At 40.3% G+C, this 127,467-nt stretch overlaps 4 protein-coding genes across 4 annotated transcripts in view; 2 read left to right on the forward strand and 2 right to left on the reverse strand.

The window, feature by feature from the left end:
* Positions 1 to 147, forward strand: part of LOC308393646 (uncharacterized protein) — a 6,955-nt gene extending 6,808 nt beyond the window's left edge. Inside the window, exon 12 of the mRNA XM_080877601.1 lies at positions 1 to 147. This exon is cut by the window's left edge and continues 620 nt beyond it. The gene's annotated coding sequence lies outside the window, so the exon portion shown is untranslated.
* A 30,451-nt stretch (positions 148 to 30,598) lies between these two features.
* LOC308404307 (palmitoyltransferase ZDHHC3) lies at positions 30,599 to 42,257 on the reverse strand (the record flags this gene model as incomplete). Its single annotated transcript, XM_080894326.1, is given in 10 exon segments — positions 30,599 to 36,018; positions 36,102 to 36,276; positions 36,681 to 36,753; positions 36,833 to 36,953; positions 37,198 to 37,259; positions 37,376 to 37,488; positions 40,305 to 40,378; positions 40,878 to 40,966; positions 42,038 to 42,185; positions 42,188 to 42,257. Coding segments are annotated over 10 exon segments (1,017 nt in total). The 3' UTR covers positions 30,599 to 35,926.
* Positions 42,258 to 45,557: 3,300 nt separating this feature from the next.
* stk26 (serine/threonine protein kinase 26) lies at positions 45,558 to 97,898 on the forward strand. Its single transcript, XM_080875565.1, has 12 exons — positions 45,558 to 45,837; positions 84,789 to 84,857; positions 85,031 to 85,192; positions 85,397 to 85,453; positions 85,879 to 85,987; positions 86,920 to 87,077; positions 91,899 to 92,084; positions 94,421 to 94,563; positions 94,666 to 94,771; positions 95,045 to 95,101; positions 95,320 to 95,447; positions 95,684 to 97,898. Exons 1-12 carry the CDS (start codon positions 45,817 to 45,819, stop codon positions 95,697 to 95,699), a joined length of 1,212 nt encoding a protein of 403 aa, XP_080731691.1. The 5' UTR covers positions 45,558 to 45,816; the 3' UTR covers positions 95,700 to 97,898.
* Positions 97,899 to 98,188: 290 nt separating this feature from the next.
* On the reverse strand, positions 98,189 to 119,446 carry LOC308406358 (FERM domain-containing protein 7; the record flags this gene model as incomplete). The annotated part of the gene is made up of 12 exons (XM_080897325.1): positions 98,189 to 101,617; positions 101,928 to 102,003; positions 102,231 to 102,299; positions 102,807 to 102,970; positions 103,739 to 103,834; positions 104,231 to 104,378; positions 104,683 to 104,797; positions 106,230 to 106,327; positions 106,403 to 106,481; positions 106,609 to 106,651; positions 106,730 to 106,834; positions 119,318 to 119,446. The coding sequence occupies 12 exons, from the start codon at positions 119,444 to 119,446 to the stop codon at positions 100,382 to 100,384; spliced, it is 2,358 nt and encodes a 785-aa protein (XP_080753451.1). The 3' UTR covers positions 98,189 to 100,381.
* Between the last annotated feature and the right edge of the window lie 8,021 nt (positions 119,447 to 127,467).

The following is a 127,467-nucleotide window of genomic DNA, read 5'->3' on the forward strand; positions in this document are numbered from 1 at the left end:
CATTGAATTGTAGGCGTGGCAGGGAAGATTGAAAGAAATGAATGGATGTAACATCACTTTTACTCAGATCATGTGATCAGTTCCATGGATGCCAACTTCCACCCCGACCTTGTATAAATGATTTGTTAAAAGGCAAATAAACAACGATTCCTATGATGACTTTCTTTTTAACTGAGTATGTCTGACTGAGGCAAGTGCTTTTTTGCACTGATGAACACCAAGAAGATTTTTAAAAGTCGGTAAAATACAGATTTTGTGTTGCAACTTACCCCAGTTGGGTACTGGGATGTAACAGTGAATTAATCATGTGAAATATTTGTAGTTGTAGGTAGGTGATAACATAAAAAGTGTAATAATCATCTAAATTTGACAAACTATTATATAGGAGTGACAAAACTATAGAGGCTCTGGTGCCTTGCTAGCAGGTTATATCAGGGCGACTCTCCAAAACATTCAGAGATTCATTATGCAACAGGAATATGCATGGCAAAAGCGAGGGAGTTAGACCTAGTGTTATGGCCCGTCTAGGCGTGGCCCGACCATAACATAAGAGCGATCCATCCCTGTCCAACCCCAAGCAGCACATCACGCAAATAATACTTTTTGGCAGTGATTTATTTACAATGAGTGAATTTAGAAACAAAGGAAGGGAGCAAGTTATAACTTGGGGGTGAGCCCAAGGCCAAAAAAACAAACAAAAGGGATCTCCGGGGTAAATCAAACTTACCTATTCAAAAGAATTAAACCAAACGACAATGACTTACCTCCCTACCTAACAAAAACAGGAGAAAACTGTATTCAAACAAAAAGGCGGTCCACCCTTACATGCTCCTACATTAAACAAACATTGCTAAACAGTGAACACAGTCTGCCGGTTGGGTTGGGCTGAGGATGAATCCCCTGGCAGTTCATGGCGGTCTCTTCTTATGTGCTGCCTCCCGGTCATTAGCCAACCGGTATGATCCGTTCACTCTGGATGCACCAATCATGGAGAAGCACCTGCACACTCAGATTTACATATTAAAATTACAACAACAGTCGTAACACCTAGATTCACATTTTTGTAACTAGACAGTATCTATAGAAATACTCACAAGAGCTGAAATTTTCAGTAGACCCACCAATCGTGTGGGAGCCCAGATATTCTCCCAATGGATGATCTGATATCCTCGTGTTGGTGTTGTTCCCAGACCATCATGAAAATGTTGTTCCAGGTTCAACATTGCAAGTGACCAATCACATTGTTGTGACGTTATTCCTTTGCGCGCCAAGCCATTCGTGCATTTATGAAATTCCAATGTTGCAAGGACAATATCAATTCTGCTTACTGTTTATTAAAGGGTTACGGTTAGGGTTAGGGTCTGTTGATCGGCGGACAGAGGCGGTTTCACGCAGCTTAAGTACAGTTTTTTGTTTTACGCCGGTTTTTCCCGAAGTCGCAAAAGTATGACGTCACAACATTCTGATTGGTCACTTGCAATGTTGATCCTGGAACAACATTTAGTATGATGATCTGGGAACAACACCAACACGAGGATATCAGATCAACCTTCTCCCAATATGTATGCATCATTAACAGTATAAGAGATGCCCTTTACTTGCCACTCACATAAGCCTGACACAAGCTTACTGAAAACTTTATCCACAACAGAGCCATGCCAACTGTATTTGGTCAACAGCTGATTGGTGGTGTGGAAAAACTATGGCTTGAAGTCTGAAATGATCTGACCAAACTCAAACTTCATACGGGATAATATGGGATTAATGCCAAACAGAGCAAGCTTAATTTAAGATAAAATATCATGGACTTGACAACAGATTTTAAAAAATTAATTGCAGTTCGCTGCTGTAAAGTTAGTTCAAGTTTGAATCACAGAACTGTCTTCCAGAAGAATGCTGTCTTGGTTTTGTTTTTCATTCCTGGTTGGATTATGTTTGCTAAACACTGGTCGTTAAAAAGTAATGTACATGTGCCTGCATGTTGATATTAAGAGTACCTAATGGTCTGAACATTCTCAATATGAAACCCAGTGAAATCCTATCGTTGCACAAAAAATCCCAGAGCGCAAAGATATCTTTACCAACATCTGTCTGTGATGCCACACCTTTCGCAAAACACCAGCGCTTGACTCGTTGGGAACTAACAATAAAATCATGTCTTTATTGTGTTTGGTTTATGAAAAAAGCTCAATTTCCAATTAATTTTAAACATGCTCTTGGGCACACAAAGTCTTGATGACTGGAATGTAAAGAATGCATTGCTTTTCAGTAATTATTTCAATGTTGGCGATGGGACTGGAATGACATTTACACTCAGGGGTCATGAAATTAGCTTGGCATCAAGTAACACTGTGAGGAATCTTGGAGTCATTGTTGACCAGGATATGTCCTTCAGTGTGTACATTATACAAAAGTTGTTTAACTGCTTTCTTGCTTTTGGCATGTCCTAAAATTGTCCTGAAAAGTACTTGATCCAGAAAGAGAGAGCAGATTTCTTCCACACTGGCTGTTCTTCATTGGCTCCCTGTTAAATGAAGAATTTAACATTTAAAAAATTTTAAATTTAAAATCCTTCTCCTCAAATACAAGGTATGAATAATCAGGTGCCGTCTTATCTTAATAACCTTATAGCAGATCATTACATGAAGGAACCTTTTAAATACAAGCGCGCTCATGTTCACAGGTATACACACGGGTGCTCACACACACAAACTACACCCTTTTTGGCTCCTACCTCTGTCGATCTTACGTGCTGTCGATCTTATGTGCTGCACAATAATGTTTAATATTTAGTATTTACTGTTACATTCCCATAGATCATCGTAATGTTGTTTATTATGTTGATAGGTGATCGATATATGTATTTTTTGTCTGCTTATTTTGTTGGTTTTTGTTTTTTGCCCCGTGCCTCTTCCCCGCTGTTTTTCTTTCCCTCTTTCTTTCTCCCCTTTCTTTTCCCCAGTCAGGTCTGTCCCGTATTTAGCAAGTGAAAATAAAATAAACAATAAAAGGTGAATCAAATAGACCATTACGGCAAGGCTGGGATGGTCAATTTGGTAAAGTAAATCCGTTGGGCGTCTTCCCATGCCTTCCTCCCCTCACCTTCAACCAGTGAAAGCAGGTAGCTGCCGCTCCCTGAGAGTGATTTCTGTTTTTCTTTCTTTTTAAAGCCCAAAGACCTAAAGGTTGAGGTTACCTTCAAATTACTTATAAATTACTTATAAATTCGAATTCAGCCACTGACAAAACCACAAGCAGAACAAAATGATGAAAAACTTGGGGGCAGATGTGCGCACAAGTCAGTTTACCTTTGGAAACGTCTGATCTCATTGAGTAATGAGTGAATCTGATCTGTGAACAAGTTTCAGTATCTTCACTCAAAAAATAAGTAAATAAAACTATACCATCTTCAAATCCTTAAATGTGACACATTTTCCCAGTATTATTTGGGACTGATAATAAAACCACATTAATAATTAATTATAAAACTGTTCATGTTCATAACTACAAAAAATATAGAATTAACATCATTTATGAGGAATCAGTGTCAGATAGGTAGCTCAGATGCAGCAGGAGGGGAGGACTCAGAGAGACTCAGAGTATATTGAAGAAAACCTTCAGCGAGCAGCTTAAATTCACAGAGTCAGTAACCATGGTTTCTGGATCAAGTTAACATCTCTTTCTTTTATATAAAAGCAGGAATTTCTCTAAACTCTGGTTCAAGAAACTGCAATAGGGCGCCTGGAGAGAGCCATGTGTGCCCTCTTTACCAGCTTTGTGTTTTAGTTTCGCTTTTCACACTAAACTCACTGTGTGAGTTTGTTTAGGAAACAGTGAAGCTCTAGGTTAAAAACGTGTATACATAAAGTGTTGATGTATGTTGACAATGTGGGGACCAAGTGCGTTGATCAAGCATTTCATGGTGTCGCTGGTGTCACTTTGTCAAGGACAAAAGACATAAAGACCCCTTTACCGAAGTCTCGCTGTCTTATCTAAAGAAACACACACAAAATACTATTTAACATAACTGAATAAACACCTTATTGCATTAGGTGTTTTCACATGCTGTATTTACCTCTCAATAAGACCCACCTTATTGAGAGGTTGTCACAGTCTGGCGAGGGCAGACTGTATGAATTGAAAAAGGACCCAAAATGCAGACTCCAAGGAACAGGGAACAAAACTTTAATGTTAACAAAAAGCGAGCCGTTTAATATGGCTGGTAAAAAAAAAAAAAAGGTACAAACAAAGGGCAAGGCAAACTGAAGCAAAATTAACACAAACCTAAACTGGGAAATCTAAACAAACAATAAGAAAAACCTAGACAAGAAACTTGGAAGCATGGCATAGGAAACATGGCGTGGACAACAGACGACCTGACAATCACACACTGAAAACAGAGGACTTAAATACACAGGAGGTGATTAGGGGAAGTGGAGACACATGAGGAAACAGCTGGCACACATGAACATAATGACGTCACAGTGGGAGAGTAAAACTGAACATGATGAACACAGAACACCAGACCTCTTCACAATAAAACAGGAAACATAATGAGACAGACATGACAACCCGAACTTGACAACGTAAGACACAGACATGAAACGCATGAAGAGCAGGGGAGATTTAACATGGTTGGAAACACGAGGGGAAAATAATAACTAGAAACACTTAGGCATAATAATACAAACTTGATAACATAAGACACGCAGCATGAAACACGAAGGGTGAGGGGAAGCTTAAATACAGGGGAAGAAAACACAAGGAGTCTAATAACCAAATGAACTTAGATAACCTAATGAACAAAATAAACTCAAACTTAAAACGCTGGGTCAAAAGACCCAGGACCATGACAGAGGTAACAATATTCTGCTAACAGTTTGGAGTGAAATAATTAAAGTCAATTTGTAAGTAAGCATAGTGCCACATTTATGCAGGATAAATATACACATACACAGCGGCTGCAAATCAGGAAATTATATCAGTGTTTAAAACCTAAATTATTTTCACTGATCACAAGTCTGCACAGAAATTATCACAGAAATTCACATTAATTCACTGAACAGCCACAAAAGACATGCAGGTAATGCAGTTGTTTGAAAAATGACTGAAAAGATTAAAATACAAACATTTGACCAATCAAATCAAATGTTAGGCAAAAGAAAACATTTGACAAACATATTACGTACAAATAAAACTAATTTCTGTCGCCTGTATTAGGCAATCACAGCACATTAGTATTTGTCATTGCTGACCTCAGTCCTGCAGGCTAGTTATGGAAATTCTCACTGATGTGGAATAAAATCTTGTATACTGTAAACTAAATCACGTGCCATGTTAAAAATACATGAGTCAGTCAGAAAGAGGCTGTCTTCGTAGTTACAAATAAATGACTTCAGTTGCTTATTTTGCTTAGCGAGGTTTTACTCAAGTGGTTTAGCGAGGTATTGTTTTTCTATTTTCACCTCTTGTAATTTTTGTATTTCATCCCCTCTTTAACCTCTTTGAGCTATTTTGAGCTGTAATATTTTATATATTTCATTGATTTTGATATTTTGGCTGTTGTAACAGTAATTTCTCAGCATAGGATAAAAGTGCATCTTATCTTGTCCACAGACAAACAGACTCACTATGTCGCGCTCTGTGCTCCCGCTGCTCTTCTTCGTGGTTTGCAGCACACAGGCTTTTGACTTCTTGAGAAATCAGCATCCTGGATTTTATGGCACAGCTACATACTACACAAAATACGCTGATAATGGATCTGCTATGGTATCTGTGCTTTCTTTTGTAAAATGTGCTTACTTTTTTAAATTTTCTTGTCCTTTAGTAAAAGCATACTGGCTGTTTTTCCACAGCTGACTGTTCGTTATACACTGAATAACCGCTACTGCTACAATTCTTCCTCGTATAACTGCCAAAATAACAGCTGTGAAAATGTGCTAAACAAAATCAGTGAAATCAGTGGAGAGTGGTGCCAGATGGAGGAAATCTATTATTGTGAGGTTCCTGACAATGATGTGCACCTGGTTATGTGAGTACATCTTAGGAATAACCTTCTCTTAAACTTTAATATTTCAACTAAACATGAACTTTATTAAAAGAAAAGTAAGCGATTGACTCTGATGATTTAATAACACATTTTACATTAGGTTTGATTTTCCTAGTGTATAATACATACCTAATATACACCATGCAACATAGTGAAAACTCAATCTCCAACAAATTTCTACTGAAGGCTGCATGGTGATAATTGGATGTATGCCAGTAACTTGACTTCTGGTGCTAACGAGATGAATGGAGTCATGAGCAACATCACAACTGAAGCACTGATAGACCTGAGGACCCGCTCCGACACTTGCAAAGAAAATTCATCTCCACAGACCACCATCCTGCCAGTTATGATGTAAGTTTGCTGACTGTTTGAGTCACTGTTTTACAGCTGAAAGCTTTAAACCGTTGTGTGTGTGTGTGTGTGTGTGTGTGTGTGTGTGTGTGTGTGTGTGTGTGTGTGTGTGTTTTAGATTTGGCCCTCTCTGTGCTTTTATATAGTGCAATTTATCCTAAAATTAAATTACAACATTTCACATTTGTCTGGGCTGTACTGACATCTGCATCTGTTTTATTTGCAACACAACTAGAATATCTTGTTTTGGAGGTAGTCCACCTTCTTCTATTCACTTTGTGCAATATACCAGGAAGCAAAACAATTCCAGAGTATGATGCTACAACCTAGGAGTGTTCTTAAGTTTGAAAGCCTTACCTTTACTCCTCCACACATACTGCTTTTCTTTGAAGCCAAATAGCTCAGTCTTTGCATCATCTGACCCTAAAACTCTTCTCCAGAAGGCATTTGGTTCGTCAGTGAGGTTGTCTTGGAACTTGAAGTTGTGGATTTTAGACCAGGGGCTTCTTTCATGGTAAACACTTTGTCAATTCATGTCAGGCTTGAACCTAGGTGATTACTGGGTCATTCCTGTACATCCTAACCACTTTCTTCCGATCTGAGGGTGACCATTTGGGTCTTCCTCCAAATCTTTATAAAATGGTGAAATATCCAAATAACTTGCACATACATGCTGTTGTTTGAATTGATCATATTGTGTTGCCTTTATAGCACTTGTCAAAAATAACACAGCATCCACTTATGCTTTGCGAACTACTGCTCCAAACATTTTTATTAACATCATTATTAGTGATGTGTCGGTCGCGAACGAAATGGCTCTTAGAGCCGGATCTTTGAAGTGAACGACGCGAGCCGGCTCCTTATCGCGAGCCCTGGGGGTTTTTTTGTTTGTTTTTTTTTTCTCTCACCCTCTCTCTCACACTTTTTTCCCGCTTCACTCCACACGCGAGCCTTGTGCTTTGCGCTGGGAAGAGGGGGGAGGGGCAGTAGTTACACTCTCAGTAGCACAGGAACAGAGCAGGAGGGAGACAGAGAAAGAGAGCCAGGGACAAGTGTTTTGTGTTGTTTCACTTTAAATTTGTTTAAAAGGAAAAAGCTGAAAATTTAAATAGTTAAAAGTTGAACTGTGAATAGTTGGTTTTTGTATTATATGATTTATTTATTACATTTTATACGGAGTGAATAAATAGAAGTATATTTACGGTGGCCCCTACAGACAAAGCACGTACAAACCGCAAAGCACATAAAAACTCAAAACACGTACAAAACACAACAGAAGTGCTCCAGGATGCTCGGCGCAGTGTTGCGCTTTTGTTACCAAGTGGCTACACAAGCCAGCAAGTACCAATGACCGGATTTGGTGTGTGGTAGTAACAGGTAAATGAACTTTTTTTTTTTTAATTTGCATATATATGAGTGCTTGTGTATAAATACACAAACCATATACATATGCTTTCATATGTAATTTAAGTGATCTAGGCAGCTCTGCTTTTGAAGTTCAGTTAATGCTAGAAATGTTTTTTGGAGTTTGTACGTGCTTTGTCTTTAGGGGTCACGGTAAATATTTATATATAAACATATATAAATAAAACCACTTTTTTTAACATTAGTAATTCCTTTTGTGCATAATTTTATATTGTTGTTAATAATAAATTAATTAAAGCAACAAAACAACCTGAAGAGCCGGTTCGAAGCCGAAAGAGCCGTTTCTCTAAAAAGAGCCGGAAATCCCATCACTAATCATTATGCAACATCACAGACCAGTCTTCTTTTATGTGCTCCCCCCGAGGCATTCGTGAGCTTTCTTAAATACAGTGCCCCATGCTGGTAAACCCTATCGTTACATCAACATCTACATATCAACACAGATATTGGAATCTGTATTTTTTCGAAATGCTTCCACGTAACCTTCCCAATGTACAATTCTTCTTCTTAGAGCTTCTCTGAGTGCTTTGTACTTTTCCAGTGTTTCTAGCATTGGTCAATCCAATGACTGCTGACTAACAAACCTTTTTGACACCAAAGAGAAACTACTAACTTCATGTTTAGTGGCCATGAATAAGCTCAGTAAAAACTTACTGCTCTTCAATAAAGTTGCTAACCTAAAACTGTTCCAGTTGAGCTTCTTAATTAAGTGGATATTTATAATTCACAGAGTTCCTTCAAACTGTCAGATGAATTTCACCTTGTTGATGTTTGATCCTGATGGGGATGAGGTTAAATGCAGATTTGGAAACACATCAGAGTGTCAGCCGTGCAATTTGTCATCTTTCCTTACCATTTTACCAGTGAGTATGGCTTTCATTTAGAGGATAGTTGGCCCAAAACTAACTTATTAGGCTACTTTGACCACATGTCCTTTTTCTGTCCTCTTGCAGTCATCTTGTACTCTGTCATTCAGCCCCACCAACAGCACTACTGAAGGCTTGTATGTAGTACAGCTGATGATGGAGGACTTTCCCATAAAGAACATCACACTGACTCAAACTAATGGGACAGAGACAAAAATAACGACCAATGATGCTATCAGCAAAGTGCCACTCCAATTTATTTTGAGAGGTATATGTCTATATTATAATGTTTTCATATTTTATAAATATTTAAATTTTATAAATTTGGCAACATCAGTGATATGCACTGAATTTAAAATATTGTATATGTTTGGGCTGATCTTCACAGGGAGTGAAAACATTGTCTTTCCAAGGTTGCATCACTAGCTTAAACTGTGTCACTTATTAACTTAAGACAGACACTGACAAAAAGAATTCAAGCCTCTACAGTTTCATTAAAAACACAAAGCTGGGAGTTGACTGTAAGGGGATGGTTTACTTCATACATATTAAATTATGATAATAACAACTCTAGCTGTAATGAATTGCTTGCACCTTTAGTTTGTGTAACTCAATGAACGATTGCAAGCATAAATCATCTGTTTGTATCATGAAATTTGCAGAAAATATGTGGATGCCACTGGGTTTAATTAGCTAAGGTCACCATGCTGCACAAGCCTCCTCAAATCACTGACTTCCTGTCTAGTGATGACATCATTTCCTATTACAGACTACACTGATTTAAAGGGGCCAAGTAAAGTCATTTTAAAATGACTTTAGGAGAGAAGTCCAGACTCACCCCAGTCACCTACCCATACCCGGACCATCACAATTGGCTGCTTTCAATAGGAAGATTAAAGGCTGTACTCCCCTAAGGTAGAGCCCAGCCCCCTTTGAAGAAAACTAATTTCTAACCGCTTATATCTGCAATCTAGCTGAGGATAGTAAAATAGAGTCACTGGTAAACTGACAGCTTCACATTCATGCTCAGCTCTCTTCACCACAACACATTGGTGTACCCAAAACCTGTCAGTCTATATTCTCCACTAGGTCCTCACTCATGAGCAAGACCTCTTATACTCCACCACCTGGGTAGTAACGCATCCCTGACCTGAAGTGGGCAGTTTATTTCAGTATAAAAATGTCAGTATGACTTACAAATTTGTTTAATGTATTGTTTCAGTGACTACTGCTGCGACATCCTGTGCGGAAGGAGAATTTTTGCCCAAGTTCCTGTCTCCAACACCAGCCAACGGTGCTCAGCTCTACAACAGGGCCAATCAGACTCTGGAAATTAACATCGCTGCAGAGTCAACAAACTCTACGTAAGTGAAAGGGAAAGGTTAATAAGATCTTCAGGGCTGAACTTGTTAGAGATATATCTCTACAAATCATCTGTGGAAGTTGGTAATGATTTTCCAGGTGATTAGTTGAGCAATCTGATTTCTCAAGGCAGCGAAGAATGTGACAAAGGAATGATATTATTTGTCTCTATTACAGCTAATATTGAATTCATAATACATCTTTGTAAATAGGTGTTTTGCTTTTCTGTTTGCTGAAGGATCTCTGAGCTGATGTCCACCGGTCCATCTAATGTAACTGTGATTAAAACGGGACCAGGGCAGTTCAGTCTGAGATGGATGCCGTCTGTAAGAGAATATGGTGGAAGCCATCCATTCTGCTTTGTTATACAGGCAGACTCCAAGTAAGTAACTTGATTTATACAGTACTGTGCAAAAGTCCTGACTAGCTCTTATTTCATATTTTGCTTATAAGGAGGTTTCGAGTGGAAGGGTTTTCTTATTTTCTAAGTAAGTGTTCTCCAGGTTTTCTGGAGGTCTTTTAAAGTTTTCTTAACACATTGGCTGGTTTTTCACAAATTTTCAGTTTAGCCCTTGTACCTGACCATTTCCAGAGTAATGACCTATGAATTATCAAAGCATTATGGCTACATCCCAACTCAAGGAAGTAGTAAGTATCTAGCTGTACTCCCCTATAGCGAGTTTTCAATTGTATCTTTAGGCTCTTTGCTATACTAGCATCCTGTTTCAAAAACACATAATTTTTTTCTATTTCTTCAATTGATTCCATAAAAAATGCCAAAGATAACATAGTTTGACAGAAATAAAATAGTATTTTTGCACCAACAAGACGATTCTCAGATAGCTATGAGACTCAAACTTTGAATGTCTAAGCTTGATGTGCGGTTGCACCCTTAATTATTTTACAGGCTTAAAAATCTATCGAAAGTACATGAATATTATTTGAAAATCATGGTTTGCATCTAGCCATTCAGTTGAGCTTTCTACTCAAAACACAGACAAAAAGGGCTGATGTATACCAAACTGCAAAAGAACTGCACTAAAAAACAGTTATTAATCCAAATTTGATGGAGGTGGTCAGGAGAGAGGTACAACAGTGGTACCTAGAGCTGGGCGATAGAACGATAACGATATGTATCGCGATATAACCTTTTCTCGATAGAAAAATTAAACTATCGCGATAGACCTCGCCGCTCTTGTCCTCTTAAAAAAGAAAAAAAAAAAGAACGGCCAATCCAAATTAAGTAGCGCAGAGCCGAACCAATCACAGCCGCAGCGTCACGTCACGTGACTTGTTACGTACAGCACAAGTGCCAAGCCGCACATGTGTATTTGTTTGGGAAGCAGCCAGCCACCGTACCGCCCGGGTAATGGAGGAAATGAGTGTGCAGACTAGAAAAATCAACCGAGCGTGACCGAAGGTTACCGAAGAGAAAACAGATGATGGTTCCAATGCCGGAGAGATTGTCGAACGGAAGAGCCATAGAAGCTCCGTAGTGTGAAGGTATTTCGGCTATTTCAAGTCTGACAAAAAACAGAGTAGCGTGCACTGTAAATTGTGCCGAAAGCAAGTCTGGAAATACAATAAACTGGTGCATGCGCTACGTCCACACGTACCCGGGTATTTTTGAAAACGCAGATTTTTCTATGCGTTTGCACCTTTCATCCACACGTAAACTGCGTTTTTGGTCACTGAAAACGAAGATTTTTAAAAACTCCGTTTTTGCATTTACGTGTGGACTAGAAAAACGGAGAAAACGCAGCGTCAAAGGTGTGCGCATTTTTTGACGTCACACTGTGCGCCACGTTATTGTTTCGGTGAAATGAATTTCTACAATACTGTTACTGTTAATTCTACTCTCTGCAGTGTTTAAATGCTTACATATACACACAGTTACTGTCCCTCCACACATACGACTCGGTTCTGCTTCTATGCCCCAGCTTTGTTTACTTTTCCCACCGAGGCTTCTAGACTTCTGATTGGCCAACATTTCTGCACGGTTAGGAATCTAGCGCCACCTGCTGCTTTGGCATGTTCATAGCAGCGTTTTCCTTCATTTCTCCCTTTATGTGTGGACGGGATTATTTTTTTAAACGAAAACGGAAAATCTCCGTTTTCAAAAATACCCGTGTACGTGTGGACGTAGCCTCAGTCTCTGACTGGAAGCGCTAATTCGTCATTCGGCTTTTGTCAGACTAAAGTAACTGTTAAAACTGTTTGAAAAGCTCAGCTATACAACAAGGAGAGATTGAGAATTTCCTTTTAGTTCTCAGTTTATTTGATATTGACAAAAGTTAGTCAGTTTTGTCTGTTCTTCTGTAAAACAAACTAAGATTTATTTTTAGAATTAATATTTTGTTTCTAAGTGGAATTGACAATTTAGTCTGTTTCGTTTGTTCTACTTTGAAACTTAAATGCTTTAGCAGCTGCCTTTTGTGTAGTTTGCAATATTTGCCTTTATTTATCTGAAAAAGTCTCATGTTCCTTAAGTACATCTACCCTGTTGAACTTATTATGGGAAATAAATATTTAAATCAAAACAAGCTGCTGATTATTTCACATTTTACTTGTGAGCAACGGCACATTTAAATCTTACAAATATAGTTATTTGGCTTATATCGTGATAGATATCGTTATCGCCTGAAATGAAAAAAAAACATATCGTGATATGAAAAAATCTTATATCGCCCAGCTCTAGTGGTACCTATGGCTATTTGCAAAAATACTGACATCTCTATTATGGTTTGGCACCACGTGTGTGGTCAAAAGTGAAGGAGTTAAGAATACAGAAAAGTATCAGCAGATTTTGCTCAACAACACAAAGCCATTTGAAAAGTGTCTGGTTAACAACAAATTCATTTTTGAGTACAACAATAATCCCAAACACATTGCAGTAAAAAACTCACCAAGGAAAACTGTCAGTCATCAATTTGCGCCCCAGAGCCCAGGCCTCGACATTACAGAAGCAGTGTGGGATCACCTTGGCAGAGAATGGATCAGAAGGTAGCCGATATTCAAAAAAGAGCTTTGACTGTCCTTCAAGAAGCCCGGAGAACCATTCCTTGAGACTGCTTAAAGAAAGTATAAGAAAGCTTGGCTGTGTTGAAGTGTAAACTTTTTTAATAGTGAACTTCTTGCAGATTTTATAAAATGACCTGTTTTGATGTTGGTCTTTATATGAAATCTACACTGTCTAGAAGTGTTTGCTTGTTTACTTGATTTTTTTTAACATGTATTTTCACATTTGAAATTTTGCACGAATCTGACTTTTTTCCAGTAAACTTTTTCATCTTTTGAGGTTACAGTTGGAGCCAGAAGATGACATGAAGTCCTGGAAATGTCTACAATACTTAAAAAATTTATTAGACCAGCGATCATAAAAACAAACCAAAAAAACCCCCATAAATATTTTAGAAACCTGCCAAAAACATCTATAAACAATTATTATATTAGTATTTATTAGGCAAATAAAGTGCATGTTTTTGGCCACACTTAAATTCAGACAACCCCTTATGTTGAGCAAAAAGCCAAAGGTCCAGGTGCACCCTGCCTAGGACAGGATTACCAGGGTCCTACCCTGGAGCCAGGTTTGGGGAAGAGACTCCAGGGTGAGTATCTGGTGGCTAGGCCTTAGCCCATGAGACCTAGGTGAGCTCAGTCTGAAGAAGCTACAGGCAAAAGATGGATGGACAGACTTCTCTCATTCTGCTGTTGGCCAATGCAAGAAAATGACTATAACTTGGCATCTTAATAAGAAAGAAATAGAAAATTATACGACATCTGTGCCATAAAGATTACATTAGGTGGTGATTGAATAAATCTATTAAGCACTGTGTGACTAAAATTCTTTGAGCTCTGCTAAACTGTACAGCACCATATTTTTAAATCTGATAAACCATTAATTATTTACAAGCTTAAGAATGAAAGTGAATACTTTGGGAACCAAAATAATTGAAAAAAATTACAATTTGTAACACAAATAATGATGTATCTACATTAATTTATAGCCACAGTGGAACCAAGTACTACTCAGAGCTTCGATGCGTCATTGTGAGCGTTGGAAACAGTGAGCAAAGCCGTTACCCTTTTCTCCCAAGTCTTACATTTTGCTACTGATGTACCCAATTCATGTATTTAATTTAACATCTCTACTTAACTTGATTCACAGAGTCAGACATAATTATAGCAACGACCACTGCAGCAACTCTTACCAGTGAAGCAACTACTACAACTGCAGCAACTCTTACCAGTGAAGCAACTACTACAACAGGAGCAATTCAAACAAGTGGACAAACTACTACAACTGCAGCAACTCTTACCAGTGAAGCAACTACTACAACAGGAGCAATTCAAACAAGTGGACAAACTACTACAACTGCAGCAACTCTTACCAGTGAAGCAACTACTACAACAGGAGCAATTCAAACAAGTGGACAAACTACTACAACTGCAGCAACTCTTACCAGTGAAGCAACTACTACAACAGGAGCAATTCAAACAAGTGGACAAACTACTACAACTGCAGCAACTCTTACCAGTGAAGCAACTACTACAACAGGAGCAATTCAAACAAGTGGACAAACTACTACAACTGGAGCAACTAATACCCATAAAGCAACTACTACAACTGGAGCAACTCTTCCCAGTAAAGCAACTACTGCAAATGCAGCAACTCACACCAGTAAAGCAACTACAACTCTTTCATTTACCCCTCCAGCTAGTACACCAGTTTTGAAGTGTCACGCAGGCCATTGTTGATAAACATTTTTAATCAAGATTAGCACTTTTAACTTTCAATGTTTTTTGTTTTCTATTTCTTTCAGTTATTCTGATCATGGGACCTTTACTTTCAACTCTTATCCTTAATAAGTAAGTATCTATACGTCTATGTGTATATACATTAACAGTCAACTCTTCTTGCTATCAATATAATGGTGAGTCTTTGTTTCTGTCTCAGGTGAATGTGGACACATTGCTACCTGAGGTTGGTCGATTCTTATAAAGCCACAGAACCTCTCACAGTATCACATAATTTCTTTTTACAACTCAGGGAAAGTTTGCATTAGTAGTCATGATTAATGACAGTAACACCTGAAGCTCACTGTTCCTTTTTATCCATGTGCTGACAGGACCAGAAGATACCGCACCAGACCTCAAAAGCAGCCAGTGCAGATGAGTGTGCCACCACCTAATTTTAAAAAACAAACGTCTACCTGCAGGAAACTCTTGAATTCTCTCTGTTTATTACGTTTATTTACTCATTCATTTTTGTTCTTCTTTAATATTGAATGAAATCGAATGAAGTCTATTATTGTTAATCATTTATTTCACATTTTAATTTTTTATGTGATGGTTGTTAAATGACTGTCCTCTTTCTTTCATGTTATACCTTCTCTAATCAGTTGTTGCTATTAGAACTACAGTGGCTAAAATAAGTAATGAATAACAACACTACAGATGACAACAGAGCTGCTATTGACATGAAATTCTCACCAGATATTGGTAACACTCCGTCCAATCCACACATGCAAAGAAATGAAACCACAGTTATCCATGAGGAATAACACAGGGAAAAAATGTTGAACACGTGAAAAATGGGCCGTGCAAAAGGGTGTGGAAAGTCATAAAAACAGCTAAAATATATCATCCTCTTTTATTTATATAGCACTTTAAAAATACACCTGGTAGACCAAAGTGCTGTTCAATACAAACATAAATATAGTAATAAAATAGCAAAAACCAGACATAGCAATAAAATTAATAAAAATGGTAGTTACCCACAGAGTTAAAAGCCAGGGAATTGAAATAGGTTTTTAATGTGGACTTAAAAACTAGCACTGATGTAGCTTGTCTAATATGGAGAGCAAGGTTAGTCCAAAGCATCGGAGCCGCAACAGAGAACGCTCGGTCTCCTTTAAGTTTCAGCCATGACTTAGGGACTAAAAGCCACAGCTGCTCAGCTGACTGAAGTGAACGAATGGGGACATGGGGCTTCAACAAATCAGACAAATAAACAGGTGCCAGACCATTTAGAGATTTAAAAAACAATAAAAGGACTTTAAAATGGATCCAAAATTCAATTGGAAGCCAATGTAGAGAGGCAAAAACAGGAGTGATGTGGTCGAATATCCTTCTGCCAGTTAAAAATAGGGATGGGTACCGGTATCCGGTGCCATTCTGACATAAACGGTAGTAACCAGACCGAAAAGCAGCGCACATTTCGGTACTTTATTTCGGTGCTTTTTTTTTCCTGAGCTGTGATACACTTTCGATTCTAGCCAATCATTTTACGTTTCCGAGGATAGTAGGCGGGGCCAGGTACGTACGTTCTTTTAGAGCAGAGCTACAGATTAAAAATGCCCAAGGCGAAGCGGTCAAAGTCTGGCTGTACTTCACAGCAAAATATGCAAACTCAGCAGCCTGCAACAAGTGCTTTAAGCTGATACTGTGATACTGTGCAAAGGAGGTAACACCTCGAATCTGATGAAACACCTGGCGACGCATAGCGTTTTTTAAAAGCCGAGAAATGCACCGTATTTGATAGCTTGTTGCGAGACCTCACACCGAGCACATCTACTGCGGGTGTGGTGCCTGTTATCTGACCCGGAGTTAGCAACATCCCCCAAGAACCTGAAGAGTAGAGTCCTGGCCCCTAGCCCTGCCAGTGTAGCAGAAATGATGACGGATGATGATGGCAGCAGCAGCCGTTCTTCTCTGTGTGAGTAGCTGAATGTTGTTTGTGTGTAATTTACGTTGAGTAGGCTAACCGCGTTATTAAATTAATGCACGTAAGGTGAACTAGCAAACATCATCATAGCTACATGCAGCTGTCTTCTTGTTTGATGGCAGATACTCCATTCACCCTGGCCAAAAAAGCTAAAATCACCAAAGAAAAAGTGGGAAACAGCTAAACATGAGAGGTTTTTGGACAAAGTTGGTGTTTTTTTCCCCCCATTGTTTAAGCACTGCTTCCAGCCAAGAGTAATGCCATAAATCCCCTATAGCTGCAGAAAATGCTAACATTGTTATCTTTTTACAAAAAAAACAGCTAAACATAAGAGGTTTTTGGACAAAGTTTGTGTTTTTCATTCTTTAAGCACCGGTTCGAGCACCGTTTAAGCACCATTTCAAAAGTACCGGTTTGGTACTGGTATCGGATAAAACCTGAACGATACCCATCCCTAGTTAAAAATCGTGCCGCAGCATTTTGCACTAGTTGTAAGCGTGGCAAAGTGCCCAGTTTAGTTAATCTTCGGTTCTACTCCTGCCACCTCCTTTGCTGTTGTACCATCACTGACAAAATAAAGCTCACTCTCATCAGCCAGTGCTTGCATCTTGGGTCCTACTTCCAACCTCCACTCGTCTGCCACTGTGGAAGTGACATAAAGGCATGAATAACACTTTAAAAGTCACACTTGTAAAGAAAGGGCTTAACCTTCGATAAATGTCTGAGGTGATAGAATGCTGATTTTACCATATATATCAGTAATTAGAAAGCAGTCCTGCCACTTAGAGCAAATTGATATCAGCTGTTTCAGTTGAAACTATAAAAGATGTCTCATTAAAAGAAACATCCCATGATTTAAAACAGTGAGCTATCTGAAGACCTATGCAACCTTATTTTTGCAATCACAAACTTGCAACAACCAGGTGCTCCCTGCAAGATTTTAGAGAAAAGAGTGAAAATTGATTTTTATTGATTAAATGATTGATAATTTTTATTGATTGTGATTGAATAAATAATTATAAATACTATGACCAACTGAGTTGTGTCCTCTCTGTCCAGTAAAAGAATAAAAGAATGAGATTTAATACTGTAAATGGAGGTTTTGAATATACAAGAAAATAACTCGTAGTCATTTTACATGAAAACTGATATCATATCAACTGGTTGCCCTGAAATTAATTCTTATCTTTCATAGATATTACTAGGATCCATCCATTGATCATTAGTGCCCCATATACACCAGCATGGTGTTGTTGTCTTGTAGAATGAATTAGAACCGCATTTCCACCAAATTCAAAGCAAAATTGCTAAATAAGTATATCTTTACACTTGTTCAGTAGAAATGTCACTGTTTGTGGGTAATTTTTCCAACAATCTCATTTGTTAGCATGAGGTGAACAGAGTTTAACAAAAAACTTGATTGAGGTGATGCAGACAATGGGGAGAAAAAGAAACAAAGTTCAAGAGAAAAATAATTAATCTCACTATTGGGCTTGGAAACAGTGTGAAGAAAACAGGAACAGAATGACGCTAGGGAACCAGGTACTCTAACAGGACACTCTAACAACCACAGAAGAGAAGACACCTATAAATAAACAGAGGGGCAGAGATACTCTGACAGTCTTATGGCCTATTTTGACAAGAATGTGGCAAATGGTTGATAGAAACTGGACAATTTGATGATTTGTGTTGTCTTGCTATTCTGTGTAGTGTGACATTCTTTTTTGCTTTCTATATGATTCTGCTCAATAAACTCTGTTTAAACTCTGTTTTTCCAGAGAATCTCTCTGAGTTGTTTAATTTTATTTTGATCTAAAATCCTGAATCTACAAGTTATTGGCTGGATAAAGTTGATCACTCAAAGTTCAAAATTGTGACCTGACAAAAGCTACTCCAATGTTTGTTCTCATTGTGTTTGCTCTTGTTGTGATTACACAATTTATTTTGTGTAATCATGATTTCTATTTGAAAGCTGATACTTGGAGTTGGTGCATTGTTTTTTCTTCTAGGTCAAGTTTCAAGCTTTTACACTCAAAACAGGTTTAACAAGACAGGTACAATGGCTGTATGACTTTATTTTCATGCAACAAAAAGTACATGAGTAACTTAAAACCAGACACAAACTCCCTCAAGTGGAAAAAATGTAATTAAGAAGGGAATGAGATGCCAAATGGAAAATAAAAACAATCTGGGTTCATAGTTGCTGAAACATTACAAATATGTCATCACAAAAACATGTTCCTTTGTTTGTAGGTGAAGAAGCATTGAAGTTCTCTAGCATATCGAGACTATCTCTCCACACCATTACATATTCCATATGTACGGGGTATGACCCCCCTTGGTCGTGGCACATGGATACTTCTTTAAGACACTCCGGCTTGCCCGGCCACACCCCAGACTTCACGTATAATACAGCTGTGCAGACGTGACACCGGTGATTGTTTGATCTCAACTTGTGCGTGTGAGTGACTTTTCTTCGAGAGTGCTGTGTGTGTGTGCACGTACGTCCGTCTGGAGCCTGTTTCGGCAGCCTCCCTGGACGCTAGCCTCTCCCCAGTCATTTCCCTTAGCTTTGGTCCCCTTAGTTTTCTCTTGGCCCCAGTCTCCCCTAGTTGGTCTCCCGTTGCCCGGCTCCTTTGCCGATTGAGCTGGCTCCGCTCATAGCTCGGCTTCATTGGGGAAAGGTGTCAGAGTTCCAAGCATACACTTTCACCTGTCAGCACTGACACAGAAGCGCCTCTCCCCCATCTCATGCCTCTCAAGCTACTATGGCAAAAATGGCTGCCATTGCTGTGGAGACCAGATAGGCAGGCCATGGGCTGGATCCCCTCCCACCCCTGTTTGCTGATTCACTGCTGGCCCTTCCTACAGTGTCCCAACCATGGCTCTTCCTCTGTGAGGCCTGGGCCGGTGAAGGTTGATTATCATGAGGTGGAGGTTGAAGAAGCTTCCATCCCCTCTGGCTGCCACTGGAGTGGTGCCCGGACGAGTGGACCCATGTCTGGGTCGCCTGATTTCTGGGTGATAGCCAGTTGCTGAGCTCAAGTGGCTTGGTAGGCTGTGCTCCCCTGGCGTATTGCCTGCGTTAGCCAGCTTACACACCAGTCATACCTCGCTGCGACGAGTGAGAATTCTCTAGCCTAGTTTAGCCAGTTTTCTGTCTGGTGTGTTACCCACAGTGCGCAGCTCACACGACCAGCGGAGTTCCTGTCATAGCTCAACAATTCACGGTTATTGTAGATAGACAAGGAGTTACTATGGCGCTCTCTGTGTGGCTCCTGCTGCTGATGGTCTGCAGAACACAGGCTTCTGTTATCTTCAACGTCCAACAGGCTTATTCTTATGGCACAGGCACCTACTATACAAAATTCACTGAAGCTCTGCCATCAAGGGTGATCATTGGTTAATGGTAATGTGACTGATGCAAATCCTTTTAGCAAAACTGTCATTAATAGTTAAATATTTTAGTTCATGACACGATCCAAGATACAAGCTGGAGAAGACCACCCCTTCTGTTGTGTTATTCAAGCAATTTCCAATTTAGTACCTACATTATACCATTTGTAAATGGTCAAACCAACCCATCCATATAGATACAGTGGCTTGCAAAAGTATTCGGCCTCCTTGTACTTTTCCACATTTTTTCACATTACAGCCACAAACATGAATCAATTTTAGTGGAATTCCACGTGAAAGACCAATACAAAGTGGTGTACACGTGAGAAGTGGAAACGAAAATCATACATGATTCCAAACATTTTTTACAAATAAATAACTGAAAAGTGGGGTGTGCGTAATTATTCAGCCCCCTGAGTCAATATTTTGTAGAACCACCTTTTGCTGCAATTACAGCTGCCAGTCTTTTAGGGTCTGTCTCTACCAGCTTTGCACATCTAGAGACTGAAATTCTTGCCCATTCTTCTTTGCAAAACAGCTCCAGCTCAGTCAGATTAGATGGACAGCATTTTTGAACAGCAGTTTTCAGATCTTGCCACAGATTATCGATTGGATTTAGATCTGGACTTTGACTGGGCCATTCTAACACATGGATATGTTTTGGTTTAAACCATTCCATTGTTGCCCTGACTTTATGTTTAGGGTCGTTGTCCTGCTGGAAGGTGAACCTCCGCCCCAGTCTCAAGTCTTTTGCAGACTCCAAGAGGTTTTCTTCCAAGATTGCCCTGTATTTGGCTCCATACATCTTCCCATCAACTCTGACCAGCTTCCCTGTCTCCGCTGAAGAGAAGCACCCCCACAGCATGATGCTGCCACCACCATATTTGACAGTGGGGATGGTGTGTTCAGAGTGATGTGCAGTGTTAGTTTTCTGCCACACAGTCTTTTGCATTTTGGCCAAAAAGTTCCATTTTGGTCTCATCTGACCAGAGCACCTTCTTCCACATGTTTGCTGTGTCCCCCACATGGCTTGTGGCAAACTGCAAACGGGACTTGTTATGGTTTTCTGTTAACAATGGCTTTCTTCTTGCCACTCTTCCATAAAGGCCAACTTTGTGCAGTGCACGACTAATAGTTGTCCTATGGACAGATTCCCCCACCTGAGCTGTAGATCTCTGCAGCTCGTCCAGAGTCACCATGGGCCTCTTGGCTGCATTTCTGATCAGCGCTCTCCTTGTTCGGCCTGTGAGTTTAGGTGGACGGCCTTGTCTTGGTAGGTTTACAGTTGTGCCATACTCCTTCCATTTCTGAATGATCGCTTGAACAGTGCTCCGTGGGATGTTCAAGGCTTGGGAAATCTTTTTGTAGCCTAAGCTTTAAATTTCTCAATAACTTCATCCCTGACCTGTCTGGTGTCTTCTTTGGACTTCATGGCCTTGTTTCTCCCAATATTCTCTTAGACAACCTCTGAGGCCGTCACAGAGCAGCTGTATTTGTACTGACATTAGATTACACACAGGCAATGTTCCCTCTAAACTGAGCGCGTGAGCAATCGCTCACTGCTGACATGGTCTCCCCACACAGAAAATCTGCTCTGCGCACACAAAAAAATCCAGCCTCAACTGGAATTAAAGTAAATACATGCATTTATTTTATTTTGCTGATTTTCTGTGCGCAGAGGCTGTGTGCAGTGCGCAATTGCTCACGCGCTCAGGTTAGAGGGAACAGTACACAAAGGTGCACTCTATTTAGTCATTAGCATTCATCAGGCAATTTCTATGGGCAACTGACTGCTCAGACCAAAGGGGGCTGAATAATTACGCACACCCCACTTTGCAGTTATTTATTTGTAAAAAATGTTTGGAATCATGTATGATTTTTGTTCCACTTCTCACGTGTACACCACTTTGTGTTGGTCTTCCACGTGGAATTCCAATAAAATTGATTCATGTTTGTGGCTGTAATGTGACAAAATGTGGAAAAGTTCAAGGGGGCCGAATACTTTTGCAAGCCACTGTATCTATATGGATGGGTTGGTTTGACCATGTTTGGACCATGAGTAGTTTTCTATAGTATATGTCTCTTTTCACTTAAAAAACAAATGTCTACAGTTTTCTTATATTCATTTGGGTTGTACTTGTCAGGAGTGTTGTGTGTGGAGATGAGGAAGAGATGATCCAAACGCTGACTCACGATGCAGGATAATGATGCTTTATTGTAGGCTGGATGAACAGAACATGAACTGAAATGACTGACTGGATGACTGAACTAACTGGCTGGCTGATTCACTGGATTGACTGGACATGCGGGAAAGACGACATCAACATCAATGATGCGACGATGAACAGAAGGAAACTGAGGACTTAAATACTCTGACAGATGAGGATGATAATGAGAGACCAGTGAGTACACAGCTGAACATAATCTGGCTAAGGACGCAAGAGACGAGCTGACACAGGAAAAACAGGAAGTGAGAACAACATTGATGTGGCAACATAAACTAAACGTGACAGAACAAAAAGCACTGGGTCAGCGACCCAGGAACCCTGACAATACTTTTGCAAACCACTGCACTATCACAGTTCGGGAGTGTATGACTGCTTCTGGTACATGCTCAAACTTCTTTGATACCTATTTAACACATAGCCAGTCTCATTGGCTGCCCACACACCCAATAATTTTATTACTGTCAGAAGTTGGATGGTCTTAAATGGAAATCTGTATTTGACAATTCAGTCTCCATGTGTGAACCTCACTGCAGGCTGAGGGAAAACTGCTGTCTTTGCATGGGCCCATTTTCAATTCGAGAAAGTAGATACTGCATGATAATGACTTCAACCAGTGTAAGCTAGATAAGCTACAAGTGCTAACAATAATAATATCTTCTTTAAAGAGTCTGCAGCATACTATTAAACATTTCCAGTTAAGATATTGTTAACTGCTGCATATCTGGAAAGGCTGAAGGTCACTTTCTACTTGTCAGTTTTTGTTGTATTTCAATCATGAACTCAAATGTGAAAAACAAAACAAAACATCAGATTTCCATGAACTATTATAAACTTTGAATGATATTGTCTGTTTTCAATGTTCTTTCTTTGCTTATCTTCAAAAATGTAAAGAATAAGCTGATTTATTTCCACAGTGGAACCAAGTATCACGCTGAGCTTCGATGCATAGTTGTGAGTGTTGATGTCAGTGAGTGCAACTTTTCTTTGTTTTAATGTCAACAGTTATTTACTGGATTAATATTGTTCACTAATAAGCTTTTATTTTGACTTTATCTAGAGGGTTACTACACCAACACCTACAACAGCCAACACACCAGTTTGTGAGTAACTAATGACAGAGTTAGCCTACCTTGATAGACTTTGGGCAACTTGGAGAATCCCAAAAAATGGGAGCCCAGGCCTTTGAGTTCCAGTTTTCCACTTAGGCTGTGCTCACTCTTAGTCAGTGTTGGGAAGGTTACTTTTAAAATGTATTCCACTACAGATTACAGAATACATGCCCCAAAATGTATTTCGTAACGTATTCCGTTACATTACTCAATGAGAGTAACGTATTCTGAATACTTAGGAGCAGAGATGGGCAGTAACGCATTACGTAATCTGATTACTTTTTAAAAGTAACTAGTAAAGTAAGGGATTACTATTGCAAAAACGGTAATTAGATTACCGTTACTTTCCTGTAGGAACGCTGCGTTACTGCGTTACTAAAACCGTGATGTTTTTGCGAGAATGTCTCATGACAGTGACGTAAACGAGTGCGCCGTTAGTGACAACAGCTGTGTGCAGATCAACAATGGATCACATATCGAGTGTGGGAGAGAGTATGAGCGTGCAGCGTTTAAAGCGTGGAAGTACTGACCTTACTTTGAGTTTGATTCCATAAAAAGTGACAAAAACATTAGTGTCCGTTGTGCGTGGGAAGAAAACTTCTTTTTACAGCGAAAAAAAAAAAACCCTAAACAAGCACCGAGTGCGCTACCACATAATGGGAAACTCACAGAGAAACTCGCGGATTCTTCCACTGACCGCTGCGGCACACCTGCACCAGGGTAAACCTCTGCCTACGCCACTCCTGCTTTACAGGTGAAAATAGAGCAACAGGACCGCTAGTCTTTGACTTTATTTATTTTCTGCTGTGTTTTACTTGCATCTATTTGAAAGAGTGAGTGTAAACACAAAAAATATTTTATTTTATGTGCTGGAATGTGCAGAAAATAGGTTTAAATGATAATTTCTTCAAGTCAGAGAATGTTGCATATAATTTAATTTTTACTTGATGCATAAAGTTAAAAGATTAAAACTGATAAAACAAGTTAAAAAAAGAGGCTTTTCCATTTGATTACATTTTGTATGATGGATTATGTAGAAAAAGTAGAATTGGGCTGAAAGATATATCGCTTTATTACCTATTCAGGTTGTAAATCGTGTTTTTAAAAAGTAACTAAGTAATTAATTACTTTCGAAAATGAGTAATCAGTAAAGTAACGGGATTACTTTTTGGGGGGAAGTAATCAGTAATTAATTACTGATTACTTTTTTCAAGTTACTTGACCAACACTGCTTAGGAGTACTTAATTAGTTACTTATTAGTTAAGGTTTAAGGACATTAGGTAAGGCTGCACTTTTTGCAGCGATTTCATATAGAAACTATTCTGTGCGTATATAAAACAGGTCTGCAGCTCCGAACCGTAGTAAAGGGACCTCTGGCTAATACGTCGGGTTCCATGTCAGAAAATGTTAGACAGCAGGGATAAACACTCTAAAACGCTCTAAACACTATAGATAATCATACAGTTTAACTCGTTCCCCTTCACGCTGAGCCTATTAGTGGCACTTCCTCAAAGAAAAACATTTCATCACTCCAATCTTCTTCAGTCTCAGCTGAATGCAGCTTTCCTCAACCTTATAAACAGTACATTTGCATAAGGACCGAAACTCGCATCACTGATGAACAATGAACTGTGAGGTCGGTTTCTTGATCATTAATATTCAAATTGTCATAAGCATTGATCAATCACAGTGATTGGGGAAACCTGAATTCAGGTGAGATTGAAGAAGGTTGGAGTGATGAAACGTTTCTCCCAGTGAAAACACTAAGTCCGGATGAGCAGAATCAACTTTTTAGGATTTCTTTAACCGAATGATTGAGCATGCATCAAGACATAAACTCATTCATTAAATTTGCTTTCCATGAACACAGCTTCTAAGATCATGTTCTGTCACTGCCTCTGTGACTCTAACTCAGAGTCACTTAGTCCAGAAATTAAAGCAGCACTGGTGAAAAGGGACTCCCACCTGATGTCCTTCTACAGTTGCGACACAGTGAGATGCAGATTGGTGCAACTGCAGTGCCCTGTTATGACGCATAAAAATATGCATTTCATTTCAGTGACTTGATCAAATACTTCTGATGTAAAAAAAATTTTTTTGCATTTTGAATTTGAAAAAGTCATTGGTGATGCCAGATATTTGATCTTGTACTGAAAAGGTGTTTCTTTACTTGTTTAGATTATTTAGCATTATTGTATTAGCAAATGGTGTTCTGGGCACATTTTCACTTTAGGTAGGACTTTAGGAACACATTTCCATTAAGATAAAAGCAACAGTATTGTCCATAAAAGAAATTAACTATGATGTGGCTAAGAAAAGTGTGGGTAATACATTTGTGGAGTACCAGTCACTCTCCTTTGTCTTCTCCAGGTATTCCAGCTGACCGCTACTTAAAGGTTCTGGAAGGGACCAAGGAGAAAGTAGGAAGCGGGAATTTTAAGTTCGTATTTGGGATTTGTAGGGTTATATCATTTTAAATTAGATATAGGGTTTATGTATACTTTGGAAGATAGTTTCAATCATAAAATATGATATAAAATGGTTTTGTGGCTCAATTGCCACTTTAGAAAATGTGGAAACAGCCGTGGCAGGTTATGAGCAAAGTGTGGCTCATCAGCAGCAGGATATTAAGGTTTTGGCAATTACCCAATTACTTCTGGTTTTATTTCGCTGCTGTTAGGTCACTAGTGCCCACAGAGCCGCTATATTAAGATTTGTAAATTAACATTTTGACTAATAAAAATAATTACACTTGGCATTTGTTAAATCTTAAATCTGTGAATCTCTTTAAAATAAGCCTTAAATGTCATCACTGTGCAAGGGCAGGCAGAAATGCTGGACCCAAGAGCAGGACACACGGAGGCAAAGTGAACTTGTAGATGCTCAGCTTTATTACTGGTTGCAGGCAAAACAGAAAACTGGCTAAACCGGACACGAGACTAACAGGCAGATAGAACACACAGTGAAAGACAATGGACGAAGCGACACGGAACTAAGGGAGACTCTGACATAAATACACAGAAGGCTAACGAAGGACATAAGGACACAGGGAACGATTACACATAACAAGACAGGGAGGACATGAAGCTGAAAATACTGACTCAAGACGCGAACCTTAAACGTAACACACAGAATCAGCCGAGAGGAGCACATGACGGGATGAGGTAAACATGGAACACAAGAAGTCGGAGCAAAGAACAATAACTCACATCACTAAACACACAGCGGGAGACACAGAGGTTCCTAATACTCATTTGTAGACTCTAGCAAGACATCACTACAGCTGGGAAACCATGAACCACAGATTGGTGCAACTGCAACACCCTCCAGTGGCACAACATAAACATCAAATCAATGACTCATGTTTGATATCTGCAAGGCTTGATTCTGATGTGATTTCTCAGCAGGAACAAGCTTTGGATTTGAAAAATAATTTAAGTCAGCTATTTAAAGTTAATTCATCCCATCATTTAGTCAGTGCTGAGCACATTTGGTAGTGTGTTTTTGAGTGGGTCTGTGAAATGTGATGGGTTTTTGGAAGAAAGGATGAGTGACTGGGCTCATAATTTTGAAATCAATGACCTGACTGTTGAACACCACAGCCCCGTGTTTCAGTACCATCTGGGAAAAATCTGATTGCTAACTGCTTCATTTTTCAGCATAGCAATAATCACAAATACACTGCCAATGCAGTAAAATGCAGCAAATGCACTTGGATAGAAAAACACACAATAGAACGCAATCACTCTGGGATTGGCCTCCCTAAATCTTAGATCTCAACATTATTCAAGTAGTGTGAGATCACCTTGATAGAGAGCACAACAAAATGCAGCCAACTTGCAAAGAAGAGCTTTGAATGTCCTCATATTTGGACATACTAAGTACTGACATTCAAGTTTTTTAGAGTTAGATTTGCCTATGATTTTACCATCACAAATCAGAATACTTTATTGATCCCTGGGGGAAATTATTTTTTGTTACAGTGCATTTTTTGTTACAAATCCATTGAAAAGCTGTGAAGAAACACAAAAAAAAAAATACTATAAACAAACATAAAAAGATATATTGAAGTTTCAACTGCTTTAACTGAATAAATATGGGAGAAGGTACTTTTAATCCCATGTAATCTGTGCTATCTCTAGCTACTCATGTCTGTGCTTGTCCTGCTAGAATTGTTAGAACGTGCAGTGGTCAATATTGTTAATCACACTATTTTCTATCCTATATAGCTAATATACTCAAATTAGTTGATGTAAATGGGAGTCTCCTTCACACAAAAAGGTTAATTATGCTTCCACATGGGATAAAGTGGCAGGAGTGAGCAGCAGTACAACTGAGCAGTAGCAGATTTAAAGTGGCAGTTGGCACAGTATTGCACGGAGTAAGGGTTTTTATTTTTATTTAAATACTAATAAAAATGAAGTGACCAGTGCAGAGTGTAGTATGTACTTGAGAAACTGTAGGACAGATTCTGAGTGCATCCTGTGGAGTGTGTGTGTTTAAGTGTTGTGGTTGAGGTGTCGAATGGCTTGATGGTAAAAGCTGTTTTTGAGTCTTGTAGTCCGTATAAGACAGATGTCCTGAGTGGAAGGAAGCCTCATGCCTGCGATGTGCCTTCGCCACCCTCTGTAGTGATTTTCGGCTGCTGGCAGAGGAGCTTCCATACCAAACTGTAATGCAGCTCGTCAGCAAGCTCTCAACATACAGACCTGGATGACCTCTGATTTCCTACTTTTAAATTCAGATAAAATTGAGGTCATTGTACTTGGGACTAAAAATCTTAGAAATATGGCATCTAACTAGATACTTACTCTGGATGGCATTAGCTTGGCCTCCAGTAACACTGTGAGGAAACTTGGGGGGTCATTTTCGATTAGCACAGGGGTCGGCAACCTGCGGCTCCGGAGCTGCATGCAGCTCTTTAGTCTTTATACTGCGGCTCCGCAGTTATTTACTGGATTGATATCGTTCATTAACAAGCTTTTATTTTGACTTTTACTTTGTGTACAGAATTATCAACACCAACACCTACACCAGCCAACACACCAGTTTGTGTGTAATTCATGAGATTTAGTCCAGCTTGACAGATTTGGGGCAACAGTGACTTGTTTGTCTTAGTTAACTCATAGCTGTTAAACAAAGCCTAGAAGTTAATATAAAGTAAGTTAGGGAGTAACAAATGTTATACAGGAGCGGTGAAATTTTAGGGGCTTTTATGTCATCTAGCTAGGAAGCTAACCTACAGTGTGAATAATGACCAGACAAGTTCCTGGATTAAATCTTTTATGGTATTAAATTTACCTTGTATATCTACCATTGTGTTTTATCTAAACGTAAGATCCACTGATTTTTGTCAAATGCAGCTGCTTGCAGCAATGTTAGCTGTGTAAAGCAGAGACTCATGGACAGATTACAACACACTGTATGACTGGTTTGCCTGTCACCAAATTATAAATGGATTTAGGCAAAATTGCTTTTCATGTTTTGAGTGATCTCTGATTAAACAGACAGAAGACAATTCTGACCTATAACGTGGAATTTTTGTATTTCTAGATGTTGCAGGTCTGAAAATGAAGCTTTCCTCTTTAGTGGGCTTGTCTAAGATTTATAAAGACACCCTCCTAAATCAGGTTAGTCTGTTCTTATCTCATCTGAAATCTTAGTACTTGGGGAAACTGAAAAAAATCGTAATCCCAGACTGATATTATATAGATTAAAAAATGCTAAATTTGCTTAAAGTCTTGCCTCAATAAATGTTTTTCTTAAATCTATTAAACGTTTCTCTGAGTGTTTTCTTGTGCTCTGCTCTAAACACTAAAGATCCTAGTCTAACTCATTGGCATTCCCAGTGTGCCTGATAGTGACATTTTGTCCACATAATGAGGCATAAAAGGACCCAGTGGACCTGAGTGTAGTTTACACTAAGCAGAGAAAGTGACTCTAACTCGGTCTTCCTTTTTTGAATCCATAGATTAAATCGGCACTGGTGAAAAATGGACTCCCACAGGACGTCATTCTACAGCTGAGAAGCAGTGACCCGCAGATTGGTGCAGCTGCAGCGCCCTCTAGTGGTGCAGCATAAACAGTGACTAGTGTGTGATGTCTGCTGAGGCTTAATAATATACTTCTGATATGATTTCTCAGCATTAGCAAGTTTTGAAAAAAATCATTGATGATGCCAGATGTTGGTTGTTGTACTGACAGAGGTGTTTCGTTTAGAGTTAGCATTATTGTATTAGCAAATGGTGTTATGGGCACATTTCCAATTTAGGTAGGACTTTAGGAAAATATTTCCATATTAAGATAAAGAGACAGTATTGTCCATGAATGTAATTTACTATGATGTGGCTACAAAAAGTGTAAATAATATATTTGTGGAGTAGCAGTCACTGTCCTTTATCTCTCCGGGGTATTCATGTGTATCTAGGAACTTTAATGCTTCTTAAAGGTTCTGGGAGGGACCAAGGAGAAAGTTTGGTGCTTGGATATTTTTTTTTAGCTGTTATTGGGGATTTTTAACATTAAATGGTTTTAATTCAGATATAGGGTTCGTGTATACCTTGGCTGATTGTTTTAATGATGAAATATGATATAAAATGGTTTCATGGCTTAATTGCTGTTTCGGAAAGTGTGAAAACACCCCTGGTAGGTTATGAGCAAAGTGTGGCTCATAAGTTGAAAGTTATCACACACAAATGGAGACCATGTGCAAAAGCGGTGAACCTACTCAGGAGTGACTGAGTAGGTTCAGTTATGGATGAAATATTCATGTTTCAAAGCTTAGCGTCAGACTTGTTTTCTGTGATCACAGCTCCGAAAAAAAATGCCAATTGCCAAAACAATGTGCTGCCACAAGATGTCACTACTGAGAGGCAGCATGTCTCAGACCGGTGCACCTGCAGCGCCCACTTGTGAGACAGCAAAAGCAAAAACTTAAAAAGACTCATGTTTCATGTCTGATAATGTTCAGAATATTTAGAAATTCCTGCCTTTGTTGTTGTTACCGCTGTTGGATGTACATGTAATGCTAAAATAAAGTAAAACCACACAAACCACCGTGAAAAACCAAAAGGAGCCAAAGTAGTTTAAAAGACATCAGTTTAATTCCAGGTGAACGATCCAGAGCAGCATATCAAAAGAAATGATACACAGGTCACGGTTTCAAGGTTGTAACATGACATAAATAAAACATCAGTGAGCTGTAAACTTGTTCATCATGAAGCTGCATGATATTAAACTCTGTTTTTTGGGCTCTGAAACTTTTTTTTTTTTTTTTTAGCCAACCAACAACCCAATCTGAAAACACATCTTCCCAGATCTCAAAATACTGTTTTTCAAAGTTTTTTGGATTTGGTTCAAATAAACAAAAAATTACAAAAAAATATCTTCTGATTTAGCGCTTGTGTTTGACTGGCGACCAGCTATTAATTTCAGGCCCTCTTTGTGTGTGCGCACATTCCTTCTCGCTGTCTAGTAAACCAGCACCGAGATGCGCCTGTTTTGTTTTAGCTAGCAACATCTATGCTGGATTTTAACAGAATCAGTTATGAGGAGGCGACTGCCCCAACATGGATCAACAAAAACAAGCGCTGATGATACAAACACACACCTGGACAAAAACATTTACAGTTTAAAATGTTTTTTTGTGTGGGGGGTTTTTAGGTGTTGGACAAATTTGAGGTACAGCTGGTTTCGTTTGTGAGTGATTATATTAGACTCTTTGTTCAGCCCTGAATAAACCCTCAATTAGACCAAAAATAATTTTAAGGAGAGAATAATTAAAACATCAAACCTTGTGTACCTCTGGACTTCTCTGACGTTCACAAGATCAAAAACATTTCAAACCTCGTTTTGCTTCAAACTGATCAAAAACAAAAAAAGACTGCAGGAACTGTCCCTTCATGAGAATTGCACATCATTGATAGAAAATATGAACTTTCCTATTTACAGCTAGCAGAGACCCGACCTGGGCGGACTGAGTGTTTCTGTCTGTCATGAGAGAAGTTACGAGAAACTTTCAGGAAACCTTTCCAACATCCTCTGCAGTCACTATAAAAGTTCAAAATCCCACAGAAATAAGGCAGCGTACAGCTCGAAGAACGTGCTTTCACACTGTGAACAACATGCAGCTAAACTTAAGATCCAATGTGCAACATAATTCTAAATAAATTAGAATGAGACGAACAGTAAAAGCCTCATATACACGTATGATTTTTCTCTTTAAAAGGTCCAAAAGCCTTGGAGAACTGTCCCAAGCATTTGTAGCCTTTACACGGTCCACATGTTGCATTTACCTGGCAGTAAGGCCCGCCTCACAGCTGAGCAACACGAGATTCTACTTTCTTTGACAGTTTGGAGGAAAATGATGAGCTTAAAGGCAAAATTTAAACTAACATCTGAAAGTTAGAAAATACTGAATCTTTAATAGTATCAATGTTCCAGAAGCCTTGTATTTTTCCTCGTGTGGGGGGATCTTTGTGAGAATCACCCAACTGTGCAAGTGTTTAAGAATAATTTCCTGGTGTGCACTTAAGCTAGCAGTTTATTAGCTTATCTTTCCGTAAAGCTTTGAAACACCTGACCCCATAAGTCTACGGAGTTCTTAATAAAGCCTATGCTGGTTGTTAAGCCTTAATTATACTTTCTGCAGCCAGTCCGCGGGTATTTAAGTGACATAAATTTTCTTCGTCAGACAGTGAGTGCCAGGGTCTATCCAGACATCTGCCGATCTGCATGTTTCTTCTGACTTAACGGACTCATCTGCTGAGACATTACATTAAAATATAGCAACTCTGCCATCATGTCTCCATCTGTCCATGTCCGAGTATAATCAGGACTTAAACCAGCTAGCCACCCAGTTACACTGAAAGTGGCCAGAGACTGGTTCAGACTGAGCCAGTGCAATGCCACAGTGGCCTCCAGTCTACCTCAAATCAATTCCCATTTAAAGATGAGCTTCTCTCTGGAAATATTGTTATAGCAGACTTAACTTGTAACAAAAATGCTGGTGTTTCTTTTGGAAAATCTTACTATGTTAGTTAGCCCTGGCCCTGAAAGGATGCTTGAATTCAACATTTTGACAAGTTTATTGCAATCAATTTCTGTCATGTTGTTGCAGTGTAGGTACAATTAGCCTAATTTCTCAACTTGCACAGTCAAACAATGTTTTCTTTAGCATAGCCAAGTAATTTTTCTAGCTAAGTCTAAAAAAAAAAAAGAAAAAGAAAAAACCCCTTGTGATCGTCCAATATTGTGTGACTCCAAAGAAGATACCTGCAGGCTAGACAAAAGTGGCAGTAGTAGCACTTGACGTAGAGCTCCACCTTTGGCCTTCAAGCCACTTTCATTGGTTGACACCACACATCACTATGCTGATTTTGGATAAGCTAATTTCTAGGTCCAATGCTAAGCTAAGCTAAGCTAAGCGGCCACTAGTCCCAGATCTACATATTTTTTCAGATATGTGGGATGTCCACATTAACAACAACAACAAAAAAACAAAAAAACGTAGCAGTACATGTGTGCTTCAACATTTTTTTGACTCATTCTTACTGTAAAAATATTTAGTATAATTTCAAGTGTAACGTTTAAAGGTCAAAATAAACTATGCATTTCTGCACCAGCAGCCCCACGTTGTTCACAATGTGAATGCAGAACTAGAAGTCTTTCTACAGCTGTTTCATAACATCTCTCTAATCTTTAATATTTTGCCTTTAAATTGTTAATAAATATCCAAAAGCATGTTAAAATATAAAAAAGGCAGATTAAGTCATGTAACTTCATCTCTCACCTGAAAGTTTTGATCGAAACCTCTGAGGGCTGCAGCGAGTACTCTGAGAAAATGGACAATTCGCAGAATATTGTTCAGCCCAGGTTGGACAAGGAAATGAAAAAATATATACAAACATACATAAAACACACAGAGGGTGGAGCTGCCTTCATGTCTGACCTCTGACTCTTTCCAATACAAAGCCACCAGTTTACTTTATAAAATGTATCACATGATCACCATCATTCATTTGAGACTGTTTCCTGTGTTAAAAATACAATGTGCTGATAAATCGCCCGACTCTGGTCATATATACTTTCAAATATATCCAAGTAACAGGTCAGCAGTGAAAGGCAGCCCCACCCCTCACATAAAAACACACACTTGTTAGAGTTAATTCCACAGAATAGTTAGAAACCATAACTAAGTTAAGAGTCGTCCCTTCACTGAGATAACGCAGAATACTCACTGGTGAACTCTGAGTTTGTGTTTCACTGTCAAACAGATTTCAGTGTAGTAAATCCTTTCCCCCCCAAAAGCAGCTTCTTTTTTATACCTTCAATTGCACCAAACTATATATGTGTGTGCATGTGTGCGTAATAATAGTGTAAGAAATCTGCAAATGTAACAAAGTTTAGTAGCACGTCAAACAGAAGAATGAGTAAAAAAACAAAAACCCTAAAACAAGAATTCAACATTCCCACACACGCTTGTCATCCTGGACATGACTGCACAGGAAGCTAATGCATTTATGTTTCAGAATAAAACAAATGAATGTTATAAATATAGAAACCATTTAAGATTGGTTGAGCACGAGAATAAAAATAGATAATTAATTGCCCTCCACGTAAACACGTTAATAAACTATGTGACTAAAAGTATTTGGATGCTTCAGTTAGAGGGCTTATTCATTCCCAATAGAGCCCCACCATCAAAACGTACAAATATCCCTGTGGATAAACTTTCTGGTTGAACACCAGCGTAGATTGAAGAAGCCTAAGTACTTATGGCCACAAAGCATACCATGGTAAACAGTAGTTGCATAAACAAAATTTAAAGCTTGACATGTTTTGCACCACAAGGCTTCACCAGTGTGGACGGAAAACAAACAGAAAACACACAAAACACACAGAACCTAACGAATTCAGTATCAGTGCATCCCGAATAATTAAAGCTCGACTGTACATAAAAACTCAAATAGTCTCTCTATCGTGCTGCAGTGTATGATTAAGAAACACTGAGATGAACCAGGAAGCTGAACTGACCTATTTTAGAAACTTCCTGTGGAGGCTGATGAAAGCTTGAGTGGTAAAACAATCACCAGCATAAATACTGGTTGAATAAAGCAGTAAAGCACTGGGATTTGACCGATATCTGACTGTTAGTGGACATCAGCTGGTCACAGTAGCTGAAACGTCACAGGCATTTTAATTAAAGAGTAACTCAAAGGACGGTTTTCCTCTTCTTACACTCACGGGATTAAAGAACGGCTCCATACCCATATTTGGAGGAAGTTTCGGACAGGTGAGGTTACACGCTCTCTGTACAAATGATACGTTTCGCACATACACAAATGCACAGAGTGACCAGGGGCAGCCAATGAGAAGAAAGCTGTCTTAAAGTGGGAGGAGCTTTATTTAATATAAATAAGGCTTATTTTTAATTTTAAATCATGCAAAGCTGGTCGTGTAGTTTCACCTGCTCACTGGGGTCATGTGATTGTTGGGATTTTGTCTGTATTACTGGAGGGTCTTTACGTTACAAGCCCCTTGAGCTGACTGTTGCTGTGATTTGGCGCTACGCAAATAAAACTGAATTGAACCGAATAGAAAAGTAATTTCCATGAATAAAAATCTGGAGGTTTAACTAAATTTTAAGCATCGTGCCATAAAGAGAGATGTCTCACAAGTATGACGCCAAGCTCAGTTTCATAACTCAGCTATATGAAATCTATTGTTAAAGGCAGAGCTGATGGTGATCAGCGTTTGAACTGAACATGAAAGACAGGCATCGACTCACCCTCACAACACGAGGAATCACAAGGTCAAGTTCTTCGCCTGTCAGGATTTAAACCCTGGTCAGGTGACTTGTACCCGTTTTTGAGTTACTCTTTAAAGAACATTGAAGCGACTGCGCATCTCGTTTTCCCCCCTCCCACAGCTTTGGACGCACTTGATGTGCATGTTGCATTTACGTCTCTTTAGCAGCGCCTGTCGTTGGGTTTAGTGGACATTATATTTAGACCTTTTTAATTCAGCCTGTTTAGTGTGAAACTGTCTAAAAGCCACACCAGTCAAATCCCAGAGTCCACACAGGAGTAGCTCTTTCCTATAACTGCACATCAGGACACATCGGGGGGCGGTCAGTGCTCTTTCCTCGTGCCAGGAAAGATGAGAAATAGGTTTTCATGAACATTGTGTTTAGGTCCTGGAGGAGAGTCATACTTGGTGCATTATTCATTCTTCATTCATTCATTCACACCTCGGCCTTCATCCCTTTTACTCTCACCCCCTCAGTTCCAGAGATAAGACATCATAAATATGCAAAAAATTCATTCACGCGCTCACACAAGCACACAAAAACCTCCCTCGCCTTCCCTTTTTCTTCTCTCTCCTCTCCGTCCCCTCTTGTGCCCACGAGTCAGACGTCGTAGTCAGGCAGGGCGGAGTAGGTGATGCCTCCGACTGACGGAGGGCTGGAGTGGAGCGGGAGAAGCCAGCAAAAGACCGACCCTGCAAAGACGGAAAGAGAGATGAAACAGTGCTTTATGTATTTGGAGCGCCGGCGAGACGTAGGTGTCAAAAGATCAGCGCACCTCTCCCAAAGACCTCCCGCAACAGGGCCAGCTTCGGCTTGCGGGTGTGTGAAGGGTGGTGAGGCAGCTGTGAGGAGGGGGTGGAGGATGAAGAGGACGAAGAAGCCCTGTCTTTAATCATCAGCCTGTTTCTCATCTGCTCGATGGGAGTCTCGTCTGTGATTATGGAGACCAGCTGAGAGAAGACAAACCACAAACGAGGGCACATGATTTTTTTCCTTTTGTTTCTTTAAGGAGCTTCAACGTTACTGGCAGAAAACAGACAGTCGTCTTCTTAATTTCACATGTTTGACCTGCGCTACCCACCGGTCAAACATGCGATATAGTAAAGTTTCTTTAACACCGTTTAGGGTTTTTAAATGACAGCAGTGTTTTACTCTACTAATCCAAAGATCTACATAATAGGAATGCAATCTGTATGTGTAGGGCTTTTATTGTGAAAGACAAAGACAGGAAGAAGCTGTGTACTGCATGAGGGACGACTTAAAACATGCCTGCATCACCTCTGACTGACGGCATGTTTTCATTAGACTGATCTCTAATACTTAAAAGTGTGTGTGTGTGTGTGTGTGTGTGTACCTGATCGTAGAAGATGACCATGACAAACACACCAAACAGCACCGACTCCACGAGGAGGATGATGTAATGCGCCCTGAGACAAAGAGAAGGAAACTGTCACAAGCCTGACGCTTCACCCTGAAAACCAGCCGTCACAGGTCGCTCTGTCTCACACTATCAGGTGTTTGCTGGGCGTCTCCTCGCTTTCCTTCTCTGCGTCACCGCCTCGCTCGTTCCTTATTCTCCACACCCACGCCGACACCACCAGCACCATGGAGTACAGGCTGGCCATACCTGCGCACAGACATCACGTCACAAATCACAGCCTGAGAATCTCTACCTTCACTTTTCAGACTGAGGTGAAAGCAGCAGCAGCAGCTCACCACATTCCCAGAGCGGACCTTTGTCTGTGTTTTTGTGAACACCTCCAGCGTGTGAAAACTTTACACGCTGGAGGTGTTCACAAACTTTACACAAAACTTTTGTGTGTTTTCTAAAAAGTCATCATTTCGACAGGCAGTGTGAATTGTGTGCTCACCAGTGTAGAAGAGAAACTGGATGAAATACTTCTGGTTTAGCTCCCCGACACAATTATTGATCCTAAAAATGACACACGCACATCAGAAAAGCACAGATGAGAAGATGCTGGAGGTGTAAAAACAGAGCGTAAAGGTGGGGGGTGGCAGGCCGATGGACAGACGAGGGCGTGTTCTCACCAGGGACAGTGGTGGTCCATGCGGCGTATGCACCTCTGGCAGACGCGGCAGTGATGCGCTCTGGGGGGTCTGTAGGTTTCGCAGCGACTGCACACCGTCCAGCCCTCGCAGCCCTGAACACAGCAGCGCAGCAGTTCATGTGTTAAAACCTCAAACACTCCCAAGTGCAGGCTGAGGGTGAGGATGAGCAGCTGCACGTGCACCAATCATTTCTGCTTTAAAGTTTAAAAAAATAAAAAATAAAAATCATACAATATGATCCAAACTTATAGGCACGCATTCAGGGTTTCCTTTTTTGGCAGGAACACACTTTACAGACAGCTGTAAGCTCATAAGCGCATAATAACACGCTGTGAAGCAGACACGAGTGCAGCTGCTGGGACGTGAATGAAGGCGCGCTGAGATAAACACGGTGCAAACCTGGTAAAATTACAGCTCAGAGTACAGCTGCCATCCACCGACACTCCCTCTCTGTCATTAGCGTTCGGCTTGTTTTTGCTTATTTTCAAGCCACAAACATCACTGCTGAGTTCAGGGTGGGAACAAAAGTAGGAATTTGGAGCTCTTCCAGTGTTTGTTCTTTTAGCGTCAGTCTTGCTCTCATACAAGTTTTTATAATCTGTGGGATTAAAAACAACAGCTATCATTCTGGTTCTGCTCTTAGCTGTAAAGAATATATTTTTAAAGCTGCCCAGTCTTACTTCCCACATATAAAAATCAGCACTTTCCCCCCTCAAACCTGCAGAAATCCATCCACACGTTTCAGTTCTCCCTCCCTCTCTCACCTCCAGGTCATTAAAAATGCAGACGGCGCGGCGTCACATCACCCCGACTCGAAAGGTTTCACTGATACTGAGAGGTGAACTGCTGTCAGCCTGCAGCAAACTACGCTACAGATTAGTGACGGATCTTTTCAGTCAGTTTGGTGTAGGTGAACTCGATGGATGGAAACGCAGTCATTGGTCCAAATAGGCCAGCAGCCGGCCAATTAGGTTACCCAAGACTAGGGCTGTGCGATATGACCAAAATCTCATATCCCGATATAAGAATTCTATCGTCCGATAACGATATAAATCACAAAAATGTAACATTTTCTGTAAACTCTGTGAATCTCGGGCAGCTCGACTTGCAGGAAGTGTTTCCAGCTGCGCGTCATGTAGCTGGAGTCGAGTGTTTTAACCGATGTATGAAACTACACATTTTTAGACATAAGTTGTAACGGCCGCCGTTTTCTTTGTGAGTATTTATTACACAGCGTGCTGCGGGGAAAAGCCTGTTCTAACGTTTGAGTCTAAGGTTTATTTTTTAGCACCTGGCGGCTCTTTTTTACTTCTCATCCGTAAATAATATGCTCTTTCACGTGATTCAGTTTATTTTGAAAAGTCTCAACAGGATCTTGAGCTTTATTGTGAAAGGTTTATGTGGAACATAAACAAGCGGATACGCGATGGTTTTACCGTAGTTGTTGCTAACCACAACGCATAAAAACAGGCGCTTGTCCGTTCGTAGTGTGGTTATATTAAATATAAGAGAAAGAGAGAACTTTAGGAAATGAATATAGCCACTACAGTGACCATCAAAACCATGAAACAATATTGCCGTAAACAGTTTATTTTGCGACACCACGAAACAAACGATAGCGTAAAATGAAACGATAGACGTTTTTATATCGTCATCCGATATATATCGTTATATCGAACAGCCCTACCCAAGACCCTACCGTTTTTACCATCATCCTCAGCTGGCATGAACTGACACTCAGCTGTGCCGCATGTGTCTGAATTTTTATTTGACATCATCACTACAGCGACACCGGCCACACGTTTATGTTTCGTAGCGTGCGCGACGAGACGAGGCCGAGCACGACCGACAGTGAGAGCGGTGTGGGAGCCAGCAATTTAGATTTAGTACCAAAATAAAAGAGCCGCTTCAACCAAACACAAACTGGTGTGGAAAGAATTTAATAAACACCTGTCGAGTACAACCAGGCTACCAAAGAGGTGATGCTAGCAACTGGAGACGTGTGACCTGAAAGACCTGACCATGTGACCTGGAGCGCTTGTTAGCTGTGCTCCATACAACAGGAAGCTCAAGCTGCTGCTTCTTTTAGGAGTGATCACAATGGATCATCTCCATCTCACTATCACACCAACCCCTACATGTCCTCCTGGCTGGCAGCTCCATCCTCACCATCCTTTGTCTAATATATCCACTCTCCCTCCTCTGCACACGTCCGCACCATCTCAGCTCGACCTGAGCCGTCCCTCTGACGGACTCGTTTCTAATCCTGTTCATTCTGCTCACTCCCACTGAAAATCTCAGAATGACAAGAAGAGCTGACGGTGCTTTGAAATGACGGGTGTAGTTACGCAGGGGTAAAGCAGGGCTCTGAGCAGCTGGTTAAGCAAGCCCAAGCCAACAAACTTACCAGGTCGTGCTGTCATCAGTGACAGCAGCTCATCAAAGGAAGGATGAACATGCCTTTTATTTAACTGCACTTAGAAATACTGTTGTCTAGCAGGCTTCAATAAAACACTGTCCGGTATTTCCTCTACATCGTCAGAAATATCAGATTTCCCCGCTTGCAGTATCGTGATATCATTTTCAGGCTGAACTTGTTTTTCAACCTGCCGGCTCTGTGATCTCAGCCTCCGCTCATGTGAGAATCACATTCTTCTCCCGAGCGAGTGGGCGTCATCTGTGCCGCCTCCTTCCTGCTCTGTCCTGGCGGCTTTCTCCCCTAAACCACACGGAGGATTTTTCCAGCAGTCCGAACGCGTCTGATGCTGTCGTTACGCTCTCAGTGCTACCCGTGACCGAGGAAAACTGCGGAAAACGTCCCCAAACCGATTCTCCTGAAACTTAATTTGTGTAAGTGTGCGCGTCTCATCAGGAGGATCACAAAGATTTCTGTGTTCTTGCGACTCACCCGCTCGTTCATCCGAGACGACTGAGAGCGGAGGTCCGAGAAGTCGATGGCCGTGTCAGGAAGAGGCACCATGCCTAAACACACAGACACAAAAGACATTTGTTTGGATGTTTCCACCCAGAACCCACAGCGTGTGCGTTTTCTTTTTCTTTAGAAAGATGGACTAGCAGTGAGAAACTCGTGCTACGTGTTTGTGAGCTGAATAGTGAAAGAAATTATGATGAAGAGCTGAAAACCTTTCAGAGAGGAAAGTTAGCGGTTTATAAAAAGTTATCTGCCTTACCCTGAAACAAAGGGAGACTGCTACCAGCCCTGAATGAACTATCAGTACGTTAAAAAGCGACACAGTTTCAGTTATTGTGCCAATGTACTACTTATAGGGTTGGGGAACCCTGCAGTGAGATGAGACTGAAGAAGTCATTCGGATGAGTGACCAAATGTTTGTCCCACTGAAAACGCTACGTCCAGATGAACAGAATCAACTTTTGGGGGTATAAAAGACAGACTTTAACTTTATGAGAGATAAATGTGTGTGTGTGTGTGTGTGTGTGTGTGTGTGTGTGTCTTACTGACCAGGATCTGAGAAAACAGCTTTAGAGTGGCAGGCTAGCAGCAGCAGCAGAATCAGGTTGAACACTGACCCGTGTAGAGTACACCACACACTGTCAGAGTCAGAAGAGACATGCGATTATTACACTTCATCATTTAATCTTCTTAATAGAATTCAATTCAATTTTATTTAGATAACGCCAAATACCAACAGCAGTCACCTCTGGGTGCTTATGTTTAAGGTAAAGACCCTACAGCAGTACAATGACAGAAGTAAAGCAAGTTATTAGAGCTTTAGGGAGTCCACGGTACATTTCAATTCAATTCAATAAAACTTTATTGAATTGAAGGTTGACCCCGAGGAAAATTGGGTAAATATCCTGTAAATGTTCATGATCACAAAAGACAAAGAAAAGCCGATTTATTTATTTATTTTTGCATTAAACTACAACTTAACTGAGCATAAGTTTCTCTGAAGGGGCTGGATGACTGCTCTGTAACTTTGACAACTTTACAATTTTAATAAAATACGTTTTACTCCTTTGCTTTCTAAATAGTCCTGGTTACATCCAATATCACACAAAACTGCACAGAATAAGCAAAAAGCACTACATTTGACTGAAAATAAGAGTACATACAAACATTTTGTGACGCTAACATTTAAAATATTTGGGTGGAAATTGAGGAAGTGCGCGCTTCTCAGCTCAGGAAAGTCTGAATTTGGCATGAAGACTTGGTTAACGCAGTTTTGAATTTAGGACGAATTAAAGAGCAACTCTCGTTGATTTAGATGAAGCTGCGATTCTGGTTTTAAAGAGGATTTTTGTTCTCAGACACGCAGAGCAACTTTAAATCACCCAAAATTTTGAACGACAGCTGGACTCGTCGGCTCCGGAGTAGGCTAATGAAACGCCTCAGCTACGAAAACAAACCGAAAGCCACCTGTGATGGAGCGCGAGCCCGGTTACAAAACCAAAGACGTGAATGGGAACGCGATTAAAGCCACATTACAGTGAGAACAAACGAGATTTGATTCAGTTTCACTGCGCCGAGGGTGAAATCGTGAAGATACCGTTACTGTTGATCTGTTTGCTGTCAAATGAATGAAGGCACAGCAAAGAGGCGGACGACATATTGAGGGATTTTAAGGGGTTTAAAAAGGCGTGGAAATGCAAAACACCCACCTGTCCGAGTACGCGGGGATGAGCACGTACTGTATGACCACATAGTCCGCATAAAACACGCTGAAATAAGTTAAAATCAGGCAGATAACGCCGCAGGGATCTCGCCTACAGCGAAGAACCGCCATCTTCTCCCGGGCTCCACCCCCGTCCCCCGCTTCCGGGTGACGTCAGATGGAAACTTGAAGCTGCCTTCCAGGACCGTCGAGAAAAGGCGATTCATGTTTAAAGGGCCAGTTCATCTTTTTTTTCTTCAAAAGAGATTAAAGAATATTTGACTCAACAAATAAATCTTCACCTCTGATCTGCCGTGTTTCTTTTTTATTGATACCCTTAAGCAGATTTGTTTTTCAGATCACAGAGCTGCCAGTCAATCTAGTAGACGGGGAGTAAGCTGTGGTCACCATGGAATGGACATGGTGAACAGTAATACTATGGTAGGCTGTGGTACTCAGCTGGTATAGTGGGGTTCAAAGACTGGATACATGTTTTCATCTTGTTTATGTCAAACTGTGACCATACCATTGGAATGTTTCAGCAGACACTGACATGCAAAAACACCAGACAATATTTGTCCAACCTTCTATGGTCCAGTTTTGATGAGCTCATGTAAATTGTAGCCTCAAGTTCCTTTTCTTTGCTGAAAGGAGCAGCATAAAAGACCGGTGAGGTCTTCTGCTGCTGCCAGGTTTGAAGTCAGCCAGAGACGCTCTTCTGATTTGACTTGAACTTCAGATCGCGTTGAGCACAGTTGCCCAATTCTGTCGGGTTGCTCCCATGTGATTGGCTGAATAGATTTTGTCTTTAGCAATCAGTTACAATCTTAGAAACATTGTCTCTAACTAGACACTTAATCTGGATGGCATTACCTTGGCCTCCAGTAACACAGTAAGGAATTTTTAAGCATGCTAAACCAATATATTTCTTCTATTTCAATATAATGCTTTCTTGCATTTGGACAGTTTCTCTAAAATTAGAAACATCCTGTCTTTAGCCGTGTCCAAGTTCATAGGCTGCATCCTCCTGAGGACCTGGCCTTCACAGTCTATGTGGACCAGGTCCTTCGAAGGCTGGAAGTGAGTGGCTGTGAAATTGGACCGTCTAGTCTTCAGATTTGCATCACCGGCTGTTTCAGTGGAGTTTAATAAACTCAGCCGTCTGCTCCTTGCTATCTAAAATATAACAGGATATTGGTGTAACTTCTCAATCATGTCACACTGCTGTTTAATCAGTTTTCCGTTTGACATTTATTTAGCTATAATCTCAGCCAAACCAATTTACTCACAAACAAATAAAACACGTGGCAGCACGGTGGCACGGTGGTTAGCACTGTTGCCGCACAGCAAGAAGGTCCTGAGTTCAATTCCACCATCAGGCCAGGGTCTTTCTGTGTGGAGTTTGCATGTTCTCCCCGTGTCTGCGTGGGTTCCCTCCGGGTACTCCGGCTTCCTCCCACCGTCCAAAGACATGCAGTTTGTGGGGATAGGTTAATTGGATAATCCAAATTGCCACTAGGTGTGAATCTGTGAGTGAATGTGAGTATGAATGGTTGTCTGTCCTTGTGTGTTAGCCCTGCGACAGACTGGCGATCTGTCCAGGGTGTACCCCGCCTCTCGCCCTATGACAGCTGGGATTGGCTCCAGCACCCCCCGCGACCCTGAAAAGGATAAGCGATAGCGAATGGATGGATGGATGGACAAATAAAACATTGAAAAAGCCAAACAATAAAATTTTTAGGTTATCTAAGTGAATATATTATATTATATTATGTTTAACCTGAGTAGCGAAAGACCGCGGGGGACTGAAAACAATGTGCCAGGAGTTTGATGTTCTTGCCGGCTCTAGTGAGCCTTGATCCCCCGGCTAGCTATCAAGCTGGTGGGTAACAGACGTCTCCGAAAAAAGTTAGAGCACTTTTGCAAATATTGATGTCTTAATAAATCGAGCAGATATTTGAAGTTTACACACCTACATTCTCGCCTGAAAATATGTTAAAAGTTTATTTTGTGACCCAGAAAGAGGAATAAGAGTAATATTAAAACTAAGTAGTTTCTGCCATTGTTGGAAAGTGGAATTGGCTGGGCTGCGCTATGAATTCTGGGATATGGTGGGCCATGAAGGATACACCCGACCCATCCTTCAAATCTGGGGAAAAGGAGGATGCGTTTGTCTGCTGCATTTGGAGGAGTCTACGAATTGGGACAGCCATCAACGCGTTGCTGTGACGTAATCGACCTACAAATGCAGCCTCAGAAGGATGCAGGCTATGAATTTAGACGCCCACTTAGAATGATGCTGAAAATCTAGTTCATGCATTTATCACTTCTAGGCTGTACTACTACAATTCAGTATTATCAGGTTGTCCTAAAAACTAAAATGCTGCAGCAAGAGTACTGACAGGGACTAGAAAAGAGAGAGCATATTTCTCCCATACTGGCTTCCCATTGTTGGCTTCCTGTTAAATCCAGAATTGAATTCAAAATCCTGCTCCTCACATACAAGGTCTGAATAATCAGGCCCCATCTTATCCTAATCCATATCACCGCATTAGAACACTGAACTCTCAGCCTGCAACCTTACTTGTTGTTCCTAGAGTATTTAAAAATAGAATGGAAGAGAGAGCCTTCAGTTTTCAGGCCCCTTTACTGTGGAACCAGCTTCCAGTTTGGATTCAGGAGACAGACACTATCTCTACTTTTAAGATTAGGCTTCAAACTTTCCAAGCCTGGCCAACTCAGTTGGAAGAGCATGAGCCTCTTAATCTCAGAGTTGTCGATTGGAGCCCCATGTTGGGCACTCCTGTTGCATATTTGTCCTTAGGGATTATTACATTATTTTAATAAATACTACATAGTTTTATATAGTATAAAAGGATTTTAATAACCCATATAGTTAGGGTTGGATCAGGTGACCCTGAATCCTCCCTTAGTTACTCTGCATTAGATCTAGGTTACTGTGAGATTCCCACGATGCACAGTTTCTTCTTCAGTCGCCTTTTTTCACACACTGTGTATTTAAATATTAGTTGTTATTAATCTCTAGCTCTCTTCCACACTATGCCTTTGTCCTGTCTTCCTTCCCATAACCCTTAACCAGCTGTGTCAGATGGCCACCCCTCCCTGAGTCTGGCTCTGGTGGAGGTTTCTTCCTGTTCAAAGTTTTTCATTCCCACTGTTTCCAAGCATCTGCACATAGTGGGTCATCTGATAGTTGGAACTTCTTCTTAAACCCTTCAGTATAAAGCCCTCGAGGTGCCTCCTGTTATAAATTGGTGCTATATAAATAAAATTGAATTGACCTGAACCGATGTATCTAATGAAGTGGCCGGTAAGTGTAGGCAGCTGTTGATTCGAAGCAGTTTTGGACTTGCACCTGAAGGCAGCATGAACCACAGATAGGAACAGTTATGAACAGCAGGTGGCAGTAGAAGTGTGTGCGAAGCTGACATTCACACACCGTCGCTCCTCCCTTGAAGGAGGCAGAAAGCTGCGCGTCATCCTCTCCGTGCACTTCTTCTTCTGTGCTCACTTTGTCACTGTGTGTTTGTAGTTTGTTCACTTCAGCCGCCTGCAAGTTAAACCGCCGTTCCTCTCGGATACAGTTTCTCCACTTCGAAGTCAAACCTCTTTACTTATTTTTCTTTCGAGAAGTTTATTTCCTTGTGAAGAAGCTCGACGAGGATTAAAAAAATATATATAGTAGAAGGCAGTAGTCAAAGAAGGAGGAGAATAAAAAGTGACAAACCTGGAGGAGGAACAGGGCGTTCATACTTCGAAGTAACCATGGAAGTTCCTGGTATGCAGGTAAGGAGAAAGGTGGACGTGCTGCTGCTGCTCTTCTCTGGGTTTTCAATCGTCCTCATGAGAAAACTGAAGCGGGTCTTTATGAGAAGTGGAGGGGAGATTGTGCAACTGCTGCTGCATGTTTCTTTCTTTTGTAAGAGTGATTGTTGTGTATATGAGCCATAGGAACATACTAACATACAGCGCTGTGTATTCAAATAAACAGACATAGGTCTCCACATCCAGTTAAAAAAACATCAGGGAAAAGTGACTCGTCAGATCTTCTCTAGCTGTGGAAAATGAGTTTATGGTCAAAATCTCACATGGTGTCTAATTGTGTATTTATACCTGTTTATTCGACCTTAGATGTGCATGTGCTGACTCATAAAGTGATGTAGCTTCCCCAGATTGTGGCTCTGCGCTGTGAAATGAAGCTACACTTGTGTAAAATGTAGCTTTGGTTCCTTAAATTGAGCTGGCTTTTATTTTATGGTGTCTAAATCCCTTAAGTTTTGGCATTATATTTACATAGTTGCTCAATACCTTGCTCTATCAACCTTTGTGTGTTTACATCTGTAATAAGTGTAATTCCAATACCTCTATACCAGCTTATATCATAACTTTGGTGCTCAAAGTTTAGTTTACAGGGCCTTTTCTCTTGATGTGACCTATAGTGTGGATTTAATGACCCATAAAGTTATTTAGCTTATTGAAATTGTGAGGTTGTGGTATTTTATATCGTTTAAAGTGTACTCATAATGGAACTCTGGGGCCATAAATTGAGTTTCCTTTTTATTTTGTGCTTTTTAAATCACTTTAAAGTTGGGTGTTTTACTCAAATAATTGCTTAATAATGTGACTTAACTTCTCCAAGTCGACTTGATAATAACCTTGCATTATTATCATCTATAATAAGTATAACTATAATCTATACTAGCTTATATTGTGACTTTGGTGCTCAAAGTTTAGTCTAAATTTTGAATTGAAGTTTTTGTTGCATCAAGTGCGCCTAGTTCTAATGTTTAAATCTTTTAAATGAAACTGTAATCTTCATAGAAAGGTTTATAAGGTGGCTCGGCTTCTACAAAATAAGCTTACAGTAACTTTTTAGGGTGTTTTTGTGTCTTCAGTGGTAACTGTGATACTTGCATACACATAGTTCACAGTGCCCTTACCTCTTAATGCGACCTATAATGTGTGTATGATGATTTATAAGGTGACTTTTAGCTTTCTGAACTAGTGAATTTGTAGTGTTTATACAATTTAAGGTGTACCCATGATGTCTCTCCGGTTCCCTAAAACGAGTTTTATTTCATGGTGTTCACATTTTTTAAAGTGAACTAATATTTATCGATATTACCTCATTATTGAGTTTACTGTATGTTTAAGGTGGTTACAGCTGTAAAAGTGTGAAAATAGTGTTTCTGTAGTGGCTTATGTGTTGGCTTTGTTGCTTCATATGTACTTTACAGTGTCGTGTAATGTGTCACGATGGCTTGTGTTGTGACTTTGTTTTACCAACCCAAGGTGAAGTGTGACTGTGGTTTACGTACCGTCGGATATATACATGCGATGAATTACAGTGTGACTCTGCTGCTGTATAAACGAGTTTATTTAACTCTCTTGTGTATTTAGGATTTAAGACTTCTAAATAATCCAGATTTACCGTGACTTAATGTGCTGCTTGTAATCCAGGCACACTTTATGATGACACAATGTTTCTGCCTCTTATCACATCCATATATTTAGTTATTATCAGCTGATATCGCAGACTCACATTATATTGACCTTAATTCTCCTGAACCTGATGTATTTTCTGATTGTATCACTTTTGTGTTCATGTAATGTTTCCATAGTGACACATTTTATAGTCCTCTGTCTTTATCTCCTTAATGATGTGAGCTATGCGTAACTCAAAAGGTGTGTCTAGCCTTCATGATTTCCCGTAACACTCCATGTGTTAATGGCCCATTCTGTATCTGTTGCTCAGGAGCATTGATTGATATCTTTTATAGGACATCCACTGCCTTTAGTCTAGTTGATTAAAATCTACTCTGGGATCATCCTTCCCTTGGAAGTCATATTAGAGGAAAATCTTCAGGTATGCCAGACTTGTGCCAGTAAGAAACAAAAGGTGTCTAACGTGCACTAAAAGTGTGTAAACGCCTCCAACCTGTTGCTCAGCCGGCTTTCAGGTGTGTCTACCTGTGGGACTGGCTCGCCGTGTCTGCTCTGTGCGTCCCAAGTGGGCGGGGCCACAAATGGTGTCACAGGCTGCTTACATCAACACACCCAACGCCTGGCACCAGCTGCCACAGCATCGAGACAGACAGCAAGGTTTGCTGCCAGTAAGAGCAATGATGCATAGTGGAAAGTGCTGTGCAAGACTGGAGCTACCTGATCAGTCGATTAGGTGATAGGATATTTATCACTTGTTGGGTATTCTTTTAAGCATAAATATCAGTTATGGTGGCTTTCAGATCGCTTTAATAAAAAAAAAAAACCCAATATGTATATATTTGCTTATGTGGCTGGGAATTATGTATTGTTGGCCTAAATGTATAAGTAACTTTGCCACTTTGATCTCTGGTAGCTTAAAGGTGATATAAATAATTTTTTATGTTAAGGAAGAATTGAATCGCTAAGTGCGTTAAAAGGGTGCTTATATTATAACCACTTGGAAATAATACCAGAATTTGTAGTGAAGATGAAGGTACCTAGCATCACTATAATGCTAACCAACTGACCATTGGCATCCAGCGTACAACTAGACATGCAGTGCAAGCTGCTGTGGCGAGCCCTTGTGACAAGATTGGTTAGCAAGCTAAATTTATAGTGTATGAAAGTATCAGGTGATAAGCGTTTTTGCTAATTTCATGCTAACTAAAAGAAATGATAAAAACTTTACTAAAAATGATGATAATAACAAAATGAATGGGCTAGTGGTCTAATAAACTGCAAATCCAGTAATTGTATTTAGCAGAAAATGGATTAAAGGTGTTAAAGTGTTAAAGTCATGAATAGAGTCAAAAGGTCCAGTACAGTGACTTGAATTAGCCAAATGGGCAAAGTTACCTAAGCTAAAGGGCTTGATATTTTTTTTCCCCCGCTAAAGCAAAACAAACTTGGAAGAGGAAACAACATATCTGTTTCGCATAATGTCTAAAACTTGTTTTGACTGCCCCTAGGTAGCCAAAAATTTCTTTTAAATCAAGTTTAAGACGCATGGTTGCCATTATTGCAACATTTGTTGTTATTAGACAGCTCAAAAAATAACCCAAAATTTGTGCTGGAGTGTCTCATTTTGTAAGAATTATCCTGTAACAGGTGGGGGGGTATTTAGCTTAAATGAATGAGTTTACAAAAGCGGTACAGTAGCATAATGGATGATTTGTGGCTCAGGATATCAGTTTCACACATACTTTGAACCTCTAGTTCCTCTAGTCCTTCCTTTCTGCTATCAGTGGAAGCTGCTGAGAGATCCCAGCTCCATGGAAAATGTTGTGTAAAGCCTGAACGATATCACTCGGCTGACTCTTACGTTGGTTTCTGGCTTGTGACCATGATTCAGAGCCTCTTTTGAAAGAAATCTTACATAATCCAGAAAAATAAGCTTGATATCATTTGAAACAGTGCTATCATTATAATTACACAAGTGCCCCCAGCTGACTCCTTTGTTTATGTCTTTTACAGTCTGTTACGAATAATAAGTTCACTGTCTGACTGTGATATTTGCTGCCTTGGGCATCACATCGTTGTGTCAGCTCTTTCATGGGTTTCCACACTATGTTAAAATGGAAATGACTCTCTTAACAAATGCCCTCAAAAATACATGTTTGTTATATTGAAACGCTTTCTTCTTCTTTTTTAACCGTGCAGACATGGCAAAACGTAAGATTTCCATTTTACCAACATGGGGGGAAAAAAAGGAAAGCACAAGGTATTCACATCTGAGATCACTGAACTTATAAAGTGATCGACAAACTTCTTCTCTAATATCAATAGTCCTACATTACGCAAGGTTAGGCGAGGCCTAATCTTCATTGATCATAAAATCTCATTAGCGGGATTGAACGCTTAATTAGTGGAAAATTTTGCAATGTTGGGATATAAAAATTGTGTTTATTTTTCCACAGAATCCTAACACTGTGGGCGAAATTCCATCTTTGGTGAAATGTACAAATTTCCACTGATGCCTAAAATCAAATCTAGTGGCGCCACGAAACACAGCTACTAATGTATGATCTCACACTTGCAAATCAGAAGCATCTTGACAGTATGGTTTGAGTTGTTGATTGTCACAGAAGAAAAATCCAATGACTCAGCTGGCACTGTGATTGATTGCGTGCTGGCAGGTATGCAGGAACATGTTTTTATGTTTGTTCTTTCAGTAATGGGCTTTCAGTTTTAGTGCCCCATGGCGGTTTAAGGAGGTCATTCCCTGTCAAACAGTACAAACTTGAGGCAAATTCCACCACTTAAAGGTATTTCCCCAAGAGTTTGATTCTGGACATTTGCCTACCTTCCTCCTCGGGCTCCTGCCTCATGCTACACTAATAAATTTTGTTGATCTAATATGAATTTATGTTTAATTCGCAGAATATTATTAGAACTGTCACTCTGTTGGGCTTTGAACTAAATATGACAGTTTAGTTGAATCACATATTTTGTCAATCCAGGGAATCACCCTCAAAGTCAAATATACTTAGGATTTCCAGCCAGCCTTCATTTGGCCAAGAAATGGCAACCAGAGATGTACCAGTCCTACTTTCTACAGTTCTGATCTGATAATGATCAATGACTTTGGGTATCAGCTGAAATCCAGTAGTAATCTGATAGCAGTGTCACATTAATGAGCTGTGATTATGTTTTTTTAAAAAAAAGAACCGGGAATCGTTCTTTTGTGTAAGACAATGAATTGAACACTGGTTTCGTAACTTCGTAACTACAAAACAATTATCTCTACAAATATAAACTGTACTGGTAATAGGTTTTTCTTTTGTTTTTTCTAAATTTAAGGTACAGATGAACATAATAAAACAAAATTAATTTATATTATCCCTTTAATTTATTCACTCTAGTTTATTTTCAGCTGTCTGTTAGTCTTTGCTGCTGTTAATAACAGCCACGTTAGATTCTCCTTCCCTGGTTCTCCCCTGTAGAGGGGAAGCTGAAAAATATAAAGCCAGGTGACGGCAGAACATTATATTACCATAAGTGTCATAAAGTATTTCAGCAAGTCTTACACCGCTTGTAACGAAAGTTACAATTTTTTTTGGTTGTGTCAGCTAACTTGACAACAGTTGCTGGTTTGAATTAGTGTCATGGCACTAATTTGTGCGACGGGTCAGAGCATTTTTGATGATACCCGATCCAGCTTTTAGATTGGACTGATATCCAATCCAAATATCAGATTAGTGCATCCCTGCAAACGATTAATGGAAACTTTACCCCAATCAAACAATAGCATTTTATCAGCCTCGCTGAGTAACAGTTGTGTAATTTTAGTACCTGAAGTATGGCTGGTGTAGATTTGAAGTTTTATTAGACTGGAAGTGCAGCAACTTAAAAACCAACTTAAAGTTAACTCAGCTGGCAGACTAGCATAAAAAATGGAGCTACGTATGGAGAGAGAGAGGAAAAAACTAAACATGGGTTTTAGGTGTTAAACGTCTGGCATTTTCCTGTTCCTGCCATTTTTTTTTTTTTTTTTTTTTTACTTTGATTCCTGCTCACTGATCCACTACAGGACTTTACTGGCCTTAAAATACAAAAACAAAAAACCCACATATGTGGATGCATCGCTTAATTATTCACAGATACCAACTGTCATAAGGTGAACTACTAAATTAGCAAATAAAACTGTCATTAGAATAAAAACCAATCAGCGATTGACCCAGCTGGTTGCCTGAAGCAGATATATTTCAGTCACACAACCCTAATGCACTGTAATGTAAAAGAGCCTCTTGAGGCCTCTTGAGTGCGTTCTGAAAAAAACAAAACAAAATTTTTTCTTCATTCAAACTTCATTTAGGACATTTAGCAGCAGTGAGAAATCCTAAAGATTTCAGGATGTCAGCGCAGCATCTAGCTCGGCGGTAGCTCGTTAACGGAGATTTGCCGTGTTGTGGCGTTAAGGTCATTTCAACGAGATTAACCTGAAAGCACTAGTGGGAACACAACGAATATGACTGCACATTTACGCCGACATCATCCTAGTGCAAAGACAAAAACAACAAGCATGCTACTAACTTTAGCCGAGTCATTTAGACAGCTGTTAGCACATGATTCTCCTTATGCTGCTGAGAATATAGCCCAGAAGAAGCGGATAGTATAGCTTTTATTTTGGAAAGAGACATTTCTCTGTAATAAACTCTCTTTTCCAAAGATGAGTGATTCCTCAATCAGATACAGGGCTTGCAATATCGCTAGCCCGACGTCCTGGGGCTAGCGATTTTTTTCAGTCGGGCTACCAAAATCTATCTCTTCCCTGCCCGTCGGGCTATTGTAGGAAAAATATATGTCAATGCTTTTGCATTCTTTCAGAAATGTAGCTGGGTAATTATGTCATTGGCAGCGGTGAGCCACTGTCAATATGTGACATATTGAAATCGCGTTTGAATTTGCGCTTGTTTTTTGCTTTCACTTTGCAATCACGTGAACTGTGTATAGAGAGCGACAGCACTGATCTGTGAGTGATGATAATTTGCGCACCAATTCCTCTGACATCGTCTTATTAATCGTTAGCTTACTATGCAAACATGACAAGTGAAATCTCCGGCAGCAAGCTTAAACATGTGAGAGGTTGATCGCGCAGAGAATCGCTGAGCTTATGTGAGTGCGTCTGTAAAAGCAGCAGGATATATATTTGACTACGATGACCTGGATGACTGAGAACCTTCACAGACAGATATATATTTTAGTTCTGCTGAGCCAAATAAGACAGGTCAGGGTGAAGAAGTGACAGCCAAAGAAAAGCTTACCACAAAACGGAGAAGTTATGACAAATCAGACTATAAGGCAAAAAGAAAGTGCAGCTTTATGGTTTCATGGACAAAATAATTTCTGTGGCTGCAATATGACGAGCTAAATAACCAGGGCTGCACATAAGTGGTCCGCAGGTGCGCATTCGCTGTCAAAATAAAAAACACGCACAAGGGTTAGGGTTAAATTTAAAAACTGTACTTTTGAGTTAAAATATATATTTATAATTTTAATAAATGACAAATTAAGAAGGCATGAACATTTTTTTTGTATCGAAAAAATATCGAACCGTGACACCAAAGTATCGAACCGAACCGAACCGTGAATTTTGTGTATCGTTGCACCCCTACTACAAACGTCACTGCTGTTTAGTTTTCTGTCTTCATTTATGCTGGAAGTGATAACAGAGCTGTACGTTTTACTTTGTTCCAAAACCCCGCAGTCAGGACATGCTATATTGTTTTTAGATAGACGCTAGCGAGCTAACTTCCTGCTAACTTCTAACTCCGTTAAATGTCATAAATTCCGTTTTCATGGATGCCTGGATGTTAAACTCAGTTGTTACACCTGGTAGAGCAGAACGCTGATCATTTTATTAAAGATGAAAGACTTTAGACAGTTTTTCAACTCTCAGTAATGCCATAGTGATCGTTTGATATATGGACCTGCAGCGGAGTTTAGACCCAGACACGGCTAGTGACGTCAGACTGAACAATCGGATTGTCAAAGTGGCATACACCTGATCAAACACCTGGGAGTGGCCGCTTCTCCTTCTGCTCTTTGTCATTTTTACGGCTGCACCTTTTCAGCGCTCCAGTTCTCACAGCCTGTACGTATCTGTGGCTATATATAATCACAGGCTCCACCACCCTGAAGGTGGTGTGTTTGTGTTTTCCTGAGTGAGGAATTATCAGCAGCTACCAGCCAGCTGCCTGCAAGTTTTGATTATAGAGCGTGAGTCAGTCTTTCTGCAGCCTGAATCATAGTAGAGCATTCTCACACCCCTCTGTTCATGCGTTTGTCTTGTTTATCTTCACATTTTCCTGGATGAGGACGTATAAACAGAAACCGCCTGACGGCACAAGCGGCTCCTGTGTTGGACGGAGTTTGAGTCATTCAAGTCTTCAGTTTCACTCAGTGCTGGCTTCAACATCATTTTGAGGAAACGAAATGATACAAATTATACAGAAATGACTGGCAAGTTATAAAACTGGCCACTTTGTTGTAATTGAGATGTTTTTTTATTTCTTGTGTGACTGAAATTGGTCATTTTTGTGGTTTGAGTTGTTTTATGTAAACCTACCAAACAATTAGTTGATTCTTTTGAAGAATTGATAGATAAATCAGCCATTAACCCATCAAAACAAAAAGAGTTGGTGGTCTTTCAAAGCCACACAGTAACTCAAACAGGGCAGCGGAAGATCGGTAAGTCCTGTGAGGTAAAATGACAAAATTACTGTTGTTGTCTGTGGAGTCTGGGGGATTTTGAGAGAGCAGTATAATTACTTCAGTTCCTCATCGGAAACGGCTGTCTGATGAAATGGTGAAAATACTCTAAATATAGCTAACACTTATAATTTGTGGTTATCGTTTTTTTCAGTTGACAGTAAAATATTGTGGTGCTGATTGTTCTCAGCATTGCATTGCTTATCATCTTGTGCAGCTGCCTGCGTTTAGATTAGGGCATAATTTTTAAATGTTGGATTAGTTATAGGCGACACAGTAGTCTGGTGGTTAGCACTGTCTCGTCTTAGCAAGAAGTTTTGTATTCGCCAGCTGAGTGGGACCTTTCTGTGTGGACTTCTGCATGTTGCCTCCAGGTACTCCAGCTCCTTTCCACAGCTCCAATAGCTTATGGGACCAATTATTGATTTTAAATATTTTTTTGTTTTTGTTTCCTGCTTTAAAATAAAAACAGCCAACCACTAAAGAGGATTTTACCTTCCACCAATGGAAAAGCACCAAATCTGTGATAAAACATTATTTGACCAGTCTTTTTTAGCATAAAATGTTTTTTCAGGTGGCAAAAAATAACTGGACTGCACCGGGCTTCCTTTAGATTCAAAGTTAACCTAAGAACCACAGACTCAACAATTTACAGACCAGTCAACCTTATAAACATAGTTATTCTAAAGCTTCAGTTTGAATGGGTGAACAACATAAAAGCTAGTAAGTTATAAGTTCTCTGACAGCAGGTTATCCAGCAAAACTACTTCCACGCACACGGGTATTTTTCTAAACAGAGATTTTCTGTTTTCGTTTACAAAAAACAAAATCCCGTTCACACGTGCAGTTATGGAAATAATATCTCTGTCGGCATGTAAATGCAAAAAACGAAGTCAAAGCTCTTAAGAGCACACCAAAGCAACAGGTGGACAATCGGGAGTCTATGTGAATTCTGTCTAAATCAGTGGTGCACAGTGTGACGTCAAAAAAGGCCGCACTCCTTTTACATTGCTTGACTAAATCTCTGTTTTCCTCATCCACGCGTAAACGGCCAGACAAAGTTTTTGAAAATTTTCACATTGGCAGGACTTCTTAAAACTCTCCATTTACGTGTGGATGAAAGGCCCAAACATGTAGAAAAAGCTGCGTTTTGAAAGATACCAGTGTACGTGTGGAGGGGTGGGCGGTATAAACGGTATACGGTAGAAACAATATAAATTTGGCCAACGATAGAGATTTTGACTATACCGCTCTACCACGATAGGGCATGTTGATGGAGTCATCGAGCTGCGCCTGTTTTGGTCAAAAGCATTGCAGCGGCTGCAAACAACATCATCTGTAAATTATGCCAGGCGACAGTAATAGCAAAGAGACGAAGCACTTTTGGAATATGGGGAAAGCCAAAAATAGCGCTTCCTCCACTTCCCTACCATTGATTCATTAGTGCTGAATTCTCTCGCAGCTGCTCTATTCCCATGTTGTTGCAGTAACCTGACTAACCTCGTATTGCGGATGGATTATCTCAGTTGTTCTCTTGACTGAAGTTTGGTCCGTTTATAGCATTTTGCCATGCAATTGCATTTGTCCCTAACCACCCGAAACCCTCACATTAACTTTTACTGAGTGGTAAAAAGTTTGCGTTCATCCTTCAGCTTCACTGTGCTAATGTTATGCTAACGTAGCTGTTTTGCTAGCGATCACGTAGCACGCCATTATATACCAGCTAGTCCGACTTCAGTAACCTTACAAAAGTCACTGCTGTTTAGTTTTCTGTCTTTATTTATGTTGGAAGTGATAGCAGAGCTATACATTTTAATTTTTTTTAGAAATCTCTCAGTCAGGACATGCTATATCATGTTTAGGTGGAAGCTAGCGAGCTAACTTCCTGCTAACTTCCAACTCTGTTGAATTTAATAAATTCAGTTTTCATGGATGCCTGGATTAATTGTTACACCTGGTAAAGCAGCAACGCTGATCATTTTATTAACGATGAAAGAATTTAGACAGTTTTTAACTCTGTGATGCTGCAGTGTTCGTTTGACTTTGGGACCAGAAGTTAACGGAGTTTAGGACCCAGATTACTCCGTGAGGTTCCTGACTATGGCAGCCGTAATGCTCCAACAATCCATCAAGCGGTGCGGCTTCATAGCTTACCAAAGTCGTACTAAAATATTTTTGACAGATTTCTGCGCGCTGTGTACCACATAAAATCGGTTCGAGGTCAGTAAGCACAACCAGAATTCCTACATAAGGTACACTGTCGATTTTTGAGAAAATTAAAGGATTTCAAGTGTGCCTTATTGTGTGTAAAATACGTTATACAGAAGAAAAGAATATATTGCGATATATATCGTTACCGCACATGCTTCATATTATACCGTGATATGGATTTTAGGCCATATCCCCCAGCCAAATGTGGTTCCATTTTTTTATACATTGACAAGATGTTCAGTTAGCTCAAAGTCTTTCAGTGATTTTGGCTTTCAGACTACAAAACATAGTACACTTTTCAGCTTTCAGCTTTCTACTGCTGCCATTGCCCTGTGTGCTTGGTGCTTGTTTTTCTTCATTATATTGCATGAGTGACGTCACATGGTCTTGCAATCTTCTAATCTGAATGTGTTCTCCTTTGGAAATTTGGCACAGGTTGATTTAGTGTGAATCGGTGCTCTGTAGTAACAACGTAGTTTACTGCCCACTTACTGTACGTAATACGCAGCTAGTGCTGGCAGGTGGCAGAAATATGTGCCATTTCCCAGCCTCAAAATTTGGATAAAAATTCATTAAAATACCAGATACTGCCAGATAAAGCTTGCAGGAGCTTGGAGTAAAATCTTTGGATAATGGTCAAATAATTTTATTTGTAGATAATATGTACTTTGATATATATTTGACTAACTGCAAGCCATTGGTTTACTTATTTACCTAATTTTATCTGGTTTGAGAGCGGGAGGAAACACAAATTCTTTGGAGACCGCGTCATGAAGGGCATCTTGCAAAAACATCTGCCAAATAAAAAGTGCAGGGCCAGCCACAGTGGTGACCCATTGTGAAAGAGAGACCAGCCAGAAGTAGATATTATTTTGGCTGCACATCCCTAGACTTTACTTGTTTTTAACTTGTTTTAATAGTCAACTTGTTGCCAATCACCTATTATTGGCCCTACTTGTCCTTGATTTTTTTTCAGTACTGGCTGTAGGGCAAAAACAAGAATCCTAAATATCGTTCACCTGCTCCCCACATAGTTGCTCATCCTGCAGCTGGACATATGCCAACATATGGAGCTGTAGCTGTCAGCTATAAACGGTCTTCTGCTCGGAGGATCTGCTGTTAGCTGGAGAGCCAGTCAAACCAGAATCTGCAGTATGCTGAGAGCTGTTTACATGCAGCCGCTCACCGACGTTCCTCGAGGACAAAGAACTGCCATCTGCACCTGCAGTCTAAGATGTGGAGTTGTAGTCCCACCATAGGAGAACAGACAGATAAGTGTTGCAGAAGGTATTTGCCACAAAGTAAAGAAAATATTTTCAGAGGAGTAACATGTTTTTAGAAAAGCAATATCCGTAGAAATTATAAGTGCTTAAAAAGTCTTTGTTGGTGGCTTTTGTAAGCTTTGGATGAGGGCTGTAGTCAATCATTGTGTAGGTGGTAGAGGTGGGCAGCTCAATATAAATATTGATAGTATCGATACTTGCACTGGTATCAGTATGTGATTGATACTAGCACAATTGGATCGATATTTTCTTCCTCTCCTCAAAGTCTAGTATGTGGAGAGTGGGCTGGGCCTATCCCTGCTGTCTTAGGCCAAAAGGCTGGTTACACTGTGGACAGCTCGCTAGTCTATCGCAGGGCTACCACAAAGAGATCATTCACACTCACATTCATACAATGTATGTATGTATGTATGTTGCATACAATGTATGTACTGCACTGCTGTCATATGACATGAACCACTCTCACCCTCCAGCAGCTACTCTAGAGTTTTGACTTAGAGGAAGCAGTAGTGAAGGACTTAACTTATTGTATATAATAAAATATGTTGGTATGTAAGGTGAAAGCATGGTGCCATTATCATTTTACAAAAGTTGTTTTGGAAATTTCGCATCTTGGGTGATTCAACGCATCATGTCATGTTTAAGAGGAAAGAGGAAATGTTAAAGAGTGCTGAGAGTTTCACATGATGCTGTCTGCAAAGGTCATTTTGGAGAATGCTGTGTTTGTACTTCCTCCTCTAGCAGCTGTGACCTTTGACCTCCAACAGGGACATACTTGTACACAGACTTCTCTTGTTTTTGGACAGCACTTGTTAGTAAAAACATGGTCCTTTCTTGCTCAGTTGCACAGTTTCCACAGCTTTGTCCAAGTTTTCCAGGGCAGTGTCATGTTTGTGTTAGCAGCTCACTGACCTCTAACTTTAAACTTTAAACGCTTCTCTTTAGTGCTTCTACCTGACCCGACTCCACCTCTTATCACCTGCTCTGAGGTAGGGCTGGGCGATATATCGAGTTTTTTTTAAAAATATCTATATATTTTCATACGAGATATAAGATGTGACAATATCGTTTATATCGATATAGTCTATGTTACGTTATAATTATACTTGTGGAGCCGCAGGTTTGCCTCTCTTTCGTCCACTTTTGTCTCTATGCAAGGTTACTCGGCCTCGCCTCTCCTTCACTGAACACAACTCCCCCTCCCCCATAGCTTCACCTGCAGGCAATGACAAGATGAAAGCGGAAAATCTCTGTTAGCGAGTTACCGCGGATCGCCCCGTGCGTGGGGCTGGACGGCGTCAACGTGTTAGCGAGCTAACCGCGCTAACCACATGCAGCCCGGAGGGGCTGCATGGCCTAAAATCCTTTAATTTTCTCAAAACTCGACAGCGCGCCTTATGTATGAATTCTGGTTGTGCTTCATGACCGCGAACTGATTTTATGTGGTACACAGCGCTCAGCAATCTGTCAAAAAATGTTTTAATATGACTTTGCTAAGCTACGGAGCTGCACCGCTTGATGGATTGTCGGAGGATTACGGCTACCGGGGAGGAGCCTTGCGGAGTGATACGTACTGTGCTTCCAACGCAATCAATCAATCAATCAATCTTTATTTATAAAGCACTTTTCATACAGAAAAAATGTAGCACAAAGTGCTTTACATAGTTAAAAGCAGCCCACCCCACCCTCCAACTCACTCCCCACACTCTCAATACACATATATCCCCCCACCCACACACACATACACACACGCGCACACTTAAAGAGTAAAAATTGGGCTGGGCTCGCATGAGCCAAGTGAGGAAACATTATAACAGAGAGCCGTCTGCACCGGGAGCCGGTCACAGACCGCAGCCTCCGGGCTGGGCACACAGCAGGAGGGAGGCAAAGGAGCCCCCCAACCAGGCTGAGAGGACCCCAGAGACCCAGCAGCCACGGTCAATAACAGCCCCGGTGCAGAGAGCGCCCTCCGAGGAAACACTGGAGATATGACGCAATACGATGTATACAGGGTAAAATGATAAAATAAATAAGAACAGGATACAATATAAATATAAATATAAATAGAGTAAGAAGATTAAAAAATGAATAAGAATAAAATCAAGAAATATTAGGTAAATCCTAAATTAATAATAGAATAACAGGATAGAATAAATAAGCATAAAAAATAAATAAACGCTAAGTAAAAGCTAAATTAAAAAGGTGGGTCTTGAGCCTGTTCTTAAAAACATGTACGTTCTCTGCGGCCCTGAGCTCCTCCAGCAGGCTGTTCCACAGACGAGGACCATACCACTGAAAAGCTGCCTCTCCGTGAGTATGTGTCCTGACTTTAGGGACAATCAAAAGGCCAGTACCAGAGGACCTCAGGGTCCGCGAGGGTTCGTATGGTAAAAGCAGATCTGAGAGATAAGAAGGCCCAAGACCATTAAGACATTTAAAAACCAATAAAAGAACTTTAAAATCGATCCTGAAACACACGGGGAGCCAGTGCAGCGATTCTAAAACCGGTGTAATGTGGGCCCGCCCTCTGGTCTTCGTCAGCACACGAGCTGCCGAGTTTTGCAAGAGTTGTAAAGTTGAAATATTCTTCTTAGGAAGACCAGAGAGCAGGGCATTACAGTAATCAATGCGACTGGTAATAAAAGCATGCATCAGCATCTCCGTGTTGCCCACGAGAGAGAATAGGGCGGACTCTGGCTATATTTTTTAGATGATAAAATCCAATTTTGGTTACATGTTTAACATGTGGGATAAAACCAAGCTCAGAGTCAAAAATAACACCCAGGTTTTTCACTTGTAGCGAAGGACATAGTGAAAATGCCTCTAATTTAGACAAGAGTTTCTCTCTCTGAGCCTCAGGACCGACAATTAAAACTTCAGTTTTGTCCTGGTTAAGCTGTAAAAAGTTTTCTGCCATCCAAGATCTTATATCCAAGATACAGTTAAAAAGGGCATCCATTGGTCTGGTGTCATCAGGAGACACGGAGATGTACAGCTGCGTGTCATCAGCGTAACTGTGGAAGTTCACTCCATGCCTCCTGATGACACTGCCGAGAGGCAACATATACAAATTAAAAAGTACAGGGCCTAGAACCGACCCTTGAGGCACACCACATGTCATTTTATGGATGTTAGAGGAGCATGTATCCATACTCACCATAAAAGATCTGTCAGAGAGATAGGAAGTGAACCAGTTGTGTACAGCACCAGAGAGGCCCACCATGTGTTTCAGTCTGTTTAAAAGAATAGCGTGGTCTACTGTATCAAAGGCTGCGCTTAGATCCAGTAGCACCAGGACTGAGAGCTTTTGGGCGTCCCAGTTACATCTAAGATCATTTAAAACCTTTAGGAGAGCAGTCTCTGTGCTGTGGTTCACCCTAAATCCAGACTGGAATATCTCCAGGATCTGTCTATCATTGAGAAAATCAGTAATCTGAGTAAAAACAAGTTTTTCTAAGACTTTACTTAAAAATGGTAAGTTGGATACAGGTCTGTAGTTATTAAAATCATTACAATCCAAATTGCTCTTCTTCAGAAGGGGCCTCACCACCGCCGTTTTAAAGGCAGCAGGGAAGACACCCAACTGAAGAGAGCAATTCATCATGTATAAAAGCTCAGCCTCAAAAAATCCATAAAGTGTTTTAAAGAGTGAAGAAGGAATTGGATCTAAAAGACATGTGGTGGGTCTCACTGTGGAGAAAACCTTCTGAAAGTTCTCAGCATTAACCAGGACAAAGCTGTCCAGTGTCTCCTCAGGTACAATCGAGCCCTCAGATGTGTTTACAATCATATCGCGATTAGATAAAATATCAGATCTGATGGCGCTGATCTTTCCCCTGAAGTGGTCTGCAAACTGCTCACAGAGTTTTAAGTTGCTCGGACAATATTTGATGGTTGATATTATTTTTATTTTTCCTCCATCTCCTTTCTGCTGCCCTGCAATTTCTTTTGAGTTTCTCGTTCTTCGTTTCTCCAGGGTGATGCATGTTTTACGTTAATCTTTTTGGTGGTGAGTGGAGCAACGGAGTCAAGGCTTTTCTTCAGTTTGCTGTTAAAATAACTAAAAATCAAATCGCAGGGTGCAGGTAAAATTACAGGGGGGCATTTGACTAAAACCCTGGTAAAATTTGCAGCCACTTCAGAGGTTAGATAGCGCCTCCTCACAGTTCGCACCGAGGTCTTCCGCTGAATAAAACCGGTGATGTTAAAAAACACACAGTAGTGGTCAGAGACAGCCAAGTCAACAACAGAGGACACGCTGGTGGACAGCCCATGGGTGATGACCAGGTCCAGAGTGTGTCCTCTGTTGTGAGTCGGCTGCGTGACGTGCTGGATAAAATCCAAACAGTGAAGAATGTTTAAGAATTCTTTTGTTGCAGGGTCAGAAGGATTATCTATGTGCAGGTTAAAATCACCGGTTAAAATTATCATATTATATTTTGAATGTATGTTTGTTAAAAATTCTGAGAATTCCTTGATAAAAGCAGCGCTGTCTTTAGGTGGTCTATAAATTGTGACAGATAAAACTGGAGGGCTGCTGAAAACAATAGCATGGAATTCAAAAGTGGTAAAATGATCAAATAAAATTTGTTTGGTGGTGAGTGTGTTGTTGGCTAAAGATGCAGTCCCACCACCTCTCTTACCACTTCTAATAGAAAAAGAGAAATTAAAATTTGGTGGGGAGGCCTCAGTGAGAACAACTGGTGCATCCGAGCCCAGCCATGTTTCAGTTAAAAATAAACAGTCAAGTTTATTATCTAAAATTAAATCATTAATAATAAAAGACTTGTTCGACAGAGAGTGTACATTTAAAAGTGCCATACTGATTGAGACTGGTGGATTATTGACAATAGAGTTGAATGGATGTTGATATTTTTGAAGAGGCCGGAGGTTATTAATGTTTTTGGAGTTACTGGATTTATGATAATTCTGTTGCTCTCTGTTTGTGATTATGACGGGTATTGTGTTGACTGTGGGAGAGAAAGGTCCTAGTCCAGAGTTTTGTGTATTACTGTTAAAAGTGGAACAAATATAGGAGCTGGGACCAGGGGAACATCAGTCAGTGGCAGACAGTGGCGATGTGCGGGAGTGCTGTACGCCAAATGCCAAATTGGCGGACAGCAAACGGCGTCCCCAGGCGTTGAGGTGGAGCCCGTCTGCCCCAAAAAGATGCCTCCTCTCCCAGAAGGCATCAAAGTTGTTAATAAAACCCACGCCGTGGGCGATACAGGCAGAGGAAAGCCAGGTGTTAAGGCTGAGCAGCCGGCTGAAACGGCCTATCCCTCTGCCACAGGTGGGGGTGGGCCCAGAGATAAAAGCACTCACCTGCAACTGACCAAGGAGGCTGAAGAGTTCGAGGAAGTCCAACTTCAGCAGCTCAGATTGCTGTTTGGGGATGTCATTGGTGCCGATGTGGATGATGAGCCGGTTAACCTGTGGGTGGGATGCCAGAATGTTGGGAATTCTGTCCACTATGTCAACAACAGTGGCTCCCGGGAACGACAGCGTGAGCGCCCCCCTCATCCGCACGTTCCTGACGATGGAATCCCCGAGGACCAGCGTGGAGAGAGGAGGTGCCACCGAGGGCTGTTGGCCATCTGAGACGCCCGCGCCGTGACACCGGGGGTGTTCAGATGGAGATGCGCCAGCCGGACTGCGTGAGTGACTCCCAGGTAGCCGCGCCATGGGTCCTCTTCTCCGAGGAGCCGGGGTAAAGCACAGCTCTCCGCGGTGAGTTTGCACCACAGCGTCGGGTTGCCCGCCGCGGCTCCGGGGGCGTAGTGGTGGAGATGGCGCAGACCTCAGCGACACAGCGGGATGGCGAGGGCTAGCGGTCAGAGGAGGAAAGTCCACAGGATCCAGGACATTGAATTTATTCTCCAATACTACCGCACCGGAGGGGTGAGGGTGCGAGAGACGGATCCTCCTGCCCCCTCTGCAGCCACCACGCGTCTCAACCATGGTCCATGGCGCTGGTTGGAGTGGAGTGGAGCTGACCAGAGCCTTGGGTCTGGCCCCTAGCTGAAACCAGGAGTTCTCGTCCTTGGCAGAAGCACCAGCGACGCAAGTTGAGAGCCTGTGTTGACTGTTGGCGGGATCTTGGGACACAGCAGCTGGATGGTGCACTGTGTCGGCTAGCTCAGCGCTAGTAGCGGTGGTTTGAGCAATATTACCGTACTGTGTGTGTGTATAAGGACCACAAATGGCACCTGTTCAGAGACGTGGTGCAGCTGTGAAATCTGTCTCTTTGTTATTATGCTCAGCATCTATTAGTTTACATTTTGACTGCACAATTGTGAGCTTTTTGTTATGCACAAAAATAACATTGTTTTCTTTTATTTATGGACCATGATTATTTAATAAATGCTGATAATTTATTTTTGAGTAATTTCTTCATGTACATCTACGCTGTATGTAAATAAAAGTGCCCGTGTGACAGCTGGGACACAGTGTGACTAAGAACTCTCTTTTTGTTCTTACTTTATGGCTTTAAAAAAATATCGAGATATATATCTTATATCGCCATCCAGCTAAAAAATATCGAGATATGAATTTTGGGTCATATCGCCCAGCCCTACTCTGAGGCATGTGTGTCGTCACTATATATACATCATCAGTCTCTGTGTGAGATCAGTCTAAATATAAAACACGGCGTATCTTATCTCAGAAGCATATAAGAGGCTATAAAAAGAATGGAAAAATGGGCTCTGCTGATTCAACAGGAATTCCTTCAGGAAGTTTGGAAATGTGAACCAGTTCCAACTTATATTAAAGAAACCCATTTTATTATCTATATCTGGAAGTTGTAAATAATTTAATATATATAATTACACTTGCAATTGGGTGTTTCCGCTTCATAGAATGAGTGGCGCTATGTTAATTAGCTGAGCGATCGATATACTGATACACAAAGTCGGTGTTTTACCAATGATTCGATCAGAAGAGTCACTGACTGTTCGCTGTTTGAACAACTGTGAGAAGCAGGTGTGGTTTAGTCGTGTTCAGTCATGCATGACCAGATGAAGTTCCTCTTTTACTACATTTATTCTATTTTAATTTGTAGTTGTGGTGTTATTTTTAGGGCATGCTTCAAGCTCGGTCATTTGCATATAAACTCTTAAATTCACTTCAAAAACCTTCCACATGCCTATTTTCTGTTTGTCACATAGTTTTAAGGAGACACCAGTACATATTTATGGAAGTCTGTAAATTTAAAGTCATTTACAGTAAGCAATGACCCTCAGAGAATATTTACTTTTCAAATTTGTTTTTGCTGTCATGCACCAGATAATGTATTAAACCAGTGATCCTGCTGACTGGTTAGCTTCCCAGCAGTTTCTTGAGGTTAATGGTGCTTGTGACCTAATGGTGCTGGTTATTTAATAGTCTTCCAGTGTACCCACTTGATATCAACAATGTTAAAGCCAGTTAAAATGTTTATCGAAGTGACAAACAGAATGCAAATACACCTGAGCTATTTTGCATTTGCTTAAACGTTAGCATGAAACGCCTTTTTTCTGAGTATGGGAACTTGGTTTGTTTACCTTTTGTCTAATTCCTGAATGCCTCTAACTGATAAGCCAACATTAAAAATTCCCCTGCTGCATGTCTAATCAGACCCAACGTGAAACAATAACTAGAGCCATTTTTCTTTTTTTGAAGTCTTATAAAAATGGATAATTTAACAGTAACTTAACAGTCTGTAAAATGGTCAGTAATGGTTGAGCAGCTGTTGAATCTTTAACTTCCTCCTGTTACCCAACTGTTTTTCTTTGAGCACCCGGGGACAGAAAGGGCAAAGTGTGACCTCTCAGGGTCACGTAATCCTGCTTTTATTATGATCTATTTATATTTTTTATAGTGTGAACCCCAAACCAGTTTTTCCCTGTCAGTGTTTTCACATGACAGGTGAATGTTAGCACTGTCATTGTTGGATTTTTTTATTTTTTATTTTGATGCTTCATGATTCAGTTACATCTATGAAACGGCGATTCTACACCTTTTTACTATGTCGATTGTAGTTTATGATCAGCATATGCAATATGTCTGTATTTACCACGTCTCCTCCTTAAGGGATGAACCTATCTGAACGAAACTTTGCAGAAACATCATAACATCTATATGAACATCGACATGTTTAAAAAAACAAAACAAAAGTAACTCCCCAGTTGTTGGGATTGAAATGTACATGTTCATTTCATCATCCTCATGTCAAAATGAGTTTTCCAACTTCACAGTCACCACAGTTTGGATGCATGATGGAATGTTGAGCATTTTTACTGTTTACGGCAATATTTTTTAATGGTCACCGTAGTGGCTATATTAATTTCTTCAAGTTCTCTCTTACTCTTATATTTAAAATGACCACCCTATGGATGGACAAGCCACTGTTTTTATGCGTACTTATGTTAACAACAACAATAACGACAATAAAACTATTGAGTGGCTCCGCACACAGAATTTACAGAAAATGCACTATTTTGTTATATATATATATCGTTATTGGGATAATAAATGTTTATGTCAGGATATGAGATTTTGGTCCTATCGCACAGCCCTATTTCGAATATGAAATAAAGAATTGAAAAAGTGTAAATGTGCAAGGACTTGATGGAAATGTATCAAACTGTATATGAGTTTTATACTCAAAATAATCCTTTCTGTCTACGCTGTTACGTTAAAGGGTAGCAGTTACAGGCCTTTAAGCTACATGAGGGTGTGGTTTGTTTGTTTTTTTGTTTTGTTTTTTTACAGCAATCCTAAAAAAACACATTTCGCAGTGGATTTGCTAAGCAGGGCAAAATAGTGTTTACATGCTCTCAGTAGATAGCTTTACAGGTGAATTACAACAGTTGTGCTGCTTGTTAAAGACTCCTTTTCTGTAAATTCTGTGAATCTCGGGCAGCTCGACTTGCGGGAAGTGTTTCCAGGTGGGTGTCGTGTACCTGGAGTTGAGTGTTTTAACAGATGCATGAAACGATACATTTTTAGACACAAGTTGTAAAGGCCGCCGTTTTCTTGGTGAGTATTTATTACACGGCGTGCTGCGGGGGAAAGCCTGTTCTAACGTTTGAGTCTAAGGTAAATTTTTTAGCACCTGCCGGCTCTTTTTTTGCTTCTCATCCGTAAATAATCTGCTCTTTCACGGGATTCAGTTTATTTTGAAAAGTCTCAACGGGATCTTCAGCTTTATTGTGGAAGGTTTATGTGGAAAATAAACAAGCGGATACGCGATGGTTTTACCGTCGTTGTTGCTAACGAAAACGCATAAAAACAGACGCTTGTCCGTCAGTAGTGTGGTTATATTAAATATAAGAGAAAGAGAGAACTTTAAGCAATTAATATAGCCACTACAGTGACCATCAAAACGATGAAAGAATATTGCCGTCAATAGTTTATTTTGTGACACCGCGAAACAAACGATAGCGTAAAATGAAACGATAGACGTTTTTATATCGTCATCCGATATATATCGTTGTATTGAACAGCCCTAAAGACAAGTTTCTTTCTTGTTTAAAAATAAAATTTATTAAATTTAGACATTTATGAAGGAAAAAAAATTTCCACTGAGCAAACATGTCAGTAAATCTGGGCCTTGAGCTGTGTTTAAAACTGCAGCGTCCACTCAAAGTGTCACTTTGTGAAGAGAAAATCATGTTTTTGTTCAGGTTCAGTGTTTCAGTAGCAAAACTGATCCAGTTTAATGTTTGTGATGTAAAGGAACAATAGTAAAAATTGGTTTGCTGGATGTTTTACCCGTTTTCTGATAATTCACATCAAAATTTGAAAGGGTCATATCACCATGTAGCACAGGTCAAAACGGGCTATAATATATGAAAGGACTTTTTTGAATTTATAGGTCATTGGACTTGAAATGAATAACAAAAGCTTTTTTTTTTTTTTTTTTTTAACTTTTACACAAGTTACACACTAAACTTTAGTAGTCTTTTTTTTTTTAAACTTTTTTACTTTGTTCAAATTAAGTTTTAAAATGCTCGTTAAGAATAAAATTCTCAGTTTAGTCATGGCTACTGTACAGGTGTAGATAGGAATGCTTGCAAAACAGACGGTGTCTAAAATATTTAATATTCTCTATTTTCTCCCCTCTGAAGACTAATGTCTTGGTTTTTGCTTTAGCTGTTTCTATTTTAAGCTGTGACTGTTTGCTTTCCAAACCTTTTGATGGAAACACAGAACACCCGACCAGAACAGAGCCGTCTCTGTGTCGGTGGAAACGCCCCCAACTGACGTGCTTCCTCCCTGAAGGCAGACGTGAGCGTGCTGCTGCTGCTGAGAGGTTCAGGAGCTCCAGCTTTCATACACTCTCTCAAAACCACCCATAGAGACCACCAGGGGCCTGTGGGTGCTATTCTTGGTTTTACCGCCCATTAGTGTTTTTGCATGTTATTTACTTGCAGTTAAAATTACATTTATGCTCCGGTGATGACAAAAATGCACAGTTTGAAAGACGGTGGATTTTAGCGTATTTCCTGCGACTATACTAAATGTGAAGCCTCTGCGCTTTTACTGCACAGAAAGAAAAGTTAAAACATCTGCAATTTAATGTTTAAAGACCTCTATTGTTTAGTTTTACATATAAGAGTCTCCTAAACTCTGTGGCCTGAGGAGGAGAACACCCAACACTGAAAGTATTTGAAATATGAACATTTAAAGGGCCAAAGAGGAATAACAGCACTTAAAAATCCCCAGTCTGCTCATACTTCTAGATTCGTGGGGTTAAACATAACATCTGATTCAAACATTTTTGTGCTAAAGTTTTGTTAAAGTCATTTGGGTGAAGCCATGAGGGCCAAGAACTCTATTTTTCTTTGTTGTCATCAGCAGGTTTATGATGGCTCGGGGGTAAAAACAACGCTGAGCTCATGCTGCTAAAATAATGTGACTGAAAATGATAAATAATGCTGATTGGATAATAGACGAGGGAAGGGAGAGACACTTTCTCTCCGTCTGTCTCTGTTTGTCTTTGAGGAAGCCACGTGGCTCTTTTATCATATTCTTAGATCATAATTGATAAATAAACAGTCACTTTCAGGACTTCCTTATTGGCTTGAAGTGAATTATGAGGCAGGCGATTATGGATTTCCCAGATGGCAAACAAGATTGTACCAAAGGCTTTAATTGCTTTTGGTAACTTTTGCCTTACTGTAATGTAGATGTAGATGTTAATGTAGATTTTTATAGAATTCATTTTATTTAGATGCTTTTACAATTTAGGTTTTACCCCTTTTTGTGCTACATGAATGATTCTTTCTGTTCTCTTTTTTTTTTTTTTTTTTTTTTTTTTGTTTATTTCCTTGATTTAAGTTTTGGTCCATAAAGTGTCAGAAAAAAAAATATATATATATATATATCAGATACCCTAAACCTGGGTATATTACATTTGTTTAATATGTAAAAAATATTAAATGCTGGAACCTGAAAATATTGATCCTTTAAAGAGAAGGAGTGGCTAATTTACAACCACAAACAGCTATGTAAACCGAAAATATGTCAAAGGGCTGTCACACTCACACAGGTATTTTAATTGGCTGTGACAGGTGGGTGTAGCTGGGCTGGGAATTACAGGAAATGCATTTAAGGGAATGATAAAGACATCACTCAGATCACTCAGATCCAAGAGTAGAAATAACTATTTCAGCCTGAGTTGGAAAAGAGTAATCTTTTATTTTTTCTTTAGCCTCTTCTTGTTTTTGTTCAGTCTTTTTAAAGTTGTTCATTCACGGTTCAGTTCATATCTCAGTTTTTGGCCTGCAGTCTGGAGCTCTTTCTGTAAAGACGTCAACTACATCAAAATTAGAGCAAAAATATTTTGTGATGTTCTTAATTACAGCTGCATAAACAACATGATCATGTGACTAGTATACAGATACATGTTTATAATACTAAAGCATTTTCAGTGTTGGGAAGGTTACTTTTAAATGTATTTCACTACAGATTGTAGAATACAGGGCCCAAAATGTAATTACTCAATGTGAGTAACGTATTCTGAATACTTTGGGTTACTTAGCATATTAGTCATGCTTTTCACAACTACATGAATGTAGCAATGACATCCTGCAAATTCTTGTTTGTTTTTCTCTACCAATTGGCTTGTAAGCCCAAATCTCACTGAGTAGACAATTTATTTACTTTAGGGGAGAAAAGACGTATGTCAAGATAAGATGCTAGCTTGGTGGCGAGTAGCCTTCAGTAATAGTAATAAATCGCACAGCAATAGAACATTGAAAATACTGAAGTGCCATATAACTCAGGTAGCTACCACAACTAAAGCAAGGTAGTTGCAGCAGGCTAACTTTAGTTTTTAAAAAGAACTTCTTCCAGATGTTTCTTTAGGTTGGAGTCTTTTGACGCTGAGAGCAGCTTGTTTGTTGGCAGAGTTTGCATTGCACGGTCAGATTTCGCTCATACCTTTCTTCTTTAAATATGAAGTGGTGGAATTTCCAAATAAGAAATGCATTCCTGCCCGTGCACTGCTGGCGCTGTTGTGCTGGCTCCAGGTCCATTGTGTAACTGACGCCATCAACATACACAGAATGCTTACATTAGTCTCTTATTGCGTGTTTTGTTTGGGTTTCCGGCAATGCATTTAATTACCAAAATTAGAAACGGAAATGACCCCCATGAAATCCATTTATTCCAACAAAGTAACTGCATTGTAATTATCACCTATTTAAACCGTATCTGTAACAAAATACATTCATATTTTGTATTTTAAATACATAATGCCGGTACATGTATTCCATTACTCTCCAACAATGTGTATTTTCTTTACCTCAAACTGTTTTACCACGAAGCTCAACTCAGTTAAATGCTGTCATGTAATCCTCCTGATCTGTGTTTCTTAGTTACGTTCTTGATGACCACCCTAAAGTCAAATTTTAAAAAAACTAAACAATCAGGCCAGTTGACAAACCTAGAAGCAGTTCAACATTTAGACAAGAGTAAAAATGTTTTTATTGACACCTCTATAACAACTCTTTGTGACTGGTTTCTTGTCATGAAAAGATCTAGATTAAAAAAAATTACTTACTGTACTTATACTTAGAGATGGCACGATACCACTTTTTTATGTCCGATACCGATATCATAAATTTGGATATCTGCCGATACCGATATGAATCCGATATAGTGTTTTTTAATCAACAAAACTGTTTTTTTAAATATCTTGCTGCATTTTGTATAAGTTCATACTGAAGTTTAAAACAACAACTACACTAAAGCTATTCTGTTATACCTGTATGCAAAAAAAAATGTTTCATAGTTCAGCAATACTGATCAATCTAATAAACTTAAACCTACACCATCCTCCCTATTCTGGTATTTTAAAGAGTACTTAGCGTAAATATTAAGCAACCTAACTAATAGGGTTCCAACTCCCAGCAACAACAAAAATAAATAAATAAAAAATAGGGAACCACCCCTCACGCTCCACCTCATGATGCTTAATCGACGTAATCAACTTTAATTTGATGCAGTGTGAAAAAAAAAAATGCACAGAAATCAATTATTTTTCAAGAAATATTAAATAAATTCAACATCTTTCTTCAACAAAATTGCAGACTGCACAGATGGTACCTTCCCAAAGGAAAATGTACTATAGCTTACTAGGGTATATTAGACTTAACAGTTACTATATACAGTAATGGACTTCTATACATTTTACATCAGATTAAAACTTTGGGTGTAAGATTCAGATAATTATTTATTAAAAGCTCGACATTTTAAATGAGAATAAGAAAGAAAGTATGTCTTTGTGCCCCCTTTTCCCTGTTAATGCCCTATCGGCCCCCCTGGCTAAACTTTGCTAGATCCGCCCCTGCACAGTTACCAGCGTCAGCTACGTAGAAAAAGATCCTGGTGTAGAAAGTAATATTAAATAAATTCTAACAACAGCTGATCAAGCTTAAACGTGCTGCTGTTGTTCAGCCGCTGGTTTCCTCTTTCTGGTGCAAAGTGGGCCAAAAACAAAGAAGAGAGACGGACTCGCGACAGAAAAGCCGATCAGCTGATCATTGATCAGTTTCATGATTGAAGTAGCAGCAAGAAGAGGCAGTCGCTTGTTAAGCTTAACGCAGGAATGCTTTACAAACATTCAGAGATGCACTTACACACTTGCTTTACTTCTCTCGGGATAACTTTGTCGGAGATGAAATGCCGGGTTGCTAGCGAAGCTCCAAATGCTATCCAGACCACCACAGGTCCTGCATGCCACAGCCGCTCTATCACGTGATGCATACTGCTCCGAGTGCTAACGTTCTGAGGCGAGTTACGGCGTGTTGCAAGTTTTGTGAGGTGCTTTCGTGATATTTAATGGATCAGATTACATTTTTTATTTTTCTCCGATATCCGATCCAGTAATTTAGGTCAGTATCGGACCGATACCGATACGTAATATCGGATCGGTCCATCTCTACTTATACTGGCAGCAATTTCTCACCTTTAATCACGTTTTTCAATAACCAAATACATTTTATTCCCTCCACTATAGCAGGGGCGTCACCAGGTTTGTTTGTTTTTTGTTTTTTTTTAATACGGTGTCATGAGGCTCCAACAACTAAGTTGGTGGGGAGGTTGTCGGAAAAGCCATACCACTGCATCCCTTTAGATTCAGACAGGCACCATGGCCTGTATAAAAATATGATTTAGTTATCTCCTGTTTCTATTGCATCCTGTCATGTTATTCCCTTGACTTAATTATCTATTGCTTTTTATTGTTTTAATGTACATTTTAAATGGATTTACCTTTTTTGAGCACACAAACTGTTTTCATAATCCTAGTCACATTCATACAGTGCTTTTCTCTAAAATTCACAGACCGATGGATCCACTTGCTTTAAGTATCTTGACAAACTGAGTTGGTCAATCTGCCAGCCTTCAGATTGCTAGATGACCTGCTTTACTACCACAACTGCCCTGTCCTAGTGTGCCTAGATGTTAAATGTGAAGATATAACTGCAGTTTTTGTCATTTCAGCTGTTAGTTGTGCTTTCATGCAAAATGTTTTTTTTACTTAGTCACACAGGCATATTTTCCTTCAGTTGCTCCTGCGTCATGGTGCTTTTACTGCTTTGTGTTTGTTGGTTAGGTTATTAATTTAGGTTATTGTACAGAAAGTTATTGTCATGCTCTGCATTGCTGTGTTCTCCTTTCTGCATTCATCCTTTTTTTTTTTTTTTCTTCGCCTCTCTGCACCAAGCTAAAAGTATCATTAAACAGTAACCGCTGTATTTGCTGACAGGGTGTGGCAGCATTGTGGGTACTGAGTGCGCTTCTGTGTGTGCGTTCTTTTTTTAGTCCAGAGAGGAAACTCAAACAGAATCATAGGAATATCATACACTTCTGTGACCAGCACGTTTTTTACATGTTACTCCAAGTCTGAGGACAAAATGTGAGTGTGTTTCATAACAAGTGCATGAGGCCACTTAAAACACAAAAAAGGCCCAGAGTAGGGCTGTTCGATATAACGATATATATCGGATGACAATATAAAAACGTCTATAGTTTCATTTTACGCTATCGTTTGTTTCGTGGTGTGGCAAAATAAACTGTTTACGGCAATATTTTTTCACCATTTTGATGGTCACTGTAGTGGCTATATTAATTTCTTAAAGTTCTCTTTCTCTTATATTTAATATAACCACACTACGGATAGACAAGCACCTGTTTTTATGCGTTGTCGTTAGCAACAACAACGATAAGACCATCCCGTGTCTGCTTGTTTATTTTCCACATAAACCTTTCAGAATAAAGCTCAAGATCCTGTTGAGACTTTTCAAAATAAACTGAATCACGTGAAATAGTTTGCAGAGTATTTACGGGTGAGAAGCAAAAAAGAGCTGGATCCTCAGGGGTGGCTATAGCTCAGGTGGCAGAGCAGGTCAGCCACTAATCAGAAGGTCGGTGGTTCGATCCCAGGCTGCATCCTGGCTGCATGCCAAACATCCTTGGGCAAGATACTAACCCCGTGTTTGCCTACTGGTGGTGGTCAGAGGGCCCGGTGGCGCCTGTGTCCGGCAGCCTCGCCTCTGTCAGCGCGCCCCAGGGCAGCTGTGGCTACAATGTAGCTTGCTATCGCCAGTGTGTGAATGTGTGTGTGTGTGAATGGGTGAATGACTGAATGTAGTGTAAAGCGCTTTGGGGTCCTATGGACTAGAAAAGCGCTATACAAATGCAGGCCATTTACCATTTACCAAGAGCCGACAGGTGCTAAAAAATAAACCTTAGACTCGAACGTTGGAACAGGCTTTTCCCCGCAGCACGCCGTGTAATAAATACTCACAAAGAAAACGGCGGCCGTTACAACTTGTGTCTAAAAATGTATCGTTTCATGCATCGGTTAAAACACTCGACTCCAGGTACACGACACCCACCTGGAAACACTTCCCGCAAGTCGAGCTGCCCAAGATTCACAGAATTTTCAGAAAATGTAAAATTTTCGGGATTTATATCGTTATCGGGACGATAGATGTCTTATATCGGGATATGAGATTTTGGTCATACCGCACAGCCCTAGCCCAGAGTATATCACACCGAGATAGGAATCATATTAAGAGCCAGATATGGATACACTTAATGGACGCTTAATTGAACTGAATATGCACATCGCACAAAGCCTTCGCATATATATATATATATATATATATATATATATATATATATATATATATATATATATATATAATGGTGGAAGCTCCTGTCAGGCATCATAGCAGCTAAGATGAACAGGCACATGGGTCAACACATGAGCGGGGCACAGGAAGGGATGGGCAAGAATAACAGAGGCGCAAAACACCAGCTACTTGCAGACCAAGCAGTCAGCCGAGACTGCAGGACCAAACTGACCAACCACTGCCTGGATTGATTACAAGAAGGCCTATGACTCAATGCCCCACACCTGGATCCTGGAATGCCTAGAACTACATAAGATCAACAGGACCCTGTGAGCCTTCATCAGGAACTCAATGGGGATGTGGCGGACAACACTGGAGGCCAACCTCAAGCCCATAGCACAAGTCACCATCAAGTGCGGGATCTTCCAAGGAGATGCTCTGTCCCCACTCCTGTTCTGCATAGGCCTTAACCCCCTCAGTGAGATAATTGACAAGACTGGCTACAGATACCGACTACATAATGGAGCAGTTGTCAGCCACCTCCTGTACATGGATGACATCAAGCTGTATGCCAAGAGTGAACGAGACATCGATTCACTGATCCACACTACCAGGCTATACAGCAATGACATTGGAATGTCGTTCGGGCTGGAGAAGTGTAGTCGGATGGCAACAAAGAGAGGGAAGGTAGTGGATCAAACGGAGGGGATCAAACTACCAGAAGGCAACATTGCAGACATAGAGGACAGTTACAAGTACCTGGGGATCCCGCAGGCGAATGGGAAACATGAAGAAGCTGCTAGGAAAGCTGCAACCACCAAGTACCTGCAGAGGGTCAGGCAAGTCCTGAGGATTCAGCTGAACGGTAACAACAAGATCCGGGCTATCAACACCTACGCCCTGCCCGTGATCATGTACCCTGCTGGGGTAATAGGCTGGCCAAAGGAGGAGATAGAAGCCACTGACATCAAGACAAGAAAGCTCCTTACCATGCATGGAGGGTTTCACCCCAAGTCCAGCACCCTGAGGCTGTACGCTAAGCGGAAGGAAGGGGGCCGGGGACCTGGTAAGTGTCAGCACCACAGTCCAGGATGAGACAACGAACATCCACGAATACATCACGAAGATGGCCCCAACTGACAGCATGCTCAGTGAATACCTCAGGCAGCAGAAACCCAAGAAAGAGGAGGAAGGCGAGGAACCATCATGGAAGGACAGGCCCCTGCACGGTATGTACCACCGGGAGACAGAGAAGGTGGCTGATATCCAGAAATCCTACCAGTGGCTGGACAAAGCTGGACTGAAAGACAGTATGGAAGCACTAATTATGGCAGCACAAGAACAAGCACTAAGCACAAGATCCATAGAGGCTGGGCTCTATCACACCAGGCAAGACCCCAGGTGCAGGCTTTGTAAAGATGCCCCAGAGACAATCCAGCACATAACAGCAGGGTGTAAGATGCTAGCAGGCAAAGCATACATGGAATGCCATAACCAAGTGGCCGGCATAGTATACAGAAACATCTGTGCCGAGTATAACCTGGAAGTCCCGGGGTCAAAATGGGAGATGCCCCCAAGGGTGATGGAGAATGACCAAGCTAAGATCCTGTGGGACTTCAAGATACAGACGGACAAAATGGTGGTGGCTAACCAACCGGACATAGTGGTGGTAGACAAACAGAAGAAGACGGCCGTAGTGATCGATGTAGCGGTTCCGAATGACAGCAATATCAGGAAGAAGGAACACGAGAAGCTCGAGAAATACCAAGGGCTCAGAGAAGAGCTCGAGAAGATGTGGAGGGTGAAGGTGACAGTGGTTCGAGTAGTAATCGGAGCACTAGGTGCAGTGACTCCCAAGCTAGGCGAGTGGCTCCAGCAGATCCCGGGAACAACAGCGGAGATCTCTGTCCAGAAGAGCGCAGTCCTGGGAATAGCTAAGATACTGCGCAGGACCCTCAAGCTCCCAGGCCTCTGGTAGAGGACCCGAGCTTGAAGGATTGACCGCCCACAGTCGCCCAGCATAATTTGCAGATGATGTTGTTTGCCGCCTCTGCAATGCTTTCAACCAAAAAAGGCGCAGCTTGATGACACCATCAACACGGCTATCACAGTAGAGCGGTATAGTCAAAATCTCTACCGTTGGCAAAATTCATATAATTTCTACTGTTTCTACCGCCCACCCCTACTGTACACAATGATTAGTAAACAGTTAGTTAGTGTTGTTTTAAGAGATCTGAAATGTAAATGTGTCCATTTCTAAAGCGTTAACAAGAGGCCTGTCTCTCCCTTATCTTAATTTTATCTCACATTCTGTGCTGGATAGCTTGATCTCCATTTAGTCTGCTGAAGGGCAATTTACAAAGATTCTGGACTTTAATGTGTGATCTATATCAGCGGTCCCGAACCCCCGGGCCTCGGACCGGTATCGGTCCGTGAGTCATTTGGTACCGGGCCGCGAGAGTTGAGGCTCAGGTGTGAAATGTATAGTTGTCAGGGCTTTTATCGGTTTTCAGCCTTATTTTGTTATCGTTTTTATCATTTACTCGGTTTTCCTTGGTCTTTTCACGTGTGTTATGAATAAATGTTCTTTTTTTCAGTACCGGTACTAGTTTTATTTTGTTGTATTTATCCGCGACACCTTAAAGGCCGGTCCATGAAAATATTGTCGGGCATAAACCGGTCCGTGGCGCAAAAAAGGTTTGGGACCGCTGATCTATATTATACATGATGTAATCTAACTAAATTGAAACATTTTATTGTGAAAGGTTTTAAAAAAACCACATGGACAAGTTACAGACTTGCTTCTCATCTGTAACTCATGCAGTAGACCACATGCTTACCCACAGATTATAATAGAAGTGGGTTGATAAAACCCGTTGCAAAAAAATGGCCGCGAAATAAAGATGAGTCAAGTGAGGTCAGAGGAAAGGTAAAGCATTGCTTGTTTGCAGGAAGTCGGTTATGCTGTCATGCTGTTGACTGACATGGATAAAACCAGAAAGACCAGCAGCAGCAGCAGATTTGGTCCCATAACTGTGGTAAAAATCAAGAAAAACAGGCAGGAAACTGCAGCAATGATTGCCTCAGAGATCTAGATCTATCAGATATGTCTGTTTATGGAGTGCTCAGAGTAAGAACGAGTTACATGACGTAACCCAACCGCGAACTGTGGCAGTGAGGCTTTGATAGCAGGTTTGAGAGAGCGTAGGTGGGAACAGTCCGAGAGTTTAGAGCTGTTCTTTATAGAAACGTAGGAGAATTTGATTGTGAACCAGAAAGAAAGCTGGTAAATAGGACCGTTTTTTTTTTTTTGGTTGCCTAGCTGAGCCTCTAATGGATTGATATTATGTCATATGTCAGCCACCAGTATTCTTCACTCTTCATGGTAGGTAGTTGTTCAGTCGCTCGTCTAGAAGTTTATCTTTGTCCACATCCTTTCAATTCTTTCGCCCATCGTAGCAACAACATTCTGCGGACTTTGGCCATCACTTCGCTGCAAACGGCCTCCTGCATGAACATAGCTTTAGACACAGAGTGCTAGGAAGCTGATAAGCCCGAACATCAGTCATGTTTTCTCACAGTGATGTTGGGGAATTGTTGATGCAGTCATTAAACCTAGTTACAAAATTAACCAGAAAATAAAATATCAGATGGAAATCTCACAATTTGCCAGGCATTAGCCAGTGACGACATCCTGGATTATCCTCTTTTGTGACTTTTAGAAGTTTCTCAATAAAAGAAAAATCTGCAGATTTACTTTGTATTTTATTCTGAGACTGAGCTTATAAAGAAAAGGTGTTTATTGCGGTCATAGCAGAGGGACATTTTTCCATTGGCTTCTTTTTTCAACCAGATGAGTTGCCTCCTGCTGGTCATTAACAAAAATGCAGCTTCCATGTTTGCAAAACTCGAGCCATTTTATGTCCGTGATACTCCGAGAAGACTTAGGCTACGTTCACACTGCAGGCGAAAGCGCATCAAATCCGATTTTTTTTGACCCTATGCGACCCATATCCGATCATGGTATGACAGTGTGAACGGCACAAATCCGATATTTTCAAATCCGATCTGGGTCACTTTCGTATGTGGTACTGAATCCAATACATATCCGATGTTTCAGAAAGCGACTGCTGTGTGAATGGTCATGTCGCATTAAATCAGTCTTTTACGTCACTGACACAAGACAGACGCCAATTATCAGCGCCGGAGAAGTGCCCGAGAAGACATCGCGAACGCTTCCTGGCCATCCGGTGAAACTGCATAACCTGCAGATTCTGACAGAAATCTGCAACTATCCTTTGAAGCACCGCTCCCCTAAAACAGCAATAAGGATCATTATTAGGTTATCTACATTATTATGTAAATAACAAAATAACTTAAAGCAAAAATTGGGAAACATGAAGTCCGAAGTCTTTATATGCGTGAATGGGTGGATGACTGGATATGTAAAGCGCTTTGGGGTCCTTAGGGACTAGTAAAGCGCTATATAAATACAGGCCATTTACCATTTATATTAAGGGCCATCAGTCAAACAATATAGTTTGCTCTGGGTCTAAACAGAGCGCGTTGTGTGTGACGTCTTCTTTTGCGCATGCGGGCCGCTTTGAGCGTTCACACTAGAGCGCGTTTGCTGTCGCATTTTATTTGTAGTGTGAACGAGCAGACAAAAAAATCGGATTTGATCAAAAAATCGGAATTGAGCATTAAGACCTGCAGTGTGAACGTAGCCATAGTTGTAGAAACTGCTCAGAGAATAGTGAATTACACACAGTGTAGAGGTAGGCGATATAAACGATATACAATAGAAACAATATAAATTTGGCCAACAATAGAGATTTTGACTATACCGCTCTACCGCAATAGCGCATGTTGACGATGTCATCAAGCTGCACCTGTTTTGGTCGAAAGCATCGCAGCGGCTACAACCATTATCATCTGCAAATTATGCCGGGCGACAGTCATAGCAAAGAGATGAAGCACTTTTGAAATATGGGGAAAGCCAAAAACTGCGCTTCCTCCACTTCCGTAACATTGATTCATTAATGTTGAATTCTCTCGCAGCTGCTCTATTCCCATGTTGTTGCAGTATATTAATAACTAACCTTGTATTGTGGATGAATAATCTCAGTTGTTCTCCTGACTGAAGTTTGCCCCGTGTATAGCATCCTGTTATGCAATTGCATTTGTCCCTAACCACCAGAATCCGTCACATTAACTTTTATCGAGTGGAAAAAAAGTTCATCCTCCAGCTTCACTGTGCTAATGTTATGCTAACATAGCTGTGTCGCTAGCAATCACGTAGCACAACATTATATACCAGGTAGTCCAACTTCAGTAACCCTGCAAACACCACTGCTGTTTAGTTTTCTGTCTTCATTTATGTTGGAAGTGGTAGCAGAGCTGTACGTTTTAATTAGTTTAAAAAAATCTCTCAGTCAGAACATGGTATGAAATGTTTAGGTGGAAACTAGCGAGCTAACTTCCTGTAAACTTCTAACTTCGTTAAATTTAATAAATTCAGTTTTCATGGATGCCTGGATGTTAAACTTAATTGTTACACCTGGTAAAGCAGCAACGCTGATCATTTTATATGAAATAATTTAGTCAGTTTTTAACACTCAGTGTTCATTTGACTTTGGGACCTGAAGCGGACGGAGTTTTGGACCCAGATTACTAAGCTCCTCACTACGGCAGCCGTAATGCTCTGACAATCCATCAAGCAGTGCGGCTTACCAAAGTTGTACTAAAACATTTTTTAACAGATTTCTGCACGCCAAAATCTGTTCAAGGTCAGTAAGCACAACCAGAATTCATACATAAGGCACACTCTCAATTTTTGAGAAAATTAAAGGATTTTAAGTGTGCCTTATAGTGTGTAAAATACGTTACACAGAAGAAAAGAATATATCGCGATATATATCGTTACTGCACGTGCTTCAAATTATACCGCGATATGGATTTTAGGCCATATCGCCCAGCCCTAACGCAGTGTGTGACACAGAATTAAATGTGTGTGACACAGAATTAAATGTGTGTTTCTGATTACTTTGCACAGCAAAATGAAGATGGTGTGCTTTACATTTTATTGGTTTAGGTGATTAAAAGTGTCAAACTTTTAAGTGTGGCTTGAGTGTAAATGTATTTCCCAAGAACGTTGCAGTCTTAAAATATAACTGGAAGTTGCATCAGTCTGAACTGCTGAGCTCATTCTACATGTGAAGCATCACAATGATAAACACGGATGTTTTCTTCCTGTCGATCAAAACTTTCTTTGTTTTTCAAGATTTCTGTGAAATTGTCTGTGCCTACTTGTCAGTTTTCAGCTTTGAGCACTGACTCCTTTTTGGGCTTCTTTTTTTTTTTCTGTCACGGCCACGACGGCTTTGCTTGGAAACTCGTGCAGGGTTTTGAGTCTGTGCGAATGCAGAAACGGGAGAAATGAACTGAAATGACGTGTATTTCAGTGTAAGTGCTGCGCTTTGAGCCGCAGCAGCTTTTAGGAAATGAGTGTAACTCAGATAAGTACTGTGCGCGCGTGTGTGTGTGTGTGCTTGTGTGGTCACGCAGCTGTGTGTGTTCAGTTCCTGTTATCTTCAACTGTCATGCTTGTTTCCTTCTGCACCTCATTGCTGTTTGTGTGTGTCTGTGTGAGTCTGTGGTAACAACATTGCATTCATGTTGCAAAGTTTTGCGTGTGAGGAAATAAGGCAGGTCGCTGGGAATGTGATCAAGTTTTTTTGCGGGTTTTTTTTTTTGTTGCTCTAATAATTCATCTTTTATTTGGTTTCACTAATGGATCCATATTGATACAGTCTTATATCTTATAGCTGTTTTTGTTTTGTTCTGTTTTGCTGTTTTCACTGCCTTTTAAAGGTTTTTAAACCAACATTTTAATTTTTACGTGTTCATTTTTGTTGTTAAGTATATTTAATTTACATGACAAGTCAATGTGCTATATAAATAAAGTTGTCACTGTCATTATATCAAATGATAAATACTGTTTTAAAAAATTCTCTCTGTGTCCTCAAAACGTTTTAGTTTGCTTTGAGGGATGTAAAAATCCAAATGTTTCCATCCGTCCATCCTCTTCCGCTTACCCTTGTCAGGGTCATACGGGGGGGGGAAGAGAACACCCTGGAAAAGTTGCCAGTCTATCGCAGGGTTAACACATAGAGACAGACAACTATCCACACTCACATTCACAGCTTTGGCCAATTTAGAATTACTAATTAACCTAACTGCACTAACTGCATGTCTTGGACTGTGGGAGGAAGCTGGTGTACCTGGAGAGAACCCATGCATGTTTTAAAATATAACGTACAAAACATTTGGGCGGTGGAAGACAGTATAGTGTTTGATATTTTTTACATTGTTATATTGTATCGATACAAGGATACTAATGTTGGGGGTCCAGACTGCATTAACTCAACTGAAAAACCACCCAACACTAAACACACTGGGTTTGCTCTGAATTAGAAAGTAGCTTTATCAAGCTAACGGCTCAGTCACACGAGTAAAAATACTACAACCAGCTCCGTACGTCTTTAAACTCCTGTGGCACTACGTATGGCAGGTTTTAGTGACAGTGTTGCATTCTTCTGTCTCATTATGCAGCAAATAAAACTGAAGTGAGATCATTCTTATTGAATAAATCAGATGTTAAAAGATTTTAACTTTGAGGATGTAATTTGCATTTTAAAAATGATTATAAATTGCAATATATGCTGTTTCAATACTCAAATTAATGCAAAATGTTAAAAGTCACTACACCAAAAGGTTGATTCTGTTCATCTGGATGTAGCGTTTTCAGTGGGAGAAATGCCCATTGTTCATTCAGTGGTGCTAGTTCCAGTCATTGTGCAATGACTTTATAAGATTGGGGAAACCTGCAGTCAGCTGAGACTGAAGAAGTCACTTGGATGAGTGACGAAACGCTACGTCCAGATGAACACAGTCAATCTTTGGGATTTACTTACCTGGAAGATTGAGCATGCATCAAGATGTTAAAAGTCACTATAATATCTTATTATTCTGTCTTTCTGCCTAATTTCAGTGATTTTATATTTAAAACAAATCCTGCAAAAACAAGGGCAGCAATTACTCATTAGTAACTCCTCTGCGAATCTTTATAGCTGAAATATTTTGTGCATGATAAGCAGCTGTTTGTTCAGTGAATTCAGCTGAGGGTAGTTCAGCCTCGCTGACCTCATCGTACCTGGTGCCAGTAAGGGTGACTCTCCAGCTTGCAGCGAATCTGCAGAGCAGGCACCTGTATTTACACAGCAAGGTCAGCACACCCACAATATCTTTCTGGGCTTCTCTTAGACTAACATCTGCAATCAGGCTTAGCGACTAAAGGCGGCTATCAGCTGGATAAGTCGGTCACTACATCAGAAACGTAGACTGGTCTATTAGCAGCTGATTTTTAACTATAATTAATTCTGTGATTTAATGGAAGTAGAGCAGCTGTGAAAGAATTCAACATTAATGAATCAATGGGACGCAAGTGGAGGAAGCAAGAAGAAAGTTGAGTAAAGTTTGACTTATCTGACTGTTTTGTTTCCCTTAATGTGCCTTATAACCCGGTGTGCCTTATGGATGAAAACAGACCCATTCATCGACAGTGCGTCTTATAATTCCATGCTCCTTATGGTCCAAAAAAATACGTATTTGACTTATTTATTTGGCACACTGCAGTTTCATGTTGCAAAGCACCTCTTTTTATATTGTGTGGATATCATACATGGTTATGCTCGGGATATATCGGCCCATTTCCAATGGAAATGCCTTTTGGTTAAACTGTCAGCAAGGAATTTGCACTGTAAAGTTTTTATATCGCTTTAATGCAATTATAAAGAAACAGCTGCTTGTTTAAGTGGAAATAAATTGATGCTGGTTTTTTTGCACTAATAAAGTTGTGGAGTTGTAAAGTATTTTGTCTTGTGTCAATTATATTGTCAGTTATATCGTTATCGCAAATTATCAAATATATATGGTGATAAATATTTTGCAATATTGCCCTGCCCTACTCCCAGTTTGTCTTCGTACCCAGTAGGCACCAACTGTGATGCTCTGATGGTTGCTTTTTGATGTGCTGAAGGTTCTGGTGTGTGTTATGCACCTTTGACAAGGAATAATTAACACACACCTGAACTTTTAAACATCCCTGCATCTAAAGCATCATCAGGTATGCAATGAAGGAGGCTGGTGGATGTTTTTATTGAAAGGCCTGTAATGTTTTATGCTACAGCTAGGGTGTGGATGCTACCTTGACCAGGTCTTTCTTAGAAGTTAGATTTATAGAGCAAACAAGGGAGGATCTAACAGGTGATAATCCATTACATTAACTGGCTGTTTATTGACATGCTTAACAGAGTTTTAGGCCTGTTCTTTCCAGCTGCGATGGCAAATGAAGAACAATAGTCTGTAAGGTCACCTGGTACAAATAGGTTCCCTGTTTTACAATCATATTACCATATTTAGGTTCTTGGTTTTTGTTTTTTTGTTTTAACTAGCTTGCAGCCAACAGGAAAAAAAAGGATCCTCGTATGAAGCTATACTTCTTAATGATGCTCATCAGAGACAGACAAAAACTTTAGACACTCTTGAAACCCTCCTGGCAACTGAGCGCTGAGATCCACAGGCCTTTCTTGGAATAGACGCATACCTGTTGAGCTCACACGTGACCTGCTCTGGAGGAGGTTTCATCTGCAGCTCAAGTTACCGTGGTGATGCACCTTGGGAAGAAGCACAGTGTAAAGCACAGGTTGAATGTGAAGTTAAGAGGATAAGTCCCTAAACTAAGGAAGGAGCGATAGAACTGCCTGAACTTTCAAAATAAGAGTTAATTATTTACTAGTAATTCCTGATCAGTTTACACATGATTGTTACACCTGGTGGCGCGCCTGAATAGGCTCAGTGTGTCGATGCATTAACACTCATGAGCCAACAGTTTTACTGGAAGTTATATAATATTCAAATGTGTAATAAACACGCAGGATGTGCAGATGTTTTTGGATCAATTTGACGTCAAATGTCACAGCGCTGCTGAGCTTCAGTAACAGAAATCTGGTTTTCTGTTGCTGTTGTTGGAATTGTAAAAATACATTCAATTTCAAGCTACAGCTTATTTAATAATAAGAGAGACGTTTGTCTTAACCAGACTGGCCATTCCACGTCATGATGTCTGTCCGATATTCCAAGCATGCAAATGACTTGGATATCTGCTTCTGGATATTATAAATGATAGAAATGTGTTTTTAATCTATTTGCAAATGAGCAGCATGAGTCTGTTTGTGTTTCAGCCCGTGTGGTGCATTTATCTTAATTTGTTTGAGACCTGTAGTTTTGCTAATAGTTTATTATTTTTATTATTATTATTATGGAGCTGTTAACTCTTTGTTCGTCGTCTCCTCAGAGTACTCAGCTCGATCCAGAGGAGCTGTTCACTAAATTGGATCGCATTGGAAAAGGATCTTTTGGAGAGGTGGGTGTAATTTATTATTTTTTGTCATCTTCTCTCCTACATTCACTTCCTTTATCCCCCTCATTTTTATTCTTTCTCACCTCTCTCTTTCTCTTCTTCCTCTCCTGGTGATCCTCTTTTGTTTTCTTACATCCATGTTTTTTCACTTCTCTGCCTCCCGTTCCCTCCTGCAGGTCTTCAAAGGAATCGATAATCGCACTCAGAGCGTCGTCGCCATCAAAACGATCGATCTGGAGGAGGCAGAGGATGAAATCGAGGACATCCAGCAGGAGATCACGGTGCTCAGTCAGTGCGACAGTCCGTACATCACCAAGTACTACGGCTCCTACCTGAAGGTAAGGCGGATATTTTCATTCAGCCCGGAAGCCGATCTAAGTCAGGTTTAAAAGGAATTCCACAGGAGTGGGGAGTGTTATTTTCCCACGGAAAATTTTTCACCTACTGCGAACTAAGGATTTTTTTTTTATTCCCAGTATATTGTAGTTGAGTCATTTTTATAGGCACATTGTTGGAAGTTTATTTGTAATTCTGTCTTTCAGGGAAGTAAATTGTGGATCATCATGGAGTATCTTGGAGGGGGCTCAGCACTCGACTTGGTGAGTCTTTATGTCCATTTGTAGAGGATTTATTGTCCATGAAACCTAGTAAGTGAAATAATATCAAGTAATGACTAGAGCCAATGTTTGTGAGGTCTCGCTAATAGATGTAGAAAGCGTTTAATCTCCTATCCTTTAGTTTCATCCTCCCTGTTTTGGAGAATTCTCACTTATGAGTATAAACATCTCTTTGCACATAAATACAGAGAAATTAAACTTTAATTCTTTTAAATCAAAATAAAAAACAAAGTTTTTAAAACTCTGTTTAAAATGAGAAAATCTGATTCATTAACATTTGATTGTCTAATTTTCTGTGTTGGGACTTGTCTTGATTGAAACTGGAATAGGGTGTGTTTGTGAGCCTCCGGCATATCACAGTGTATTTTATACCCGTGTCATCACTCTGCGTGTGTGTGTGTGTGCAGCTGCGGGCAGGTCCGTTTGATGAGTTTCAGATTGCCACCATGCTGAAGGAGATCCTGAAAGGGCTCGACTACCTGCACTCTGAGAAGAAGATCCACAGAGACATCAAAGGTGCGGCAGGTGCTGGTTAGACTGTAGCGCCCGGACCTCTAACACCGATTCAAATATTATATCATTTAAATGAAAGTAAGATTCAGAATCTGAGAATCGGTGCAGGTGTTGGTGCCTTAGGGGAAACGAAACTTCCCACAATTGACGACCTCTTTCATTGGAAGCCCGTCCATTTAATTTATGTCGCAGGATCCATGCAGAAAGCTTTCTTGATCGCTGATCACTACTTGATTTTCTCACATTTGACAAAAGATTTTCATATTCTGCGAGGCTGTGACACTCGAGCGTTACTGAGCTGGGTATTGAAGTAAACACTGTCATAGAAACAATGAAGAACTTCAACATGTTCTCATTACCAACTGTGAAACAGCTCTCAGGATGTTGATCCACCCACACAGGCCTGAGAGCAGGTTTAACATGAGGTCTGAGTAGTTTGATTCACCCTGATGTGTTTAAATCATATTTCAGCCTACTTATGGAACAAAATGACTGGGCGTGCATCAGAAGTTAGTGAGGGTGATCTCTGCCTGTGCAGATATTCTTGGAAAAGCGCAGAAAACGATTCTAATGTTTGTCAAACTACGTCTTTATTGATATATCCTGATGTGTCAAAAGTCATCTTTAAGAGTATAGGGGAAGTCGTCAGAAGGAGGAAATGGGAAAAAAAATTTTCAAACCCGTGAAATTGATACTTACTTGATACTTATTCTTTAATATGTGCTAACTTTGTACTCAACATCTTAGCTGTAGGGGTTCAGAGATGAAGGACAGCCGCTTTAGTGGAAATCTGGAATTCTTTTGCGATTTTTATACTTAATTTGACAGCATTAGAATCAGAATTACATTTATTGCACAAAATAACTACCATTAGTTGATGATGTTACTCAGTCCGATGATGTTGCAGAAAGGTTAAATTATTTGCTTCTCTGCAGCTGCCAACGTCCTGCTGTCGGAGCAGGGTCAGGTGAAGCTGGCGGACTTCGGAGTGGCAGGTCAGCTGACAGACACGCAGATCAAGAGGGAAACCTTTGTGGGAACGCCGTTCTGGATGGCTCCTGAGGTCATCCAGCAGTCCGCCTACGACTCCAAGGTAAGACACCTGTTTATACCGTTGCAGATTTCATAAAGGCCATTCATAATCTTTAGCTTATAACTAGAAGGTAGTTGTGGGAATTTCAGAATGCAGAACCACCTCATATTCATTCAAAATGAGCAAACTCTGGCTGTACAAATAAGAGACATTTAGAGGAAGTGTCTTATACAACAGTTCTGCTTGTTTACATCACCCGGACAGCGTGAACTTTTGAAAATGTCCATCAAAACCTGAAGCTTGTACTTCCACTTCCATCTAACAATGAAACTCTAACTTAAAGTCAACAACAGCCATGTAACAATGAGCTTGACGACTCTGCTGAGCATGTGCTTGAAAACAAAAGAAAACTGCCAAATTTGATCAGAATTAAATGTCATTAACATAGTTGCAGTTGTACAAACTGCGTCTGCACTGGACCTGGAGGCATAACACGAAAGAGTTAAATGTAAAACAAACAAAATACTTTCTATTGTGCTGCCCTTCTTCACATCCACTCAGCTCCTCTTGGAAACTGTAATTATCCAATTATGTCTGAGGTGCCATAAGTATGCAAGGCACGACAGACATACCTTTCTATATATGTCTTATTTGCACAAAAGGACAGTAGGCAAAGCATATTTTCACATTTATTTTTAGACTTTATTTTGTTGTTGTTGCTTTTTGCATATAGTTTTTGGGTGTGTTTTTCCAAAAAATATACGCTAAAATTAAGAAAACTAATCAAATTAAGAGCTTGCACATACTGGTGTATTAGCTATACTGTTAAGTTAGGCATTATCCTAATATTGGGTGGTTGTCTAATAAATTTGTTAAACTTGAGAGAAAATTATTTTCTCATAAGTTTAATGACTTTGGGCAAGGTTCACAACAAAATAAAGTATAAAACTATTCTTATGTTAAGCTAATAGCTTCTCATAGTCAAAAATACAAATGCTAAGGAATGGAGAAACCTGTGCTTGTTAGCATGTTAGCATGCATTTCTAGCTAAAGGCCTGATTGTGATGCTGCATTGGTAGTCGGTAGTCACATAACAGCCTTTAACAGAAAACTTCTAATCAGTGTTTGAGACTTATTTTGAAAGAACCATCTTTTAGATTAGTGCAAATTTTCCTAGTTAATTCAAACAGCACCTATCCTTATACCAAGACAGGCATTTTCTCACCCTTTAAAAGTCCACCAGGTCTTAAAAAATAAAAACAATAGACTATCCCGCTTTGTGATTTTCCTCCTACTCTGTTTGCGTGTTGCTGTAGCAACCCAACACATGTGGATTTGTTGTTGTGGCCCACTTTGCATTATTTCCACAGTCCTCTAGGGTTTATTTGCATCCAATAGAGACGCTGCTGCCATCGTGGCGATTTTAGCTTTTATTTGATGAGGATGATGATGATGATCGTCCACTTGGTCCCCAGTTTAGAAGGGATTCCCTCACCGTGTCCTTTGTTTGTGTATCAAAACAATGACTTCAGCAGTGAATGGAGTTAGAAATGCACCTTGCACCTGCTGGCATCAAACACGCAGGTTTTGATGCAAGTCACAGAGCAAACAAAACTGATGAAATTTGTATAAAGAGGCGGAGCTGCTTTCTGTCTGCTTGTTTTATAAGTGTGTTCTTTGGAAATAAGGCAGATCCATTAGGGTGTTTTCACTTGACCTCTTGATGTGGTTTGGTTCATGTGTCTTTGTGCGTATATGTAACACTGTCTTCATGTGCCTTTGTGATTTATATTGTGTATTTTGGCCTTAGAGGGATCAGGTAACAAAAAAGGTCTATAAATGATCTAGAAATGTGACCAAAAACTCATTTAAGCTGGACTCGTTCATTATCTCTCTGGCACAGTTTAATTGCTCAAATATCTGCAGGAGACCATCATTTAAAGCAGGGGTCCCCAATCTCAGTCCACGAGGGCCGGTGTCCCTGCAGGTTTTAGATCACCCTGGATCAACACACCTGAATCACATGATTAGTTCATTACCAGGCCTCTGGAGAACTTCAAGACTTGTTGGGAAGGTAATTTATCCATTTACATCAGCTGTGATGGATCAAGGACACATCTGAAACCTGCAGGACACCGGCCCTTGTGGACTGAGATTAGGGACCCCTGATTTAAAGGGTTTTTTTTTAAGTTTTAAAGGAATAATCATGTAGTTTGTGAAAAACAAAAACAGGTTCAAGTATGAATGAATGTTTGAGTCTGTACTGTTTTGTTTTTTTGTTTTTAAAATCCTCTTTAAAGGGAAGGAAGACAAAGTGCAACTTGTTGAAATACCGAAGGCGGTTTGGAGACTTTGCCAACGGTTACGTAAATGTAACCTGAGAAGTTAGAACAAGCCTGCAAACAGAAGACAGCCATTGTACTTTGCTGTGTGTGTGTGTGTGTGTTGCCTAATCTCATATCAGTCTCGGTCACAGACTGTCAGTTGTCCTATTAATACATTAACCATGTGACTTTGACCAGAGGTATTTGAATCTCCGCACCATTTACAGAAGCACTTCCTCTGTCAACCAGCAGTATTTTCAACTTTCTCAAAATAATCTTGTTAGTTGATGTTACAGCCACTCATAACCCATAATTCAGTTATATTTCTAAGAAGTCTTGCCCTGTTTTTCAGTGACTGGCCTGAACAGCCATTAGCGTGAGAGCAGTGTAAAGCCTGCCAGAGGCTGATTCAGGACAGTGACATGACTGAGAAATGTAAATGTTTTTACAAGTTGAATATGTTTCTTTAACTCTGCCCTACTGTTTGCCACTAACACCACAGTTTCCTGTGGGGTTTAGTCCATACAAGTAAAAAAAAAAAGCAGACAGGAAGTGGGGGGAACCTCAGCTAGATCGAACTGTAGATAAGTGTAAGGGTTCATCTGATGCACAGATCAGCTGCTCTGCATCACTGGTTGTATTAGAGGTGGAAGAGGCTTGGATTGCCTTTTTTTTTTTTTTTTTTTTTTTTCTTTTTATCTATTTTTTAAATAATAGTGGTCTGCCTCCAGCTAGGGTAATAGTTCAAAAAGGTGGTGCCTCCTACACTTTATGTTGTGTTGAGCTACAGTTGAGAGTTGTGCATACACTCACCTGGATAGTTTTTGTTTATTCTTCTACGTAAAGAAAAAACCTTTCCAGGCACAGAACAAATTTTTGTTAAATCCTTCTACATATCACAGAATTTATGAAATCACATTAGAGAAAAGAAAACACTGCAAAAGCTAAAAAATAAATAAATACATAAATGATGAAACAAAGCAGACGTGTTATTGGGGAAACAATAATGCAATGTTCGACCTGATGAAGTGACAAGCTAGCAGTAAATGGCTAACATGAATATACAGTGTTATATGAATCACTGATTAAAACACACGTTACCTCGTCTTGTTTTCCTCTCACAACAATGATGAAATCTGTGCTTCTTTTAAGCGTGCCTCAGTGCAGTCCTTTACATGTTTTGGTTTTTGTTTCTTCTGCCAGTGGTCCGTCACGATATTGTGTCCCCAGGAACCTTTCTGTTTTTGCCCTGTCTTTCTTCCCTCACGCCAAATCTGTCACGGCACATTGCTGTTCCTGGTTTGCGCCAATATGAATAAAATTTTATTCTACTTTCTCTGTATTTTTAGTGCTTTTGCAGCATTTTTCTATTTGCTGGAGTTTTATTCGTTTTTTTTTTTGAGTGCAACTTACGGGACCCAGACTCAGGCACAAATTTGGTCTTTTTCCTCTTTACATGGAAGAAATCTAATAAAACCTTATCATGAATAATCTCTAGATGAGTAGTTTTCTCATTTTTGTAGGTATTTATTGAGAATTAACTTGTTTTATACCATTTGGTGTCCATCGGGGTGGGTGGGTGGGTGTGTGTGTGTGTGTATTCCTACCACATGCTGCCATATGGTCAGTGTGACTGTAATGGAGCTGGCAGAGTTAACAGTCAAATAGTGACTGAGCATCCTGTAGTAATGTGACCCTGAACAGCACTGCTACAGCTGAAGTCTGTGTGACTGTGTGTGCATATATAAGACAATGTCTGCTTCTTGTCTGGTCTGCCACATGATTGTTAGAGCAAGTTGAGAAGATGGGATATTCAATCGTTCATGCATGAGTAACGGCTGTGTGTGTGTGTGTGTGTGTGTATGTGTGTGTGTGTGGACAGGTATTAACATCTTCATGGGGACCAAAAATTGGTAGTTTACTATACTTGTGGGGACAAACAGCCCTTGTGGGGACCAAAATCAGGGTCCCCACAAGTTTGAAGGCATTTTTGAGACTCAAAATGTGGTTTTAGTGTCAGGTTGAAAATTAAGTTGTGGTTAGGTTTAGGGTAAGGGTCAGGGTTAAGCATTCATTTTTGATGGTTAGGGTAAGCAGCTAGGGAAAGCATTATGTCAATGAGATGTCCCCACAAGGATATAAATACAGGTTTGTGTGTGTGTGAGTGTGTTCCTCCTTACCAGCTTGACATATGTTTAGTGGGTGTCACAGCCACCATGCAAACAGAAAGTCAGCCTGACTCAGCATGTTGGCGTGTTTCTGCCTTTATGTATTAATAGCTGCACAGCCTGTATTCCTGTATCAAAGTTGTGCTAAAATAATCTTTACCCAATCACATGAATGTTTAAAGTCATTTATAAGGTTAAAAAAAAAAATCATATTCCTTCATGTGTCTCTGTCAGTTTGTTGTTAAGAATACAAAATCCCCTGTGTTGTCTGGGTATGAGTATGTCTGCTTTACATAGCCATAATCCACCTATAAACATGCAAAAAGTCTGTTTAAAGCTTTGATCACTGTCAATAACATGTAAATGTGTTTATTGTTTGCCCCTCCCAGGCGGATATTTGGTCGCTGGGCATCACGGCCATCGAGCTCGCCAAGGGGGAACCGCCGAACTCCGACATGCATCCAATGCGAGTGCTCTTCCACATCCCCAAATCCCCTCCTCCAACACTGACTGGTGATTTCTCCAAAAGCTTCAAAGAGTTCACAGAAGCTTGCCTCAACAAGGACCCTTCTTTTGTAAGACTCACAGCTGACACACACATTTAATGCAATAAACCTTTGGGGGTTTTGTAATTTAAAAGTATTTAGCTGCCATATCCTTTGAGTTCTATTCACATTAAAAATCTATGTTATTTTAACACTGGTGGAAAGTGCTTAAAATTTTCTCTCTGCATTTCTGTGACATTTCTGGTTTTACTTTAGCACTTTATCCCTTTAATTCCTACTTGGAGTAATCCATATTTCTCTTTTCTGAACTAAGTAATTTCTGTCACATTTCGCTCCTGCTTGTCGAACAAAATAACTTTGTGTGCATCACAAGTTAGTGAGGGTGGTCTCTGGACTTCGGAAAAACCCAGAAACGATCCCAATGGTTGTCAAACCGTGTCTTTATTGATATATACTGAGGCATCAAATGCCATTGAGTGTACAGGAGAGGTCATCAGATCTTGTTTTTATGGGGAAAGAGCTAGAGCAGTTGCATTTACGTGACCAACAGTCTTGGTAACTTTCTGAGGTCGTTTTTTTTTTTTTTGGGGGGGGGGGGGGTTTCAATTACCCAAAATAAGCTGCCTTGTATGTTTTGTTGTAAACCCAGAGTTCATGTAGCCTTCTGTACATTTACCTCTAAATGTACTGAGTTTAACTCACTGCTTAGCGTTTTGATATTTGCAGCATTTCTTTCACCACATCACGAGAAACTAGCTTTGATTTCCCTTAATTTAGCCCACTCGGTCTGTATGTAGCTGGCTGATGGAGCTCCTTACTAGCTGACAGTGTAAAAGATGCGATGTTATTATAGCTAGCTAAAACTAAAACTCATTGTGGAACATACAGTTTAGTTGACTCAAATAAAATAAAAAAAATTAACTTTTGAAAAAAATGAAAACTAAGTGAAACAATTTTTTGAACTTCCTAGAGAACTAAGCTAAAATAAAAATGCAAAGGAAAACATCCTTAGTTTTACTATCTGTTAGTTTGTGAGTCACCGAAAGACTCTGGATGTCTATGAGACAATGACACATTATGAGTCACCTGCTTTCAAAAAGTCCACTGTTTTTTTTTTTTTTTATTGCAATACCTCGACTAATTTTTCCCCTAATCTTGCCTCTGGCACGTGCGTTTGTCACTGTTCAGCTAGAAAGAAGTCTGAGAAACTGAATAACATTATGAGCAGCATCCAGAAACACTGTAACAGAAGCAGATTGGTTATTTGAAAAATTAACTTAATAACCAGTAGGTTGAACTACAAAACTAATTTGCTACTTGGTATTTGTTACACTGGTGACCACATACAGCTAAGAAAATTGTTAGATTGTAACAAGTTCCAGATGGCAGTCGCTTCCAGGTGTCAAACCTGGGCTACGTTTGGCGTTTACAGCTCATTTATGGACCTAGAAGTTGTGTTAGCTCAACGTGGTCCAGGTATCGCCACACACCTGACATCTGGCCAATATAAGGTGAACCTGGGGCTGAGTTAATGTAGCCTGAGTCAACACCATCTGCTTCCCAGCTGGGCCCACCGGGGTGTGGGAAGCACTTGGATAAGTGGCGCTGGTGTCAATACTTAGGCACTATTTACAGTGTTTTGTATACTTACTAGCAAAGCTTACGAGTTCAATTTCCTGGCAGTGACGAGGCTGTCGGCATACACGTCTTAGACTGTGTTTACATTAGCTAGTAATATGAATAACTAAGGAAGTTAGTTTACATTTGTACTAATGTTATATCAGTCATAAATGTTAGCATTTCCTGCTGTACGGAGAGACGCGCTACCACATATGTGGCTTTATTGACCCCAGATTATTCATAAGCTGTGTCAGTGTTGGGAAATGGTAGCATGGACTGGGACTTCTATTGTGCGTTTTTACTCTGATTGAGCACACAGAGTGCTTTCTGCTAAAAGTCCCATTCATGCAGCCCGTAATATCTAACAATCACCCACACACAAACTCTATTGGTCATCAAGGGCAACTTAGGCTTCTGATTGGTGGCTTTACCTGCTGGGCCGCCATCCTTGTAAACTCCCCCTTTAGTATTTTGTGAGCTTGGCGCAGATGGCTTCATTTCCTACAGTTAGGGTGGTTTGAATATTTCAGGACAGCTTCCCTGTTCTCTGTGTGTGTGATTTACGTTGGATCCTGCTGCCCCCTGCTGGTCACTTCTGTTTTCAGCCCATCTTTCTGATATTCTTTTTCTCCATCTCCTCCAGGAAAGCTGAAGCTTTTTTAACTTTTCATCTTAAATCTATAGACTAATAACATCATGACCTGTTTTTTTTGTTTTTTGTTTTTTATCTCTTTTCAAAAAAAAAAAAAATTAAAAAAATTACAATCAGTTTTCTTGTCCTGCAGCGTCCCACAGCCAAGGAGCTGCTCAAACACAAGTTCATCGTCAAACACTGCAAGAAGACGTCCTATCTCAGCGAGCTGATTGACAGGTACAGGAGGTGGAAGGAGGAGGACCACAGTGACAACAGTTCAGACGACTCTGACAGGTATTGTCTCTTGATTTAGCTGGAACTTCGTCTTCAGGTGTGTGTGAGCAGAGAGGATCGACATCTATCTGTGCATTTAAATGTGTTCATTTTTTCTTTAAGTGAATCTAGTAATAAGGAAAACAACGAGTCTCCAGAGTGGTCCTTCACCACTGTCCGTAAGAAGAAGCAGGACAAGTCAGATAGCAGGACCATCCTCAATGGAAATGTTAGTACCACCTGTGTGTGTTACTTTGTTTTTTAACTTGTAGTTGTTTTTACTTGTATTTTAAAGTCAAATCAGAAGTATGGTCCATAATGGTCTCGCTAGTAATGCCTCAGTCTCAATCATCTAGCCGGACCAGCCACTTTATTAGTTACACCTTGCTAGTACTGGGTTGGATTTTTTTTTTTTTTAATGCAATATGAGGAAGTCGGAGGTCAGTATAACTTGGATTCTCACAGTCTTTTGTTTTCTTGTCCTCTTCATCCTTGGGTTCAGGATCAGATGAGTAAATCTGCCAGTCTCACCACAGTCATCTCCCCCGTCTTCACAGAGGTTGGTATACACAAGTCTCCTAAACATCAATACACTCATCCTTTTGTTTCAGACACTGTTTTTGGGATCAGGGAATATGTAGTTATCCTGCCATTGATTTTGGGCTTTTGTGCTGATTTTTGTTGGAGGGTTTTGTGGTAACCTGAGAGAAGTGAGCTAAAATAAAATAAAATAAAAGATTTTCAAAAATGATTCTTATTGTTCAACTTCTTCTGTAGTTGAAGCAACAGCACAAGGAGCACTCTGAGCAGCGGTTGGCCATCGAGGAGCTGGAACGTAACATTCGAATAGCTGAAGATATCTGTCCAGGCATCACGGACAAGATGGTCACGCATATCATTGCCAGGTACCAGAAGTGTAACCTTTTCTAAATACAGCGTTGCGTTCCTGTTTCTTTCAATTATTTATGACAACCTTCTCTCATTACTCAATTTCTTTTATTGGAAGTTAATTCTCTTATTTATGCCAGAATATGATGCTTTTATTTGCCCTTCGTCCTGTTTCTTTCTCCCTCTTTTACATTATTCAGAACAGAACATTTGTATCCTCCTTCATTTGTTAACCAAATATCTTCCTCCTCAGATACACAACAAATTGAAAGATGGATGGATCGACCCAGGAAAAAGAAAAAACATGAAGAGAGAGAGACTGTGTTTCCTTTACGGTGACGCTGCTGGATGATGAAAATAAGGCAGATTTGCTGTGCAGTATCTGCTTGCTGTACACACACACATCTCAACACACACTCACACACATGCACGCACACACACTACCAATGTAATATATACACTATATTAAACATATACATATAAATTCCCTGCTGCTGGTTGAAAACCTTTTATCTCCCTATGGTTAATTAAAAAAAAAATCCACAACAATAACGAAAATAAAATCTGATGTATAGCTTTTATTTCTGATCTGCCTTTACCATAATGTGCCTTAGTTCTTTTTGTTATCAGTCATTTTCTACATTTTCTGCTGTCACTTGTTTTCTTAAGAGGTTTTTGTAGAAATGGCTCACGAAGGAAATGTAATACCAAAGAAGGTTCTCGTCCATCAGCAGTGGTATGTTTTTGTGTCATGTTTTTGTGTCATGAGTTGCCTGGAGTCTGTAGATGTCTTTATTCTTGTTTAGTAGCACTTGAGACAGATGATATGCCAATATTACATTTGTTTTTTATTTTTGTTTTTCAGTAATGTCTTTCAGTTACAGTTCCCTGATCCCAGAATTCATTCAAGGTGGTTTCTGTTAAAGCAGTGTAAATCCTTCAATTTTACTGTTTTGTACAGCGACTTTCTTGAATATTCAAGGTGAAAAGCCTCCTACTCTAAAATGGTACAAATGTGGTGAATTTATGGAACTTTTTAATGTCCAAATGTTCCTAAACTTTTAAATTTCCCCATCAAGTTTAATAGCTTATCTCCAGTCTCTGGCTAGCTTGGCTAGGTAGCCAGTTGCCTGTTAACTGGTAGGCTAGCTGTTATTGTAGCTACCCAAAGTTGCTGGCAAGATATGAGTAGTTAAAATGCTGAAAATGGCTGCCATGTGAATAAGGCTGGTTTAGTTAGTTTTAGTAACAAAGCCACTGGCAGCACACAACTGTTAGTCCAGATTTATTTTGTTATGTTAGTCTTGCTAGCCAAATAGTTAGTAGCTTGCTAAACAGTAAGCTAGATAGCTGTTGTTGTTACTGCCCTTCTCTAATTAGCAGCAGTTAAGGCTTTAATCACAGAGGCTTAGAGACCAATCGGTGACCTAGTAGAGGGGGGAAAGAAATGTGTAGTCCCCGATTGATTGGCAAGTGGTTGCTGGAGTGTTCTTGCACTTGCTAGCTTCAATGCAAACCTCCTACCAATTGCTTTGGTTGCTAGCAGATTGCCACAGTTGTTTGTAGTTTGTACGGAAGATGCAAAAATTGTCTACACTGATCAACTACACCAAGTGGTAATGAAACCTTGAAAAATGTGGTGCCAACTGGAAACAAAGAACGTTCCTTTGTAAGTTTTGCCTTACCACTGAAACCAATACATTTCATTAGGCACATGTCCTCTGTTTCCATTACAAATTTTTTCCAGTTTCACTACCACTCGGTGTTTGGTTAGTGTTTGCAGATAAGTCGCCATCTTCCATGCAGACTGCTGGCAAACATGGCAAGCTGCAAGTGACTGAAGCAGTCGGGAGTCTTTCAGTGCAACACACTCAATGCAAACACGTTTATCACTTGCCAACTGATTAGGAGGATACGCCTTCATTCTTAGCAACTGGAGGTTACCATGCAGTCACTGACCAGTCTTTTTGACTGAGGTACAGGATGTTAAAATGATGAAAATGGCTGCCATTTGGTGAGTGTAACTACGTTTGATAACCCACACCCAGTAAGATTGAAGGAATCTTTTTTTTTTTTTTTTTTTTTTATTAAAGAATACATGTTGACATGTAGTTATGACACAAAGGTCTTCCAGTGGCTGCTTCATTATATGTAGCATTTTGGAAAACTTGGTAAGTTTCAGATTGTGTCAGAAAGTTTTACGATATCTTCCTTAATAGACAACATTGGAAAGTAGCGCAGGTTTTTTCAAGGGCATGAAGGGACCTGCAGTTGAAGGTGTTACTGATAGTTTGTACCAAAGACACTATATAAAATTCAGTCGCTGTATATTTGTTTCGTTTTTTTTATATATATCATAAGGGATACAATGCTTGTTGAGGGGTAGATGTAAAGTGAAAGATGTAAGATTTTACAGCAATGTACTCATTTTTTGTAGCGGGACTTAGAGTTTTATGAATAAATATTTAAGTTTGATTCAACTGCTTTCACTGGGTTTTATTCAGTGATTATGAGTTCCTTTATTATATATTTTTTACAATCTTGCACTTTATTAATTTTAACACAATTGTCTTCTTGTTTTTAATCCTTTAATGACAAAATGCGACTGTAATATATATAAACCCAAAGTTCACTTTTTTCTACAGAAGTAACAATACATTATATAACTACATCACCCAGAAAATGATTCCACCAACATTATGAAGGCATCATACCCACACACAAAGACTTTATATTTAAGTCCTAGAAGGTCCTTTTCCAACAGACATCAAGATTAATTTAGTCATTTTCACACAGATTAAAAATTATTTATTTTTATTGGTGTTTGATTATTTATTATTATTGTTTTGCTCTGTTTTTAAACCATTGCCATTAGTCTGAAATAATGTCTCCAAATACAGCAGTATGTCAACATTAAATAACACAACCTGAAATTCAGATGATCTGATCGGGATCAAATTGACCACCATTTTAGTCTGTGGGAAAGGTTAAAGCCAGCACAACTACCACATTGCTAATAGTTCGCTGGTCCAGTGGGATCAAAACAGACTCCACATGATTTCAGTCCAATCCACACAATCTGTGAATGTTAGATTCCAGTGCTTGATAGGCTGGATTAACTGGTAAGGGTATGGCTAGTGTTTGCATATAACTATAAATGCATATAAACGGCAACAGGGATTTCATTATCTCTTAGCGTTTTTTTTTTTTTGTTTGTTTTGTTTTTTGGATGTAGCAACAAGGGTCTTTGTTGATACACATGTCGCTTATGTTTTACTTTGGACAGTCAGTGAGGACGATCACATAGAAATATAGACAATTATGGACGATTAAAGGTAATGCCAAGAATCTGCATTCTTGGCGTATTCTTTGTACTTTAAAACTCAGTTACACACAGATCGGTTGTTGTTCCCTTGGCAACAACTATTTAGTATGCAAAAAATATGTTTTCCCTTACCAGCTGGCAGTGGAGGTTGCTGCCTGTGGTTAGCAACGTCAAAGATGATAAAATCAACACTTTCCAATAGATGCACTTTTCAGAGTTTCACCACCACTAGGTGATTGTTTGTAGTCAAGTCTCCGTCTTCCACGCAAACTGGATCACCGTAGTGATCTGCCAGTGAGCAAATCAATCAAAAAGAGGTTTTCAGTGCAGTACCATATTCATTTAGCGGCTCTCACTTGGCATCCACTGCCCAGTCAATTGGGGAATACAGATTTTCTTTATCTACCAAGATTTCAGGGGGGTTGTGACCAAACACTCTCCTTTTTTTACCAGCAACTGATAACTTGTCCAGATATGGTAAATTCTGGCTCCAAAAACTAGTGTAACAGTGGCCGAAAAGCTAACGTCACAGTTGCTTCATCCATTTTTTTTTTCAACCTAGGTATGCTTTTCACACATGTACTGCACATAGCTATAGAGTGCTTCAATGAAAGGGGTTACAAAGCAAAAAAGCAACATAGGCACTGGTCTGCAGAAATGTGGAAAAGTGATACGTTTGGGTGAGCCATCCTTAACCATACTGTCAATAAGTGAGAGACTGCATAAAAGACACACATAAAGACATCAAGAGAAAAGCACAGCCTAGAATGCTCGGCCCTTAGAGCATCTGTTGGCTCTATTAAGACATTTGGGGTATTTTGCGGTTTCCTTTTTCCGAGGGGCCACGTTAGAAACTGGGACTTTTTTGGATGGCCACACCAATAAGCTTAATTGATGCAGCCCTGCAGTCCCAGTTTCTCATGTAGTCCCTTGGAAAAATTATTGGCCCACCCCTGCCTTAGAGGGAACGAAAAATGAAAACCAATAGAAAGTTGTTCTGGTTGACCAGTTGTATGGGATGTGAGTGGTCTATTTCAGGATGACAGTGCCTCCACCTATATATGGGCCTACCTTATAGTTAACACGGCTTAAGGAGTAGCCTATGAACTTCACAGTCACCAGATTGCAACTAAAATTAACATCTTCAGGAGACCAATGTGTCTCCATTTGATGATCATCATCAAGACATGAAATGAGGGAAAATATTTAAGAAACATGGTGCCCATACCCCTCTGGTAAAGGAATGTTTGAAGAGTTAATGTTGTAGTGGCTCAAACACCTTAACAAAAAATTTAAATTGTTGTCTGCTTTAATTTGTCAAACATCTTTAATTTCTAAAATACTAATTATTATTATTATTATTATTATTATTGTTATTTATTTACTTGTTTTTGTAAGCTTGCACCTATAAAATAGCCACTAAAACAGTAGCCCCTTTTCAAAATCTGAGGTTTTCACTTGAAGAAGGCAAAAAAATACATTTCATCTGCCAGTGCACCTCAAAACGACACACTTCTTATCTAATACATTTATGGTGTTATCTACAGTCTGCAGAGGATGTGCTATTTTAAATTATCCTTCCAGTTTTGACTGTGATCATCAATCGCTTTAATGTTTTAATCTTTTCTACAGCGTCACTTCAGTAACCTTTGCCGCTCCTTTCGTATCCGCTCCTCCTTCACTCTTTTCTTTCTTCTCCTCTTCACCCTCTGGCTCCTTCTTTGCAGTTTCTTTTGCTGTTGCATGCTCCTTCTCTTCCTCCTCCCCCTCTTCCTCCTCATCAAGTTGGAGACTCCCCGATGAAAACCTCATCCTGGCTAGTCCAGCGGACCGTACCATCTTGCCTACCTGAGGGGCAGGGCAGTAGTATGGATAGAAAACCTCCGGGTCTGAGTCGCTGTAGCTTCCCGCAGTGCTGCCAATCATACATAGTGAACTGGGGCGTTCAGGCAGAGGGGAAGAGTTTAGTGGGAGGTAGGTGGGTCTGGAGGGGCGCGTCAGGTGGGGGTAGTAACCAAGAGGGCGAAACTCAGAAGCAGGGTTAAAGGCAGTGTTTGAGCTCCTCGAGAGGTTTAATTTGACATCAGGTTGGCTGGCTACACGGCGAGGCAGTCCAGGAAGGAAGTTGGAGTCATCGCTGTAATGACCCGCCTCTGTATGTCCAACGCCCCTGATTCTTGCACCATTGCTTCCTGGTTGGTACATTCTGGCCAATCCCAGCCCACCTGAACCACTGGAGCGGAGGTTTCTCCTGATTGGTGAACTAGATGGCGAATCGTGACACATTGGGTAAAAAGATGGCCGTGTTATGCCATCCATTGTCACATAATCCCGCCGTCTTGTATGTGGAATTCGTTCCAGTGAGGAAACGGTAACAAATTCCGACAAGTAGGGATGTCGGTTGAGTGGCGAGGAGCCACCTAATGGGAACGATGGGAGGACAGGATGATACTGGTAGGCAGGGCTGTTAGGGTAGAGAAGGACCAGCTGCTGTCCTGCATCTGGATGTGGCTGGGGGTTGGGTCGACGTCTAGATCGGTTTCCATAGACACCAGCTAACCGCTGGGCTTGGCGCTGTGTCCCGATTCGTACCCCCCTTGCGTCCTCTACTACAGATATCGAAGCAGATCTCGTCTTCAGTGAGGGTGAAGGCGGCGTTGTCTGGTTGACAGATGGAGAAAGAGGAGTGACTTGGGAGAGGAGGCGAGGCCTCTGGCTGACCTCAACACATGAATGGCTGCGTTTAGCCACTCTTTCGTTGATTTCAATATCATTGTCTCGATGATGCGGGTCCAGCTGATCCTGGCTGTGTATTGCCAGAGCACGACTTGACCGTGGGAATGGGTGGGAATGTTCGTACACCTGAGAAGAAAAGGCACGAACACTCGAGTTGTTTTTATTACTAATATTTTGATTATGCTACCATTAATTAATTCGCTCATATGATATCAGAGTATGTATGTATTAGATAATATCAGAGAACTGTAAAAAAGAAGAAAAAACGGCCCAAGAACATGTAATGAAATTTTGAAAAACCCATAGCTCTTCAAGTTAATTAAACAAAATCATTAAAAACAGATAATAGAACAGTAGCTGTTTTAATTTTGTCAGACATGAATATGCTTTGTGTGTCAAGTAATAGTTTTAAAGACTGAACAGTCATATTTATTACCTGTTTGGAGACATCTGTGAGGAGATCAGGAGAAGATCGACATTGTCTGGGGTCACAGTCAGTCTGACTGTACATCCTGGACAGACAGAGAAAGGAATAAAATAACGGATGTTATACACAGACTATAAAAATTGATCACAAAATATTCCTCTGTTCCAGATCCTTTGACCTTTACATAAGATGGCTTAATAAAATATGTTGCCGTTTCAAGTACTTAAAGCTCCTTGCTTTTGAAGTACATGCATAAGCAAGTTTCTTGCTTATGAAAAGGAAATTGAAGCATCAATAAAATCTCTCTCTCACTTTTCAAAGTGTGAAGGCTTCTTCTCCCCTGATCCCAGACACTCCAGCAGCTGCTTCTGGGTCCGACCACTGCCAAACAACATTACTAACATCAGATGGACACACTACCACACCTGACTGAAAACAAAGAGTCTGAATATTCATCAGAAGGGTAATAAAAAAACGCTCACAGTCCATCATATTTCTCAGGTTTTTGCTTATAAATCAGCAAATGACTTTGAGCACAGTTTGGTTCAATTCTAACCAATACTATCAGTAGGGATTCTTGTGAGTTGTGGACAGACTGATCACCACGACATGATCTGTCCTTTGGATAAGCTGGAAAGCTCAGGATGGTTTATTCAAACACTACAAGAGTAGGTAAGTAAAAAGTTTTGTGAGTCAAAATATTTGTGTACAAGCTTAAATCCAGATGATGTACCACTAAATGGTTGGAGAACAATTCATGCATAGTAGACACTGGAAGTAAATGACTTTGATTTTGGGCAAAAGATGATTAATATATATATATGTATTATACAAAAGCCTGAATGCACCTTCAGATTATAGCATTATGTGCACTTGTCTGCATTTTACCTGTATCTGAAGCTGGAGCCTTTACATGACAGCAGAGTTTTGTGTATGGCCTTTGGTTCCTCAGCCAGCCTGAAGAAAGCATGGTACTCCACACACATCTTCCAGAATGATTTACACACATCACGGCTGGCCATGGCCAACTCTAGTGTATCCTTACACGAGGGCTGGATGGACATGAAATAAGACGATGATGAGTCAAATATTTACAACCGCCTCTGTATAGCATGCTGTCTGCACTTCAAGTCCCAAAAAGTCTTCTACCGGAGAACTTAAAAGCCCCCATAGGGTGCTCTGTGGGAACTGGCACCAGTGCTCTAGCTGTAGAACCTTTACATTAGTAACTTGGTAGCTGCTATGGATCGGATTTGATCTTTACATTGCCTATTTGCATGCTGTTCACAAGTACTTAGAACTACTGGCCAGGAGATCTCCACAAAAGCCTTACTCTTTTGGCCAGAATGTTTTGTTCCTTCCAAAGATCTCTTAAATATTTGGACCTGCCCATTTTTCATGCATCCATCACAAGAGTCCCCTGTTCACTCACAGGGGAGTGAGACATAAACTCACTCATTATTCCATACTAAATACTAATGGTAGGTGTGCCAGTTTAGCTAACTGGTAGAGCAGGTGACCACATGCCATATGGCTGAAATGCAGATGTCCAGGATCGAGTCTGGCCCATGGCTCATTTCTACATGTCTACCCCACACCACCACCACCCTTTCTTTTCTACTCTTAACAGCTCAACTATTGAATAACGGCCAAAAAAAAAACCCCATCCATCTGCTTCCCCTTTTCCTTTTTCAGGGTTGCGGGGGAGCTGGAGCCAATCCCAGCTGTCTTAGGGTGGGAGGCAGGGTACACCCCTCAAAGATAAATCTTCATAGGACAAAAAGCAAAACCGTGTGGCCCAAACTGGACCAGTTTCTCACCCCAACTTTATCATGTAGTTTGATGAGGAAATGCTTGCGTTTGAAGCTTAGCTTGCGGATCTTTGCCCAGCTGAATGTGTTGATTTTTGTGTTTCCCTGGAAAAACACAAGAAAAAAATAATGAGAGATTATATGTAATGTGTAGTGTAGCATCTGCACACATATTTAGCCTCAAACAGTGTTCCTCTCCTAAACCTGTTAGTTGATTTTTGAGAAATGCACATGGAAATTGTAAACTTTTATTGGTACTGTAAAAACTAAAAAGGATCACCGACGTCCTCAGGTTTTATCTCTACACATCTCGCATATCTTGTTTTATCTCGCATACAATGAATGATTGTTAGTTTATTAGATCCATTAAATTTATTGTGTTGTAACTTCACAAACCAACTTTTTTATGCTAAAACAGCAACTCCTAGCTTAGAAGAAGAGGAAATTTTTCTGATGGAAAAAAATAAAAAGATTTGTCCTTTTATGTGGAAGTGGACACACCTGAAAGACTAGCACTCCAGAGTGTGTGACAGCCAGATTGATCCTCATTCCCTCCCCATCATAGGCAGGGTAAGGCCTGATTCCGTACATGTCCAGCTTCCTCGCCACCTCCAGCAGCTGGATGTCGGAGTTTGCTGGAGAGAGTCCTCTATGGACAGAAACAAAGAATCACAATTACAATCCAGCCTCTGATTTATGGAGAGTTGGATGCATTGCTGTTGTTTTGCTGCCAATTTGACCCAGCAGTCACTTCTGCTTTTCCAACAAAATTTCTCCTAGTTAGACTCAAACAACACGTCAAATGCATGTTTCAAAAGTGGCATTTTGGGGAAAGAGGCGCAGTCCTACGTCCAGTTAATACTTTGCCCTTTCTCTCTGGTCAAAATTAACACTAGTTTGACAAAACTGTCCGCATACTACAGAGCACCAGTGTCTTCTGCTTCACTTCATACCTGTGTTTCTTGTGAAACTTGATGATTTTGTGGTCCAGATATTCCTGGTTGGGAACATAGTGCTTCATCTCCAAATGCTGGCAGTCCAGCTCCTCATCATAGTCCCCTATCTCTGCTGTAGCACAAATGCAAATGCATGCAAACACATATTTAGTTTCTCTGCGTTTTAAATATTTAATTGCAGTATAGTCACCATTTTTGGGCCATTTGGGAAGGAGAGAATCGGAATGGGTCGTTGCTCTAGAGGGAAATCTTTGACTAAGTAAATGCAGTATATGAAACACATTTTCAAAAACATAATGTATATAATGACTATGTACTCCCCGGACCCTTTATTAGGTACACATGCAGAAAAATGCATGTAGCCATGTAAACATATAGATTTCCTACCAAAGTTCAAATTTTAGTGTGGCACAGTTGTTGGTACCACATGGGCTCATCTGAGCATTTCAGAGACTGTTAATCTACTGGGAATTTCCCTCACAACCATCACTAGGCTTTACAGAAAATGTCCCAATAAAGATAAAATATCCCACGATCAGCAGCTCTGTAGGTGAAAATACTTTGTTGATTCCAGAGATTACAGGAGAAGGGCCAGACTGCTTTGAGCTGATAGGAAGGCAGCAGTAAATCAAATAACGTGATATGAAGGTATGCAGAAGAGCATCTCTGAATGCACAACATGCTGAACCTTGAAGCAGATGGGCTATAGCCGCAGAAGACCAAACCAGGTGCCACTGTTGTCAGTGAAGGCCAAGAAACTGCCGGTGTAATTGTAAGAGGATACTTTCTTAAAATACACATTTAAACAGTTGAACATTGTTTGAATGCCATTGCCTATGCCTATCCTCTGATGGCTGCTTCCAGCAGGATAACACACCATGTCACAAACACGACAATGAGTTCACTGTACTCAAACGCGCTGCACAATCACCACATCTGAATCTGAGCACCTCTGGGATGAGCACCTGCGTCTGTGTAATGCTATCATGTCAATATGGACCAAAATGTCTGAGGAACGTTTCCAGTACTTTTCTACGGAGCCCCGCAAGGGACATGGGAGAAAAAAAAATTAAGACGGACTTTTGCGAGATCTCGCAAAACAAACTCAGGATCTCACAAAAGTTTTAGCCGCATTCTTTGGTGGCCGCCAGCTCGAAGCCAACCGGGAGGTCGAGGCACGATGTGCCGGGAGAGCGGTGTTCCTCCCGGCTGTAGTAGGTCTCGACCTCCCATTAGCTTCGAGATGGTGGGTGTCAGATCTCCAAAAACGTCGGAGCACTTTTGCAGATATGTGATGTCTTGTAAACCGAGCAGATATTTGACGTTTACATAGCTACATTCACAACTCGAAATATCTTAAAAGTTTTGCGACATCTCGCAAAAGTTTTGCGAGATCCCGAGTTTGTTTTGCGAGATCTCGCAAAACTTCATCGTAATTTTTTTTTCTGCCATGTCCCTTGCGGGGCTCCATACTTTTCTGAATCTTCCGCAAAAAAAAAAAAAAAAAAAAAATTACAGCAGGTGTGATGCACTTTGATGCTTACACTGCAGTATGTGAGAGACCAGCAGGGCGGCACTGTTGTCATTACAGGTCAGACTGCCATTAGACAAGTCCTGCTTGATCTGTAAGGCAAAAAGATACCTGTGCACACACAAAACAGTATGAGTACACCTACTGTGGCATTTCACATATATCACATCTATGCTCAGACTTTACCTGGTGAGGCCTCTCTTGAGTTGTCCAGGATCTGGTGGAAAAAATTTGACTATAAACCTGAAGAATAAATCATTGGTGTCTGACAGAGGGGAAAAGAAAAGAGATTATAGACGTAGGACAATGGTGCCAACGGAGACGTTGAGATCTGGAAATATTTGGAGGAAATATGAAGTCAGAGCACTAATCTTAGGACAGATATGACTTACATTTGATCTGTTTGACCAAAGGTTTCAGCAGCTCCAACCAAACCTGCAACAGAAACTTGTTAAGACATTAAAAACCTCCCGCACTGATCTGTGCGTATCTGTGTGATCCAGCATTTCTTACATAATTGCCACTGTGGTGTCTGAACTCCAGGCCAAAGTACTCCTTCTCCAGCAGTTTCAGATGACCGCACACTTTGTTGTAGAAGTCGCCACCTAAAACCTTTTGCTGGAAGAAAGAGTGGGAGAGAATTAAAGTGAGAAGGATAATAGGACTTTTTAATTGAGACGTTCTTAAAACTAAAGTCCGGGAGTGCTCCTGGGAGCCCAGAAAAATGTGCTACAGCTCAGTTACTTTATCCACTAATACTTTGCTTAATGAGAGTTTGCATAATCATGGCCATTTTTTTTCTTTCATATTTAATTAATCTGTGGAAGATATGCATAGGGGACATTAAATGATTAAAAGACAACAGACAGAAAAAGTTGAGGCATGACAGAGGACAACGGCAGAAAATTTTGAACTGTATCCATGGAAACTGAGACCTTCATTGCTCGTCTTACTTAACCTCCTAATGGTGAACACGTCAGGCGAAAGGTTAAGATTAGGTTTGTTTGTTTTTTTCACTAGTTTGTTAATTAGGCACATTTTCAAATATTAGAAGGTGTTGCCTTTCACATGAAGTCTCACACATTTCTTTTGCCGTCATGGTTACAAATCTGTAAAAATGGTGTATTTCAACTAATGTCCCTGACTCTGGATTCCAGTGACTTTTGGGTCATTGGAAACTCAGTTTGCTGGCAGATATGTATAGATATATAAACCTAAGGGGTCTTCTCTGCCAATGCCAAAAGCACAACTATACAGGCTGATTTGTGACAAATGCTGGTTGATGAATGGGATGCCATCCCACAGCAGTGTGTGAACGAGCTGGTGACCAGCATGAGGAGGAGATACCAGGCTGTGTATGGTTCTTCCACATGGTACTGAGGTCCATTTGTTCAATGAATAGACTGTAAACTGTTGCTATGTCTTGTTTCTTCAGACTTCAATTATCCAATCCATTAAATTAAACCAAACAAGACTCAAGAATAAATTGTTTGGCCTTGGCAGAGAAGGTCTGGCTTGTTTTTCATGGACAAAACCCGCATACTCAACTCTGCTGCTCAACTCACAAATGTATTTCCCTTACAAACGTGGCTCCATTTGAAGGGAAATAATGAACAGATTATAACAGATATATACACTGCATTCCAAATTATTATGCAAATTATATTTTTCTCTGTTTTTCCGAAATAGTCGATTCATATGACAGTCGGCATCATTTTCGAGTCATCGACCAACAGAATATAATTCAAATGTTGCTGAACAAAACTCCCAATGAAAACAGTATGTTCTTCAAAAATAAAAAACTTAAAATGCACTATTCCAAATTATTACGCACACAGAGCTTCAAAAGATTTTATAGGTTGTAGAGAATTCAAAATAGTCATTTGTTGAATTTGCAGCATTAGTAGATCAATTTCACTGAAATCAAAAGCTATTTCAATCAAAAACATCTTAACAGATCAAGTTACATATTAACATAGGACCCCTTATTTGATAGCAGTTTTACAATTCTTGCATCCATGGAACTTGTAAGTTTTTGGAAAGTTTCTACTTGAATGTCTTTGCAGGATGTCAGAATAGCCTCCCTGAGCTGCTGTTTGGATGTGAACTGCCTCCCACCCTTATAGTTTTTTGCTTGAGGATGCTCCAAAGGTTCTCAGTAGGATTGAAGTCAGGATGGGGACCACAACATGAGTTCCTCTCCTTTTACGCCGATAGCAGCCAATGACCCGACTCACTGGACCCTCTACAGTTTGCATACCGCCACAACAGGTCCACTGATGATGCCATAGCCCTGACACTACACACTGCCCTGTCACACCTGGAGAAGAGAGACACCTATGTGAGAATGCTGTTTGTAGATTACAGCTCAGCATTCAATACCATCGTTCCCTCGAAGCTGGACAGGAAACTGCAGGATCTAGGACTGAGCAGCTCCCTCTGCAGCTGGATCCTTAGCTTCCTGTCTGACAGACGCCAAGTGGTCAGACTGGGCAGCATCACCTCATCCCCCATCACACTGAACACTGGTGCTCCACAGGGGTGTGTACTGAGCCCTCTCCTGTACTCACTCTACACCTACGACTGCACAGCCACTAACAGCTCCAACATCATTGTGAAGTTTGCGGACGACACTACAGTGGTGGGTCTTATCACCAACGGTGATGAGACGGCTTACAGGGAGGAGGTCAGCGCCCTGACCCACTGGTGTCAAGACAACCATCTCACCCTCAACGTCGCAAAGACAAAGGAGTTGATAGTGGACTTCCGGAGGTGCAGAGAAGTACACACCCCCATCACCATCAACGGCGCTGCTGTGGAGAGAGTGAGCAGCTTCCGGTTCCTTGGAGTACATCTGGCTGAGGATCTTACGTGGTCAGTACACACAAACAAAACAGTGAAGAAGGCGCAGCAGCGCCTCTTCTTTCTCAGGAGACTGAAAAGATTCGGCATGAGCCCCCGCATCCTCAGGACCTTCTATCACTGTGCCATTGAGAGCATCCTCACTGGATGCATCACCACCTGGTATGGCAACAGCACCGCCTACAACTGCAAAGCTCTCCAGCGAGTAGTGCGGTGCTCTGAACGGATAATTGGAGGTGAGCTTCCCTCCCTCCAAGACATCTACAGGAAGCGGTGCCTGAGGAAAGCGGGGAGGATCATCAAGGACTCCAGTCACCCCAGCCATAAACTGTTCAGACTGCTTCCATCAGGAAGGAGGTTCTGCAGCATCCGGTCCCGAACCAGCAGACTGAGAGACAGCTTCTTCCACCAGGCCATCAGACTGCTGAACACGTCATAGACACCTCAGCTTCACTACTGGAACTTCAACATTATGCACTCCATACTGTATATAAATGCCACTTATTTTGCACATATTCAACTCTGTATATTTTATATATTTTATTATTATTATTATTATTATTGTTTTATTTTATTTTTTTACTATTTAATTTGTAAAAATGTGTACACACACACACACACACACACACACACACACACACACACACACACACACACACTCACACACACACACACACACACACACACACTCACACACACACACACACACTCTCTCACACACACACACACGTAGGAAAATATTTAGTATACACATCCAGAAATGCATACACTATTATATATTGTACATATATTTATTAGTTTCAGGTTGGCCATTCTTGTATTTTGCTCGTTTGTGTTGTTGTGTTTGCACATCTCTGTTGCTTGTGGGGCTCGCACACAAGAATTTCACTCGCATGTGCTGTGCCAGTGTGCCTGCACATGTGATGTGACAATAAAAGTGATTTGATTTGATTTGATTTGATGCAGAGGTGTTCCTTGTAGCATGAGATGGTGCATTGACTAGCATGAAGATGGTTATGTTGCAGAAGGCACAGTTCTTCTCTTTCTACCATGGAAGAAGGTGGTCAGTCAGAAACTCCACATACTTTGCAGAGGTCATTTTCACACCTTCAGGGACCCTAAAGAGGCCGATCAGCTCTCTCCCCGTGATTCTGTCTCAAAACATGACTCCACCACCTCCTTGCTGACAACGCAGCCCTGTTGGGACATGGTGGCCGTCCACCAGCCATCCACCACTGCATCCACCACTGCATCCATCTGGACCATCCGGGGTTGCACTGCACTCGTCAGTGGCCAAGACTGTTTGAAAATTAGTCTTCATGTAGTTCTGGGCCCACTGCAGCCATTTCTGCTTGTGAGCATTGGTTAGGGGTGGCCGAATAGAAGGTTCATGCACAACTGCAAGTCTCTGGAGGATCCTACACCTTGATGTTCACAGGGCTCCAGAGGCACCAGCAGCTTCAAATATGTGTTTGCTGCTTTGTAATGGCCTTTTAGCAGCTGCTCTCTTAATCTGATGTATTTGTCTGGCAGAAACCTTCCTCATTGTGCCTTTATTTGCATGAACCCATCTGTGCTCTTACTCAGCCACAAATCTCTTAACATTATGGTGATCACGCTTAAATTTTCGTGAAATATCTAAGGTTTTCATTACATGTCCAAGCCATTCAACTATTTCACTCTTTTCAGCAGCAGAGTGATCATTTTTCCTTCCTATATTGCTTGAAAATGGTGGTCTGCTTCATAATGTGGAACATCCTTCTTTAGTAGTTTTTCCTTTAATTGGGCTCACCTGGCAAACAAATGATCATAGGTGTCCGAGATTGATTTCAGTGATACAAAGAGCCCTGAGACACAATTCCATCCATGAGTTTAATTGAAAAACAACTTATTTACTCTTTATGACACTTAAACACAATTTGCATAATAATTTGGAACGCAGTGTATATAAGCTGTGCATCTTTCCTTTAATGTTTGTTGTTAAATTACAATGTTTAAGAGTTTCTGCTACTACTTTTGTTTGCACACCAACCTAATTGGTGTGACCCCCTACATCCATATGAAGTTTGTGACTCCAGCCAGAAATTAAATCACTTTGAAACTGGGTGATTATTTTTGATATGTCCTGTTTTTACCTCCATTTCTGTCCTTTAAACTAACAGTTATATTTCCTCTATTCCCCCCCCCCCCCCCACTTTTGTTATTTTCTAAAAACTGATATTTATTCAATCTTGTCACAATCTTATATAACCAGATATTTTACTATTTTAATCACTTGTTATTTAAGTATTTTGTATTTAAGGGGCAGCCAATCAGAAGAAAGTCCAGTTAAAGCGAGGTTGGGACGTCAAGCCACACTGGAAAATGTAAAGTCAGGTGCATCTCCCACATCGTCATGATTATTTTGAACTCTGGATCATGCAAAGCTTTTCTAGTAGAGTCCAAGAATAGAAATGTGGAGTCAGATCAGAAGAATGGGTCACTTTAACCACATTAGACAAAAATACAAAGGACACTACAAACATGTAAAAGTACTGCCTTATTGTTTATCTATTTTGAAGACCCTGTGTCTTAAATTTAATTCAGGATTAAATCAAAGTAGTAGTGTGTGCCCACATGGAGCCCTGAACCTGTCTCTGGTGTTTGTGCGGTGTTCACTTACTGCAGTGACACGTTTTTGCTTTTTTTTTAGCCTTCACCGTCTTATAGCTGGTGTTTAGTGCCCTGTTGGGGGGGTCACTGGACGTCCCTCATTAACTTGTCATGAGGGAAGGAAAAAGGTTATTAGGGGAGAGGGAGGATGACGAAGGACATGGCAGCTGTAACTGATTATAGAGAGAAGAAGAGGCCTAACTGATAATTACTGGAAGCAAACAGCCGCCCACAGATCAGCAGAGCAGTTAGTTTCCAGCAGAGCAGAACAGAGGAAAAAGTGAGCGATGTGCAACTTTGGATGTGAATTCAAAGCAGAAAACAGCAAAACAGTTTCATTAATGATATCTGCACAAGCTTACACGTGTTTGTTTGACTAGTGAAGGGCCTTCATTGCATACAGCAGTGGAGTGTTAGCTCGTTCCAGCTGGTTCCAGAGGAACAAACGCAGTTTTGTCAAATCTCAAAGACAGGCACAGAGTTACCTTTGTCATAGGTGTCATGACACATTGCGAGGTAGCAGTAACACTGAACATGTCCAGCTCATCACGTACGGACAAGTTTAAATTTCAACATATTGGTTAAGTATTATTTTTCAACATGTGCGGTTGTACAGGCCATCAGGCTACTGAATCACTGCCTGATTATTGAACTGTGATGTACACATTATAATACAGTTTTATATAATAACACCTGTACAATCTGTATGTCCTACCTTAGTATGACTATGTACATCTAATTGTACTTTATATTTGGACTTAATTCTACCCTGATATATAGTTCTTGCATTATTGCTGTTTATTTCTATTTCTTATTATTCTTTCACATCATTTTATTTATTTTACTTTTGTGAATTGGACACATGCAGTTCACAGAAAATCCACCAGGGATCAGTATTTCATGCACCAGAGGGCACAAAGTTGCCAGATGTAGCAAAAATAATACAAATTAAAACTCAGTCATTGACCCAAACCAGTTAACCTTAAAAGCTTTGGACTGAAACCAGAGACTCCAGAGGAAACTCAAGCGTGTAAGCTTTATTCACAAGTTGTTCATAAACCAAACATAGAAATTGCTGTCATGGTCCAGTGACGCGTCACAGTTCTCTGTTTTAATCAGCGGACTCACCTCAGTCTTGGTGTCACAGCTTTGATAAACTAATCTGAAGGTTAAGAAAACATGACCTGAGTGACTGAACCATGCACATCGGGGAAAAATTCAGCATGACAGAACATGTCTAACATTTTACGGATTAGCTACCACAAGCTTTGCTAAACATCCACAAGGTGCTGCCATAATTGTTAAGCAGACTGTAGCAAACAAACACTATTGTGTATTTCTGTACCATTAAGCTATGATGAGTAACATATTCAGTTCTTCCTGTTGAAACAGAATAAATTCCAGCAACCTATAACATCTCCAAGTTTCTGGCTTTGATCCTCAACCCGCTGGTAGGCAGCTCTGAACACCACATCCAGAACACCCTGGATTTTGTTGAGAAGGTGAGAGATGTCATTATGGAGGCAGATGAAACCATGGTCTCGTACAACATTACATCTCTCTTCACTTGCATCCCAGTCACGGAAGCATTGGAGGTAGTTCGTAAGCGATTACCGGATGACCCAACCTCAGCAACAGGACCACTCTCAGCATCAACCAAGTGTGTTTGCTTTTGGAACTGTGTCTTCATTCAACCTACTTCACAAGGGTCAGTTCTACAGGCAGAAACATGGGTGTGCCATGGGCTCCCCAGTTTCACCCATCGTGGCCAATTTGTACATGGAAGAAGTGGAAAAGAGGGCTTTGTTATCCTACCATGGAACACCACCAAGCCATTGGTTCAGATATGTGGATGACACCTGGGTGAAAATCAAATCTGAGGATGGACCACAATTCACGGATCACATTAATTCGGTGGACCAACACATCAACTTCACCAGGGAGGATATGAAAAGTGGCAGGTTAGCCTTCTTAGACTGTGAGATTTCCATCAGTAATAGGGGATATCTAAAAGCTGACGTGTACCGTAAACCTACACATACGGATCAGTATCTAAGGTTTGACTCTCATCATCCACTGGAGCATAAACTGGGTGTCATCAGGACGCTACAACACAGAGCGAACACCATCCCCACTGACACAACGGCCACAGAAGCAGAAGAGCATCACATCAAGATGGCCCTGAGTAAATGTGGTTATCCCAGCTAGACTTTTGTCAAAGCTGGAAAGGCACCTAAAGAAAGCTCCAGCTGATCCAGGAGAGAAAGACAACCGCTGCCCAAGCGAAAACCTGCAGTGATCCCATATGTGTCAGGAGTATCGGCGCAGTCGAGACACATTTTTTTCTAAACACCGGGTCTCTGTGGCTTTCAAACCCCAAAACACGCTGCGCCAAAAACTGGTCCGGCCCAAGGATCGGGTCCCCCAACACAAACAGAGTAACATAGTGTACGCTGTTAAGTGCCAGGAGGATTGCCAGGATTTATACATCGGGGAAACCAAACAACCTCTGGCGAAGCGGATGGCACAACACAGAAGAGCTACCTCGTCAGGCCAGGACTCTGCAGTCTATTTACACCTATAGGCCAGTGGACACTCTTTCAAGGATGAGGATGTACACATCCTGGACAGGGAGGAACGCTGGTATGAGCGCGGAGTCAATGAGGCCATTTACTTGAAAAGGGAAAGACCATCTCTGAATCGAGGAGGGGGCCTAAGGGTACATCTTTCACCATCTTACAATGCTGTGATTGCAGCCATTCCCAAACTCTCTGTGAATGGTACTCATCGCAATTCATCAGTGATCTTTGATCAATGAGCCTTGATCAGTGGTGTTGATCAATGCTCAAGAGAATTTGCATATTAATGATCAAGGAACTGACCTCCCAGCCCATTGTTCCTTCAGTGGGCTGGTTTCAGTCATTATGCAAATGTACTGTTTATAAGATTGGGGAAACCTGCAGTCAGCTGAGACTGAAGAAGTCACTTGGATGAGTGACGAAACGTTTCTCCCACTGAAAATGCTACATACAGATGAATAGAATCAATCTTTTAGGACTGCACAGAAATGGTTCAGGAATGGTTTGAGGACCACAACAATGAGTCTGAGGTGTTGACTTGGCCTTGAAGTTGCCCATATCTTAAGCAAGCATCTGTGGGATGTGCTAGACAAACAAGTCCGTTCCACGGAGGCCCTACCTCACAGCTTACAGGACTTAAAGGATCTGTTGCTAACATCTTGATGCCAGATAGCACAGCATGCCTTCAAGGGTCTAGTGAAGTCCATGCCTCAGTGAGTCAGGGATGTTTTGGCAGCAAAATTAAGCTAAATTAAATTTTATTCATATCACACTAATTCCCAACTACAGTCACCTCTAGGTTCTTTATATCATAAGGTAAAGACCCCACAGCAGTACAGAGGGGGACCGACACAATATTAGGCAGGTGGTTGTGATGTTATGCCTGATCAGGGTGTTTAAAAAATTTATCACATTTTATTTTTTCCCTATTCTGTCCATCCATGCCTTTTCCTTCAGCTCTCTTTCCTCTTGTACAGACTCTGCTAATGTCCCGGAGGCCGCTGGGAAACTGACAGGGAAGAAAGCATGGGCATGGAAAAATGGAGCTCCTTTGCTAGCACAATACTGCAAGCTATGCACACACACTCACACACACTCACACACAGATTCTTTTTAGATTGCAATACTGCCTTGCAGGCGACGTTACCATGTTGAAAAAGAGGCCTGTTGGTCTGCTTTTTCTGACCTGGATAGTAGAGCAGCACATGGCTGTTCATAGACAGCAGAGTGTTTACACCTCACACAGCTGGTAAACATCTGCAGCTGTTTGGCCCATTAAAAAAATAAAATAAATCTTTCTTTTGACAGACTTAATTAAGTCACCAAGAAGTGACTGTTGTTGTGATTTTAACCTCCTAAGACCCGAACTCTTCCACGACACGCATTTTTAATTTCTCTTTGATATTTGGGCTGATTGGGGCCTGATGAATGTAAAAACAAAGAATTACCAGATTTTATTTTATTTTTTACCTTATTTTTTTTTAAGAAAAATAAGAGCCACATATGAGGATATTCATTTCATATTTTGATAGAACAGTAGCAGTATAATGTCCTCGTAAGTGGATATCAGGCCCTTGTAGAGCAAAATTGAGTATTTTAGTCTAAATAACCCAAAATGTGATGTCCACATATGTGGACGACAGGTCCTAGGAGGTTAAATAAAATTAAATTGAATTTTCCATCTAAGTTTAATTCTCTGTCATTACTTTGTGGTGGATGTGCTTACAGCCACATGACTTATGAAGCTGGTAACAACATTCAGGTTTTAGGAGGTGTTCAGAGACACACTGTACATACAACCACAAAACTTTTTCCAATAACTTTTAGCAATGCAGATGTTAACAACTGTGATATTTCTGCTTGGTATCACTTGATAATGTCAGATAGATCAGGCAGCGTTTCATGAAAGATCCACTTCCTGATGCAACCCCAAATGGCTATATGTGTCTCTAACTGGAATTGTTGACATGCTAACATTGGAAACATGCTAGCACAGTGATGATACTGCATGGCATATATGTATATGCATCTGCATATGTAAGAGCCTGATGCTGTGGCCTGCTTTTATCCCTCAGGATGGCGTTTCTCTGCTGTACGGCTATTTCACTGCGAAAACACATGCTGGCAGTGAAGTTTCTCTCTTCTAATAAAAGAGAAAAATGAGTTCAAGAATAACCAGAAATGCATAGGAGTAAACAGGAGCACTTAAAAGACCTATCAAAGTGCGCCGATTTGACATATAGTAACATTTCTAGGTAGGTACCTATCAACTTCCAGCACACCCACAGCATAGATTTGATATTGAAATCTATATCATGGTAACTTTAAAGTAGCTCGCCAACATCGCTAATCCAATAGCTAGTTCTCTGACAATGTTGACATGTGCCATTTTTCTGGTTTCCGTAGCTCTAATAACACGCTTATTGGCCAGGGGTGATTCTGAAGTCTTCTGTTTGCTGTGACAGTAAAATCAACTGTCATTCAACATTTATCAGCTCCAAGTCCAACATGAACAGCTCAGGCAGTCCTGATGGCAGATCAGGAACATCAATGCACAAGTATGAATGCAAACAGTACAGGCTATCTTTCTTCTTCTTCTTTTGTCCCTAGCTGGTGGTTGTCCACGAAGCCAATACATCGCTGTGGGTGCCGTAGGGTTTCCATTTTGGTCAATGATGCATTCCCAGGCCTTGTGGTCTCTTGCCTTCACATTTGCTTGCTCAAGGGTTAGGCGTCATTGTTTAAAATCGTCTTCAATTTGCTTGATCCAAGTCTTCTTAGGCGAGCCACGCTTGATTCTCCAGTGGGCGGGGTGCTGCTGCATCAAAAGGTGATGCGGCAGATGTGGCCAAATCATTGCAGTCACTTCCTAATCCACTCTTCCATTGAGGGCTGCTGGTGACATTGACTACGTATCACGCTGTTGCTGAGACGATCACGGAGGGACACTGGGAGAATCTGACGCTAAACAGCGGATTTGGAAGCACTCCTGTAGGATGCTGTTCAGCAATCCTGAAGCACCTACAACTGTAATGAAACTTTTTTTTAAAAATCAGGTTACAGGGTATTTTTTAACTGACTTCTGCCTGTCATTATGTTACTGAAGACTGCATCAGTATATTTAATGCTGAGTGAAAATTAAACTGTATTAGTAATGGCAGTATTAGTCACTGTGATGACTAATACTAATATTTAAAGACAATTTCTCTCATTTGTGCCTACCATGTGAAACAGCCCACGTAAGAGTTTCTGAAAAGACATTTTGGAGCTTTTCCATTTTTAAAGAATGAAAGTTTAGACAGGAGGTGGTTCAAACACACCATTTCTAATGAAGAAACTGGGGTTTGAGCCTCGTTAATGCATTAATTTCAGTTTTTAGGGGGGAGAGCAGTCCTAGCAATGCATAAATCTACACAAACCTGCCTTCACAAACACTTTTCTGTCGCTAAACAGCACCTGCAAGACAAACAATCAACTGTTACAGCTGTACCAGTGTTGTCAGAAAGCTTGAGAGTTTGTTTCCCTATTTCATCTTTTTCCCTATTTTACTGGACAAACTAACACAGAGAGAGAGTCAAGAGTGGCAGTAACTCAGGTGGGAGAGGTTTTGATTGTTCTCCTCACTTGTGCTAAACTGCACTTGGATATGACACTAAAACTCAAGTTGCTAATGTTAGTAGGCAAGCAACTCACATTGTAGTTCTCTTTGTGAGCCACTAAGGTAAAACGGTGTTATGTAAGTGCAAGCAGGAAAGGACATAACACACATTTATCTCCTGTGTGTTCTCCATATCATATAATCCATCATTTCTTTTATGTCACAAAAGCTGTGAAAGCTGCCGGGGGCAAATGTAATTGCATGTAAACGGACCAAACTTCAGTCAGGAGAACAACTGAGATAATCCATCCACAATACGAGGTTAGACATTCATATACTGCTGCATGGGCTGGGCTGTAGTTACATTGTAAGGTTTTAAAAACCGAGCTCTAAAATGAATAGTGGCAATAATCACAGAGAGAGTCTCACAGTTATCACTGACTTTTTAAAGGTGCTTGTTCAGATTAAATAGAACAAGATGCAAAGCATTAAAACATGTTAAAAACACAACAGCCTTAATAAACTCAGAGTAGTTTGGACCCGGAAGCAGGGTTCATACATCATCACCGAAAGACCAGATTGACAGACCTGAAACTCTTTCCATCTTTTTATACAGTCTGTGGTTATCTGTAATAGATAAATTAATTGATTATTGAGTGCAGCAATCTTGTGCTTTTGTATCTTTGATTGCAGTTTTGCCACTGATTGAAACCCACCTGAAAAAATAAGTACATGGGAATATGGTAGTATTGCTACAGTATACTGGCCACAGATCTGCTATTTATTTAAATATAACTTGCAGCGCTCTTCTTCTGTTTTTGATTGTTCAACAGAGATAATCAGAGACACGGGGTTTGTGTCGGATGTTGGTGCCTAAGAATAAGGAACACTCGTAAGCATAAATGTGAAGCACATTTATGCTTAAATGGTCAGTTTCTGTTTTGCAGTCTAACTAAATAAATACTTTAGTACAAGTACACACTCTCTGCTGCATAAAGCACGCTATAAAAACCTAAAATAGTGTCTATAAAGCAGGTTTAACTTATATTAAACAGCAGATTAAACCCTGTCAGACCAGAGAAGTGCATGACCAGGTACTCCCAGATAATAATCCTCAATATTATATTAAAGCGTAAATGTTGGAGAAGAATCCAGTCTGAACAGAGCCCGTGGTGGATTCCCCCTCTTTGATTTCTTTCTTTTTTCAGGAAGGAGGGGAAGAAAGTTGCAAACAAAGTGACAGAAAGCTTTATCAAAACGGGGAAAAAATAATATCCAGACAGATTTAAAACGCATATTCGACACATTTGATCATTTATAATATTGTTTTGAAGAGAGACACGTGCTGTATGTGGATCCACTCAGAAAAGTAAATATGAATGTTTTCACTGCCCCCTGTGAAGGGCTTACCTCCACTTCGAACGTGCGCTCGCTGTCATCCAGGAAGACCACGCGCAACCGGAGCTTGGTCTCCTTGGAGACCCGGGACTTGGTAGTGAGGTTCTCGAGTCTCCCGGTCCGCCGCTGTCGGTCCCCCATCTCTCCCGCTCCTTTCTGTTTGTCTGCGTCTCTCAGGAGAAGTAACAACTAAAACAACTACGATCGTCCATTAAATCCATGTCCACGAGAGTTAATCCCACGAGAAACGGCTTCACGCGCTCCCCGCCATTACCATCAACACCAAAACCTCCACGATCGTGTTCATCCTCCCCTTCGCTCCTACCGCTGGAGCGCGCGCTCTCCGGATGCGCAATGACACGCTGACGTTGTCTCCAGACAGCCAGACCTCATCCAGCTTCTCGTTCACTGAGAAATCACTGGATTAAACTCACTGCACATAAATATTACTGCGCTTAAACACACTTTCATGTACTTGTACTTTAGAGGAGTAATACAGCTCCCACCTTCTCATCTATTGTGTCTTTTTATTGGCTATTGTGACAATTTCTTATTTATTTTACACTCACAGGGCTTTGTCTTTAAAAATCGCCTAATAAACAAACTTTACTCGCATTTCACTGCATTCACCTTTAAAAAGTGCGTAGAGTGACTTCTAACACTGTGATCTTAAAAGTTGATTATTTAGACTAAAAATATCATCATTTGCACGAAATGTGGTGATTTGATACTTTTTAACAAGTTACTGGGACTCAACGGGACACTGTCACTGTGTTACTGATGAGGAGTTCTCACTGTTTTTTTTTTTTTTTTTTACGTTTTAATACAAAATAGTTTATAAATTAGCTCCACATCAGCCACATCAAAAGAGTACAGCTCTACTTGCAGTAAGCATCAATGCATGCGTAATAATGATCTAATACTTTATAACAGTACAACAGATCATTATATGAGCACACAGGGGGCAATTTGATTTACTGAATACTTAACGGATACTTACTCTTTACTCATAGCAGAGGTTTTCTGTGGTCTCCAAGGATTAATTCTTAGACCTGTTAGAAATCCTGTATTGATGTGACTAAAAAGGCACCAGAAATTGTTTCGTTCATCTTTCTTTTATATTAAGGAATGTATCCATGTTCATCATTACTACCTATGCACTACACTACAACTGTCATTTTTATGCTGTAGTTAGCTGAATCAAAGATAATAATTCACTATACATATACACATACGTGAATATGTACTGGATTAAAAAAAAGGCCAAAATGTGTGAATATAATAAGAAAAATGTTTCAATATAAAATTAATTTTAAGATGTCTTTATGAGTCTGTTAAAATAGGTGCTGTCCTGTTTTTATGGCTTATTGTACATCTACCAACAGCTATCAGTAGTACATTTACCAAAGTAAATTTTTATGGACATATTTAAATTTTATGCTTGTAAAACACATTTTTAGTAAAATATGTAGGCATGTTCAGTATATAAAGAGACAATATATGGTGTGTGTGTGTGTGCATGCGTGTGTGTGTGTGTGTGTGTGTGTGTGTGTGTGTGCGTGCTGTGTGTGTGTGTATGTATGTGTGTGTGCTTCACGGGAATAATATGAATTTCACGGTGGCTGGACGCTTTTAGAGGACTGACCTGTCCAAAAGTAGGCTAGTAGTGCAATGCCTTCAGTCGCCTCCAGCATGGACTGAGCACTTTGCGCGCGCGCGCGCGCGTGTGTGTGTGTGTGTGTGTGAGAGAGAGAGAGAGAGATGGCACACATATGAAATGTTGGTCAAGACACATCCTCACTTGGCTTCCTTTCTTTCATCTCCTACCGTCATAGATGCACACGCTCACACACTTACACTAAAATGATGAAAATTACAAATTTACCTGAGTACATTTGAAGCTTTTTCACATTTCCGCTTCATTATTTTTTCATTTTCGGGTACTATTGTTGCATTTTAATTTTAGCATATTTGTGAGGTAAGTTAAATATTTGATCAGATTTTATTCCAATATGTTGATTTGAAAACTTCAGCTACAAGTTACTTAATAGTTTAACATTATGCACACTAAATATTTTTGAGCTTTCAATTACTTAAAGAAATAAACATGAAAAATGACCAAAAACAAGTGCAGGTGTCACATGTGTTGACTGACTGAGCTGACATTTTTTCACTATTTTTTTTACACCTCACAAAGTAAATCAGTGGTTCAGTCAAGAGAATAATGAGCAGATTATAATGTTAAAAAGCTATTTAGAGGTTAGCAACTTTAACAAATTAATTATAAGAAAACAATGTAGCAAATCTGAAAATATAGAATATGATAATTATGATTGTTTCATTTATCTTGCACAGATATAAACAGAGCCACATAGTGATTACTCAGGACAACAGCAGATTAAAAAACTAAATGTGTTATATTTAATTACATGTGATGTAAAGGTAAAAAAAGAAGAAGAAGAGAGAATTAAAGCAACATAAAGGTCTTTATCTGTTGTACTGTTTGCTGTGATCATTTTCTTCCGCTGTGATCACCAGATGTTTTAGGCCGTCACATCCTTTTCTGTCCAGCAGGGGTCGATGTTGAGGCAGCTTTTGTAACTCTTTTTTTTTGAGCGTCTTAAAGATGTGGCAGAGCTGTTTTAGCCTCCTCATCTTTCAGCCCATCTTCCAGGGGCGTAATTTCCGGGGAGGTTATGAACCCCCCAATAATCAGACCCAACCAATAAAACCCCCATAAAATTATGAATAATCTTGCATAAATAGGCTGTTGATTTTCTTTACTCATATCCGTTATTACCAGCAAAATAGTTTCACGTTTAATCATCTGAGTTTACCCAGATTTATTTATTTATTTAGACAGAGATCTTGACCCCCCCCCCCCCCCCCCCCCCCCAATTTTCAGCACAAAGTTACACCGATGTCTTCTCTACTGTTGCAGACCTTTTAGGCTGTGCAGGTGTTGCAGATCCTTCTAAGACAGCTGGAAGGTGTCAGTGTTTTTCATGTCCTTCTGCACTACCCTCCAACATCCTGAGCCACATGGTAGCACCGAGTTAACATCACTATTATAGAGCCTGGTCTTGGTTTTAAAGTTGTGTTGCTTCAACTTCCTGAAGTGACTGAGCTGGCTATAAAAGCACCTCAAGCTTTGTTAACTCTGCCTCTGATGTCTTTATGGTCACTGCCTATCAGGCTACCAAAGTACTTCAGCATTCTTCAGGGTCGACCAACTAACATGTTATCATCATTTCTGTCTACTTCTGGTTGATATATAGACCGGTTTCCTTGGCATAGTTACACAACACAACATAAGATGAGGCCACACAGCTGAATTTCCACTTAAGGTGAGAAATTTAAGAATAAATGTATAAGTGCTCAAATCATATAGGGACTTTTAAGCAAAACTGGAGCCTTTGAGACCCATCGCGTTCTTGGTAAGAAATCTACTTTGTGATGTAAGATTATGTTTGTAGAACAAAAGTTTATCTAAGCAAATCTGCAAAGATCCAAAAAGGCTGAATGAATAAAAATACAACAGTGATTCAAAGGACAGAGAGCACAGTGATGATTTTATAGTGCTGCAGCCTGGTGGATCACATTTATTTGTCAGTACTACAATCAGACCACTAGATGGAGATAAAGGCCTGAGGATAATCCAGAGTAGCTGATAAAAAGGTCCAGTGCAGTAACACACACACACACACACACACACACACACACACACACACACACACACACACACACACACACACACACACACACACACACACACACACACACACACACACACATATTTGTGCTTGCATCTTTGTGAATACACTTGCTGACTTCATCTTTACCTTAACCTGAACTTTTTGGATTTGTGCATTTTGACAACCCAACATTTGTACCATCAGTAGCAAAAATTTGGGTAATTTCCATGGGAAGAATGTCATACTACCCACAATCTGTAGGCCGCCTTTGCCAATTATTGTTTATTTCTTTTGAGGAAACCACTCTTGTATCCATGGATCGTGGGCCCATCAGTTCTGTGGTTGCCAGCATTTTCTTTTAGAATAACTTGTCCTAGATTGTTCACAAGGATTATGTGTGTTGATGGAAAATAGCTAATAGTCAGCTAAAAGGTCCTACTACGGTCAAAAACTCAAACCAGCAGATTCCTGAAATATGACTTATACAGATTTATTCTTCGTCCCATCTCCCCACAATATGAATAGTACAAGTACTAGTATAGAACAGCTCTTTGAAGTTATATCCAAAGACCCATGGACTAAAACTGAAGCCAGTTCTCACAAATACAGCAGCAGAGGCACACTTTATACCATCACTTAAACTAAAATGTGTCACTGAAAGTTAGTGATTTACATAGTAAATTATTATTTTTAGTTCACAAAGACAAGGTGTCCACAATTTGACAGTCTGCTTAACATGGACTAGCGTATTTTTGTGCTTTTGTTTGTGGTAAGTACCTCAAACCCAGTCTGAACACCCAAACATGCCTTTAAAAGTCTGTCCCACAGTGGGGACCAGCCAAAGTTGTCCTTGCCTTCCTTAAATATCAGAAGAATTAGAAATTTAAATTTAGGGCTGTCTGGCAAACACACACATAACCTTTACTTGGATAGGCCTATTTTGTAGTCTGCTTGGAGAACACTTTTATAGTTGGTGCCCCTATGCCAAAATGTGTGGGCCTGAGCTGTACCACCCCCAGTTTGTCATAAAGAAATGGGAGGTACACAGACATTCACACAAAGCCTTGCCCCTCTGATTCAAAAATTTCCATTTGCTGGACCCAAGTGGAGTGTTGCAGGTGTGGAAGGTATAACAGTTATGTAAATTTAAACTTCAACCTTGCTTTGCTAGTCCCCACAATATGTCTATGCAAACAAAGTCCCTAATACAGGATCACACACAATAACTGCTGGCATAAGACTTACTTTACAAGTTTTCACACTAAAACACATTCACAGCAAACACATTTTCATCCCCACAACAGGAGTAATACAAAGACAAACATGGCGAGTGTACAAACTTTATTAGAATACACGAGTGTTACTTTTTACTCCAACTTTATCTTTCACAAATTAATCGCTAAAAGTGAGCCGGAGGCCTCGATCGGCCTGTTGAAGCTGTAAAGAGAGGCCAAAATGACAGTTTGTCCACAGGGATGCAGAAAATGTACAGTAAACATGAGGAGTTATTCTGATACTGCAATATGAACCTGCCTCTCTCCATCTCCACTCACCATCTGCCACACACACACACACACACACACACACACACACACACACACACACACACACACACACACACACACACACACACACACACACACTTTTCATTTCTCTAGTACTTGTCCCCATTCCTCACCCGTCTCACTTTCTCTCTCTCTCTCTCTCTCTCTCTCTCTCACACACACACACACACACACACACACACACACACACACACACACACACACACACACACACACACACACACACACACACCTAACCTGTCTGACACAGTAGCATCTGGCGTCTTTATGCTGCTGCCTCTCTCCTGAGACAGACACACACACACATACTCTTTACTACTGCAGCAGCAACATGTCACAGTGTTGAGTATTGCAGCATCGACAGCGATCAACTCGAAGGAAAATGACGACGGAGGCAAAAATGTCCTTAATATTTTGGGAACTTTATTCCTCATTAACACGCGGCAAAACTTTTCTCATGGGTGCCATTTTCGTTGTGGTATACTTTTTTTTTCTTAGGGGCGTGATGACGCAGCATCCGTGCTCTTACAATGAAACAGTGCCTCCTTGTGGTGGCAACTAAAATACTGTCTCTGTTAAACCACAGTAACCATAATGCAGTTAAACACTGTACAACATGAGTACTCACAATGAATATCTTAACACACAGGATCATAATTTACCTGCAGTTTAATAACTGACACAGGAAGTCATTTAGTTAAGGAAATCCCAGAAAGTTGAATCTCCCGCTGAAAACGCTATGCCCAGATAGGGACATTGAACTTTCTGCGACAAAGTTAAAGTGTAGTTAAGGCACATTCAGAGCTAAATGCAATTAAGTTTTATTGCTGCTACAAAAAAATCCAAATATGAGTTTTACATTTTTATCATATCATTGGACTTTATAGACTTTTTGCTGCTGTACATATTTTAATCTATTTAAAACAGTTTTATATTTAAGTAAAAAATTTTCTCCCGTGTTGAGCCAGTGCTGGCTGTATATTGAATGACAATAAAAAGTCTGTCAGTCATAACTGAGTCGTTGAGGATGTACATTGTGTCTTGTTTGTTTAGGTGTATAATCTTTTGTGTCTTGAGGTCAAAGAAGAAAGCAGTCACTGCTGGGAAGTTATAGTATGAAATCTTTGTAGGTGGAAATCCAAACCTGTTTTATGAAACACAATAAAGTTATACCAAATTTTTACCACTGTACAGTTTAAAGGATGAAAAAATATATGACATGGCAACAAGACTAATAGAAAAGAATAAACTCCAAACTCCATAGCTGAATATTGCAGTTCCCCCAGTGGCCACTTGAGGCTGATCTACATCAGTCCCCACAGTTGATGTAAAAAGGTCCAACTTTACAGCATTATGAAGCAAATTTACAACATACACAAACCTTTGTGGCCAGTTTCCCTTTACATAACTCTGAGGTGGATTAATATATTTGCATACTGGAGTTAGGAGTGTGACCACATTGATTATTAAGTGTCCTGACCAGAGATAGGCAGTAACGTGTTACTTGTAAAGCGTTACTGTAATCGAATTACTTTTTTCAAGTAACAAGTAAAGTAAGGGATTACTATTGCAAAAACGGTAATTAGATTACCGTTACTTTCCCGTAGGAACACTGCGTTACTAAAACCGTGATTTTTTTGCGAGAATGTCTCATGACAGTGATATAAGCGAGTGCGCTGTTAGTGACAACAGCTGTGTGCAGATCAACAACGGACAATATATCGAGTGCTGGGAGAGAGTATGAGCGTGTAGCGTTTAACGCTTGGAAGTACTGACCTTACTTTGAGTTTGATTCCATAAAAAGTGACAAAAACATTAGTGTCCGTTGTGCGTGGGAAGAAAACTTCTTTTTACAGCGAAAAAAACCCCTAAACTTCCAAGCAAGCACCGAGTGCGCAACGACGTAATGGGAAATTCACAGAGAAACTCGCAGATTCTTCCACTGACCGCTGCGGCACACCTGCACCAGGGTAAACCTCCGCCTACCCTACTCCTGCTTTACAGGTGAAAATAGAGCAACAGGACCGCTAGTCTTTGATTTTATTTATTTTCTGCTGTGTTTTACTTGCATCTATTTGAAAGAGTGAGTGTAAACACAAAAAATATTTTATTTTATGTGCTGGAATGTGTAGAAAATAGCTTTAAATGATACTTTCTTCCAGTAAGAGAATGGTGCATATAATAAAATTTTTGCTTGATGCATAAAGTTAAAAGATTAAAACTAATAAAACAAGTTTTAAAAAGAGACTTTTCCATTTGATTACATTTTGTATGATGGATTATGTATCGCTTTATCACCTATTCAGGTTGTAAATCGTGTTTTTAAAAAGTAACTAAGTAACTAAGTAATTAATTACTTTTGAAAAAAGTAATCAGTAAAGTAACGTGATTACTTTTTTGGGGAAGTAATCAGTAATTAGTTACTGATTACTTTTTTCAAGTAACTTGACCAACACTGGTCCTGACACAGGAAGCTCTAGCCAAAGTGTGTCTGCAAGGGGTCAATCCTGCCAACTGGAGTCACTGAACTCCACTATGTTTGTGCTGGTGGAGCATTTTTAGGGCATGTTAATGGACTGCCTGATGTTATGGGATGCTCTGTGGTGCAGGGCATCCAATAGGTGTATATACGAGTTTTGGTGAGTAAAAGTCTAATACTTTATTAGTCTAGTATTAATTAACAGGTACTTACATCTGTACAGGTTATGGATCCAGTCGGTTAAATATATTAGTTGGTAACTTCAGCCTCTTCTCTAAATATGGCAGTTTTGTCTCCAAAAAAACAACAACAACATCAACAAATGGTTATATCCATGTTTTTACATTACAAAATTTTTCCATTATTCGTCCATGTCTGCCTCATACCCAGCCCTCTGCTCATCCCTGAGGAAGTAGTCCCACA

The sequence above is a fragment of the Rhamphochromis sp. 'chilingali' genome (genome assembly GCF_963969265.1).
Source record: "Rhamphochromis sp. 'chilingali' genome assembly, chromosome: 1".
Lineage (NCBI taxonomy): Eukaryota > Metazoa > Chordata > Actinopteri > Cichliformes > Cichlidae > Rhamphochromis > Rhamphochromis sp. 'chilingali'.

What these genes read in the sequence shown, in the direction of transcription:
- stk26 (XM_080875565.1), top strand. Translation starts at nt 45,817, where the DNA reads ATGGAAGTTCCTGGTATGCAG. An exon ending in GGGGCTCAGCACTCGACTTG is followed by an intron (nt 85,454 to 85,878) that starts GTGAGTCTTTAT and finishes GTGTGTGTGCAG; the next exon opens with CTGCGGGCAGGTCCGTTTGA. An exon ending in AGTTCAGACGACTCTGACAG is followed by an intron (nt 94,564 to 94,665) that starts GTATTGTCTCTT and finishes TTTTTCTTTAAG; the next exon opens with TGAATCTAGTAATAAGGAAA.